We start from the raw sequence: 132,475 nt of genomic DNA on the forward strand, positions 1-132,475 counted from the left end.
TTTTATTGCATTTTTCATAACATATTCTGTGGACTACTCGTATGAAACTCCCAAAATATTAGCTTATTTTGTAATAAAGCGATTGTGGTGAATCGCACAATGATTTATGTCTCATGTCGAGCACAGACTTCCTGCTAGATGCCTCCGATGCAGGTGGCCAAGATAACCAGAGTGCCACGCTGTGCGGTCGCTTGCATAAACATCCGTTTCTAATTCAGAATCTGTCCGCTGCCGCCACAACTGAAGATCAATCTGCAACAAGCCTATTTGCGTTTCCTGCTTCGTGACCATTGTCCATTGTAGCCAAAATCAGTGATAAGTTAGCGGCCTATCTGATCAACAGCTCCTATTATTCGTCCTCTCTGGAAAGTTGACAGAGATCTGAGAGTGATAACATGGACTGTTACTTTTTAAAGTGAAAAGATTGTGTATGTGATTGGTGGACATTCATCCTTAGTGATAATCAAAAAGAGATGCGACTCACTGATGTGGGAGATGTTCTGTACCAAGTGTGCAAACTTCAAATTTGCCTTCAAGTTCCATGAGGATATTTTTATTTCATATTTTTTGCATACTGATTTATTAGTATTGACAGGTGTGGAGAGATTTCCCTAAATGTGTTGCATGCATGAGGGTATGCTAACCTTCTCAGTGTGGTTGTAAAATACACCAAACGTTGGTATGTTTAGAGGACTAAAAAAGGACTCTATTCTGAGCAAGAATTTTCTATTTCCAGAATTTTTCATTGTCCTTCTTCCAGAAACCTCAACTCATACTTGCATGAAGCATTGGCTAATCAAGTGATAATTTTAAAAGCAGCTCCTATTTCCAAAGAAACCTTCATATACAGTAGGTGTGCAAAAAAGTCAGAGTCCAAGAGAATGACAGCCTCATCCTAGCTGCAGTTATTATCAGGGTCTTGAATGGCTCTCTTCTCTCCTTTTGTTGACAGCCAGTCACCCAGTAATGACTATCACACCAGAGCTTGAATCATCAAAAGGGCCTGTCAGAGAGGTGACCCTGTGAACCGTAGCAACAGACAACGTCTGATCTCCACCTACTAGCTATGCACAACTTACTGGGATGACTGCCACCATACTGTCAAAATGTGTTTACTGACTTATTACAACATTTAAAAGTCAAATTAATAATAAAAAAAAATCTTTTAAAATGTAAAAGTCAAATTAAATTGTTAAAGTAAACAATAATAATACAGATTTTACACACACACACACACACATAATACATATACTACCGTTTAAAAGTTTGAGGTCTGTAAGATGTAATGTTTTTAAAAGCAGTAATATTGTTAAATATTAAAATAACTGTTTTTTATTTTAATATGTGATATTATATTATATGTGATGGCATAGCTGAATTTTCAGCATCATTCTTCAGTATCTGGGATTCCATCAATACGTGAAGTGAATCTTTTCAAAGTAAAAAAAAAGAAAAAAAGAAAAAGAAAAGTGAATTCCATCAAGTTGTTTGATCGGATAACTATTGGTAACCTAACCAACAGTAAAACACCATCAGCAGAAACATGGATTTGATGTTCGCTACGGAAATGCGTTTCCAATTCCCATTATTCGCATTAACTCTTCTTCCGCATAAGTCAAAACCACCTCAAGCGAGCGTAAAATCTTTTTAGCGAAATAATTTTTTTCTTCTTCGAAATTTGGTGTTTCCATCACTCGTTTCTGATGCGATATGTCATGTAGGGTGATGGAAACATAGCTAGTGTCACATGATCCTTCAGAAATCAAACCCTGATTTGCTGCTAAGAAACATTTCTTATTATCTTTTTCTTTTTTTTACAATTGTCAAAAAAATTTACAGCCACTTTTGATCAGTTAAATACATCCTTGCTGAACAAAAGTATAGCCTAGATACATTTCTTAAAATCTTACTAACCACAAACTTCTATAGGCCTATGTAGATTTGTTACTCTCATCATCCAGTTTCATTTTTAATTTCACAAAGACGGCTCATAAAGTAGAAAAAGCCTTAAACGCCTCACACAAATGTGAAACTCCGAAAGACATACATTTGTGTAGCCCTACTTTGCGCGGGAAATGCCGAGGCTCGCGCAATGTGACCTTGCTGGATCAAGTGATACTGTATAATTTGTAAAAGTTCGCCATCTACTGTATGGCTTCTGACTAATACATACCTTTTGAATTCAGACAGTCCTTTGATAAGTAAATCGTTTATTATTTTAACACTTAAATAGGCTGTCAGTTGACAGTCACTGAGACTTCCCCATTGTTATATCGAAAAAAAAAAAAAAAAAAAATTAAGACAGCTTACCGGTTTTGTACACAAGTGTTTTAGTAGTTAAAATGGGAACTTCTCCTGTTTTCCACTTGCATTAAGAATAGTTCCTAAAGCTTACCCCAAATAAGTGATTAAATATCAATGAAATATAACTTACACACGATGTACAGTAGCAGGTGTTTTATCCTACGTCAAGATAAAATTTAATCGATCTGCTCGTTACTCTCTGAGGTCTGGACTCGTTATATCGTCTATGAACTAGTCAGGTCTGAACAAAATGGCCGCCTTCTGCACGGGATAATGTGGTGTTTCAAAACTATCATGACAACATGTCACTTTTGAGGCTGTGTGCCTATTCAGCGGGTTTATCTCGCAGTTTTGCGGTTGACAGGGCTGTACGATTTCTAAATGGCGATTATTGCCGCTTGTGTCTTAGAATACGGAGTAATGGAGAGAGACAAATTCAAGGTAATGAGAAAACTGTCTTATTGTCATGCTGTCATTTGTCTTGTCCTTCAAAGTCATTTTACTAAACTGTAATTTCTTTAATATCAGGCGTATTTTACATTTACGTTAAAATGTCCTCTGCAAAAAGTCAAGTTGTTTACATCTCAGATGCTCATCAGTATCTCAATGTCAAGGAGGCTTTGACTTCTAACAAAGTCTGTCATAGTTCATAAAATGAGGTGATTTTGCAACGCGGTGCACATTTTTGGTCTTAATTTGGTCTTAAATGTAATCTAGACTTACAGTAATATTTCAGTATGGAGTCTTTGTTGCATTAGGTTTTATGTTCTGTGCTCCAGCACCAAAAAGCAAACAGTAGAGTTTTTAAACTTTTTATTTCACTGTTTTTCTCTGTCATTTCTCAGACAAAACATGGGCTACAGTTTACCAAAGACACTATTCAGCCATCCCTAAGAAGGAAGATAGGAAGAAAAGATTCTGGGAACAGTCTCAGTTGTTGGATGGTATGGTATATTTCCCCTTATGGTTATATCTAATGTTTATCATTGATTTACAGCTGTTGAATTAGCTTTGTGTTATACCAGAACAATTGAATTTTATATGATTTATTGTATAGCAAATTGGCTGTGTATAATCATTGGTAGAGTATTTTAAATAAAATGTTTATTTAATTTTTAATTTCAAGACAGTTTTATTTGTATAGCTCTTTTCACAGTAGTCATTGTTTCAGAACAGCTTTATATAAAATCATGAAGTTAATGTTTCTGATATCTTAATATCACCATGTCTTATAGTTGCATTTATCAGATTAGAGCTGTGCGACAATATAGATTACATTTATAAACAATTACTCAGCAGTGATATGCTATATATATTGCTTTGTGTGAGTTTAATATACATTATGTATGCAGTTAAAATAGGATGTACTATATATCCTACTTCAATTACATCACTGGGTGATAATATAGTTTACATTTTGTGATGATATAGAAAATCACGCAGCCAAGATTTGCTTTATAATATGTATTGCTTGTATATGAGTGTACTGTATGTGTATATATAGAACTGTGCGGTTATAGTTTACAATTTTTTATTATATAAAAAATCAAGCAGTTGAGAAAAATATAAAATATTAAAACTAAAATGTATTACTAAATATACAATAATAGCTGTTAATTGTTACAATATTTACAATAAACCTTCATGGGAACAAATTGAAGCTCCAATACAAGCATTTTTATATATAAGATTCATAATACTCATGTGCACTTCATTTTTCTCTCTTTTTTTTTCCACAGTTCTGGAGGCCAGAATCCAACAGCTCCAATCTGACGTTGTTGTAGACGTCAAACATTCAAAGGTGCAAATCATCAAAATGCAGCAGAGACTAAAGAAAACAGCACCTGGGAATAGTCAAAAGAACTTGCCAGGAGAAAAAGCAGAAATGCTTAAAAGTGGGCCAGCTGCTAAAAAGGGTGTAACTGAAAGTTTCAAAACTCACGCGAGTCGCTGGATGGAGAAACTCATGCGTGAAAAGTGGATTAAACCCAAAAACCAAACTTCACCTAAAATGCACGACAAGCCAGTTCCGGGTAAAAGCAGCAAAGGGAGTTCGATGGTTCCTGGTACGTCTTCGAAGACAATCACGACGGGCAAGAGAAGTATGACGAAAACTAAAGTAGAAGCCACTACGTCTACCGCAACATCCTCCAAAGGCAAAGAAAACGCTTTGCAAAAAAAGGCTAAACGGAAGGCTTTGAGAACCTCCGAAAGTTTAGCCGTCAGGTTTCCAGGATTGCAAAAGGTCTCCAGCAGTGACGTTTCTGCGTTGTCCGCTGAAGAGAAACCAGCAGTGGTTACAGGTAATGAATTGGTTATGGAAGAGGAGCTGGATGTAGAGCAGCAGAGCTTGACTTCTCCTGAAAGGCTTCTGGAGGATAAGGAAGGGAACCGCTATGGGGATCCTCAGCTCAGAATTCGCTGTTACTTGGAGGCGTGCGTGTTCGTTGACGACGTGGCTCGAGCTCAGAGCTATTTGCTATGTCATCACCGTCAGTTATCCAAACGCACGCATCTGTCTATCAGCACCTACAACATCATAATGAGGATGTGGGCCAAAAAAGTATGTATGCACATTTGCATCTCTCTTTCTACACCATATTAACTTTTTTTTATTAAAAAATATAGTGAAAATAGTCATATTGAGAAATATAAGAAATGTATGAATATTTTTTTTAAATCTTACTGATTCCAAACTTTTGAGTGGTACTTTTTCATTGTGTATATATATATATATATATATATATATATATATATATATATATATATATATATATTTATTTATTTATTATTTATTATTATTATTATTATTATTATTATTATTTTTTTTTTTTTACTTGTTGTTTCCCCTTATTTTAAATTTATATAATTTTCCATTTTCATTTTTTTAAATAAATGTTCAATATTTTGCTGAATCTTTTCCCTTTTATTAATTTTTTTATAAATAATTTTCCACAGCATTTAAAAAAATATTTTATTATTTTTCAGAATTAAGTATTTTGTTGTTTTTTCCCTTTAGTCTTTACATTAAAAAAAACAACAACAACATTTTTTAACAATATTTTTTCAGTATTTTGTGTGTTCCTTTTCCATCAGTCTTACATATTTATGATTTTCCATTTAATTTTTTTTTTAAACTTTTAAGTAATTTTTTTTAACTGTGCTTTGCAGGGTTCCATCAATCACATTCGTCGCTTGTTTGTTCTGATTGAAGAAGCAGGCCTGAAACCCAATGTCACGTCTTACTGTGCTGCTCTGGAGTGCATGGGCCGCATGTCTGCGTGTGAAAATTGGATCATTACCAGGTAACCACTTCCCAAAAGCTGAACTTCAATGTATTCCAATCACAACTATGTATAGGTGGATCTGACAGATGGTGCATTGCCAGTTTATCATCACACGAGTACTAAAAAAGATATGATAAGCAATGCAGAAAATTCACAATGGTAGTGTGGTACTAAAACTCGCTTCATAGTCTATGCAATTTTTCCATTATGTAATTCAAGTTTTTATATAATTTAGGATTAAATATGACCCGGAAAGTATTTTTTAAGGAACATTTAGAAAGTATAACATAATCATGTCAAATCATTAAGTAATAATACAAGTTCCACAATGTTGAATTGATTGACAGTTCCAGACTGTGTCTCTAGATGTCAGTGTTGTAGTGTTCAATAAGTCATGGATAACAAAGACCTCATTCTCTTTAGATTCCCTATATGAATCCAAATTAAATTGATAAACATGCAGATTCGTAATGGCGCTCATATATATGCCTTTATTTGTGTGTGTGTGTGTGAATACATCATCCATGAGCTGATTCATTCATCCATGGTACTATAGGATTATTCTGAGCCTGCCTTGATGAGGTCCAAAAATAGAAATTCAAATTGTGGTCATTCATCTAAAGAGCATTAACTCGGTGGACCGCCATTTTCTCTCTGGTCATCTATTTGTTTTGTGTGCTGCTCATCTCCTGGCAGAAGGATTTAGCGGAACATCTTCTCTTTTGCATTTATATGGGGAGCTCCTTGACAGAATGAGGCCAAATCAAAAACTGTTGTTTTGGCTTCCCTCCTCTATATTGTATGTTTTCATCACATATATTAAATAGGTTTATTAATTAGGGCTGTCAATTTTGAATTTAGTATAACTGTTGACCTAAACATTTGTTAAGATTATTTAGATTAAATATTCATTGCTTGTCAGCCACAATTTTGTACCGAGTGTCTTTGAAATGTTGTCTATATTTGCTTCTCTCAGAAAATATTGATAGAAATGCAGTTAATTGTGATCAATTTCATTCATTAATCAGTAATTAATGCGATTAGAAAGTCATTCTTCTAGAGCTGTACAATTAATCGTTAAAAGATCGCGATCTCGATTCAATCAACCAGGCGATCTGATTCCTACATAACAACGATTCGCAATTGTCATGTAACAAATATTCAAATTATCATAGAAGTAATGGGATAAAACTTTTTTAGTCCGGATACAAACACTGATGTCTACGGAAGCGATCAAAATAGTCAAATCACCTTTTGAAAGTAACTTGGCACTTCAAATAACGATTGTATCGATTACATCATTACACCAGTAGGTGGCGACAGGTGACTGTTAAAAAATGCATAACGTTGAATCATTCATTCAAGAGATTCATTCAAAAATGCTGATTCGTCCAGTGATGAAACAAGTGAAGTATTCATGAGTCATTGAATCATTCATTCAAACTGGAACGTGAGTCTCAATTTATCCAGAATCGTGCAGCTCTACATTCTTCTATGGAACACAAATGAAGATATTTTGAAAAATGTCTCATACTAGTGTTTCAAAATATCTCAGATATTGCTTTGGACCCTATTGACTTTCCTTGTATGGACAAAAACAGTTTTCAAAATATTAGTGTGTAGTGTATATTTAGATTTATCTGTGAAATTATCACTTTAAGCCTTGTGTTTGAGCTAATCTGCTAAACATCTTAAAACGATCAGATTCACGTTGGTTCAAAATCCACCAGACAGTTTTTCCCATTGCGCTCCATCTTTAGCAGCTTGTGCTACCACACTGTAACCGGTTTTGAGTTATCCAATTGATTGTATTAGGCTTCTGTGCGTCTGCGTATCTCCTCATTTATAAGTGCTAACGGCGACTGCTGAGGCAATATGGTGCCGCCCAGTGACAGAACAGAAGGACAGGTGCAGGGTGGCTTGTGGCAGCTGGCTGGGTGATCGATCACAGTGAGCTGATGGCAAACACAGTTGTGCAGTGGAAATGTTCTTTCTACAAACCCCAGTGGAGCCTATTTTTTATCCATCTGTCTCTCTTTGTTCTCCTCGCCACAGTTTCAATTTGTCTTTCAGCTCTCATGTGGCAGGGTTGTTGCATCCTTTCCTACAATCCAAACTTGCCGACCTATTTACACATGAATGTGGTTTTCTTTCAAGTCACGATTCTTAGGATCAACCGTTCACACTGTCTTTTTGCGTGCAATGACACTGTAGTCAAAATCAGGTCATGCAAGCGCCATCGTGAAGTCAAGAGCTGTCAGTGTGGATGGAAAACTCAAAATTTTGACTTCTTGACCTCAAAAGGTGCATGAGAAGATACATGCGAGAGGCATTTTATGCATTCACATATATGTCCAAAATCGCTGACTTGGTCACTATACAGTGAGTGACACGTAGTTTGCTGTACGAAATTTGGATGTAGTGCCACACAATATTGTGCACTTCATATGTTATAATTTAATAGTTCTTCTGTTCACACTGACAGCATTTAAATCTGAATTCACACCACATATGGATATGTTTGGATTTGGTTTATAAACATTTGGTTTATAAACATTCAACTTGTTGTGGCTGGAAATTATTTTGACATTATGGCTTATAACCGATAAATGGCAGATGTTAAAATTTTATACAATTTTGACTAAATAATTTAAAAACAAAATGGTAAAACTGAAGTGATTTGTTTTAAATGCTACAAGTTAATTAAGGCATAATAATATATATATATATATATATATATATATATATATATATATATATATATATATATATATATATATATATATATATATATATATATGTATATGTATATGTATATGTACCAGTGTTAACTAAGACTAAAACTTTTTAAAATTCTTTAATTGAAAAAAGGCTGAAATAAAACGAAAAATTAAGTTTAAGTTGAAATACTAAAATTTCTAAAACTGAAATACAAATATACAGCATGTACGCTAAAAACAAATATAACATTTTAAAAAATACTAAACTAATAACGACAAAATCACATAAATTACAAAAACTTCAGAATTCAGAATATTAATAAATACTTTAATAATACTAAAACAATACTGTAATGTATTGAATGAAAATTGTTTATTCATTTTGAGATTTGCTAAAGATTACATTATTACACTTTAATAATACTAAAATAATACTGTAATGTATTGAATTAAATTTGTTTATTCATTTTGAGATTTGCTAAAGATTACATTCAACAGTATTATTAGTGTTTTTAAAGATTTACTTTATTTATGTGTGTGTATGTGCATATGTGTTTGTCAACCAATTAAGTGGGACTGATATTTTGTGCACTTTTCAATAAAATAAATTATTTAACCCATTAACACACATTAGGAGCAGTGAGTAGTGAACAAACACACTGCAACCGTGGACACACACCCCCGGAGAAGTGGACAGCAATTCCCTGCGGCGCCGGCGAGCGATTGGGGGTTGGGTGCCTTGCTCAAGGGCACCTCAGTCATTTCCTGCTGGTATTAAGAAAGAATCGAACCCATGACCTTTGAGTTAAGTCCAGCTCTCTAACCATTAGGCCACAACTGCCCGTTGTGTATGCCGCCTACTCTGCTTAGTGCTGCTCGACACTGTCGACAGCTTTGCAAAGACATTCGTTTGGCTAATGAAACGAAAGCGGCACTTTGAATTCTCCACAAAAATCCCAAGTAAAGTCAACTCTCACCCACCTCTATACTTATCAGCTTCCTTTGTCCTCTGCAGCAGATCAGGCGTTTAAAAGAATGCTTCAGAATTACCGTGATAGAGTTATCCGCCTCTCCTAATTGCATTTGCATCAGCTCAGGGTTTAACATTTACTAGAGTATTGAATGCAACCCTCAGAGGTAATGATGCGATTGTTGCTCTGTCACGCACAAGACGGAAAGGGTAAAGGAATGTCTTTCTCAAGGCCTTGCGCGCCCTCGACGGCTTCATCTCTTTGCTGTGCGCCCACTAGAGGGCACTGATGACTCATCGTCGGTGTGTTTCACTCCCAAAGGAGCCTGTTGCTTTGGAAACTGCCTCTGCTTTCTCAGGCGAACCTTAGGAATAACCCGGTCTGTCCTGAAGCCTCATGGTGATGTAAAATACCTCAGCCGGATGCTGACCTTACCGAATAAATGTGATTAAACAGCTAGTTTACAACTTGTACCACAGCTCTGTTGAATTCTTGATTTTGATTGGTTGATAAACATTTTCCAACACCTTAGAAAGTCGAGTAAGTAGTTCTTGGTTTGTTGAAGGCATTACAGTTCTGTATAAATGTGCATTTTGTACTAGTAACAGCAGCTTTTGCTGTTATTTAATTGTAAGCAGTGGAATGAAGGTCAGATAGTTATCCACCAAACAATGACTAGTTGTTTTCAATAGCTGGAGATTTTAAGGTAAATTGAGAGTTTTACAGTGCTGAGAACATGCTGTGATTAGTTAGCACAGTAAACTTGCTCTAAAAAGTTAAAACGCTGCTGCTACAGCCATTAACTCTCCTCTAGTGTAATAGATTCACTGCATGAAACAATAGATTTCAAGACGTTTACTGACGACTTTAAATAGCCTGCTGTGATTTGACTTTTAGTTCTTGGATTTAGTTTAAATCAATCTGTTCATACCTGAAATTGAACATCTTTGGCCATGTATTGATGTGATTTTGTGTTACATTTCGAAGATGTCTCGTTTGTTAAAGGGATAGTTCACCCAAAAGTGAAAATTGTCATCATTTACTCACCCTCATGGTTTTTTCCCAAACCTGTATGAGTTTCTTTCTTCTGTTGAACACAAAAGAAGATATTTTAAAGAATGTTGGAAACCAGAAACCCATTGACTTCCATAATTATTATTTTTTTCCTACTATAGAAGTCAGTGTGTGCTCTGAGAGCTTTGGTTATATTTTTATTAATATATTTAATTATATTTTAATAATTGTAAGTTTATTTATATAGTTTAATTGTTCACAACCAACTAGTTCAGACAAATCAATGACTAGTCAATTTTGGAAATATGTACACTACTGTTTGAGATCTGTAAATATATTTTTTAATGTTTTTGAAAAAAATCTCTTATGCTGATCAAACCTGCATTTATCTGAACAAAAATACAGTAAAAACAGTAATATTGTGAAATAACATTACAGTTTAAAACAACTGTTTTCTATTCTAATATATTTTAAAATAATTTATAATATATAATAATATATCATATATAATAATTTATTCCTGTGATGGCAAAGCTGAATTTTCACTATCATGTCTGCAGTCTTCAGTGTCACATGATCCTTCAGAAATCATTCGAATATGCGGATTTGCTGCTCAAGAAAATCCGAATAAGTTGGCAGAAGAGGCAATCAATTGCCTCAAATTTTTTAAGTTCTGAAATTCAAAGTTTAAGTAAGCAGAACTAGCAGATTTTTATTTTATACTTAAACATTTCAAGTTAAGAACAATTAAAATGTATGAGTACATTAATTCATACAATTAACTTAAAACTTTCATGTAATCTCAATGTGAACTCTTTTATTAGTATAAACTTAGTTAGCTTTAAAAAGCTAATCTGCTAACATACTAATTTGCTAACATATTAGCAATAGTATGTTATACAGAAGCATTTGCTGTATGAGCGCAACAATATAAAGGGATTATTTGCTCTCAAATCAAGCTGCGTGCACCACTTGTCACCATGATGGTAACTATCCTAAAGCCAACATTAACAGAAATTCTTCTAAATTAGCATAACAAAACATTAATCACTACTAAATCTTACACTTAACATTAATCTTACACACAAAAAAAACATTATATTACACTTAATTTTAGCACTTACACTCCCTTTCGAGTGCCATCGGCAAAGCATGCTGGGAAATAGACATCCCAGCCGTTTCAGTTAAACTTAAGTTCGTCTAAATTAAAATAAATAATTTCATAAAACTCAAAACAATGAAACAGTTCAGTTTACTTAAAATATATCAGTTCTGTGAACTTGAAAGAAAAAGAAAGTGCTAAATACTCATAAAAGTTAATTTGACTGAACTAATTCGTTTAATTTAAGTTTGTCCTACTCAAACCAATTAATTATTTTGAGCGTTAGGGTTTACAGTGTTATTATCAATGCTGAAAACAGTTATTCCAGTATTATTTGATCAATGAGAACAGCGTTTTTGTTTAAATAGTCCTTGAAAAATAAAAGTATTAATTTCTTCTTCTTTTTTTAAATCTTACCCCCAAACTTTTGGACAGTACTGTATATTCTGTGAAGTAGTTGCAAATTTGTTGACCACATTGTACAACATTAAGCGAGTATTAAATATTCCTTGCCTATTTTCTCTGGCACAGACTGTCATTCTCATGCTTTGATTAGTATTCTGTCCACGACAGGAACATAGCTTTACATCAACAGTGAGCAGTCCAGCTGCGTGGAGCTCTGACTTTATTCACACTTTTTCTGTTCGAATAAACACGGCCTTGTAATTCTTGGGACATATGGCAGTGGCCTATCTAACAGCCATTACTAGAGGGAGCAGAACGTTCTGTTCGAAGGCACTCCGTGTCAATGCAAATATTTGACATTCCGCTCCGACACCCCTCCGGTCTCGGCGCTATGAGCACAGGTGCTGCGGCTGTGGAAGTTTTCTCATTATAAGGCCTTTCCCTTCCACCTTTGGATTATCAAAGTTATTTCTTTCAAGGTGTATTTTAGGTATTTTTGAGAGCAAATGGCTTCATCTGTGAGATAAATTCACAAGACTTGAGATTTGACATCGAAGGTCATGTTAACCTGGTATAGGAAAGTAACTGCGAAAAAATTCAGGTTCAGATTATTTTTATTGTATTCATTTCTCTTCTGGTCCATACAGGTGCCTGCAGCAGATGGAGGTGGACGGCATGTCCGTGGATGATGTGTTCAGCCAGTGTGTGTTTAAGAAGGATGAGAGAGAAATGGTCCTGAGGGCCGTCCAATCGGTGCAACCCGAATACCAACCTCTTGTGTCCAAAGATCAGCCTGTCTGTTCCCTGTCATTGGTGGAACAATTTTATGCTGAGGTACCGTTTTATTTTTTATCTATGGTTGTATTCTGATATTTTTTATTTTATTTTGAAAGAAAGTTCTCACCAAGGCTGCATTTATTTGATCAAAATATGGTCAAATAAATGTAATTAAAATGTAATTTATTCCTGTGATCAAAGCTGAATTTTCAGCATCATTACTCCAGTCTTCAGTGTCACATGATCCTTCAGAAATCATTCTAATGTGCTGATTTTCTGCTTGAGAAACATCAATGTTGAAAACAGTTCAGAAAAATGTATTTGAAATTTTGTAACATTATAAATCTTTACAGTCTTTACTGTCACTTTTGAACAATTTAATGTCTCCTTGCTGAACAAAAGTATAATCATTTTGGAGGCTTTTCTCAGTTATCTTAGAGTTTGTCATATACAGATACAAGCATTTGTGTTAAACCTTCCTCGTGCATTCTTAGTGAACTGGTTGTAAAACAGGTTAATTGCACTGTTAAAATGGAGTTGGAGTGGAGGCTGGTACCATAAAACAGCTGGTGCTTTTCATAAGACTATATACCTGTCAGCGTTAAAAGACCTGCCTGAACTTGTCTTGTGTGTCAAAATGACGAGTTTCACTACTGTGTCAGCTGTCATCTGCTATATAATTCCTTCTAACAGAGGTGCCCGAGCTATTTTTGGGTGCACTTGAGGGTGTCTTTGGGCCAGTCTGCCCCTCAACCAATTCCCAGGCATCCCCCTTTTTCCCCAACTGATTTATTATTGCAGGTGCACATAAGCCCATTTGTAACCCACACTTCGGCGCACAACACCTTCAATGGAAACTTTCCTGGAAAGTATAGAAGAACTGGGTCATGTGAAGGTCTGAGATAAAAATGCTGAAACTACCAACTTTTCAGAGATACCCAACAGGCAAAAAATACATTCAGATATGTTGCTTGGGTTTTTTTGTGTCGTTTTTTTTTCTTTTTCTTCTTCTTTTTGCTTTGTTTAATTTAGTTTTGTTATTTTTATTTATTTTTATTTAAAGCCATTTATGATTGTTGTCATGAAAAATACAAAAACAATCTAACAGAAGCTTTCTTGTGTAAATTATAATAGAATTTATATTGTACTATAATTTATATTTATATACTAATTATTACAATGAATGTAAAAATAGTCCAGCTAGTTCAGTAAATTGGACCGAAGCGTTTCTGAATAATTTGTGAGTTAAGATGCAGGATTTATGTTTTGTTTTGTTTTGTTTTGTTTTGTTTTGTTTTGTTTTGTTTTGTTTTGTTTTGTTTTGTTTTTTTGTTTGTTTTTTTTGTTTTGTTTTGTTTTGCTTTGCTTTGCTTTGTTTTGTTTTTTCATTGCTTTTTGTTTTTTTACTTGTTTTTTTGTTTGTTTTTTTGTTTTTTTCCCCAAAGCCATTTTTGATTGTTGTCATGAAAAATACAAAACAATCTAACCTGCAGCTTTCTTGTATTATGTTTGTTTTGCTTTGTTTTTTGTTAATTGTTTTTTTTTTTACTTGTTTTTTGATTTCTTTTATTTTATTTGTTTATTTATTTTTCCCAAAGCCATTTATGATTGTTGTCACGAAAAGTACAAAACAATCTAACAGAAGTTTTCTTGTAATGCTTGTTTTGTTTTGCTTTGTATATTTTACTTTATTTAAAGACAAAACTGTGTGATCTTAATCCAGACTTTAAAATATTCATCATAGTACTATGGTAACGATTGACGATGTTGACCGGACAATCATTTGAGGTCATAGCAAGCAAAATATTCATACATATTTCACCTTGGGAGGAAAAAAAAAAACAGGTACTTTCGAAAGTCACCATTAAGTTTCAATGTAAAGGCAGTTCATCTGCCGTCAGTTAGCACTAAGGGACCAAATACTGCCCATTTGCCTCCTTTTATAATTCCCAAAATTTCAAAATCATATTGTGTGCGCTAGGTTTCGGTAGATTGAGATGCGTTTCCTCACAGAGTTTCCATAAATGCCCTTTCTTGCATCCCAGTGCATACTTTATCTGCACAACCTCACTGAAGCATTGAAGATTGGAACGACACAGTCCTAACGCCGAGGTCACCACGTGTGATTCTCCCTGTCAGGGCTGTGGCTTTGTGAAAATATGGGCCTTTGCCAAACCGTCTCTAAATACACAACACTGCATCTCGTGTTCTGCCTGGCCGGGCTGTAGTAGTCATCGCCATGGGCATGATTTATCCCTCCACAACCTTTTTGCTTGCTTTGGCCGGCGTCCATGTGATCTCTATTGAGGACAGATTTAGCAGTCACGAGTATTAATGCACCGGCCGACCTGTTCTGTCCCAACCCTTCCATGATGTGTTTGGCGATAATTCCCAGCTGTCTGCGTAAAGCCGCCACGCCTCCCTTCGAATAATAAATGACTGCACATGTCAACGCACAGCCCACATTAACACGATCTCCGCACCTCTTAGCAAGCTGTTGCTATAATATATGCCATATTTACAGTTCGTATTTTATGCAGCCTCACATCTGGCTGACGACCAGACCTCCGAGAGGGGGACTGTTCAACCTCATTGGATTTTAATTGGCCGTACGTGGAAGTTATGAGACAGAATAAATACATTCAGCATTTGACATTCGCATGGTTATTTTAGCTAGCTAGTATGCTTGGTTCTTTTGAAAATAAGTGCACTTAAACGTAATGATGTTTGGTTCTTTAATTGGGCCATAAAGTGCAATGGTTTCTTTCGATCAGGCCTCATAACAAAGTGTGCCGCCTGCGAAAGGTTGAAGTAAATAGTCTCTGTAATTGGCAGTCAAATGAATGATCTTTTTTTTATGTTTGTCCTAATGAGATTTAAACCTTCTCAGTAGTCTTATCCAGTTATAAGGAGCCAGTAATATTCAAAATGAGCCTCTGGCGATGAGCGGTTCTCAGCGCTCATTATTTAACAGGTCGTCTTGAGCTGTCTTATCATTTTATATACGAATAACACATACCAAACTCACTGGTTCTCCCAGGAAGCCTTAAGCATTACTTGTGTTATATTATTATGCAATCAGTTGAGTAAGTTAATAGTAGGGCTCACAGTTTAACATGATAATTTGGTACAATTATTTTAAAAATGTGTCAGAAAACTACAATTTTACATCGAAGTTCAACATCATTACACTGTACTAATAAAATTGTTACTAATAAAACTAAATGAATGATAGTAAAAGGGAATATTTTGACCCATATTTGAATCTCAGATAATTACCCTTCTTTTTTCAATAATCTAAGCTACAAGGCGCATTTGATTGCATTTATTATCTGATTTGATTCCTATCTTGTGTGTTTCAGAGGGAAGGAGCCACGTATCCTAAACTGGACTTCAGTCTTAAGGAACTGCAGGACCGGTTCAGTCTTCAGCTGGCGATGGAGAAGGCCACAACTGTCACTATCGACTCCGTAGAGGCCTTGAAGCCTGTCACCGATCACATGGCCAAAATGGTACGAAACTGCAACCTGTCTGATTTTTATTAAAGATCGGATTAGAAAAATCAGGGTGTTTCCGTTAAAGCATTTATGGCAGGGTGGGGTAAGATGTGACAGTCTATAAGCTGTGTCTAGCAAACTGCATTATTTTTGTCCCATGACCATATATTTAGAACAAGCTCATAATATATAGCTGTTTTTGATTAAGAGAAGCACATGAGAAAATTTTATTTTTTATTTTTATATAAACATGTATAATCAGGTTTGTTGGTGAATTGATATTGCATAAACATTGCTTAATTTAAGCAAATTTTTAGCCAAATTTAATTTTTTTTCCCAAAATGATAGCTGTGGGGACAAGTGTGTTGGCTTCGGGGTAAGATGTACATCTACTATGTATGTATAATTTGCCTGGTTACAAAATGGTGTCACTATATTTAAATATTTTTGAATATTAAAAATTGTTTGGCTGGTTTATGAAAATTTGGGGGGGAAAATCAGCAAAGTAAGTATTTTGGAGTAGGATTATGCGTTCATAAGTTGTTTCTTTTCCATTTAAAATATACATAGTTTTCAAATATTCCCCAATGATTCAACTTACTCTTAATACTGGTTAAGTTGGACAACTTATTAGGAATATTAGTTTTTACATAAATTCTCTTGGTCAGCATACCTAAAAAGTGGCACAGCTTACCCCACTTTCCCCTACACCAAATTATTTATGTCCGTTTGTGTGCCAGAATTAATATTGCTATGACTAGTTTCACTGAAATAAGCACAGTGGGAATCCTCAAACATAGGAAACTACCATAAAGAAGCCTTTCAAAATCTCGTACACATGTGGAGACTCACAGATTTTCCTTTCAATAGTTAACACGTCAAATTTTTTTTTAGGATCCAGATTTGCACCTAAGCTATGATACATTGGTTAAACGCAGACATTTGTGAAAAGTTTCCAGCTCATGCATTGAAAGTAGCCATATTCCCACAATCCTGCATCTTTCTACACTGGCATTTGCTCCACTGTCTGTTCCTTCACGAAAAAGGTCCCCTGTGGTCCCGCAACATTTGCAATTGGGTTTAATGGAATAGAAATGCATTGTAATGTCTCTCCACCAGCACTGTGAGAGAGGCACCTTTCCATCAGAGGGTCAGCATAACTGATCTATCATATCTGCCTTCTCTGTCGGTCTGCAGGGAAACCAAAAAGCACCTTGATAAAGAGATGACCCACTTTCAACAGGGCGGCACTGACTGCCCACTGAACCCGATCTGTGTTGTGCATAAAACTCGCATCTACATTTATATGAGATTTTATTTTTTTAAAGCCACAGGCTGCATGAGCGGTGAATTGGATTTTGAGTGAACATCATGAAAACTATCAAGAAATCAATCTTTTTTTCCCTCACAATTTTTTGTCTCAAAGTTATGAGATAGAAGCGTGTAATTGCGTGTTATAAAGTCACTTCCAAAAAAAAAAAAGGTCAGAATTGTGAGATAAAAAGTCGCAATTACCTGTTTTATTCAGAAACAAGCATCCATACATTTCACCACAAAATGTAAGAAAAAAAATAATTCATTTGAAGCCTGTAATGAAATAATAATAAGAAAACAAATCCCCAAACAAATAAAATATGTACTATAATATATTCAGATCATGTTAAATCATGCTAGCAACATGCCAAATCATGTTAGAAATGATAGCAGTGTGTTAAATCATGCTAGAAACATGTTAGCAACATGTTAAATCATGCTAAAAATGTTAGCAACAAGGAAAAACATGTTAGCATTGTGTTGAATTCATGCTAGAAACATGCTAGCACAGTGTAAAATCATGATAGAAACATGTTTTAGAAACTGATTTTTCTTTGTTACAACAATGAGAATTGGTTAATGCAAGTTAATGTGCTTAATTATTGTCATAATTCAAAACCGTCTCTCGTTTTTTTTTTTTTTTTGTCTACCCGTTTCAGTTGTGCTCAAGTTGTAATCAGCATTTGGTTTCCAAACCCTTGTGCAAGTCTGCACAATTCCCAGTTCTCCAACATTTCGATCTGAATGCGTTGACTTTAATATTGTCACACAAATTGAGCTCTGAAATAAAAATTGAAAAATACATTTATATTTTTATAGAGAGAATTATTAGCAACACAGAGGAAACACTGGGAGAAAGCTCTCCTCCAGGCGCTGAAGGAAAAGAAACGAATATTATCTAACAACAGCCAGAGGTCCTGGAATACCTGCATATACCCATACCTGTGTATCCTGGATGATCAGGATTATGTGAACATCATGCTTCAGGTACCAACTTAAACATATAAAGTACATGAATTTGTTTCTTTTGAAGTGAGAAAAGATGTACTTTGTGCACCTTTAAAGTTATTTTTCTCCACATTCAGAGTTTAGACAAACTGTCTCCCAGTGGTGAATCTTTGCTCTTCATGGCTGAAGAGATGGGAAACAGAGTCCACAATCTGTACTGCATCCGGCAGAAGAGCCACAGTCAGATGATCGAGAAGCTCAGGAGTATCTACAGCTCTTATGCTGAACTCCTGGCGAACGACACCGAGGTACTTAAGCTTTGGTTGACCAGATATGACACCTTCAGTCTGCTTTCATATGAAATATCCAGTTGCTTGTTCAGTATAATACTTCCCATTTCATCGTAGACAAACGACATGCTACCGCGGGAGTATTGGACGAGTCTTGAGATGGAGAAGTGTAGCGGCCCCTCTCTTTTAAGTGACATCACCCCTTGGCCCCTGGTCCTGATGGTGCAGCTGGGCAGCTTCCTGGTCGACCTGATGGTTCATGAGCTCAAAGTCCGAAGCAACATCCTCAATCCCGCTCAAGAGAAGAAGCTCATTCCCGTCCTGTACCACATGTACACGTTCCGCAGCAATCATAAGGTAAGAGGTGGAGACCAGCTGGACTGGAAGTCATACTAATTGAAAGGATGCACAATCCTATAGGAAGCATGCTTGTTTTTGCTGTCATACTGAAGGCTGTTCATGGCCAGATAGCTTTCATTTGAATCCAAATGACTGTCCATTAAAAGTCGTGTCATAAACCATCCATTCCCACTCTGAAACCTCTCACAGACACGCATGTTTTCATGAATTATGGAATCCTTTTTCCAGTGCGAGTGATCGCGGGTCATCGGAGGAAGATGGATTCTGCCGAAACTAATCTCTTTTTTACTGTCCCCTTAATTGCCCGGTTGATTAACCGCCGAGGGATTGTAGAAAGGGGGAGGAAGAGCCGAAAAAGATCAGGAGAGTTTCCTTTTTTGTCCTCGATCTCGTTCCCAAGGCTTCTGCCCTGGCTCTCGGCATGGCAGAGGCCTCCGCCGTGGGCTTCAAAGACCTTAAGCTTAACTCCCGTTTCTCCACTGAGCTTGCAGATGGCCCGTGCAGCAGGGAAGAGCTCTCAGTTTAGCGTGTTTGTGGATTATTCATGTGGCATGAATACAGTCAAGTGAATTCACATTCATTTTTGAGACGTTGAAAATAATAATAAGACGATCTTCTATCTTTTTTAGATTAAGGGTACGTATACACGACAACAGTGTATTAAAAGCAGAAACATTTTTCCTTTCGCGTTTTTCGCATACAGGCGACGTTGTCAAAACGATCCCTTTTCACACGAACCACAAAAATGATTAAATATGCTGTATTATTCATGCCAGGCCAGTAGTTGGCGATGTCACTTTGTAAAGAAAAGACCGAACACAACGAGCGCTGCACTGAAAAGGGGCGGGGCTACATAAGGTCTATAGACTGAACATGAAATACGCATATGCATGAAGTCTCAATTTTCACTTTTTTGTATTGAAACTTTCACTTTGAAACCAATTTTCAAAAGTTTGCGTTTTCAGGCCCCCAAAGGGCCATTGTCATATAAATGAACGGCCAAAACGCGTTTTTAGTTGAAAACGGTGTTGTTTAAACGGCCCCATAGACCAGTGAAATTCCTTTACAACCGTTGTAGTTCGATGCACAAACAAATCACTCTTTTGAAGAATTTTTTTTAGTGAATCAAAAACCTACAGTGAGACCAATGTAATTCAGCTCACAAGCAAATAACTCTGAGCCTATAATTTTAGTTAATCCACAACGCACAGCATGAACAGTGCAGTCCGATTCACGAAACAACGGACTTTATGAACCAATTATTTGAATGTATACTTCAAAAATACAAGTTACTTGTTTATACATGAACCTACAAACAGGTCATGTCAATTAAACCTTATTGTATATTCATATTTCGACATTTGCTTGATTTCGGACATTATTTATATGAATATATTGTGTACTTTCTCTTTCTATTTGAATAGAAGTTGTTTATCCAGCTGTCAAAGACAGTTACGTCTGTTGTGCACCATACACACTTTAACAGCAGCACTCATAAATCATCTCTGATTTATTTGTGGTTGGATTACAGGGTTGCTGCGAGCTAGCGACGAGAGATGTTTATTAATGTAGATCTGTCACGGCATTTAAGGATTTAATTGTCCTTTGATGTTTAATGTCCTTTTTGAGACATGCCTTGAAGTTAAGTCTTGATTTTCATTTGCTCTCTTTGGCATCCCCATCAGATCGGCTTCATCAAACCGCATCCTATTGTGACACAAATCCAGAGGATTGCGATGGAAACCAAACTTACATTTGAATCCTACGTCATGCCCATGTTGTGTCCACCCGTGCCCTGGATTTCCCCGAAGAGTGGCGCGTACCTGCTGACGTCCACCAAGCTGATGCGCTCCACCGATGGAGCCATCCAACACCAACTTCTCCTGGAGAAGAGCCGAGATGAAGATCTCCATGCTGTCCTGGACTCCCTCAATCAGGTGGGCAACTGTCCCTGGAAGATCAACAAGCCCCTGTTGGACATCATCATCTCGATATTCAACGACAAAGGCAGCGAAAAGCTCTGCATCCCTCCCCCGCTGTCGGAAGCGCCTGAGATTCCTCGCTTCAACCCTCATGACCCGTCCTACACTCAGATTGAGAAAGCCTACATGAAGCGGGAGGGTGTCAAAGCCAAGAAGAAGGTGGCGGAGATGCACAGCCTCCGAATGGACGCGCTGTATAAGCTGTCTATCGCCAACCACATGAGGGACGAGATCTTTTGGTTTCCACATAATATGGACTTTCGAGGTCGTACGTACCCCCAGCCGCCTTACTTTAACCACCTTGGCAGTGACGTGACCAGGGCCTTGCTGGTGTTTGCCGAGGGACGACCTCTCGGACCCAAAGGCCTCGACTGGTTGAAGATCCACCTGGTGAACCTCACAGGGTTGAAGAAGCGTAGCTCACTAGCTGGAAGACTGGAGTATGCTGAGAGCATCATGGAGGACGTCCTAGACTCGGCAGACCATCCTCTTGACGTAAGCATTTCAATTGCACACTTACCGTACTAGTGTACTGGGGTCGCAGGACTACATGTTTTTAAATTGCTTTTAAATAAGTCTTCTAGAAAAGTATTTGACTAGATGGTGGGTCTATGTTTAACTTGAGTACGATTAGTGACGCAACTAATTGATTAGTCGAGATGTTGGGTACTAAGTCATTGAATCGTACATTCATTCATTCAGTGACGAAGCAAGGCTGTATTTATGAATGGGTCTTTGAATCATTTGAATCACTATTCGTTCGTGCAACAGTTCTGTCGTGGCTTTTGTTGGAACTATTATTTTGTTGCAAAATAGACCAAACAATATTGACAATACTGTGTTACCTTTTTGTTTGTTGAACTGTTGTATACAGTTTGTCACATTTGCAATGTGTAGATATTCGGGAAAATTTCTATTCTTGCTCGTATAATATATGATCAGCATTAAAAACAAGAAGAATTTACTCAGGGTATGTTTTTGTAACAAAGAGAGTTTGAGTCTTAAATCGATCTCTGTGCACAGTCTGTGTCTATATTTGTTCATTCACACAAAAAAAGTGCTAAATCCCCACTTTTACAAAGGTACATTGTCGAGAACAGCAGTAATGTAACGCCGATTTGCTAAGGCATTATAATCTGACTGCTCACAACCTATCATTTGGACGCTGCTTGTGTGGATGCAGTCAGTTTTGACCGCAAAAGATGAGGTCATTTGATTGGATGTCATGTATTTGACCTTTTACGGCACTACCATTCTCCTGTTTTTACACTAGATGTGACAAACATGCTCTGTTTTAATGTTATTTTAAGGTGGGGCAGAATCTAACGAACGGCAAAACTCAACATTTTGTACCCCAGTTTGGAAACCACTGCAGTACACCTCATATACATGTATAATTGATTCCATGGTATCTCTTTTTTCAAATCCGAATGCACAATGCAGGCTCAGAGTTATGACTGTGCAATATTATACTGAATGTTTTATTGAAATGACTGTCACATTCCTTGCTCCCTAAAGAGTTCGCAACCCTAATTTTGCAGGGTCGCAAATGGTGGATGAATGCAGATGAGCCGTGGCAGGCACTGGGTTGCTGTATGGAGATAGCGAATGCTTCGCGCTCACCCGACCACACCAAATTCGTCTCCTATTACCCTGTACATCAGGTACTGCATGTTTACTTTATATTAAGAAGACCAAGCTTTTTCTGTTCCAGTACAAGTCACTGTTGCACCATTGTCACAAACTGCTGTTTAGTGATACGTTGTAGATTTTAAAACTACTTCCATTAACTACTTCTCTCTCTCTTTCTCTCCCTGTCTCTCTCTCTCTCTCTCTCGTAGGACGGCTCATGCAACGGCCTCCAGCACTATGCTGCCCTCGGGCGGGATGTGATTGGTGCTACTTCAGTGAACCTCATGCCCTGTGAACTGCCTCAGGACGTCTACAGTGGCGTAGCTCAGCAGGTCAGTCATTCTGCAGCACCAGGGGGCGTCAGTGCGTCTTACTGCCCCTTTCAGTCTAAGTTGAATAGTCATCTCAAACGGCCTCTTATACACAACTCACAACACATGGTCTCAAAGCTCCAGTTTTCATTTAATTTCTGGGAAGACTGTGTGTTTTTTTTTAGAAAAGTCTATCTGAGATATATTGACCTGCTTATTGATTTGACTATATTTGGGAACACAGTGTACCCTTTGAATACACTGTTGTATCGTTCTTGCCAAAAACATCGGGTTGCACTAACCTTAGCTGAAGGGTACAGAGCAGACATCTCAATGAGCTCTGCTGAGTCAGAGATTGGCCCAAACAGCCTCATTGTTCCTCAGCAGCCGGCATCAGAGCTTCTGTTTGATAGCGTAAGCTCTCAAGAGCCCCAATAAGATCGTCAACAACTTTTACACCTCATGTGTGATTAATGAACCTGCTCCTCCCTCCATGCAGATCAAGCTATTTATAGTTTAAGTGAAGGGCAACTGGGATATTTCTGTTATCGTTGTTTTTATTTCTGAATTGCCCCTTAGTTATGTTCAATAGTTGGAAATAATAAAATAATGAATAAAAATTTGTAATCATTAATTTTTTTATTAATATATTTTAAAATACTATATATATATATATATATATATATATATATATATATATACATATACATATACATATACATTTACATTTACATTTAGTCATTTAGCAGACGCTTTTATCCAAAGCGACTTACAAATTAGGAGGACTAAATTAAGCGAGTCATCATGAAGAGGCAAAAACAACAACAACGCAAGAAGTGCTCAAAATACGAAGTTCAAGCATTATTCAGAGTAGCATAAGCCCGATAAGTGAGGTTTTAAAGGGAAAGGGGTTTTTTTTGTTTTTTTTATGAGGTTAAGTGCTCACGGAAGAGATGGGTTTTCAGCTGTTTTTTGAATGTTGTCAGGGATTCTGCATTCCGGATGAGGGTGGGGAGAGCGTTCCACCAGCATGGAACTGTGAATGAGAATGTTCTGGAAAGTGATTTTGTGGCTTTCTGTGATGGAACCACGAGACGTCGCTCGTTGACCGATCGTAGGCGTCTGGTATGGATGTAGGCTCGTAGGAGTGAGTGAAAGTAGGAGTGAGCTGAGCCTGTGATAGATCTGTAAGCAAGCGTCAATGCCTTGAACTTGATGCGAGCAGCGAGAGGTAGCCAGTGCAGAGAGATGAACAGAGGAGTGGCGTGGGCCCTCTTGGGCTCGTTGAAGATAAGATGAGCTGCAGCATTCTGGATCATCTGTAGAGGTTTGGTTGCACATGCTGGAAGTCCGGCCAGAAGAGCATTGCAGTAGTCAAGCCTAGAAATGACCAGGGCCTGGACGAGAAGTGATGTTGCATGCTCATATATATATATATATATATATATATAATAGTGTATATATATATATATATATATATATATATATATATATATATATATATATATTAGGGCTGACTTCTAATAGTCGAGGATTCGACGATTCGATTCGGAGAGGTCTGATTCGACTATGAACCTCATAGTCGAATACATGGGCGTCAGTTTGGTTTGAAATGTGCTGGGGACAGAGACGCATTCGCATTTTCAGAAGGGCTGGGTACAAAAAAATATTTTCCGCTTTCACGCAGGTCATGTTTTGAAAGACGATGTCCTGTAGCTTACTAATGTAAATAAATAAAAATGTATTCAAAAATCTGCTTCACATTTTCAGCAGGGCTGCAGAGCGGCTGTGGGTTGACTCCACACGGTTCTCATGGGCTTTATATATAGGCTAAGTCCTAACGTGAAAAAAGCTTTACGTGGTTTAATGTACCTAAACAATGATTACCAAATTTCCCTCTCATATTGCTCCTCATAACCACTGAAAATGGTAAAAAAATCGAACCCAGAGTCCAATTATTATGGACGTTATCTGATATTAAGCGTTTCTGCTTCACATTTTCAGCAGGGCAGCGGAGCGGCTGTGAGTTGACTCCACACGGTTCTCATGGGCGTGAAAAAGCTTTACGTGGTTTAATGTACCTAAACAACGATCACCAAATTTCCCTCTCATATTGCTCCTCATAACCACTGAAAATGGTAAAAAAATCGAACCCAGAGTCCAATTATTATGGACGTTATCTGATATTAAGCGTTTCTGCTTCACATTTTCAGCAGGGCAGCGGAGCGGCTGTGAGTTGACTCCACACGGTTCTCATGGGCGTGAAAAAGCTTTACGTGGTTTAATGTACCTAAACAACGATCACCAAATTTCCCTCTCATATTGCTCCTCATAACCACTGAAAATGGTCAAAAAATCGAACCCAGAGTCCAATTATTATGGACGTTATCTGATATTAAGCGTTTCTGCTTCACATTTTCAGCAGGGCAGCGGAGCGGCTGTGAGTTGACTCCACACGGTTCTCATGGGCGTGAAAAAGCTTTACGTGGTTTAATGTACCTAAACAACGATCACCAAATTTCTCTCTCATATTGCTCCTCATGTTTATGAAATGTTATGATATATGTGTGATATGTTTTGTTCATCTGGCTTTAAATGAATACAAGGTATTTGTTACACACCATGTTTTTCTTTTAGTTTTTTTTTAGTTCTTTTGTTTGAAATGGAAAAAATCTAGCTGCTATCAAAAAAAAAAAAAAAAGGTTCGACTATCAGTCGACTACGGCAAAATCTAACGAATCAGATTCGACTATGAAAATCCTTAGTCGAAAACAGCCCTAATATATATATATATATATATATATATATATAATAGTGTATATATATATAAAATAGTATATAATCTATAATAAATATATTATTAAAAATAATAACAATAATTTCCCATAGAGGCAGGCAGATTTTTATTTTTAAAGGCCAGTTACTTCATGGATCCAGGATACTATGCATCCTGATAAAGTTCCTTTGGCCTTTGGAATTAAAATAGCCCCACATCATCACATAGCCTTCACCATACCTAGAGATTGGCATGGTTTTATTTCAGTTAGCCTAATAGCTGGTTTGATTTGCATTGAGAGATGATCTTATGGAAAGTACTCCATGCCAATCTCTAGGTATGGTGAAGGCTATGTGATGATGTGGGGCTATTTTAATTCCAAAGGCCAAAGGAACTTTATCAGGATGCATAGTATCCTGGATCCATGAAGTAACTGGCCTTTAAAAATAAAAATCTGCCTGCCTCTATGGGAATTTAACATAGGGGTGTCCAGACTTATGCACCCTGTATTTTAAGGAAGAACATTTATTTATTTACGATACATTATTCATTCACAAAGAAAATTGGTGTCCTTAAAGGTTGGATTTTTCCAAAAATTTTTAATTAAGGCATTAAGTTCAATTTCCAAAAGATGATTTTTTTATTCCTCTTTTTAGTCAACTTTAGCATGGGTGTCTAAACTTATGCATAGCATTGTATATATATATTATATAAAATACTATAATATAATATATTTTATATTGGAAAATATATACAAAAATATAACAATCGACTAGTCTGTAGTTTAATGACTTTTCAACTAGTCAAGTCAAGGTAATTTTATTGTCCCCGAGGGGCAATTATTTGTACAGCCAGCTGATAAACACAAGGACAAAACACACAACAATACAGCAAAACATAAAATACCCACAGTCTCTGAAACACAATAGTAAAGAAATACTATTAGGTTCGAAATAGAAGTCAGGATAAGAGAGTTTCTGAGGCCTTGTCCACACGGACACGGGTATTTTTTTAACCGTGACTTTTTTTACGCGGTTCGGCCGTTCGTCCACACGGAAACGCAGTATCAGGTCACTGAAACCGAACATTTTTGAAAAGCCCTGCCAGGGTGAGGATTTTCAGAAACGCTGGTTGCAGTGTTGTCGTGTAGACAGTAAAACCGGGGTTTTTGCTTCTGATTCAGGCTTCTGATTGGCCAACGTGGCTTTACGATTAGGGTTATATCGCCACCTGCAGGTGTGGCATGCTCTTGACAGTGCTTGATAGCGTGTTTTTGCGTTTTCATGTAGGCGGAGATTTCTTTTAAACCGAGCATGTGTAGACGGGATTTTTTTTTTAAACGCAGGAGTTATAAAAATACCCGTGTCCGTGTGGACTAGGCCTGAGTCTATTGGACCTGCATCTGGGCATGGAGTACCTACAGCCTGAGGGAAGTAGCTTAAACTGGCAGGACAAGGGATGGCTAGGGTCAGCTGCAATAGATTGGGCCTTCTTTGTCACTCTTTTGGAGTAGATTTGGGAGAGAGAGGGGAAGTTGATGCCCACAATCTTGTCCTAACGATACTCTCTAGTCATTTTTTGTTTTTAATGGACAGAGAACCAAACCAGCAGATAAAACCGAAGGTTAAAACAGACTCATTAAAACAAGAATAAAACATTCTCATCAAAGTGGGGTCAATGTTAAAATTCCTCAGTTTACGATAGAAATGCATACGCTGCTGTGCTTTGGCACAGACAGCATCAGTGTGTGATTCAAAACATAGCTTGCTATCAATTATTGTGCCAAGGTACTTATATTCTTGTACCATTTCAATAGGTTGGCCATCAATGAAAGTAAGGGGGGCACTGTTTCCTAAAATCAATCATTAATTCTTTAGTTTTAGAGACATTTACTGTATGTTTAAAAAGGAATGCTTACACCAATCATTAAAATCATTCGCTATTGGAAGTAGAAGATAGATGATTGCCAGATAAAACGCCATTAACTTTAAGGCGTTTAGCTCTGGGTTGATGTTGTGTTTCTTTAAAAGTCTATCTGCTTAAATGTGGGGTTGAATACAGTTAAAAGCTGATGAAAATTCAATAAATAGTAGTCGCACAAATTGCTTTGCCCCTTCCAAGTGATTAAAAACTGTGTTGAGCAGGCTGCCCGTAGCATCCTCGACCCCTCTACCTGCCCTGTAGACAAATTGTAAGGGGTCAAGTTGAGGCTGTGTTATTTCTAAAATATCCTGTTTGATCATTTTTTCAAAAGCTTTCATAATGAGAGAAGTGAGGGCCACTGGTCTAAAATCATTAAGTGATTTGGGTCCTTTGGTCTTAGGCACAGGCACAATCACTGACTCTTTCCAAAGATGAGGGACCCGATGTAATTGAAGTGACTTATTGAATATAAAGGCAAGTATGTCCGACAGTGGCTCTGCACAGCTTTTGAGGAGGCGGCCACCAATATTGTCTGGACCAGGGCTCTTCCTTTCCTTCACCCCCCTAAGAATTTTGTGAACTCTGTCCTTATCAATAGTGATAGCCACATTTTGTTCTGCCCATGGTTCCCTGAACGCGGACAATTCCTTGGTGAAGTCGTAAATATTGAAGCGATTGTAGAAAATATTCAATACATCTGCAAGCTCAGAATCTGTCTTGCCATCAAAGGAGAGGGTTGTTTTATGATTGGATTGCAAGCCCACCATCGACTTCACACCGTCCCATGCAGGGCGAGACTTGCCACTACTCAAAAGGGATTCAACGTTGTCCTTATATTTAAGTTTAGCTCATTTGAGCTCCCTCTTAACTTGCTTCTGCAGGTCATTGTAGACTATGGAAAAATGGAAATTTCATTTTCAGTCTCAACAAGTTCATCCAAGTTAGAACATGCTTCCTTGAATAAATCCCAGTCAGTGCATGAGTAACAGTCCAATAGCTCCTGTGTAGATTCATCAGACCAGACCGGAACCAAACGTCACTCAGGTTTTGTTCTCCTTAGGACAGTTTTGTAAACCGGAACCAAATAAACAACGTTATGGTCGGACAGACCAAGGGGAGCTCTACTAAATGACCTGAAGGCTCTTAACTGTACCATAACAGAGGTCTAAACATTTATGTCTTGTAGGGCAGGTGACATATTTAGAAAAGTTACTTAGCGACTTTCCAAGCCTACAATAATTAAAGTCGCCCATTATAAAGTGTTGTCCTTGATGCGATATCAGTATTAGTCATCAATTGTGACCCATCACTATCATGAACATGATGAATAAGTGCATTGATTTATGGGGTCTCAGAAAAGTGCGCTGTCCCGTGTCTCACAGGTGGAGGAGTTCAGGGCTCGGGATGCGGAGAAGGGATTGAAGATCGCACAGGTGCTGGAGGGCTTCATCAGCAGGAAGGTGGTGAAGCAGACGGTGATGACTGTGGTCTATGGCGTCACTCGGTACGGGGGTCGTCTGCAAATCGAAAAGCGGCTGAAGGAAATCGATGATTTCCCTAAGGTGAAGCTTGTTGCACTTCAATTAAAATGATCATAGATGGAGCAAAAAACTCGGGGAAGATGAAGAATGAGTTTCCACACCAAACAAACCTAGTCCTGCATGATGTGTGGATGGATGTGGTCTGTATTTTGCAGACCCAAATTTACTATTAAAGCAGTAAAGAAAGCAGTTCCAGCCAGATCGAGACCTTTTTCCAGCCAAAAGTTGTCTGTACTCAATCTGGCTGTCAAGTACTTTAGCTATACAAACTCCCCATTTCTCTCTTATTTCATTCCATGATTTCTGGCTATCTAACCTTTTCCTCGACTCGATTTAAAGGCGAAGATAAGCTTGGTAATCTTGCTTTACATCGCAGGTGACGTGAATTTTAAGGATTTTCTTTCCCCTCAGTCTTGATTTCCCCAAGTGCAGCCCTCTGTGGGCAGCCTTAGAAACAGGGGATCTCATCTCCACAATCTGTTTGTGAAAGCAAAAATTTGGTGGATGGTCCTTTTGGTCTCTTTGGAGTCTTTTTTATATATATTCAGTTATTTCCAGGAATTTCAATCATTTTTGGTACCTGACATACAAATACAAATGCATTTAAATATTATATTCACAACCTGATTGGGGTTTGGATAAAGCATTCACAGTGTTGTATTGTATTGTGCCTGTGTGTATATAACAATGTGCTATTTTTAATCCGCAGGACTACATATGGGATGCTTCACATTACCTGGTGGTTCAGGTTTTTAACAGCTTGAAGGAAATGTTTACTGGGACGAGGGAGATTCAGGTATACAACATCTCATCCCCTTTTACTCTTTATTAATCAGGATTCAATTTTCTCAAGCAAAAATACAGTCAATTTAATAGGAATCCACGCAGTCAGGAAATTCCCCATAAAGATTTGGCAATGGGTTCGAATTGGTCAGTTTTAGTATTATATGCTACAAAAGTTAGTGTATTAAATTGGATAATTTAATACATTTCTCAGTGCTCTCTAGTGTTACTGTTACTTAGGGGTGGGCGATATGGCAAAAATATATCACGATTTTTTTCAGGAAAATCACGATTCACTATTTTGTCACGATTCTTTTGCATGTTGGTTTTACTATTTTGCAAGTGACTGAGCATTACAGCCAAACTAATGTCCCCTATTTTTAAAAACAAAGCCTTACAAGGTAACAAAATATAAAATAAAAAAGAATTAGGCCAAAGTGGCGAAGATAAAAATCCTTGTCATTATTTTCTTTGTTATTAAAAGGTAAGAACAAATATACACATTACATATACACAACATACAATATACAAATGAAATAAACAGTAATTTTTAAATTATATAAAAATAGAAAACAGTTATTTTAAATTGTAAGATTCACAATATTACTGTTTTTTTTTTGTTTTGTTTTTTTGGATACAATTACTGCAGCTTTGGAGAGCATAAGAGACTTCTTTAGAAATATTACCGACTTTTGAACAATAGTGTTTATCGTTAATTTTAAACCAAAACCCAAACCCCTGTTGCTTCTCTCCTTTTTTTGAATGAAAAGATTGTTTTTGTGAATCGCCGGATATAGGTCTCCCATGATGCAACTGGTTGCGGCTCATGAATTACAGCTGCAGGAAACAGAAACGGAATGAATGTCCCCGGTGCAGTAGATCTTAGACCAGCCGCTCACTGTCTCCTGTTGCACCCCCCGGGGAGCCGAGCAGACGGGCAGAACGAATGTGAAATATCCCCCACTTTGCCTACAGACACAACCAGCTTCCTAAATAGGTCAGATCCTCAGTAGGGGCGGCGTTTGAGCCCAGGTAGTTGATCATTGCCATTACCGGCAGAAGGTGATACAGGAGTGGAAAGTGTTGGTGAACGCTCTGATGAATGGAGCCACTTCAGGCCCGGCCCGCTTCCAGATGAACACTGGAATTTATCTCACACAAAGCGTTTCGGGGGGAGAGCACTGGGGACCTACGAATATGGCAGCCAAGTTGCGCAGCAAGCACTGTTGCTGCGAGATCAGCAGGTTCTTTAAATGCTTCGTCTCAGCAACAACTTCCCACCTGCACGTCTGGATTCTTCCAGCTAGCACAGCCCAAGACTTTATCGGAACTACTTTATCACAATATTTTTTAGGTTAAGACAAACCGTTGCAGATATAAGGGTTTCATTTAGAGTTTGTCTCAGCAAAAACTTCCCACCTGTGCGATTAGATTCTTCAAACTAGCACAGCCCGAGACTTTATGGCAACTATTTATCGCAATATTTTTAGGCAAAGAAAAATTGTTACGGAAAGGGGTTTCATTTTCAGTTTATGGTTTATGGTATGGTTCTTCCAACTAGCACAGCTAGAGACTTTATCGCAATATTTTTTAGGTTAAGACAAACCGTTGCAGATGTAGGGGTTTTGGTTTCAGTTCGGCTAGCTTGGTAAATGGGTTTCAATCATTATGCAAATTTGTTCTGAATTCTTACAAATATTTATCAAATATATACAAACAAACTGACTTGGATCGATTGGTTATTGCTGTTTTTTCTCTCAGGAATGGCTGACGGAGAGCGCTAGGCTAATAGCTAGGTCTGGGAGAACAGTGGAGTGGGTGACACCGCTTGGACTTCCTATTGTTCAGCCCTACCACCGAATTAAGAACCAAACGGTAAGTGTTTTAAGTTTAACTTGCTATTTTAACTAGTTTACCATTTAAAACACAGGGGCCCAAAATTGGCCCATTAAAACTTTACGGTCTTCATCTGAGTCCTAATGTAATTAGGACCCTCGTTTCCCAAATTCTGTTTTCCGTTAAAATTTGACAATAATAGTTCCTTATGAAATGTTTAGTTTTTTCAGAAATTCTGTTTTATTTTTTTATGATTTAATACAAATTCATTATTAAAAACGTTGGTAATCAAATTAATGCAGAAAACAATTTAAATTAATCATTTGAAATGTAATCAAATAAAATTTGAACAATTCCTTTTTGTTTTTGGCAAACAAAGTGCTGCACAACAGAGGTTTACAGTTTGGATGCACCAATATGAAAATGTTGGCCAATACCAATAACCGATAATTCTTTATATTTGAAAGCCGATAACCAATATATTGGCCGATAAATCTTAATCCAAATTTTTATATAATTTTTGAGAGCCTGATTACAAAAACAAAAGTCTCACCATTAAAAATCATGTCCCAAACACACAATAATAATGTTGTCATTATAATTTTATGTAGCCTATATGACAGACATTGTTGCACTTAACTGTATTTTTCTTTTTTGAAGTGATTCCAATCATATAAAGCAATTCAAAACCATCATGGTAAACAGTGCACATCTGAAGTGTTTCTCAGTTGAAGGAAATAATTCATTATTTATAGACTTTAATACGGCCAACTTTTCATATCGGGCAGATAACGATAACATTAAAAACGAACATATATCGGCTGATACCGATATGTTGGCCGATGTATCGTGCATCTCTATTTCTGTACAATTCTGTGTTATACAGTAAATTCCGTTTTTAATGACTGGGTTCTGCGATTTCGCAATCACAGGGCCCTACTTAATGACATATAAGACTGCCAATGCGGGGACAAAATGCATTGATGGTGCCAAGGGGGGCATTCGTGCAACTCTGCGGCCTCCAAGTTGGTCACTCAAATTCGTCATATTAACCCTCTACAGCACAGCGTTGCCCTCAGGCAACGGAAAGTTTTCTTAAGCCCTATGTTCAATACATTTTTCTTTAAATGATTACAACCAAGTAGAATGTTTGAAAAAGTATCAAAGAACAGTCCAATAAGGTTTGGGAGTCACTATCATGCACCATTTGAAGGTGGGACGTCCTTTTCTGAAACATGGTCACAGGAGCACATGGTGTGAGAAGAAGGCAAGATTATTTGCTTTATTAATCTTATTTAAAACGAACTGTACATAAAAAATATGTGTGTGTGTACGTATACAAGTTTAGAGAAGCCTTTTGGCATGTTTTATGAAGTTTTTATTTTATTTTGCATGTTCACAAATTTAGTTTTTCTTTTTGTTGCCTCAGGGCAACGTTGTGCGATAAGCAGTACTTTTCAAGGATGTCTTGGACAATTAAACCAAAATTAAACAAATGGAAACAAGAACGTTCAAACTGTGAACAAACAGTGTATTATTTGACAAAGATTGTTTTAGTAACTCAGTAGCCTATGTATTTGAATAATGTTTAAATGGTGTAATATTTGTGAATTTGATTATGTAGCTTACTTATCCATTTTCTTGCGATTGCCATCAAGATTACTTTCTGGTGCTGTGCACGTTCCACAAGACTCCGCCCACACGCTGTTCTGATTGGCTGTGGGTTTTGATTGATTTTTATGTATCTCACAGTCGCGTCGCGTCTAGTGTGGACAGACAAATGATTTGTCGCTGGAAACTTATCGCATCGCGTCTGGTTAGGACACAGTGTAGTTGACCGTGGAATATATAGTAGTAAGGAAATTTCACGAATGGACTTATTGCACCTATCATTTTACCACGCTTACATTTACATTTATGCATTTGGCAGATGCTTTTATCCAAAGCGACTTGCATTGCATTTCAAGGTTCACACATTCGCATTCTTAACAATTCTTGCTTTCCCTGGGAATCGAACCCATGACCTTGCAAGCACCAATGCTCTACTGTTTGAGCTACAGGAAAGCTATTCAACAAAAATGTCTATAAATCATTAAGTAAAAAGAGAAAAACACTTGAAACACATCAATATATTTGATTTGATACAGACATAGGTTTGTATCATGTAGTGTGTCATGTCATATTATGTACTACATGTATCCTAATCATCCCCTAGGCATGCAGACGCTTCTACTTACATTTATTAAAGAATGGGTCGCTCTCAGGAGCTCAGTGAATTCAAGCGAATCACAAATGTTTGTAGAAGCGTCTGCATGCCTCTAGGTGCTTGATTTTATACAACTGCGGCCATGGAAGTGATTTGAACACCTGAATTCAATGATTTGGAGGGGTGTCCCAATACTTTTGGCAATAAAGTGTATATGGGGATGATTAGGATACATGAAGTACATAATATGACATGACACACTACATGATACAAACCTATGTCTGTATCAGATCCAATATATCGATGTGTTTCAAGTGCTTTTCTCTTTTTACTTAATGATTTATGGACATTTTTGTTGAATTATCAATAAAATGTTCCCAAATGAGCCAAGAAATGATATTTGTATCATGTGCCATCAAAATGCATGCAGTAGAGGGTTAACAAACAGAAAGCTCAAAATGATTTTGTCAGCTGTATTTCTTGCATCACTACACTATTGACAAAACTACATTTTGCTAATGTAGCTGCACCTTAAGCTTGTTCACTTGGTATTAGCAAGTTGCCAGGCTTGTACTTGAACAGAAACTAGATTCGTTCGACATTTTCTCCTTTCTGAAAGACACTGTAAGTTCTTTCATTTCATCATCTTTGAGGTCTTTGACTGTACTTCCTCAGTGAGAATTCAGCAGGGAGCCCGACCTCTCTCTGCCCAGCAGGCGCACTCACCCTCGCTCTCCATCACAACCTAGATCTCAGAAGCACTGCTTGTCAAAAAGGTCTTGTGCAGCTGGGAGTGAAACAATGAAGTAACGCGGCTGAGGTTTTGCATGCAGACGGCCTGCGCTGCTGTCAGATAGCATCAGCAACAGAGCTGAGGCGGCACAGCGGTGGCCTGTAGTGCGTGCCGGGATCCAGCAGAGAGCATCTGGCAACCCGTCTGTGTCACAGCCGCTGAGCATTTGCTTCTGCTGCTGTTGCTGGGCCGTCCTAGTGCCTAATACTAGACTATATGGAAGCTCATTTCCGCCACAGAATAAAAAAATCAAAAGGTAATTGTGACTTTTCTTTTTCAATTCTGACTTTTTTTCTCAGAATTGCATGATATAATGTTCAAATGATGAGTTATAAAATCAGAATTGCGTGATTTTAAACTCATAATTGCAAGACAAATTTTTTGTTTTTATTCAGTGGCGAAAACAAGCTTCCACAAACTTCCAGCGTAAACAAAAAATGCTGTTCAAAAGCTGAATCATAAAGTAAAGCTGTATTTTGATGTAGTATTTTTATATATCAGATACAGCCGGTTTATATATCAGATACAGTTTTTCAGTTTAATTTTTTACAATGCAGATTGTTCCTAAGAACTTTTATTGAAATAAAATAAAAGATTCATAAAAGGGTATTTCTTAAATTTGGGCAATTTATTTAGCAGAAGTAGATTTTAAATACTTATTATTATTATTATTATTATTATTATTATGCTTTCATCAATTGTTTGTTTTCAGATGCTTTTATGTATAGATGTTATGGTTTTATTGTCCCACTACCAGATTTTCGTAAACTGAAAATTTGTCATAAAAATATTATTATAATAGTATGATAATCTATAAAAAGTTTGAAATATGCATAAATAAATTCAGTATTAATTGTATGAGAATTAATTATAGCATATTTACCAAAGTTGTGGGCCTAATTTTTTTTTTTTTTTTTTTCACTTGTGAGTAATTTAAATGTCAAATTATGTAAGTGTGGAATTATGTAATTTTATGTATTTAGGACACATAAAATGCTAGCAGTGAAATTAAAATGGTAAAAAATGTAATTTCCATCACAGAATGCTATTAAGCACAATTTAAGATGTAGTGGAAATTACAATTTTATTTTATTTTCTAAAAGTGCAAAGGACAAAAAGTGCTCGTAGTTGAAGAAACACCCAAATGCATGTCATACTTAATGTGCTGGCATTTTTTCAGAAGTGAAATATTAACACTGGTCAAATAACTGGCTTTAAGAACCGAACCCATTCATTCCTCTATCACTCCCAGGGATATATGTAATGTCAAGTGCCTGGCCTTTTCACGCTCATTCCTGGTCCGCTTATCTAAGCAATGGAAATAATGTGTGATAGCGCCCTAATGGCCTGTGTTGTCCTCAGTGGGGTTCTGCTGATGTAAAGGTGCTATTGTTGGTTCTTGCATTCTAAAAGTGTCTCTTGCCCTTTTTCAAATGCAGCAAGATGTTGACATATAAGGCCAGAACCTAAGCGGATATGATGACTACACAATTCTGCTATTTTCTTAATTATTATTATTTTTAATTTTTTTAATACAATAACACACAATTTAAAATATTTTTAAATAGATGTTTTATTTCATATTTTTAATAATTAATTTGACCTTTTTTTTTTAAATATATATTTATTAATTTGTTGGAGCCTATATGTTATTGTAAATTGTAATAATTTAAATACAATTTTATATATATATATATATATATATATATATATATATATATATATATATATATATTAATATATATATATATTTTTTTAAATCAAATCCGTTAAAGTTGCAACTTATCTTTATATTTAGATTTAGATTTTCTGCCTCTTTTTTTTCCCCAGCCAAAATCTGAAATGTGTGATTTTTTTGTTTGAAAATCCTAAATATTATAACCCACTTCCACGAATGTAGGTCATGCCATTTTATTGGACTTTTATGGAATATCTGATGAAGGTCATCATTAGTCAGGGACTCAAGCACCCTCATAAATTCTTCACCATTTGAGCCCTTTTCTTTTACCGAATAAGAGATGTGAAGGCCATTTATGGCATTCAGCATGTTAAAATACTTCTCATGTGAACGCTGACTGGTTCATGACAATATAATTCATCTTTCATGACAAAATAACTTGCGTTTCAGCTTAATTATGATAATTTTTATTTTATTATAATGGACCACATATTGAATTCAGCATAAAAGCATTGGCCTTACTGAAAATTAACAATTCTTATGCCCCTTCTTCTTTATTGCGTTGTCACAAAGACCGTTCTTTCTCCTCAGGTCTAAGTTTTGCTTAAATGAAGGGATAGACGTATCGTGCCAGCATTTGAAAGTGGTCCATGTTGTGATGTATTACATAGGCCACTAGGTCTGTTACTACACACATTCTTCATGAATCATGCACCCTTTTATCCTCAACAGACGGTTGATGGGTCAATGTCCAAGGTCGATCATGTCCAACACCCATTTAGACCATCAACCACATTATAACGAGTTTATATTTATTTCACCTAGCGCTTGAGACATGTTAGACGGTCACACCAGGGGTTTGCAATTCCCTTGTAAATGTCACATTGACCAGATTAATGTAGCGCCATCAAGACCCCAATTAATCACCAATGAGCCCCAGCTCTACCTCCACCTGTTCGCTGTACTACTCCCTACATGGATGAACCGGCATAATGGATTTTAATGACCCTTAATGGTGTTGTGTAAAGAATGAGTTTTACAGCCCTTTTTATGGTTATCTCTTTTATTCTAGTTTTCATTTCATTATCATATTGGGTTATTTATGTCTGAGGGGAACCCATAGTGGTCTGCCAGGCTTGGCAGATCGTCAGCTTTGTGGTTTTAAAGTTTTCGGGTCTTCCGTGCGCAGTGCAGTTTGCTAATGAGGAATTTTTGCTGTGTTTGAGGCTCAACTGTTTGACAGGGTCTAACAACCTGGTACGTGAGGTGCATTAAGCTCTGTGCAGAGCGTATGGCAGGCTTAACATGAAATCAAACGTTCTTATTTTTTCAGGAAGAGAATCTCAAAGTCACTATAAAATTAAAACACTCATCCCTGATCTAGCTCTTACCCTAAAATTAAAATTCTCTTATCTTTTTACTCACCCATGAGTTGTTTCAAAACCGTATTACTTTTTTTTTTTCGTGGAACAAAAAACAAGATAATGATTGTGAAGTCAGCTTGATTAATTGTAACATAAACGCTTAATAAAACACTAGTTTCTGCAAAAAAGTGATCTGATTTTGGTTTAAACAGTTTAAACCGTAAAATCTAACAGATTTTAACAGTGATCTCTTCTCTGCCAGCCAGCGCTTTGCACTCCAGGCCAGTGGGTGGCGGGAATGTACACCTGCTGTTTCTGGTGTTTTAGGAGGGAAGTAGTTCTTTGGTATGTAGAGCCCACTTTTTCGCCATCCAATCGATTTCCCAAGGCAAAAATCAAGTCACATGCCAGTTTTCTTTCCGTTGAATATCGTGTGGAAATGTCACATTGCGAAAGTAAAGTGCGTTGTGAAATCTTTTTTTAAAGTTGACCTTCGGATGCACCTTTAAAAACATGTTTAGTTTTCCAAGAAAAGGTAGTTGAAACATTTTGACATGGCGTAACCTATCTTGGTGTTCTCTTCTGCGCTATGACTCTTAAAGCCAAAAGAAAATCCAAATCAGTATTAATCTCAGCCCCCTACTTCAAATGTAATCAAGGAAATGTTTTATCCTGCTGAAGCTATGAGACACTTCAGCTGAGGTCACCTCTCTGTGATTCAATCTCTTGCAACCCACCCTTGATCTTTCTTTACATGGGAAATGGCGTATTAATTAGATGCCGGGAGCGTAATGCCGTCGTAACAAAGTAAACAAATAAGCCAGGGTGAAATCGGCAGTATCTATTTAGTCACTGTGCACTGTTGATAGGGGAAAGGAAAATATACTTGGGAGGGAACCATATATGGGATGTGCATCAGTAAAGCTCGCTAATGTGATTGTTTGCTGTTAATCAGTTTAGGGGTCACTTTTGGAGGCTGAAATGTTTCTTTCACAGGCTATATGTCAAGTTGAGGAAAAACAGTCTGGTAATTCTGCAAGGAAGACGACCAGCGGGGATTAAAGCCGCGGGGAATAATTTGTCGCCTTTGCTTTAGTGGCCAAACACTTGCGGTGCCCTTGGAAAAAGAAGAAATGTGATTTCCCTTGGGGTTGTTGCAGTGTTCCTTGTCTACAGTCTGATCCCAAAAGGATGTCGAGCCCTGCTGCAACTTTTATGACCCAAAGCGCTAATTGTTCGCCTTCTACATCCTGCTAATTGGCCAAAGCCAAAGTTTTGCCTGTTCTGAAAGTCAGACCAAAAGTGAGGTGCTTTAATTTGTGCACCACAAGATTTTTAAAAAATATCTGTCTGATCAGGGCAGCAAAGCATGAATCGTCAATTTTAATTGATCTTTCGCCAAAACAGTTGTTTTTGTAAAAGCGTTGATGAAAACAGCAGATATGTCAAGAATATTCCCAGAGGACTTAACCAGGCAAGAGGTCACAGATTGTTTAAAGCCTCTCTCTTGGGGACTCTGAAAGATTAGAGAGTGTTACCCTGAGGCTCAAATGGATGCGTTCAATAAAAGAGGTGGCAACTTTGTGGGTAGCTGGAAGCTTGTAAGCTAGTTGCTGCCCTTTTGGCTTACAATGCGGGATGCACTTGCAGGAGACTGGTCAAGTCCCAACCGTAATTTGTCCTGATTCCATTTCCCCTTGCTTTCTCCATCATTTCCTATCATCCCTCTAATTTTAGTCTGAATAAAATCAGCAAAATACTCTTCATTTTGGTTTTTAGATTCATGTCTTTCTTAGGTGGCCTAAGTTCTTGTTATAATCTTGTTCAATTCTGCAACAAAGGACACTACAGAACAAGTGAAGAGATACAGCAGGAAAAGCACAGGGAGCTGTCCAATCCAGGAGTCATCGCACTTCAGATAGAAATCCCTTTTCAACTTTTTTTTTCACCGAGCATCATGTCAGCTTGCTTTGGTCTTGTTTCCCTTCATCATGAGTTTTAGTTATGCCACCTGAACCAGCGGATAAGGAGTATATTACAAGTCCCATTGGAAGTAAGGTTTTCTCCAAGTGCCTTTGACGATGTACATTGACTCTTTAGATGTCAGAAAACCTGGTTCACTCCCATCACATCTCTCAATGTCTCCTTGGGTTTCTTGTCCTTGTTAATGACCCTTAATAGACTCATAAATCATTGTAACTGTAAGGCCTCATGACTCATTTCGCCAAACACCATTCCCTCAAATCAGAAATCCAGAATGAACACATTAACCCTTTCCATTTCACATTTTCCCCCCAGTTTTGACCCCTTCACGTCCCAGTGAACTTGCAGTCTGGTGCAACCCTGATTTAGCAGCAAAACCTTTTACCTTAACATCCCCGTCAGCACTTTCTATAGATTTTTCTTTTGTTTATGTCCATCCTTCACTGTCCGAGACTTCACTACCTGTCATCCTGCTCTTCTCCATTGAATTGAGCCACATCGGGATGGGCTCCTGGGGCACCAGAGAGACTAATCAAAGAAGTAATGTGATGGAAGAGCCCCTGACGCTGACAGTTCCTCTACTGAGAGCAGTCACTCACTCAAGGGTAGTGGCCTAACTTCAGTGCCTATGTGATGGACGCCTACCTTTACTAAGGTTAAGCTCATGTTCTTAAATGGCATTGTGTCGATATTGCTGGTTTATGGGGGTTTCTGGGAACATCACCCTTATTTGGTCAGTCTCAGCTTAAGAGACAAACTTTTCTTTTCATAGTAGTTGCTTTCTTGTGACACATTCAAACTCTCCCATTTTCTCTTGTTTTCCGCAGCTCAAGAGCAGCATACAGAATCTGAGCATCAATATAAGCCATGATGCCAATGAGTAAGTACCTCCCCCTTACTTTGACCCCTGTATTGATGTTGACCTCTGACCTCTCCCCACATTACTTGATTTGGTTTGCTTGTTTTATTTACATGGATAGTGCTTCATTTAGTGGCTTGAGTGATGTTTCTGTACTTTTGATCTTTTCAAGAGACTTTGAACGATAATTCGGCCACTAAATATTGATGATAAATAAATTGTATTGAATTGTTTTTAATTAACATGGGAAAGGGGATTACAATGCACAAAAGTCTAATAAAAAAGTTATTTGTTTACTAAGAATGATAAGAAACATTTCACCTTTGTGACAATTTATTGTCGTCTGATCATGCTGTTAAAAAACAGGTTTTCCATATCAAAACCTGGGTTTTTGTAGTTTGTATATATAATTTAGTGTTTATTTATATTTTATTTTATTTCAGTTAACAAAAAGTTTTTTTTTTTTTAAATATTGTTTTAATTTTTGTTTTAGTACTTTACAATAACACTGCCCCCTTGTGGTCAAAAGCATTTCTATTGCATTGTGGCTTAATAGATTTGTGTTGGGACTTCATTTAATTGTTTTGTGGCTTAATTTGGTGGAAATTTCATTGGAAATTTAATGTCCAATGAGTCAGCGTAGTAATACACAAGAAAACAGGTATATGTGTGAGTCTTTGCTGTACATTTTCATTGTTTTTTGTTCCTTTTGTTGAGTATCATTGCACCGTACCCCACAGAGCACATTAAACAGTTAAATGGGAGCGCTTAACAGCAAATTGTTTGAGTAACAGGAATACCTAGAGGCAGCGCCTGTGTCACACAAGCATTTGACGCTGTTCTGGGCCCATCAGTGGATGGCCAGAATTCATTATCATATACAGAAACCCCTGGAGGATATGAAAGAAGCAGAAAGTCTCTCAGATGAGAAGAGTGGCATTTCGTGTTGAAATGTCACTGCTGCACATCCTGTATGTCATTTACTGAATGGAGGGCTACCCAGAATGAACAATGAATTAACATCAGCGCTCATTTTATCATCTGTTGACGTGCATTTGCATAGGAGACCAAGTATATTTTGGATTAATTGGAGTTAGGATTGTGTTGTTTCTAAATGTAACAGTGTTTTAAAGGGATAGTTCAGTCAAAAATGAAAATTGTAATTTGTCATTTATTCACCCACAACCTTTCTTTTTGTTTCAAGCCTTTCTTTCTGTGGAACACATAAAGTTACAATGATTCAAAAAGGAAACAAAAGCGCTATAAATGTATCATTATAAGCTGTTCAAATGAGTTATTCTATTCTAAGTACTCTGAAGTCATATAAAAAGTCCACATTCAATTTAAGAATAAGTACATTTTTAAATATTTCTTCATTTGCATTAAACAAGAATAATGATCATATTGGTTTTAAACAACATGGGGGCCACCATTATGATGACTGAATTATATCTTTTTTTGTGAAATATCCCTTTAAGTCTCACTGGTAACATTTTGTGTTTGTGTCGGCAGTCTCTTTGCTTATTCGACGCTCTCTCCAAAATGCCCATGCATAAACAAACGCACCGTCATCCACCACTTTACCATATGTTCTCAAGTCAGCATCATCTTTTATTAAACAAACACTTCTGTGCTTCAAACTGAAACCCCAAATGTTCATTCCGTACGCAATCATCTGCTGTTTTAATATGATCACCTCATTTCACAGTTTCAATCCTTGCGGTGCTTTACCCAAGCTTGGTTCACACCACTTGGAAAAGCCTCATTTGGGAGTTATCTTGCTGACCTTCCCCCAAAAGCCGCAAGGCCGTGATTATAAACCACTTACAATGGGGCCTCACTTGTAATTCTCTATCTCCACCCGTGATAGACCACCAAACCTGTACTGACTATCACAGGAATTACATTAGCAGAAGCCGGGGTGACGAAAAGGGATCTCCCAATTCTCATAGATGGCCAAGAGCACTCATGGCTAGACTGACAGCCGCCACTGTGATTGTACGTCCCTCTCAGGCTTTGAGAAATGGCTTTGGGTGTCCATGCAGACCAAGCTGAAGGGCTGATCTTCAGATATGTACAGTCTACCAGATGTCAGCCACACATCTAGGTGTTGAAAGAAATCTCAAGCTGATCTAATACAAGCGCTCTAATTTCCCAGAGGACAGTTTCTAGGTAAGATGTAGATAAAGAAGCTTGTTTGAACAAGATTAAAGTGAAGACCCGACCGGAGATTCACACGCATGCGTAACGGACCACGGACTGAATCAAAGATCCATCATGTGCTCGAATTAGAGGCTGAATAGACCCTCATTAATGAAGAGACCTGAATAAATGATGAAATAAAGAGGGTGGCAGCAGCTCTCTTGTTGACAGAGACCTAAAGCCCTCTCTGAATTACCAGAAATTATCTTCAGCACAGTGTCGCTCTGTGAAGCCTAGAGATTGTAGATAGTTACTCTTTAGTCTCGCATAGCCAGACCTTCAGACTGACGGCAGATGGTCTGGACTCCATAGCAGCTTTCATTGGCCAAGAACCGCCCAGAGGCCGTCTGACTGACGTGTAAAGCAACCAATCACAGTTCGTTTAGTTCAGCATCATGTTTAGGGGCGTGAAAATATAATGTCGATGTCCAGACCGGTGTGTAAAACCCTTGGAGGTATTTTAAAGAGTCTATGCCGTAAACTTTAACATACTTTTGAAAATCCAGCGTTTAGTTGATCCTGATAATCACTCATTGTCACAGTTGTAAACCCACGACAGTGTTCTTCTTCCATGAGGGGGTTTGGCTTCACGGCATCTTTGTTTCTAGGCAGAACGTTTAAGAACGCGACACACACATCTCCCGAACATCCTGTAGAATTCATCCAATCAGATGACGACTTCAAAAATGTCTGAAGTGTTTCCAGTTAAGTGTGCCATATGCATCAGACGTTCAGCCAACGGTCCGTTGGCGTGATGTCTGAGACTGAGACTGTTCTCTTTCACTCTCTCTCTCTCTCTCTCTCTCTCTCTCTCTCTCTCTCTCTCTCTCTCTCTCTCTCTCTCGCTCAGAGGATCTGACCTTAAAGGTGAACTAAGTAACTTTTTTACCTTAACCGAACAGCTTCGGAGTCATTGGAATAGTTATATGACTTTTTTCGGGTTGAATGGTGGTCGTCTCGCACCCCCCAAGTGCCTGTGAGCCGAAAAACCACCCTTGCAACTTTGGGCCGCCAGCCGCAGCGTCAGGAAGTATCGCGTGATATCAGGTCTCGCAATGTAAAATTCTAAAATTCTGTCATTATTGCGCTCCCTCACGCTGTTCGAACCCGAATGAAGAAGACGTTTTAAAGAATGTCCCATCTGCTTTGATGTCGTTGATCTACTAGCCTCTGGTATCTGAGAGTCGCCAACAAGTTTTTCGACAGTGTTGTCAAATATCTACTCCGAAGCTGTAGGGGGAGCTCTATAGAGAAACCTGCGAGCAAAAAGCGAGAATACAGTGAAGAAATTCCCGAGAACTACATAGCCCTGCTTTAAGTATGACTATTTTTATTCTGAACTTTTTTGTCTGATATAGAGCAGTATAATGAAATATCTTCAGCCCTAATAAGCACACACATTACTCTTTTACCGGTCTAGCGGGTGCTCTATGTTCATTGTGTGTCTCTGTCTTGAATGATACTCAAGACTGACCTACCTATTCAATGATGTATGGATCCTGGCACCACAGGTGTGTGTTGCCCAGCGTGAAGTTGGTGACGCTGGCCTTAATTACCCATGTGTGTTTATATTTAGAGAAAATCTGAATGTTCCCTTCATAGCTTTTTTTGTGCTTTATTTAGGAAACCGGACAGCATGAAGCAGAAAAACGCCTTCCCGCCTAATTTCATCCACTCTCTGGACTCCACGCACATGATGCTGACATCACTGCATTGTTACAGGTGATGAGCCGTCTGTTGTTTTACATCCCACACTCAAAAGGTCTTTAAATCCTTGGTTATCACGTTTTTAGACCCTGGGTTAAGACTGCTTTTAATTTTTGCTCCAGAGTGTTACAACAAGCTGCCTAGCAACAGACAACCAATCATATAATTAACAGTGATTACCTCATTTAATATTAATGATCTTTCTACAGTCCCAGAATCTTTCTTGTGTTGTATATTTTGTTTATTGGAGAATTTTGTAGCTTAAAAAATTAAGAGACTGTATTGTTTGGTTTTGCTTCTTCAGGCAATGTTATATCTCTTAAACATGCAAATAAAAATGCTAACCTGAATATACAGACTGAAACAGATAAGTGCTTACATTTACGTGGGTTAAGAATAAAGAGTGACCGAGATTACCTTTTTCTGTCAGATATGATACAGATCATACAATGTCTTTGTTTAATTTGCAGAATGGATTTTAGTTGTTTTTATTTCTTTTTGACACCATAAAAGCTAATAATGGACATAATAACGTGATCATTAGACAAGAATAAAAATATATACACATTATGAATCATTTTTAAATACTTGTACTGCTACTACTACCGCTAATTATAATAATAATAATAAAAACAATAGGTGCCTCCGCACCTTCGGTACTTGGCCCCTAATAATAAATAAATAAATAAATAAATAAATAAATATTAACAGAACAATATCCATTCATAATTATTAATTGCGTATATATTTAATAGAATAAAATAAAATGTATAATATTAATACATATTAACAACAATTTTCATTAATATTAATCATACTATTAATATTTATGATAATATTACATCATTCATAATACATATTATAATTAAATACATTAATAAATAATATTAATAACAATATTCAAAATGAATTTATAAAATTAAGATATGTATTAAAGTAATGATAATACATTATTTTATATTTATTAATAATAATAATAATAATAACATTTCATTATTATTAGTATTAGTAATAGTAATAATAATAATGATAATAAATTATTTATATTATTAGTAATAGTAATAATAATAATGATAAATTATTTACATTGCCTATATCTGATAGTAATTATAAAATAATATATATTATAAATAATATTAGCAAACAATATTCATTTATTATTATTATTTTAATTATTCATTGTTTTCTTCACACATGCAGGGCTGGTCTTACGTTTGTGTCCGTCCATGACTGTTATTGGACCCACGCTCTGACGGTGGACACCATGAACAAGGTGTGTAAGGAACTGAGCATTCAGTGCAGAATGTTTTTCCAATGCAAATTCTTTTGATAGGAATGACTGAGCGGCCCCACCATGTCAGCTTAATGGCCAGATGTTTGCATGCTGAGTTCACCATATGTTCAATAACCAACCCTGTCAGCATGGGTTATTTCCATACTGAATGGTCGTACCTCTCATCCTCTCAACTGGTCCATTTTTTGGAAAGTTGCCATTAACTTGATTAGTTTAATTTAGCTTTTTATATTATTTACCTCAGATTCCTTTCACAGATCTATTTTAGACCAAAATTATTTTAAAAGAAATAATTCACCCCAAAATGAAAGTTATTGGCTGTACTTACTTTACAATCACCTTCATTTGTTAAGTTTCACCTCTATGTGACACTACAGTGAACTTCTGAAGCTTAATAGCTCACTCTGTTCCTTTAAACCATATTCAGCTGTCTGTATTGAGACTCTTTTTTTATCTTTTCCTTCTCTCCTTCTGTCTATTGTCTGCAAGTCTTTCCCTGACATGCTTTGTGACCACAGATTCCTCTTAAAATGGGAAAGTTCAAATTGGAGAGAGGTGAAACGTCTGAGACGAGCATTGGAAAAGAGAAGCGAGAGGGAGATAGCATTGAAGCTGGCGCATTGGTGTGCATAATGACTGACTGAGTGCTCTGTGTCGCTCCTCAGGTGTGTCGTGAGCAGTTTGTGGCTCTGCATAGTCAGCCCATTCTAGAAGAGCTGTCCAGGTTTCTTCTGCAGAAATACTGTAGCAGGCCTCCGTAAGTCCCATTGCACATAGCTGGTTTTTAACTACTACATGGTTTTTAACTACTACTAATAGTGGTTCGGCACTAAACCGCTATCTGCTTAGGATTCACTGATAAATATCTAGTATCAGGTGATACTGATAAAAAATAAATAAAAAAATTATATTATTTAACCACTTCACTGCTAAAAACTTGAGTACTGATATTGAAATTCTGGCCGATACCAATAATAACAGTATCTTCCTGTTTCTCGACAATAACCAATAAATGGCCGATATTTTAAATCTATACTACTTTATGAGCACTAAAAACTGTGTGTGTATATCAAGAGTTCAGATGCAAAAGCCTGTAAGTGCCATCTGAAATTTTCTACTAGAATGATCATTTTTATCAAGCTCGTATATTTAAGTTCAGTCATTTCACTTTAATGACAATTAATTTCATTGCCATTTAAGTGAAATGACTGAACTTAAATATACGAGCTTGATAAAAATGATCATTCTAGTAGAAAATTTCAGATGGCACTTACAGGCTTTTTTTGCATCTGAACTCTTCATATATATATATATATATAGTTTGTTTTCAGAATTAAATATCTGCAGAAACACGATCATTTTCACGTTAGGGCCGATAAACGATAAATGTCTGATATTATAAATCTATGCTAGTTAAGGAAATTGATACACACAAAAAATTGTGTGTATAAATAGTTTGTATTTAGAATTAAATAGATAAACGATCATGTTAAGGCAGATAACCGATAAATGGCTGATTTTATAAATCTCTTCTGCTTTCTTTTAAAAGAAAATGAAAACATAAAAACTTGGAATGTCGATTTAACGCATTCATTTAATTAATTAGTTATGGGGGAAAATAACACGTTAAAATTATTAACGCATTTAACGCACCCAACCCGCCCCAGACCTACGTACTATAGGTCATCTTACATTTTATACAGTTTATTGGTGATGAACATGAAGCAGGGCAACAACTCATTATGTAGCCTATAGAATGGCCCTAAAATTCAAGACATCAGGGCAAAAATGCCCCTGTATGAGTTTTTGTCTCATATCATATTATATAGTTAAGCAATATCACACGAGTAACGAGCGCAATATCACACGAGTGATGTTTTTGTCCCGAATAGAATGAATGCAAATGTTATATTGATTTTATACAACAGTTCAATAAATAAGAAGTTAGTATTGTGTTATATTTTAGACAATATTGTCTGTTTTTGCTCAATTTTGCCAATAAAAATATTACCAGCAAAAAGCGGTAATATTTATTTCATATTTTCATATTAATAAAAACCCATATATATATATATATATATATATATATATATATATATATATATATATATATATATATATATATATATAATGTATGTGTGTGTGTATATATATATGTGTATGTATATATGTGTGTGTGTATATATATATATATATATCGCTTGACAGTTCTAGCAAAAACTAAAATAAATAGTTTGAATTTAGAATAGGCTGAGAAGCAATTACAATATATTTGACAATAAATGCAGCAGTTCTTCGTAAGTCCCACAGTTAACAATTAAATGTCTAATATTGGCCAATAAATATTCAACTTGGCTAGTAAGGATTCCCTGATATTTAAATTCTGTTACCAATAATTATTTTTTTATTGTAGCCGATATAATACACTAAAAGCTCAAATAAATAGTTTGTGCGCTCAAAATGAATTTAGAATAGACCGATACAAGTAAATAACTAATTATCACCTGATACAATAAATACAAAAAAACCCACCAATATCTCTTAAAAACGTATATGTTGCTGATATGAATGAATGAATAAGGTTTGGTTCAACTGAGTCCATTTCTTACTCTCACAGGGTTGTATCCAAGCCAAAGAAGATTCAAGAATACTATAAGATGTTACAGCTTTTGTCCAGCGTTCCTCATACAGGTGAGTTAAACCCCGTCGCTTTCTGACACACAGGCCAGCTGCTCGACATCATCTGATTGACAGCTTGTCAGGTTTAGGGCAGCTTTTGTGCTGTTGCATAACGACGCACCGTCCCGCAGAACCACACATGCGATTTTATGCTCATCAGCGAGATAGATTTCATTAAACTGATGACAATTAATTCTGTCAACTGGTTAATCTGTTTATGTAACATGGGCCAGAAGGAAACACAATGGACAACATGAGCGCATTTATCGCAAAATCACACATCACATAAAACCCTGATTCAGCAGAGACGATATTGAGGGGAGCTTTTAAAATGTCAGTAAAAACAAGAAATACGATGCTTTATTCACCATATAACTGTGTATACCACCGTATAACACACACTTTTTATTTCTGTAATAAAACAGTTTAATATTATTTCTAAAGTCCTGATACATGCTGACCTGTTTAAGGGTTTTGTTTATATTTATATGTCCTGTAGGATTCATTTCATGTTTTCAAGTACAAATGACATTGATTTGAGATGATGGATTGATTAAATAGAGTGACTTGGATGACAATACGTATGAAAATAAGTGTCATTTGTCAGTTTTAAACATTGATCATAATAAGAAATATTTCTTGAGCACTGAATCATCATATTAGAATGATTTCTGAAGGATCATGTGATGCTGAAAATTGCTGTCACATGAATAAATCAAATTTTAAAAGATATGAAAATAGAAAACAGTTATTTTAAATTGATGTTTCACAATAGGAGACCATAGTAGCCGTATAATAGAAATATTTACTTTTTGAAGCGTGTTTGTGAATTATAATTGTAAGTCTAGATTATAATATTCATATTTCTGAATTTTCATTTATGCTGACGTTGTGTTCGGGCACAATTTTTATTTCTTTAGATATTGCATTAATGAGAAATTGAGTATAAAGTGTTGTTTTTTTTTATTAATTAATTTATTTATTTTTATTATATAATTAGTTCAATATACACACTACTGTTAAAGACATTTTGTCCAGTAAGGATGCATAAAATGTATTAAAAGTGACAGTAAAGAAATTTTTATTCATCAAAGACTCCTGAAAAAAAATCTGTCATGGTTTCAACAAAAATATTAACTGTTTTCGACACTGATAATAATAATAATAAATGTTTCTTGAGCAGCAAATCATCATATTAGAATGATTTCTGAAGGATCATGTGACACTGAAGACTGGAGTAAAGATGCTGAAAATACAGCTTTGATCACTGGAATAAATTACATTATAAAATATATTAAAATAGAAAACAGTTCTTTTAAAATGTAATAATATTTCACTATTACTGTTTTTACTGTATATTAGATCAAATCAATACAGCCTTGGTGGCTATAAGAGACTTCTTTCAAAAACATTAAAATATATATTACTGTCACCAAACTTTTGAATGGAAGTGTAAAGAGGCGGTTTAAAAGTGGAAATTATGTCATATCAGATCTATAAAAAGCGCACACTAATTAAGACACCAAAAAACTAAAGTTATGATTACAAAATAAAAAAAATGTACTTGGTGTAATTTTCCATGCCAGTTTCAATGCCTTCATAATGAGTGCTAAACTCAACTCTTCTGTCTTCGTTGTTACATATTTCATGTTAAATCCCCGTAATCATGTCATTTCTCTCTTGTAGGTGATTTCGACCTGGAAAAGGTGAAAGAATCAGTGTATTTCTTCAGCTGAGGAGCGTATCGCGAGCTGACGGACCGCTTTCATCAGGAGGCTGAGAGCCCTCCACAGACCTCATCAAAACAGACGAACGAGTGCGTGATGCGGACGGATTGCTTGATCTGGTAGATGAGTGAGTGAGTGTGTGTGTCTGTCTTGTCATATTATCATAAAGACATCACTTAAGCACTGAAGCAGAGTTCTGACGGAGGTAAACCGCAGGAGTCACCCTTGTGTGCGAGCACGAGAGCGTGGAAGCGTATACGTGATCTCGTCTTGGTATGGAGTGAGAGCGCTCTCTCGGCGGGGCTCTGATCCGCTCCTTCACTTCTGAGTGCTAACACGGGCCTGATTAACCACATGATTCTGCCTCTCATCGATTTCAAGGCAACCCCGTCTGAAAGGCCCTCTCTGACATTTCCACTTGGACATGATTTACTCCCAGCGTCTCCCCGCAGCTGGCGGCTCTCACATTCAAAGCCAGTGAAAAAAACAAAAGGATGTTTATGATAATGGATCAGAGCACCTTTAGGGCAGCTTTGGATGGCGTTTGACCTTGTGGTGCCCTTTTTTTAAAGACTTGACAGCACTTAAATGAATGTGTTTTACGAACAGAGACGTTTTGATCCGTTGGACGCTTGTCTGATAATTTACACATGGCATTCAGCGAGAAATAAAGTCAATATTTTTGCACTCTGGGTCTGCGAAAGGTTAATTGTTATTGAAATTTCAATAGCTTGCTTCAGCAGCTCTGTTCTGTTTTCTGGATTTTGGCAGCGTTTTGTTACAAAGGGCAAAGCGAAACAAAACCAATCCAATGCAAGGCTACACTGAATTACACAAGAATTGATGTCAAAAGACCTGCTCGTTTCCTGACATCTCGAACAACCTCTGCGTAGGAAGTTAGCCTTGCAATAGCTTATGGGCTTAGAGCTATTTGCCGCCACATATTGGTTTTAAGACACTTAACGCCAGTGTTTCCTGAAGCTACAGGCGAAATAAATTCAATTTTACCTGAGCTGAGTTTGCAATGTGATCAGTTAAACGCGTCATTCTACAGCACAACCACCGGTGTAATACAATTCATGAACAACTGACTCTTATAAATCATTTCAATTAATGAATCTCTCATAAGATTCACAAACTATATATGAATCATTTAAAAAAAAAAAAAAGATTTATCTGATCCGTCTTATCCAATTTGCTGATTCAATGAACCGCAAGTCATTTCTTGATTCTCATTTCCCTCGAAATGAAGCAAGAAATGTTGTGCGTACTTTCCCGAGTGAATGAACGCATCTTTCAAAAACACAACCTTCTGTGTAATGTGATTCACAACAAAGTGACTCTTATAAAATGATTCTTTTAATGAACTAAATGATTCACATGAATCATTTGGTTTGAAAATGGTTTGAAGTCATTGAGCAGTTTCTCTTGGTTTACTCAAAATTATGTAAGAAATGTTTTGTATACCTACCGGAGTTGAGTTTGCAATGTGAGTCAGAATCAGATAAATCAGAATCTGAATAATCAGCTGTTCATGACGTTTAATTAGAGATACAGTACATTTGCAAGATGGTTCAGCCAAAGGTTCTAGTCGTCATCCAAATTTCACTGCGAAAGAATAAAAATTGCTCTCAAATCAAGTGATTGGATGAAACCCTCTACTTAATCATTCATAACATAGCTCAAACTCTTAAGCGACAGACTGAAAAGTCACTTAAAGCAATGAGCAACAGCGTTTTCTTATAGATGCAGCACTTTTACAATCATGTAAATTATTTTGCTACACCGTCATTATGGACTACTGCATATAAATTGATGAATGAATGCATAACACATTTTTATGAAACGGATATTTACACTCTGATCGGAAGAATCGTGAACTGAACATGAACTAAACGTCTATTTCTGCTTGCTGTCATGCCCAACAACACCCCACAATAAAATCAAAGCTTTGTGCTTTATTAGGTACCAGTAATGAGGCTGAAATAGACAACTTTCCATTGTAAAACGCTCATGGATGGACATGAGACAAGCAGATATCTTTCAGACCAATGATTGAAGTGGCCATCTCAACAGTTATGACTAGAGTAGAGAAAAAAGCCAGCTGGCCTTAGATGCAGTCATTTAGATGAATTAATTATTATTTCCCAGTTGATGTGGTTACTTCTGCTGCTCATTATGTACCAAACATTACTAATGGAACTGAGAGATGACTGCATGCCAGAAAAGTCAGTTTAATGTAATTTAAGTTGAAATGACTTAAACATCCAAGTTGATTGTACTTAAAAAACAATTTAAGGCAGCAACTTTTTTTTTACAGTGCTGTCACAGGTTTACTTCCATTCAGGACACCAATAAAATGGCAACCAATTGAATTTCAGGTCTGCTGGACTAAAATGAACTCAGTTAAGTTGTACATTAAACGGTAAGTATCATCATTATACAACTTTATTTCATGCAAAGCTGCAAAACAACCCCAGGGTCTTGTAACATCCTAATTAATGAAGCATGTTTGTTTAGTAGCTTCATCGCAATACGTTCTGAAAGTTTATTTGAACAAAACAGCAGAGCCGCTGCTAAAACAAACATGGCTTTTTAATCAATAATGATGCCGTGTGCTCTCCTTTTGAACAACAACAGAAAATAAAGTTTCATTATAAAACATTTTTTCCTCTACCATAATGCATAGTAAAACGTAGTAATATTTAGTGGAGCATATTTTGTTAATGATAGCTACAACTGAGACAAATATTCCTTTCTCATGGACAAACTGTAAACTTTATTGCTTCAAATATTCCTTAGAATTTGGCAAAAATATAACACTTGGCATATATTGAATAAAATCAACATCTGTGTTTGGTGCAGGATATGAGCATCATTAAAAGCAGCTATATGATTTTTTTTAATCCGCTTATGGGACGACACTGGCTTGTGCACAGCGGAGTCTGCAGGGAATCATTTAAAAGACATTATGATTTTATTCAAAGTCATAAAAAATTGCTTTTTTTTCAAAACCCTGCATATGAACAGTCTGATGCTATTTTCAAACATCTGCCCATTTTGTTATTTTTTTAGAAATCATAAATGAGCAATTTGCGCTTGGCTTTGTCTCCAGGATGCCAAGAACAAATAGGAGCCGCTACAACAGAGCTTATAGTCTCTTTCAAGCTGTGAAATAGTAAGTAACAGCAGAATATAAATAGGTTTTCAAGGATTTAAAGACCGAGAGGACATCAGACCTCATTAGGTAGCCATGGCGAGTGAGTTTAGTGCTCCAAAACAACAGATAGTGGAGAGACTCATCGTCGCCTGATGGATCTTGTCACATTGCAGAGGAGGTGGTAATCACCCCTAATGTACTTACTCGCATAACCTCACTTGACCTCTAAGATGTGCAATCCCCCTCAAAACTGCACTCTCTGCTTTATTTGTGAGGGAGAAAGATTTTTACATACAGGACAGAGCCACAATTTTTTGAAATAAATAGTTCACTGATAATGAAAAGCTGACCTTTCTGAAGAAAGCTGCTTAAGTCATTTGTAATTAAGACTTAAATGCATTTGAATGCACCAGATAAGGGCAAATTAGTCTCCCAGTCATTAAACTTTGTACGTTAGCAGCATAATTAGCTCAAAATGTATGTGGTATTCACTCCCATGAACCCTCATTGGGAAACTGTTGATTCGTTTAATTGTCCCAACGCTAAATTAAGATGATGAAATGTGCTCTGTTGTGGGATAGCTAAGAAACAAACGCATATATGGTCACACACACAACGTTGAAAATCAAGGCAATGAAATTATATTTGTTTTTATCCTTTCATTTCATTTGACACATCTTTACATGTCATCTTATGTTAACATTTTCCTTTGGCCTCCTTTGGTCTGAAGGAATAAGACAAAGACAAGGACAGAAGTTCTCATTTTGAAACCGGTTTGGGAATCTTGAGCCTTCAAATACACCTTTATTTTTCTATAACAACTCTAATATTGCGTATTATAGGTTAAATATCTAATGTCTAGCCGGTTCATGTTGAGAAGAGGGAGTTAGCTCCTACCTACATTGTGATCAGAAGCAAACTGCTAAGTCCCGGTATTCAGACACGTATCAGTTTGCATTATTTGTACTACAGTATATAAAAGGGAGTGGGTACATCTTTGTGAGCAGCTACAATAAATAAAACCATTTCAAAGAGGCAAATTGTGAGGGTGGAAGCTACATTGATGTTTATATCATAGGTACAATGGAAATGTCCCAGTCGTGGTAAGAATGATACAGACATGTTCATTTTATGCTATTAAGTCTCAAGGGTTTGTTTGCCCTTGTAACCAGTCGCACCACATACATTCTGTGAGTAAAATCCAAAGGTGTGACAAGGGGTCGGGAAACGTTCTTGGTTAAGGAGAGTCCACACATTCCTGACCTAGGCAGAGCCTGCCAACACTATCGTGGTCACAAATTTGATGATAATCTAGATCTGATGTGATGTTGTTCAGTTTCTGGTAGACTGATTATTGAATCCTTCTTGGGCAGTCCTGAATCCAAACTGGGTCTCATCTGGGGGAGGGAGGCAGGAGGAAATGCACCTACAGACATTTGGTGGGGTAGTGCCATTCTTGGCGGAATACTTCCTCTAATACCAGCAGGGCCGGGGAGGTTCTGAGGGGGACCGATCGAAGTGGAAGAGACTCTGGTTGACTGGGGAGGGCTTGGGGCAACTGGCTGTACCATATCATGGGGTAAGGATGGCTGGGAGGTGGATAGGGCACGGTCATCCTGGCTTAAAGCACACCTGGGGACCAGTGGTCGATGTGTGGGACTGGGGACGTGTTGCTGTACAAGGGATAACTGGGAGCCTGAGGGTGCACCCGGGGGGCTGGAACCATACTGGAATGTTCGACCGGTAGTTGCCAGAGGGCTATGGACAGGTGTGCCTGCAAGGGCAGAGGCAAGGGCTAAGGTGGAGTACTGGGAGCCTGGGGGTGTCTGGCTCTGGACCACCTGGAAGCGCCGCACCATGCGGGGTGACTGGACAGCCCCAGAACCCACTAGAGTGTTGCCCATCTGGGGACAGAAGCTCATGGCAACAGCTTGCTGGAGGGTAGCAATGGCAGAACTTGTAGAGGGCTGACTAGAAGGTGCAAACATGCTCCCATGAGTTGAAGGAGTCATGGACATGGACATGGCCCTGGGCCTCTGCATGTCTCCTTGTTTAACTAGCTTAACCATTTCCCGATCGTACTTCACAATCTCCTGGATCATCTCGTTTTCACGGTTGTTGAAGACGCCAGTGTTAAGGTCGTGCTGTACTTTGTGCATCAGGATGGAGTTCTTCTTGCCTGAAAGGTATAGATTATGGTCAGTTATAGCTTTGTCTACACATCTTATATCATACCTTTAACAGCTATATCTGTAACTAGCAAACATTACTGCAGTTATGGATGTCTAATGATGTATCAACTACCTAAATGCTTCATTCATATTACAGTGAACCCACTGCACTCTGTGCCTTTAGTAATCGTCAGACACAAAGTAACATAGGCTTAATCTGACATACTACACTTAATCTTTCTCATTTTCCAGATGTAGTGATTATATGGTGCTGAAGAGTCATTGAAATCACATTTGGTAGACTTGCACGATGGGGAAAAGGGAGGAAAAGTGTCCCTCCGCAAGAGCATATCTTATGTACATGGCCTTTAAGAAACATGTCCCTTCGGATTGAGGTGAACTCCAATCTAGACAAATTATAGCTTGTTTTGAAAACATGCAATTTTGCACACCTCTAGTATAGTCTTTTGGTCTGACTGTTGACAGAACTTGTTTAGATGGATGTTTCCACTTTACTCGGTGGATTCCTGTTGGGGTTTTTATTTCTGATAACTGCTTTTTCAGACTGATGGTTCATCTAGTTCCCTGTGTACAGCAAACCCCAGAACCCTGCTGAGATTTCCAGTGAGAGGGAAGCTATGATGTCTGGCACTGGTGTCATTGTGCTGAGTCACGGCACCGCTAACACTAACTCGCGGCATGGCGTGTGCCTATCACCTGCACCCTGCTGCTAGCAAGACAATTTGCAGCTAAAATGACATCCTTCGCGCAGCTCCTGCTGGCTGGGCCCCAACATCGCCTTCAATTTCTCTCACCTACGTCTCCAGAAGCACATACAAATAACACTTATATCTATCACTCGTGGTTTGAGCATTCAATTTCACCAAGCTGTCTCCCAAATCCACAGCTACATGGTTCATATCACACGATGTGCAGCACATATTAATGGCATTCATCATGTTCACCTTGTTTTAGATGTCTCTTTGAATAGAGCTGTTCAGTTTGTGGTCTAAAACTCAAAGGAGAATTTGTATTTTTGGAATTTTTAGCATTTCCATGTTGTGGGAAATTTGCAGAATTCGATTTAAAAGTAAAAATGATTAACATTGCTATTGTGTGCTTTAAAAATGTTGCAGAATGGTTTTAAAGTACATGTGCGGTATGAATGGTTTGTAATTTATGCATCAAGAAAGAAAAAAAAAACCATGAAAATACTCTAAGTAATGTCAACCACAAACCTTATTTCACTCATAAATCGAAAGCCACCATTTAAAAACCCTTAGGAAATCACAGAGGGAACCCATTCCGGTTAGGCCTGCAAATTGACATAACTGAATCTCTCTTTTCCCATAGTAAAAAAAATTTCATTTTTGACGTTCATACATTTTAACAGCCAACATTGACAGTGAGCGACTGCAGTAGGTCATTTAGTGTGAAACTGTGGTAGCGGATGTTCTTCGGCAAAGTGTCTGTGGTCTAAACTCCCCCTGTGTGAGCTGAACTGATCATTTATGGAATCTGGCTGCCATGGCAACAGCAGCGTGTGGGGTGGTTGCATGGCCCATGTGTAAACAACTAAGGTGGTCATGTGACAGGGAGTGACATCAGCAGCACACTGACCTTGGGAGATAAGGAAAGAGGATGCTGAGAGGGGTGAGTAGGGCAGGTGGCCTGCCTATCTTGGCAAATTACGTGTTTATGTGTTGAGGACACAAGCCAAGAATGGCAAAACAATCGTGTTGAAGACAAACCAATTTTGGATCTCACTAGAATTTGAGCACAGATGTGATCAATGAATGTCCAAACAAATGGAATCCTGGGCTGTGTACCCATAACGCCTCTAACACAGGTAAACACACCTTCACAAAATGTGCTGAGTGTGTTACCATGATTCTTTATTATAAGCATAATGCTTTGTGTTTATGCAACCAATTTTACTTTCTAGGCAACTTACCTATTCGATCAAGGCGGTCGATGGCTACGGTCTCGAACGCTCTCCTCATCATGGGGTACTCCTCCAGTACTTCATTGAAGTTGTCCACAGAGAGCGAGTACAGTCGGCAGTAGGTGTCCGCCCGCACGCTGGCGGTACGTCTTCCACGGGTCAACAGGCAGATCTCTGAGAATCAACAGGACATATCATGGTTGTGGTTCCAGAATCATCTGTATCTTAGTCGTTCTTAATTGGTTTTAGATTAGTCTTTTAGTATTTGTCACGTCCTGATTTTGCCGAGTTAGCCACAATATTGGATCAACATATTTTGTTGATCCTGGAACAACATTCCTCTCTGAAAATTTAGTCCTACCCCTAAACCTAACCCTACCCATAAGTTATCCCTAAAATCAGAGGGAAATGATAGGTGAATAACACTGATGTAGAAGCACCTAACCCTGGGTGTAAGCCTAAACTTGACATAAACTGTAAACTTGTCCCTCAAATCTGATTGGTTGATTGGAATGTTGTTCCAGGATCAACAAAGATGATGATCCAGGAGGCAGGAACGTTGCACCTGTTGAAATCAGGTTCTGTGCTGGTTGTACCTGATGTAAGAAAAGCCTCTGCTTCAACCATTTTTAAAAGTGGTTTGCTGGTCTTAGATTGTTTTAGATTAGGTTTTTAGTAGAGATGCACCGATATGAAAATGTTGGCCTATACCAATAATTATTTATATTTGAAAGCCAATGACCGATATATTGGCAGATAAATCTAAATCCAAATTTTTATATAATTTCAGAAAGCCTGATTACAAAAACTAAAGTCTCACCATTAAAAACCATTATAATGTTCCATTATAATTTTATGTAGTCTATATGGTAGACTTGCGCTACACTGTTGCACTTGACCGCATTTTCCTTTTTTGAAGTGATTCCAATCATATTTCAAGCAATAATTTTTTTTTTTTTTTTTAAAACAGTCTAAGATGGTTTGCACGCCTTAGCTGGTTTCCCAGCCATGTCAGACTGGTCCGGATTGCTGGTTTTAGAGTGGTTTCTGTCACTAGACCATGCAACACCAACTTGACCATGTCAGTAGACCAAGTTCAATAAAATAAGACTGGTTTAAGCAGCTTTTTTTGCAGAGTCTTAGCTGTTGTTTGGCTGGTTGGTCAGCTGCTCTCTTTAGTCTGACTAGTGGACAAGGGCCAAAAAAAAAAACCTTTAAACCCTTCAAAAAAGACAGACTTGACCAGCTTGGTCTGGTTGGGAGACCACCTTGACCTTTTTAGGCTGGTTTAAGTGGGTTTTGTTTTTCAGCAGTGTTCAATCTAAACCCATGGAACATAAACTTCAACAACATAATAGTCATGTTAATTAAGTTTTTCAGTCTCTTTTCTCTTTGTTCTTGAAAGTACACACTGAAATTTCACCTCAACTGGAGTTGAAACCTGAAAAGGTAACCGTAGAGGACCTGTCAGTTTGCTTCGTCTCCTAACTACACCTCTTCTCTCTGAGTGGAATGTCAAACTCAGCATTAGAGAGGTAAGATCCTGACACTGACTGAAAGGGATCTATCTACACACACACACACACACACATTCTTGTACATCTATCTTTATGAGGACATTCATTGGCACAATGCAATCTCTAGCCGCTTACCCTAACCTTACCCATCACAACTAAGTGCCTAACCCGAACCCTTACCCTAAACCGACCCTTAACCTAATTATAACCTTATCCCTAAAACCAAGTCTTGACCCTCAAACAGGCCTTTAAAGGGCTCTCAGAAAGTGAGGACCAGCCAAAATGTCCTCACTTTACTCTCTTTGTCCTCACTCCAATGGTCTAAAACTCAAACTGGTCCTCACAAAGATAGTTTTACAAGTAAACACACACACACACACACATAGATGCTCAGCATGTGGGATCTACCCAGTTGAAAATGTGGCCACGATTCAAAGTGAATGTTGGCACAGCTCCCTCTAATTGAAGTCGCTGTGCCCCTCATCCCTGTAAAACTCCAATGAGGGATTCAAGTGGAAGTTGCCTGTCATAAAAAAATCAATAAAGCTTTAATTCAGGGTAACATCTGCATCTTAATAAGGGCCTTTGTTGTTAAATTGATTATGTTGAATATTTAAGACACATTTGATCATATTTCAGTACTATGAACTTAACCTTTCCAACAGTATTAAGTTTTATAAAGAGAAACGTCCTAGAGTTGGAAGCAGGGTTTGAAAAGCATTTGTGTCGCCTTTTAGGCAAATTTAGGTTTTGTTGCATATATGATTATTTATTTGTTTAATATTTTTAAATATACAGTCATATGACTGCAAAAATCTTTTTTTTTTCAGTAAAAAAAACAAAATACATTTTTACTTGAGGCTAAATTGCATAAAATAATGTTTTTTGGAGAATATATTTTAATTTACTTTTCTTCTTATTTATCTTCTATTTGCAATTGTTTTTTTGTTTTTTTTTAAAAAAGTATCATCGTTTTAATAATCTAACAAAACATATTTGCTAATGTCTCTTATTGAATTAATATTTTTAAAGATGTTTGGATGTTTTTACTGAAAAAAAAAAAAAGTTTTTTGCAGTCATATGACTGTATATTTAAAATAAAAATAAAAATAAATGTTTTGAACTGATTATTGTATTTCATGCAATGTGTATAATTTAAGTTATTTTGTGGACCCCTAGTGCTCTGGCTGTTTCTAGTGCAGCTCATTGGTCTTTGAAGTTTTTTTGGCCACGTCCCTTATTGAGAAGCCTTTGTAAAGTTGGCACATGCAGCCTCTTGTTAAATACTGCATGCGATTTTCTTTCAAATTCTAGGGCTCACGAACTGTCTACTGATTTACAGACAGATTTGATGATTAGATATATTTGATGATTAATTTTCCCACTAACAAGGGCACTGGTATAAAAGCTGAGAATGATGGGCTTTACCACAAATGCGGAGATCAAATTTAGTTCTGTTTCAGAGTTACATTACATTATCACAAATCTACGTAAAAAAAATAATTAATAGAAGATTAAACGAGAGTAACTGAAAGTTCTTGCCATTGAAGGTATTCACATATAACTTTGAATGTCTGCATATACTTACATGCTCGATTCAGAGTATAATTTGAGATATTTAAAGCTCAGCTCAGAAGATTAATGATGATTCTCATTTCTGTAAGCTGCTAAGAAGCATGGCCATTACACGTTTAATGTATCCATGTGTCACTCCCAATGCTGTTTTAAAAGCCTTGTAGTCGCTTAAATTGTATACAGTTTGTAGAATATATGTACAATGGTTTATGCAATTAACTGAATCAAATGTCCATGCTGTTTTTCATGTTAACCTACTACTATTGGTAATGTAGTGTTGTTGCCAAAAAATGTGTTAATATAAAAAAAAAAAATTGTTGTTGTTGTTGGTCCATACAATGATTGTAAATGGGGTCCAAATGTCGTTTTCAGTTTTTGGACCCCATTGACTTTCATTGGATGGACAAAAACGGTTATTTCAAAAAACATTAACACCTTAACATCTATTTTATGTTTTAACATAGAGCTAAACATGGATCTTGCATTTAAATTATAATCTGTTTTATTTTGCAACTTCGGGAAAAAAAAATGTTTACTGAGTGGGCTTTTTATTATGTGAAGCATGCAAGCAGAGACGCTGTGATCGGTATAGAGTACCATGACAAATCAGTCTGGCATCATGAATAAGCCCCTCTCATTCATGCATTGTAAAAGGTAAAGTGTAATTGTTTTAGGCCTGGGATTCTCTGAAGTTGACGTTACAAATTGCTTTGCCATTGCTGTTCTGCTCCACTAATTCAGTGTTATTAATTAGCCAAATTAGTTCTTTATCTGCAGCCATTCTTCAGTGCCGCTGGCTCCTGGTATATTCGCAGCCTCAGTGAACTCTGCTCCTTGCCCCTCCCAGACCTTGCCCTAAAGACTCTGGGGAAAAAAACACTGCTTTTTTCTGGATCACCAACGTAAGGCACTCGAGGAAGGCAGCATCTTAAATGGGACAAAGCTTGCTGGAGGGAGAAACTAAGGAGTCATGTTTAAATGTCAGTGGTATTTATCACTGCATTCACAGTGCAAGTGAGCTGTTAGGGCCTCAGATGGAGCAATGATAAGGTGGAATGATGTACAGCTGCAAACATTTTCAGCATGCGTTCAATTTTGTTTTATTTTTAACTCACTTTTAAAACTCCGATCTGTTCGGTTTTTGATTTTCATCAAAAAATCCCAAAGAAATGTGAACAGGGGATTCCTTACTTTTATTCTTTTGACTATTAAAGCAATGCCTTAAAATTGCATTTATTTTTTTTGCATAATTTCCTCTCTAGACTTTTATTTTGAAATTTCATTTTAATATACGTTAATAGCTTACAACAATTTAGCCTTGGAAAAACATTTGGCTCTAAGTAATTTACAATTTATTGCAATGTGATTGAATTTGATAGGATTATTTTAATATAATGAGTGATTTAATTGACTTAATTTATTTTAGTTTTTATTTGATTAGGGAATGTAAAAGTGCAGTATATTAATTATAATATTCAAGTATAATAGTAAAAGTTATACTCAAACAAGTTGCTTGTGGATAAACTGAAATTATGATTGATTTAATTTACTTAATTTTAGGAGTTTTTTGATTATGTAATGTAAAAGAATATTAATTATAATATTTTAATTATTATGGAAGTATAATAGTAAAAAGATCAATTCAAATAGGATACTTGTGGTTAAACTGATATTCCTAGAGGTTTTTTTATTTTATTTTTTTATAACTTAAATTGTACTGCCTTTGGAAATTAAAATTGTAGTTATAAGTATTTTTTTAAGTTCCTACAGGGACTTTTATTTTGAAAATGTAATATTTTACAGGATGTCACAACACGACAATTTGGAAATGATACCTGACAACAGTTTAGCCTTGGAAAAGCATTTTTCTGTAAGTACTATATTGAGTATGATGTTCAAACTGATACTTGTTTCCGAATTAAGAAGATGGTCTTTCTGTGTGGTCCTTACCCCCAAAGTAGGAGCCATCCGAGAGCTTCATGCCGATAGTCCCTTTGGTCAGGATGCTGACTACGCCATGCTGAATGAAGTACATCTTCTTGCCGATAGTTCCCTCTCGAACGATGTAATCTCCAGGTTGGAAGACCTCGAAGCGGAGCTTGGTTAACATTGCTGTCACAAAGTTGGGATCTGCGTTGGCGAAGAGCGGCATGGACGCCACCAGCTTCCGGCAGTTGAAGTTGACTATTTCCTGGAGGTGCGGAAGTTAATTTACTGTCAGTTTTAACACAAGTTATCAATTGTGTACCGTTTTCTGTTGGTAACTTGTACCTCTCTTAATGGCTCGTTCAGTTCTTCCAAAATGCTTTCCTCATCGAACATCTTGCCCTGGTATCTGTGCTCATAGTAGTCGTGGATCTTCTGCCGGAAGTCGGCCGGAAGTTTGTGGAAAGACATGTACTGCTCGACTTGCTTGTACTGAGAAGAGAAAATGGACACAGGGTATGTATGTTAGCTGACATCTCAGGACACACTTTTGACCCAAAATTTTCAACCACCAAAATTTTGGTTGCCCATCTTAATCCCACGAGGCCTCTTTTGTGGAGATAAGCTGACTGGGTCTACAGATGAAAGTAAATAAGTAAACATCCAGGCTTGATATTTTAGGAAACATCAAGGGAAGTTATTTATGGTGGATGTGATAGACTAAAGAGTATATGATAATATGATGTTCTCAAAGCAGGAAGAGTATGATGAATCAGATGATAAGCTCTATTCATAGCGCAGCATATGTAGTTAACCATCTCTCAGCATCTTCTGTACTGTGATGGCTTTCTGGTTTGTTACTGGAATATGCAGTACATTTGTTGTGTTAAATGGTTTTGACTATGTATGTATGTATGTTGTGTAATTTTTCACTTTGAAACTAATACGGGATGATCACTAGAATATTTTTTAACACATTTTCCATATCAAAAAAATAAAAATAAAAAAAATTATTGATTTTATATTAGTATGTAATATAGAGTAAAATATATCTTAAAAAAAAACCTTTTTAAAGAAACATTACTACTAGCCTTGCCAAAAGGAAGAGGTTTATTAGAAATATATGCATATTCTGTACGGTTTCATAGCTGTGTCCCTATATTTTACCTGCTACAAGTTTAAGAATGTCTTACAGGCTCTAGTGAGTTATTTTACATTATTATATTTTTAACAATTCTTTTATTATATGGAGTGTTCTATAATTTAGAGTACATTTCATGTCCATTGATATTTATATTTTTTCTAACAATTTTTAACAATCTAACAATAACTTTATTCATTAGGAGAATACATACCATAATATTTTATGCACCGTGTTTTTCAGTTTGCTTGAAATTGCCTTTATGTCCCTTAAATAGAGTTTTTGCAAAATGCACTTTTTGAAGTCTTGGTTTGTTAGTCAAATTTTTCTAAATTCACTTTATTTCTACAATCTGAATACCTTAGAGAAAAATATTAATGTCCACAAAAATTATGTCAACTGTTACTAACCAAAACCTGAAAAAAAATCAAATAAAAAAAAATATCCCAAAACCATGTGACCAACATTATGTGATATTTTCTTCTGCCGTGGATATTTTGAACACATTATGGTAAATATCCTCTTAGTTGTTTTTTATATTTATCTCCAATGACATATTGTCAATGAGCATATTATTTGCCTGTCAACTTTGTTGGGTACATTGTTGTGCTTTGCAATATTTTTTATTGTTTTCTTTCAAATAAATATTAAAATGTGAGGTTAACCTAATCAAGAAAATAAAATTTGGTTGGCCAGACAAAGCTTGCCATTGAAATTGAGGCAAAATGGTGAAATTGTCAACTATGTTACTGTCATTGTCAACTATGTTTTGACTGATTTTTTACATTTTAAATGTAAATGCCTCTTCTGATATTCTTTCAGGGTATTATTTACCTCCACATGGACTGGAGTTTTGGATGACACCTCTTAAAACTACAAAATTACCTTTAAAGTAGATTTATGATGAAAAAGTTTTTACACAAATATAAAAAAAAAATAACAGAAACCTCAGAAGTATTTTAAAATAATCAGTGTATGTGTGGCAGAATAGACCAAAATATATATAGCCTATATATATACAGTTTGTCTGTAATATAGTTGACAATCTCACATGGGAAATATCTATATTTATTATTATATGTTCTGTGTCAGAACAATGTGTTGCAGAAATTCAATTCTAAAGAAATGTTTCTATCATATAGTCTGATTTGTCCTAGTTCTCAAGAATCAGTGATATAGAATGGTGGCTATATCTCACAGGTTAAAAAAATAAATAACAAAATGTCAAATTTGAAAATCCCACCTTGTGACCTTTATGAAGCAGGGGGTCATATTAACAGTTTCTATGTTGAATGGCAAAGTGCGGAGGTTAGAGAGTGTGTTAATAACACCAGCTCATGACATCTCTGCAACATTTCTCTCTGACACACACATCCTGATGACAATTCCTATCAATGACATGCTTGATCCATTTAATAATCCACTGCATTTTTTATTTAAATAGAGATGAAAGTCCATCTATATGATACTGGACAATACTGAGAGTAGTGAGCGTAGATTAAGTGACTAAGAGTATATTTTGAAAAGTATCATAGATACAGACAGACAAACAGAGGTGATGAAGATGAAGCTTAGGTTAAGGTTATTTTGCAGTCAAGATCTCAGATTCCATCAAACACTTATTACCAAGGAGAAAGGCTATTTACAGTATACGGTTGTGTGCTAAATTTGAACCTTGTGTCACAGTATTTCTGAAGCAGTGTTAAATGTGAGACAGTCTTCTGTGGCCTCTCAGACCTCATATTCCAACATAACTCAACTATATTGGGTCATGTGCACACCAGGATAATGGCATGGGGGAAGGGTGATGCTCCTTAGTGACCTCGCAGCTGGATAGATGGTGCTGGTTGAAAAAGACATGTGGATAATGACTGTCGGTATGTGCGCGGTGACATGCTCGGCTTGACAAGCCTTGGGTCGATTCTTGGGCTACTAACAGGGGTGTTGCACTTGTTAGTGACAGGTACTATCTGTTGTACAGGCCATTGTGCTATTGTATGGAGGGATTGGTTTTTGCTAAAGCAAGAATCACTTGGATTTGTAAAACCTTTTAAATGATTTTTTTTATATTTTTTTGTTTCAGTGTGTGTCAAACAGATTTGGAACAATATTAGGGTGAGTAAATGGTTAGAATTTAAAATTTTGAGCGAACTATCCCCTTAACTTTAAATATTAAACTAAATGGATAGTTCACCCAATAATGAAAATTCTGTCATTAATTACTTACCCTCATGTCGTTCCAAACCCGTAAGACTTTCATTCATCTTCAAAACACAAATTAAGATATTTTTGATGGAATCCGAGAGCAATCTGACCCTCCCATAGGCTGCAACGTTACTCCAGAACACACCCCAAAAATGGTGCTGATGGTTATTAAGTGATTTGCCAGACCAAAGAAATGGGGGGTTGAGTAGAAGAGAAGAAATGTAGCAACAGAAGAAAGCTTACACTTCCTGTCAGAAGCAGATATATCCTATATACAACAGACATGGCATGTGCGTGTTAGCATGCACACGATTACTCATCATCCCTTTGGCAGTGGGAGGGGAATCAGGAGAAGTGCACTGACTGACTTTAATTAGCTCAGAGTGGAAATCCCTATCATAAAACCATTTCATGAAAACCTTTTGTTTCAGTAATCCGGCCCAAATCCTAATCTAAATCGATCTTAATTAATTACAATTGGATAAGGGATTTATACAATCGCACATAACCGAAAGAAACAACCAGGGGTTCCCAACTCCCAGCATGCCATTATCCCTTTTCACCTTTTTTGCATTTCTTTCTGCGTAGGGTAATAGCACAATGCTAATTGCTAGTTTCGTGAATAAAACACATCTTTAATGAACCTACTTTACATATATAGGAGGCATGTAGCGGTAAAAAGCACAACTGTGCTTAAAGAAAGTACCAAAAATGTGTTTACTTGCACATCAACATTTAGCCACCTCAAAATAACAGAGCCCGCTTGTCTCGTCAGGCTCGACAAACTGTAATTTACGCTTTGTCTCTTTCGATCAAGGAAGTCTATTTTCTCCTCTCTTTGGTTCATTCAATCAGCCATGAAGTAAGACAAGGTGTTAAGCTGAAACGTGAAGCCAATTACTTGAACCTTGTTGCAATCACTGTTTGAGTCTCCTACGTAGAGACAAGGTCTGTGTATTAGCACTGAAAACACTTCAGGAAACTTTCAATTGCACCTGGTCTCAGACTGGGTCATAGCTTGGGAAACTGTTCTCTGTTTATACTATAGATAGATAGATAGATAGATAGATAGATAGATAGATAGATAGATAGATAGATAGATAGATAGATAGATAGATAGATAGAGGGCTGTCACAGGACAGAGCTAGCATTAGCTTAGCACAAATATGATAAGCTACACATCTGGTGACCTACAGGCTGATGAACCGATTAACCTGTGTAAGCTTCCTAGCTTAGTCTGTGTTGCTTGCTTGCTTGTTTTTAGCAAAGTTTCTCCATACAGCACCAGAACTTTAATTTCCAAACTGTTCATTTTGTTTCCGTAAAAATGTACAACAGAATCACTTCCAACCCAAGCTAGCTGACAAATCACACAGCTCCAGTAAACATGGGGAAACAAGCAATTAATTATGAACTATGTTAGCGCATGTTCTAAATGCATGAAATCAAACCACATTTTCAGCCAGTCCACCGGGTTTTTTTTTTTTATCTTTGTAATGGGACATGCAGTTCATCTTCAGTTAGTGACATAAAGGGATGATATATTTCCCATGACCATCTGCCAAAGAATCAAGGTCATCACAGTCACCAAGGAGGGGGGATGAAAGCCTGTGAGTCCTGTGAACCGTATATCACGCTTTCATTCCATATGGACATAGAGTCCATCAGTGGTTACATTTAAACCATAGGTATCCGACGCCAACTAGGATTATGATGGTTTACCGTTAGGTAATAACCAACGTGATATGAAACCCCTACAGCCCTGTAGTCCACAACCCTAAACAAAGATCACAACCAATTCTTGCTGTATACTCCTGCAAAAAGACTAAGAACTGTAATATATTATTCTTTAAAATCAAATCGTTTCCATACATGATGCAGTCAGTATATTATCTTTTGTACAGTACATGCTGGACAATGTTGTGATCATTATTGTAACATACTAATATAATGCGGTGCCCAATGGTCGATTGATACAGCTCGATCTGTACATCTCAGCAAGCCTGTACATACAACCACAATTCCCTGGGGTGCGGTAATGTTGACAGAAACTGATCTGAGACTTCTGTCGTTCTAATTCATATGAGCATTTGTTGGAGGCTAGATCTAAGCAGGTAATTGAAAGTCAAAGTTAAGCAATGTAATGCTTGTTACGTAAGGGCTAATGTCCCGTTCATCTGTCGTTGTCTGGCAATCCATTGGTTTCCACATAGCAGGGGAGATGGACATGTGAGGGGACAATGGGAGATCTACACAGGGACATTGTGCTGTTTGTACATCAGGTTGCAAAGCCGTGATAAATCCTTTTACAGAAGGGATTTTAGAGTTCACTCAGAAAAGTACCCTATGCTTTTTACAGTGGCTTTTGAACATATACTATACATTTATGTATGCATTTACTATACATTTGTGGTCACCGTGATTTTGCCAAGTAAGACATGTTAGGTTTATAATTACATGTTAGGTAACATATTTAGTTGATCCTGGAATAACATTCCTTATCCTATCCCTACCCCTAAACCTAACCCTACCCATAACGTTTCCCTAAAATCAGAGGGAAATGATAGGTGAATAACACTTGACATAAACTGTAAATTTCCCTCAAATCTGATTGGTTGATTGGAAAGTTGTTCCAGGATCAACAAAGATGTTGATCCAGGAACATGTGGTACTTGGTGAAATCACGTTCACCATACATTTATGTATGCTAGAAAGCATATTCTGGGTCAATATGTTGTAAATATATCCCTGTTATTTTAGAAAAGCAAGCACTCAAGGACCACCATCACAGCAATCCACTTCTTCCTCTCCACCAGTGAGATCCCCTTCATCTCAAGTATGCACAAAAATCATCAGCTTTTTATTGTATATTTTGGTTCAAAGGAACATTACATTGCGTTTATTCTGGATCATGAGGTCAAAAACAGCTTCCTATGGGCCCTTTATCTCATGCAAAGAATGGCTTTTGTTGGCATCTTTAGCACATTCTACTCCCCTGCTGCCTCAGTGGCTCTGTTATCTGACGGCAAGCAGCTCTGTTGCTAGTGATTAATGAACAGGAAAGTCTGCCGCCTTAGGCGAGATTTGATGAGCTCCACCGCAAGTCCCTTTGGGATTCTCTGCATTACATCATTCCTTCAAATCTTATCGTAATATATATATGTTTAAAGTAAGAATCTAGGGCATGCAAATAATGATGAGCAGGAATTCCTTTAAATACATTTTAATACCTTTAAATGTTGTGCTTGATCTTGAAATACTTTTCCCTATGCCAGTTTGATGTGCAGATGCAAGTATGAGTAAGCCAACCAAAGTAAGTCATTCGTAGGGGGACTTCCCAAAGTGTGGAAAGCACCCTGGTCAACTTCTGTCTCGACCAATGCTGTGAGTTTGGAGCAGGACAATCTGTCTGAGCAACCAAAGGATGATGTGGCAGAAGCAGTGGTAGGACAGTTTGGTATAGTCCATTTCAGAGGTCTTCAATCCTCCTCCTGGAGACCCACTGTCTTACAAAGTTTTGCTCCAACCCTAATCAAACACTCCTAAACCAGTTCATTTATGTGTTCAGAATTGTTTGAAAAACACAGGCAAGTGTGTTGAAGCAGGTTGGAAAAAAACTTTGCAAGAAATGGGTTTCTAGGAGACGGACTGAGTACTTCTGGTCTACTTGAAACTGAATTTGATTGCTGATGAACTTAATTCAGTTCTGTCAATCCGACTGCTGTGCAATTCTTGTAGAAGAGAATATATATGTCACTGTCAGATTTTTAATGTAAACTGACTGCTGTCCCATGGGGATTCTCCAATAATTTAAGAACATATAAGCCTTTTTACTCAGGTGGGCACAGGGTTGGTAACTTTGTGGGCAGGCATTACAATTTTTAATGGAGCAGAGGTGAGGGGGCACAGTGACCCTCATAGCGCCGACGCTGGGTGGACATCAAATTTCTTTGAAATACAATCTCCCCAAAAAAGATTTTCTTTTAAAGCACATGGCAATAACAAACCGATTATATATTTTCAAGAAAAGAGAGGTTCCAGAAAGTCGCATGCTCAATGGAAATAGTGCAGAGATAAGAAGTTTGTAACCAAATCGTTTGTGACGTCAAGACACGGGTTGCAAACTAGAGTTGCCGGTGTAAACAAGCACCAGATGCCGTGATTAGGAATCAAAGAAGACCGAATTACAGCTGTGGGAGGGACTGACAACTGATCAGATGAGAGGGAGACCAGATTGCAGAGAATACCCAGAATCCTCAGCCGTAGGGATAGTTGGCCTGAGCAGTTTCATCCTCTCAAACAGACGATAGGTACCGACTTTGATCTGGCAAGATCAAACAAACGGTGACACATAAGAAGGTCATCTGCAGGTGTTTCGGTGTGTATGTGTGTGTGTCTGGAGCATAGTACCCACCTTCTCCTGGTACTGGCGCCGGGAAGAGTCCAACGACTGTATGAGGGCGGTGGCATGGCCAATGAACATGGCGTAGCAGGTGGCTCCCACGATCATACTCAGCATGGTCAACCAGATATCAGACATACTCTCTGGGGCCTGGCGTCCGTACCCGATGCACAGCATATGGCTCATGGCCTTGAACAGGGCAAAGGAGTACAGCTCACTCCAGGAGTCATTCTGCAAATTGGAAGGCGAGAAAGTGATAAATAGAAAAAGAAAGGGAGACTTTGATTACTTCATCAGCACTAGATACACTCTCCTGAGCATGATCTCCTCTTGACACTTATCCTTGTGTCAAAATCTTGGCTATTAAAACCCCTGTTAAAGGCAGCTTGCCAAGTACTGTATGTTGGATAGCTACGTGTGCTATGGACCTGTGATAGATTCATTATTTCATCACTCTGTCTGTTATTTAAAGGTGGTTAATTGAACCGCATTGTTTATTGTTCAGATGGGCTCTAGTTATAATGTCTTTCCTCCCCTTGCAAATATCTGCATAGGACCTCAGCTGCTACGCTAAAGTGCTTCGTCTCTCTTCATAAGCTACTGATTTTTCAGGATTGACCTGATGGGTCCCAGTGAAATGTGCTTAACCTGATTTGCATTCACTTCGAGCAGGTTTAGACAAGGCTATGAAGATCCTGAATCAAAGTCAAGGAGGCCACGGGTGACTTTGAATGACGAAGAGGGGGAAATGAGGTGAAAATGGAAAACGGGGTGATGGGTAATCAGGGGAATTACTTTGTGGAAATGAGTTGAGAAGTGGGGTTACTAGGGTTGGGATGGAGGAAGCCTCTGTTGAAGCCAGGACACACCTGACTGCTATCACTGGCAACTTGGGTGCAAAGACAGTGCTCATAGAGTGCAAGTGTCATGGAGAAATAAGAAATATAAATGTTTGCAGACTCAACTATACAGTCCTAAGGAAGAAGCAAAGTGTTGCCTCAACCCCAACAATCCTGTCAAGTACAAATGCAAACAAGCCCAAGAAGACATTGTCTGGAGTCTAACTATTTATTTGAGAAACTGCAAGACTTGGCAGTGTAGAAAGCATGCAGTGTGGGCAGTGTGTCTTCATGTCTGCTTTCCATCTTCTTCACTTGTCTGCCTTCCAAGACTTCCAGACATACCCTGAACAATAATTTTTTTCTGGGTTAACTGGAACATCTCAGTGAGCGCACAGGTCAACAATTAAACACTGAATGAACACAATAAACTGCTAAAGTTCCACATTATATATTTGAACCAAACACATGCATGGGAAAGAAATAAATGAAATATCAACTTCTTTTGCTTAAGTTTATTCTTAGATGGACCTGAGTCAAGCCTTGCACTGTGAGACTGATTTCTCAGGATTTGTACTGCTACATAAACACTATAAACACAAAGATTTATTTGGCAGTGGCATGCTTCTCAGTAAGCTGTATGCAAATAAACACATTGAGCAATTGCTTAGCCTCGAAACATTCGCCATTTAACACCCCAGCACATGCTCTACATTCTGTGGATAAACAGGCATTCACAAATTATTTCCTGTTCCCTGCATTTATGGGAAAAGAAAGAGGAAATGTTTAATGCTGCATAATCTGTTTTAGCAGACATAAATTGTAGTGCTGCTAGCATGATTTGGAATGAGCTAAATGAAAGATTAGCACACATTAGGGTAGATCCGGTTAAGCAATTGTGCTTTGGTTACGTTTGCTCAACTAATGTCATTAGCGCACATTTAACCTAGTGTTACTCTACCCCACTGGCACAAAGATGAAGAGACTTAGCTATTAAGTTGATTTAGCCAAGTTCAACTAGTATAGTAATTTGTCTTTACTGCAGGGCTTTTCTCTTGGAGAAGTATGAACATAGAGTTTTGTACAGTCTACATTCTGCTGAGGGGAAAAAATCACCCTAATAGTTACTGTGTATTATGGCTTGCTGAGGTATTATAATGGTGTCTATAATTGAATAAATATAGAGAGCTAATTAGCTGCAGTGAAGAGCAAACAATTTTTACGGTGGTGAAGACAAGCCACTTTTAGAAAAATTTTGTAGTGACAAATATGGTAGTTGTGAGAATTGAAGTCCCGACTTTCAGTTTAAAGAGCCAATAGCCTTTGTTGTTTGTTGACTCTAACATATAGGAACATTGAATAAAACAGCCTAAAAAAAAATTTGTGTGAGAAATGTGAAATTTCATTCTTCCCCATTTCAGTATATAACAGCTGTACTTCCCCGCATTTATCATGGGCACATTACCAAGACGGTCGCCAGTGAACTGACCTGCGTTAAAAGGGCTTTGGTAAGAGCCCTTCACTGTGAATGTGTAGATGAAGATAGGTCATGGTGAGTCTATACATGTGTGTCTGTGCATGTCAGGGGGATGCTTATCTTAACTTTGAATGGCTCCTCAAGTTTGCAGAGCTCATAAGCAAGACTCTTGAAAAATGCATATGTGAGCATGTACCTTTGAATCGGACATGCTTTATTTGGGATTCTAACCGTGCACAGACGGATTTAAAGATGCTAGGTCATGGATCACAGGGCACAGCTGGATCAAAAGGGATCAAAGGGTGTATTTCAGTGCATTGATCTATCAGAGGCGGGAAACACAGCGGCAGATGAATTGTGGCTGAATCATCTGTAACTCATTTATGCACTTCAACAAGGAATTTTAATTCAGTTTGGATGTGATATTGATTAGTCTAGGCTTACATTAATGATCATGATGTTTTTTCCAACCACTATTGAAGACCTATTTTTTCAGAATCGGACCCTGGATATCTGCAGACAGGAAGAAGGCAAGTACAAGTGATACTGTTTTGGATTGGATTCACACTGTCTGAATGTCATCACTTTTTTTTTCAGTATCCTGAATGGTAATGCCTCTAAGTTGTATTGTGTTCTAACAAATGAAGGAAGGTTTGTAAATTGTCCAGTGTTTTATAGCACCTTCAGCGAGTGTGACTCAGGCTTCATTACCGCACAAAGAAGGGCCTATTGAGAGTACAGGCGGACACTTGAAATAATGAGACGGATCGTTTAACGCTGCGTCTTTCATTTCAAGCAATCTGCCTTTGGAAAGCTGCTGACCTTGATTGCTAAGCACTGGCAATGACTAGACTGACTGCAACTATTGTGGTAACAAAAGCCAATGAGAAACCTGTCCCCATGTCACATGACAGCATATAAAGAGTCTCAAAAAGGATGACCAGACAGGTAAACCCTAAATAATGTGCATTTCTTAGATTTATTCAACCCTGTGAGTTTGTCAACCTTTCCATTGGCATTTTTTTTGTATGGTTTTTCATACCAAACTGGTTGACGACTATTCACAAACTGTCGCCAATCGTTTACACTTAGGTTTACGATCAATGACTGTATACATCAGTGAAGCAAATGTCCAAACAGTGTCTTTTCTTCAAACTAGACTAAACAGCATGGAGAACTTCTAGAACAGATGGATGATGGTGAGCAGTGAGGGAGGGGTGACTCGAAGTGCCTGGCAGACTTGGGAAAGTGAGAGGAGCAGGTGATGGAGTCGGCTCCCCAATGTGCCCATGTGATTAACACTGTCAAACACTGATGATATCAGTAGAGGTGTTGGCATTCTTATTTGCATATTGTGTGGAATTGTCCAGGCATAATGAGGACTCAGAGTGACCTTTTTCAGAGCCATTTGCTGAGTCCAAGATTCAGTTCCTGGACTGAAAATGGCTCATTCCTATGTGTGTAACTGTAGAAAATGATGTTCAAACTTTGGGCTACACAAATCACTGAGAACTTGCTATTTAGGAGAGTTAAGGAAGATTTGTGTGACAGAAACCGAGGTAAGTTGGAAGGTAAGACTTACCACCATCTTGTTAAGGGACACCCAACAGTCCGAAGGGAAGTCCTGCAACATGGGCACCAGGAACTGCAGACAGCCATCCCAGTGGCACAGCAGCAGCATCATCCCAATCAGATTGATAATGCGCATCACCGCACTGGCCAGGTCATAGGTCATGTGAAAGATCTGTCAGTCAAGATAAGAGCTCATTACATTTGAGTAGCAGAAGGGAAGGACTCTCTAGGACAAACCAGAATATATTAAATTATCACGACTCTGAAACAAAGACAGACACTGAAACAAAATCCCTCGTTTTCGGAGGGATTGTCTAAACAAGCTACTGTTTCAAAACCCCTTTGACTTGTAGATTATGTGTGACCTCTAGATTTGTGAACATATTGTATTGAGATCAGGTTTGTCAAAGCTTTATGTAATGAGTACAGTACATTCTACAAACTTCATCCCGTCAGATTAGATTCAATATCGGTGACTGTGAGGTCAGAATTATACGAACATGTCTGTGAATGATGAAAGTAATGTGCCAAACTGATACCGAGTTCTTCCTGGCAAGACTAAGGAAGAGTGGAGAATGTGTCTCTTGGAGACAGCTGTGTGTGCAGTTTGTTTGTGGTTACAAAGTGAAGAGGACAGTTATTGGAAAGCGATCTGGAGCCAGCCCAGGATAATTCCTTGTGTGGTTGTGCGAGACAGTGTCAACACTCACTTCCCATACCAGAAACAAGGCTTGTCACACCTGAGAAAAGCCAAGTGCCCCAAATAGCAACTGAGCCAAAACAGCGATAAAAGAAGACAAGGCAGAGACACTAACCTTGCTCATGTTGTAAAGTTCTTAGTCGGCATGGGTTGTTTTTTCTAGCTTGAGAAGCAGCAGCATCTTAAAACCGAGACAATGCAAAACATAAAACTGACTGGAGACTAATATTTGAAGAGAAGCATCATGCTTGGGGGCTATGGTTGGGAGTTATGGCTGTTTGTTTAGCATATCACTGTCGCCGTGCAGTTCTTGAAAGCCTCTTTGATAAGGCTCACTGATCTCAAAGCAATGTGGAAGCACTTATAGGTCTCATTACACTGCGATTTGAATTTGGTTAAATTAATGATCCATACCGAATATCCTTTTTCTTCTGGCATGCATAATCACCTAATGTAAGGATGTTGTCAAACATCAGCTGACTAATGTCCTTGTTAAAACACTGGCTTGTGTATGTACAATATAATCACCAGGCATGTTTTTTGAGTAGTTTTTCAGTATGCATACCATGGTGTGGTTGTTGGTTCGAAACAATTTTGTAAGCAAATTTTACAAACTATGTGATCTATCATTTTTATACAACCAAATATGGTAATTCTAAAGGACGGCAATGAAAGTTGACTGTATTGCGTCTCAGCCAAAACGCTGCGCTTAAACACACTAAAAGGACTACAGGCGACTGTCAACTAGCACCTGCCTATATCATCAGGTATCTATAGTCTATATTCGTCATTCAAAAGGGATGCTGAAACTAGGACTGCAGATATATAAACCGTAAACAAAGCAGTGCTTGCTTACCATTTTGAATAATGGATCACGCAGATCAATTTCTTTATTCCAGGCGACTCATGTTGTTATGAAAATATTTGCGCATTGGAATGCTCAGGTAAGATGACGTCAAATTAGAATAGCCTTCTGTCTGTGCCATCTTGACTTCTTTGCTGGCTTTTATCACTTTTGCTTTGATTATAGTGCAAACTCGTTCACTAAGCTGAACATCAGATAGTTAGAATTCTCTCTCTCACCGACAAGTCAATATGCTCAACTGGCCAAATATACCCCACACTGCATAAACTGCCGGCTGACGCTCAACAACTGCCCAGCGTTGGCCGACAGCCGCTCTTTGGCTTGGTGTGTCAGCACTTTAAACGTTTTGATTTCTTGGTGTACAGTAGTTTACAGTAGTTAGCCTGGATTTAGAAAGCTAATGCTTAGCCTGATAGCTTACCATTTATAGTTTTTTACTAAATTATAAATGGTTAATATAAGCTAATCAACTAAACATTTCCTTTTAATTGTGCTTTTAGTTTCTTTGTGTTTTTAGCAACATTATAACTGGCCTGACAGCTTAGCATAGATTTATTAGCATGCTAACCTAACATACACAATGTAAGCTTGTAAACAAAACATTTATCTTTCTTTGTTTTCAATTACTCTGCCGTTTGCAAGCTAACTATTAGCCTGGTAGCTTAGAATTCGTTTTTTAACAAAATTATAAATGGTCAAAAACATTTTGCTTTGTGTTATTTTAGCAAGATAACAACTGGCCTGATAGCATTACACAATGTTCACCATTGCTAACCTATAGGCTACTCTTTGCAATCTTGTAAGCAGAAGGCTGGCAAGTAAAGCCTTTTTATTAGCTAGCATAAAATATGGCTTTATTATGACATGCTACTTTGGCTAATGAAATGCTTTTCTTGTTAGTTTTTATGGAAACACTTTAGTATGGGGAACACATATTCACTATTAATTATGACTTTTGCCTCAATAAACTCCTAATTTATTGCTTATTAATAGTTAGCAAGGTAGTTGTTAAAGGGATATTTCACCGCTGGAAAGATGAATGTGTATTTAAATTGGGTCATTTATGTAGTAGAAATGTGAAATTATTTTAGAAGTTGGTGCCTTCTAGACTGAGAAAAGTGGATGAAAGACAACAACTCCCAGAATGCACTTGCTTCGCTGCCCTACGAGGACACTCCCAAGCCACGCCTACCGGTAACAGAGCGCAGTATCGGAAGAAATGATACAACTAGGCTACTAGTCGACTCGAAACTGAAAAGACGCGGTTTTATCGTGAGATCCCCCTATGGGCGGGTTGAAAACATGTGGAACTAGCTCCTCCTACTGGCTGTAGACTCTCGCCTCTGGCCAAAAAAGCCTCCGATGACGCAAAATTACCATTTTTGAGTCATCTGAGTTTTTTTTCCAGACACACAATACAGAAATCTCTCGTCTCAGGAGGACATGAGGGAGGGAAGCACGGTCATTCGAAAATACTACCGGGTTTCTACTGATACAAAGCTTAATGCTAATTGGTGAAGTATCCCTTTAATGTTAGGTATGGGGTAGGATTAAGAGATGAAGAATATGGCCGTGCAGAATAAGGCATTACAATGTGCTTTATAAGTGCAAGCTAATAAGCAACCAGTTAAAAATGAGAATTGTTCTAAAGTGTTACTGTTTTTCTTGTTATGGCCAAAAACACAACAGGCTTTACAGACGTCCAAGGGGGGCAGCTGTTTACATGCAGTACAAAATCAGGGTAATGGGCAACAATCTAAGTGTGCAGTTAGGGGTTATGCTAGCTGTTTATGACCTTTCCCCAGTAAAAGACCTCAGTTTTAAGGCATTTACATTACCTTCACGTAATCAAGGTTAAGGAAAAGTGGTGTAAGACAAATGGGTTTCACAACTTGGTAATATCTTTTAGGTTGTCTTACTTGTGCATTGTCCCTGCCTGAGTAATCAAGAGCTATACGTGGGCTAAACAGTGTGGAGTGAATGTGGCACTGCTGTGCAAGGTTGATTCAGTAATTGAGGGCCATGCCTAGCTCACATTACCACTATGTAATCAGGAGCATAATTGTCCCATTTGGTGGTGAAAAGAACGCATATAACTGAATCATCAATCAGCTCAACCCCAGACAAATCGTCACATTGCTGTCACCCAGCTGGCTCTCTATAATCATCCCAAATGTTCACAAAAGATGGTGTTTTAAAATGTTGGTCATTGTTTTAATGTTAATGCACTGAACTGTTTTTACTATTGTGGTCAGTCAGTTGCTGTTCTCAATGTTTATGATCGTTAATTACCCCAGGCTATGTTAATTAGCCTGTGAACCTAATTAGTCACCCACGACAAACACCTACAAGACAGCATTGGAAATCAGTGAAAAGCTCCATTGAATACATTCTGCTTCTCGCAATTACAAACAAAAGAAGTGACATCACCAGGTAAATAAACATTTTGCTATGTTTGGAATAGCATACGAAAGACTGTGTCCCACAGTGCAATGTGCTCGATCTTCTATCTTCTACATTCATACCGCTTTTATCCAAAGTGACCTACATTTCCGTCAAGATATGCATTTGAGTTTATGGAAAAGAACGCAAGAACGCTCAACAGAATATCAGTCATGTTTTCAACATGTTTCTTGTCTTATTTTGTCAGACTGCCAATGCCAGAAGCTACATCCAAATATGCATACTTCCCTACTATATAGTAGGCGAAAAACGTATGTGAAAAGAGTAGTCTGAATTCACATACTCATAAAACACTAGGCCAAACGTACCCAGATGACCTACCAGTGAAGTACAGAAGTGCGCATAACTATGTAGTTTTTTTTAATAGTCGTGAACAAGCGTGCCGCACAAGTCCTGAAAAATGATCGCCCCCAGGTGGCTGGTCCCAGTATAGGTCATAAACCCCGCCCTCTCCATGTAATCTAATGGTACGTGAGGCAAACTAAATCTGTCATTTTAGGTAGTTTTATCACGCTGATGTAAGTTTAAGTGTTGGTTTTTTAAAATAAGTTTGGTCTTAGTTAGCTATTTGATGCTATAAAAACGGGAGTGTGATGTCATGATTGACAGCTGTGATTGACAGCTTCTCTGAGCGAAGTAGTCACTGAGGCACCAACTTTAATTTGTGAGTTGTTCTGCAGTAAACTGTACTAACCGTTTCAGGTCCCAGAATCAGGTCCCAAATCAGCGCAAAATGTCAGCGCCATATTGGCACTTTTCTACAGTGGAAGAGAGTGAAGGTGCGTCGTCCATCTTTCTTACAGTCTATGGTCGTGAAGTAATTTCTTATTCAAAAGAAGAGAGTTTGCGCTTTTGGACGCAGCCATTGTGTATATCCAGCAGAAGCAATTATTTTTGAGTTAGGCTACCGAAGCTATCAGCCATGATTCATTTATTTTTTTATCTCAAATGGCAGCCACCATGAGATGACCGATGACCTATTCAACGTAGAATAAAACCAATTTTTAAATGAGAAACGATTACTCAATGCTCCTTTCATCAAAGCGAATATTTCAATTTCTTCAGTCACAAATCGAAAGATCGTGTTTGACTTCAACAATGAAGCCCATCTTACCTCTTCCCATTGATGGATGTAACGAATCAGTCTGGACAGTCTAAGTAGTCGCAGTAAACTGAGAATCTTGGTGAAACGCACGATCCGCAATGCCCTGGCGGTCTTGTAAACCTCAGAGTCGATGCCTTTCTCTACGATGAGAAAGATATAATCCACCGGGATGGATGAAACGAAGTCCACCACGAACCACGTCTTCAGGTACTTCATCTTGATCTTTTCCGGGTCCAGTATTATCTCTGTGTTGTCTTCGTAGACAATGCCCGTGCGGAAGTTCAGCACCAGGTCCATGAGGAAGAACGTGTCGGACACTACGTTGAAGATAATCCAAGGGGTGGTGGTCTCCTCCTTGAAAAAGGTGATGCCCACAGGAATGATAATCAAGTTGCCCACCATAAACATTAGCATTGTGAAATCCCAGTAGAACCTATGTGGAGAATGAAGGAACGGGTACATGGATTACAGGTCATACGCATAAGAGAATTTTGATTTTATTGATGGATGCCAATAAAAAATAGGCATTTCAGTGTCTGAAACATTTGTAAATGATAGTCTTCAAGGTAGAGTTGTGTGGATGAATTCATTATTTAGCATGGTGCATGGACACCTTATGTTAATATGAGGCTGTTTTTTGGGAACTGTTTTCATTTTTTTGTTTGCCGTATGTCAATCTAATGTGGCATTTTTCATGTATTTGGCATGAGAGGCACACCCTTATAATAAGGAAATGAAATTCAGTCCTCGTGCGTTTCGGTGAGACAGGGATGCATCCTATAAATAACCCCAGCCTTGACAAACACGCTACACGCACACGAGAGGAGAGAGGCGATGTAGGCGTAATAAAACAGCTTTCGTGTGATATAGTGCTTTTTGGATTAAATCAATATGGTGAGATATTGTACCAATAAATAATAGTCAGCCTATGCAAGGTCATCACAAGGACGCTGAGAACGAGATCCAGACGGGTTACAGACTTTTGAAATTTAAGTGTGAAATTAAGATGTAAGTAGCTTCTCTTAAGGTGTATCAATGATTTATTGATTATATATGGCGATATGACTGCACAGCTGTCTGTGGTATTGAAACCAAAACTTCAGAAGCGATCATAACTGAGGTTTCTCAAGCCAACTATGCAGCTGTGCTCTAATAATATGTGCTCATCACATAAAGCTCATTTAAATGCAGTGCTCCTTTTGTCTTCTCTGTGCAAATAATAATAGGTCACTGGCCTGCACCGCAACGTGTGATTATGAATAAATACGAAGACTAGCTTGAACAAATCCATTATATATTTTCTTTTCTTTCTTTTTTCCCCCATGCATGCACAGAAAAAAATGTGCATGAACAGTCATTGGCACAATGAGCAGAGCGTAAAAGAATGTGTAATGATGCTGATGTTGGGAAAAAAAGGACTACTTTTTTTGTGTGTGTTATCTTTCTCTGTATGAGATAGAGTGCTTAGCCTTTATTATACGTCAAAAATATTGTTTTTAATAAATAATATTTTTATTATTATTTTGATTTTGATTTAATTATATATTTTTTAATATAAATTTTAATATAATTATTTTCATATATATATATATGTGTTATTATTTGTATTTTAATGAATGTTTAGTTTTATTATTTTATGTTTAAAATATTCCATTAAAACATTGAACTGGATATCTGAAAAGAGATAATTAATTGTTTTTTTTGGGGGGGGGGTTATGACCAATATTTGTTTTTTATTTGTTTATTATTATTATTATGATTATGATTTAGTTGTGTTGAGTTTTAATGATTCTTTTTAAAATAATTTTATGCCTGATACTTTTATGAAAGATTATTTCATATTTTTATTTGTATACATCTTGTATACACAGATATTGGAAGTCAGAGAATGGTATATTTATTTATCTATTCATTATTATTATTTTATTGTTTTTATATTATTTGTTTTATTTATGTTTTATTATTTTTATGGCTACAAGTTAGATATTCTGTAAAATCTTTTATTTCTGCTATGTGTTTCTCGCCTCATAACAAATAAAAAGTTATGGTTTACACAAAATGAGTCCTCTCCTGTTGAATGCACAGTGATGAACTAACATTGTTGAGTGTTACTCTTTGGAGACCCAGCAAATGATTATGAAAAATATTGGTCAAACGGATTATTGGTCTGTCTCAATCAAAAGTTCTTTAGCTACTGCCTAAACTGAGGTAGTGATCCTGTATAACAGCCTTTTTCGGAGGTAACTTGATATCAAATCAACCTGTTTGTCACTGTATTTGAGGAAAGGCTTCTTGTCTCCCTGTCCTGAGACATAATTAAGCAGAGACAACAGAGGACACTATCATTAAAATTGATTGCTGGGTGAACAACAAACAAACCATTGAACTATATTGTTGAGCTATAGTAATAAACAAGATCAGTTCTGATCTGGTCCAGTGTCAGTTTTGAGCAATTTCATTTTTAACTATTTGGATGCTAAAGAAAGCTTGTTTGCATTTAGTGTGGCATTGCACTCGCAGCTAAAAATCAGTGGTAAGGTTCCACAAGAAAGTTGTATTCCCAGTTTTTTTAATTGCGTTTCATTACAGACTTCATCCTGAGAGGCTGAGGGGATCATTTCTGAACTTTGAAGTAAGTGTCCTGACTAAATTTCCCTTTGCAGTTTATCCGGCTTTTACGGAAAAGGATTTCCATAAATTTTCTGGTAAATTATACACACCTGATGACATGAAACATAACAGCTGGTGCAAGTTGGCCATCAATGATTCATTTTGTTGATTAATGATTTGAGTTTGCTAAAATATCAAGTGAACGTGAGTTCCCGATCCTTATTACTAATTATAAAATAGTGCATGTTTGATATCCAAGCCTATGTGTTGTTCCAGGAAAAGGGTGCCTTTTGTGTCCCTCAAAGCTGATACTGGTGGTATGATGGTAACAGAGTTGACACACAATTAAATTAGTTTAATAAAAATTTTACTTAATAAAATGAATTGTTAGAAAACTGTCATATTGACATCACAATTACTTTGCAACCTTGTTTGTTAATAATGTCATCCTAAAATGTGGACCGTCTTAGTCCTAGTCCGATAGTCAACCCTGTTATTGTGACCAGTGAACAGGTGGTGTGATACTGAACACTAAATATTTGTGAATGAATGAATAAATATCAGCACATCTTGTAGTGTTATGACCTAGAGCAGAATGGCTAAACAAACATTAAAATGTCAACTCTGTTACTTTCAGGAAAAAGGTAACAGAGTTGACATTTTTAAGTTCAATTAGCCATCACGGTCTAGATCATAACACTATAAGAAAGAGAATTTAATGCTGATATTTAAACATTCACAAATATTTAGTGTTCAGAATCACATCAGCTGTTCATTGTACAAAGTGACAGTAACAGGGTTGACTATTTAAATATGCCCTCTACTAGCAAATGTTATTAACAAACAAGGTGTATACACATAAGTGCCACCTTAATTAGAGGACCACCTTAAATCAACACTGTCACTGACTACAATTAAAAGCTGGTGTGATTCTGAATTTGTGAATGAATGAATGAATCAGCCTTAAAATATCTTTCTTGTAGTGTTATGACCTAGACCACAAATGGCTAATTGAACTTTAAAAGTTCAACTCTGTTACTTTTTTCTTTTTTACTTTCACTGCATTTTGAAGTGTTACTTGTCAGAAGAGGACGACCTTAAATGGTCAACCCTGTTACCATGATTTTGTTAAGTGTAGCTCTTTACTGAACGTGCACTGTAAAAAAAAAATTACATCCCCAAGTCAAAAATTTCAAGTGACCGATAACATCTAAATTTTTCAATTAGTCTGACGTATTATTTCTCATTGAGCCAATGTTAACAGACGATTGCAACAAGAATTTCACTTGGGCCAATTGAAAAATTTAGATGTTATCGGTCACTTGAAATTTTTGATTTGGGAGGGTTAGAAATTTTTTACAGTGTGGCCTATTTGAAAAATAAATAAATTGATACAAAAATCTGCATTAAATTCTATTTTATATACTTAAAGTGGTACAATGGCACACTTTCTTTTTTTTTCTTTCTTTTTTTTTTTTTGTCAAACAAAATGTTTAATATTTTACAGAAACGAACCTTTTTATACCAGAAAAGCCAGCCATTTTACAGAATTCATGTGAATTTGCAACCAGGTATTGAGTCTCCATAGGTGTTACTCCATCGCCCCTACCTGAAATCACTGTACGGATGAATAATCCAGTTGCCAGCGGATTTGACTCGTTCCTGTTCCTTCTCCACAGCCTTTTGACTCCCAAACATACGCAGGGAGAATTTGTTGACCCCGGGCTGTAGCATGGCGCTAAACTGCCTCTGCATGTAAGTTTGATTGTCACTGGCTTCCCCATCATCTGCCGAGATCTGGCCATCCTCAGACTTGGGAAAGCCCACAGAATGCTCCGGCTGGTTCGGGGTCGGTCCGTGGGCAGGGGGGGCGTTGGAGAAGGAAACCCTGGAGTCCTTCTTGTCGGCGGTCGGGGCAGGAGTGACCGAGCCGTCCATGCTGGAGGTGCTGGAGTGACATGCAGATGCTGGGAAGCCTCCACCTGTCTGCTTCTCCTGCTTGGAGAGGACTGAGGACAAGCTGTCGTGTCTTCGGCAGTCTCCGTTGATAACGCATCTCATTCCGGTGCCCTCCTCGCCGTCAAACCCGCTTCTGGAAACATCTCCGTGACTGAGGAGCGCGGTGGATTCCGTGCTGCGTCCACAGGAGACCGAGGCGAAGTCCTTGTTGTTGGAGATCCTGCTCGTTGCTCCCCCTCCTGGTGCCACATTCTTCATCATCCTGAAGGAAGGGTCAAGGATCTCTTTGTGGTCTTCATCGCCGTCCTCCGCTTCGTCCATGACGGGGTTGCTTTGAGATGAACCCTGACGCTGCCAGATTGCGAAAGCGCAGACGTGGGCAGTTAGTGGCTTTACTCCGCGTCCCAGTGTCACCAGACACAACTACACCAGGAGCGTTGCTATGGCTGCAAGCGTTCACTCCCTTACCTGGAAACGCATCGCAAGCTCTGTGTACACAGGCATCAATTCAACTATGTCAAGGAGAAATTAGTGGGAAACGGGCCGAGATGCGCTTAATTGTGCGTTTCTTTTCATATACAAATGTAGGTTATTAGCATGTTTTATCCTATGGTAGGAATGCATTATCCATTTGCACGTTTAAAAAAAAAAAAAAAAAAAAAGGATGCCTGAAATAAGAACGAGGAAATGTATTTGTCTTGGTTTCATGCATAGGCTATTTGAAAAACAATATCATATTTTATATATTTGATTAAAATGTCAGGTTTGTGACCAAATAAAATATTATTTTTAATCATGAATAATATCAGGGGTCTTCAAGGTTCCATTTGACCTGAACAAAAAGTGTCGTCAAAATGTAGTTCATGTCATCACTTTGTCAAATGTCTTTTTTCCCCAGGTTTTTCCAAGAAGGCTATTTCGAATGATATTCTCAAAATAGTTCCACTGCTTTTTAATGAAATAGTAAGAAATGCCAAACTACTTATATATATATATAGTCTTTAATTGAGACGTTGTTTATACCACCTAGATATCTGACAAAAGGCACCTTTAATTGAAATTATATGTTCATTAGAGATGCATTAGATCTGCTGGACGACCAAAATACATTGCTCTCCAAAGCTTTAGCGATAGTTTGGGAATATGTACATTGACTTAATTACTATGAATAGTAGTAAAAATATGGATGACTATAGTTAAAGCACGTGAAGGTTTAAATGAAAGCTTCTCGTCTCCAATATAACGATGCTGTGAGCTTTGTCACGTAGAGCCGCTCCCTGCAACTGAAGCGAATAAATGAGTAAACGACGCCCCCTTCTGGCGGCTCAAAGAACACGCTGATCTCTTATGGTTTTTACAGTAAATCACTTGACAAAGCAATATTCAAAAGACAAAGTTAAAATCAAATCTTTATTCGGATTGTGCAAGTCAGTACAGTAGACAGTGTATTTCCTACGAAGCTAAGGCAAAATAATTTATACACTTCCATCAAGGTCTTAAATTTTACGCATCTCTTAACTTAGAAATGGCTCACATCCAGACACTATACTTCACAATGCAAGTATGACTGTCTATAGGAAAGTATAATTTAAGCAACAAAACAAGCCTTGACTAAAATCCCAACTTCACTGACTTAACCTAAAAATATGCAATTGTCATCCATGTTAGAATTTGGGAAACAATTTATAACAGATTATCCGAGGAACACTGCACTAGCACTTGGTCCTTATTGGTTAAAATGGCAGTATGAACCCTTAAATTCAACATTGGAAACCATCCAAGCAACTTCAAAATAACCTTGTTAGATATTAAACGGAAAATTGATAGCCAGACAAAAAGTGTCGTTTGACCATCCACATGAACAGTGCACTTTAATATGCAGCAACATCAAGAGTCCTGCACATAAAAGTTGTTAATTTAAATTATTGTAATGAAAAACAGCATGTACAATAAAGTGGTTGAACAGTAAGGCTTAGGAAAATGACTGCCAAAAAGAAATTGAAAGAGTAATGGTTATTTCAGCAATCTACTGTATACACACTGAACATAATCAAATTATCATGCTGAACAGTGATCGGATCTCACACTTGGTAGATGTTTCAGAAAGTCGCGGTGCGTACACTCGTGGAGAACAGTGAAAGAAGCCAGGAAGACGGGGGGGGGAGGAAAAAATAAAAGTTAATTCCCACATTAAGAGATTTCCACTAAACACACTTCTACAACACGAATACAATCATGCAATTTCCCCCCCTCCCCCCCCCAGAACCACTTTAAAAACATCTGCTGGCAGCACATTACAGATACGAATAAAAGTAAAAGGAGACCAATTAATATCTCAGACATTTACACTCAAGCAGAAGGTTAAGGAACCGCAGGGTGCACTATAATGTGCTACTCGACCAAAATACTCTGCATGTCTTCAGCAGTAGTCAAGACACCTGAAACAAACAAAAGAAAAATCAGCAACAAAACCTGATTATAGTTCATATCTAAAAACAAAAAAACGAATATTTATTTATATTTATATAGAAAAAAAAAATAAAAAAAAAAAATATATATATATATATATATATATATATATATATATATATATATATATATATATATATATATATATATATATATATATATATATATATATATATATATATATATATATATATATATATATATATATATATATATATATATATATTATATATATAAAAAATATAAATAAAAATTATTATTATTATTATTATTATTTTTTTTATATATATATATATATATAAAATAAAATATTTAAAAAAAAAATTAATATGCATAAACCATCATTTATTATAGATTTATAATTTATTTTTTTAATTTGTATCTTTATATTCCATTAGATGTTTTTCATAAATTTAATAAAAACCATAAAAAAATTATATTTATATATATATATATATTTATTAAATATGTATAGACAATAATAATTTTAAAATATAAAAATAATTGATTGTTTCTATGATCAAAATATTTAAAATACAGAAAAACAATTAAATGTTTTATTAGTTTATATTACATTTATGAATATACATGTTACATGTATAAACTAATAAAATTCAGTATAAAATATAAAGTTACTTATTCTGTATTAAATTATTTTATGCATTTAATATAGAAATGAATTTTTTTAATGAATTTATGGACAAGTCCATAATATATATATATTTTTTTTTTAAACCTTACACAAAAAAAAATAAGTCATAAAAAACATTTTATTATATAGTTTATGTTTGATATATTTTACTATATAGTTTAGGTTTGATTAGATTAAATGTATACATTTATTGAATACCTTTTCTCCTCCTCTCAGTTGGAGTTTCTTTGCCGGACGTTTTTGTCCTTGTGGTTGGCTGCGTTGCTCTTCCTGTAAAACACGACGGTACGTCAGATCCCTCTTTGATGTGCATGTGAACGTCCTGAGCTAGAAGCACGTCGAGGGGCTAGTCTACACTTCAACGTGGCCTTGAAGTTCCCTCGACCGAACTGCACAGATATCTGCACTTCAATATCTCATCACAAATATTACAAAACACTTACAGCGGTGCAGCTCCTGAGTCGTCATCTACAGGAAGCAGGAAGACATGGAAAGAAAAAGAAAAGCGTTAAACACTCATCTTACAAGATGATGCATGTAAAAGACTACGGTCTACTAGAACAGTTGCAGTAGCTTGTCTAAGCTCTAGTTTGACAGCCTCAAAACGGTGCAAACCGCGAGTTTAAAAGCAGAACGCCTAATGAGTAATGTGATTCGGGGACTGGCAAACCTCGTTTATATTCCTCATTTGGTTATTTCTACTGCAAAATCTGTACACGTCATCTAAACACAGCTATGGCTCTTTTTACAGCACTACTAATGATGATTCATGCAGAATAATGCATTTACATTAACCATGCAGTCTGATGTTGGATTGAAAGGATACGTTTAGTGGTTTTCAACCCAAGAACAAACGTTTCCGTTTGTTTTCCGTTGTTTGTAGCACAACCTCACCAACACATGTAATGTTGAGGAAAAACATGGGTCCTTTTCTGCATCAATCATGATGAAGGCTCTCGAACAGCATTATATCACATTTGTAAACTCCTGCACTGGACTTCTGAGGTCAGTATATCAACCAGAAACCAGAAATATTGAAAAACAACTACTGAAAAATGCCTTAATTTAATTTAATACTTAAATTAACAAATTACCATCCATCCATCAAATACATTTGAGATTAGTCATAATAAAAATTGATATTTACAACAACAACAAAAATCCATGCATTTTGTGGGGGTTTTATTTATGTATTTGTGGGGAATTTATTAAAAAAAAAAAATGTTTTTTTACATATAATAAATGTATATGATATATACAATATTGTATTTTAGCTCTTTTTTTTTCATTTTTACTTCAAACTGCCCTTTAACTTCATGCATTAAATAATTTTAACCGTTTTATAAAGATAAAATTCAATAATATTGTGTATAGCATCATATACACAACACATGTATACATAAATATAATTTATATATAAATAAGCATTTTAAGGGCGTTTAAAGTCATTAAAAATGAGGTTTAAAAATATTAAATTCAACTAAAGTGTACATTATTAATATGTAAAATATAATAATAATAATAATATTATTATATGTAGTTTGTGGTCATTTAAAGTCACTATAAACACTTAAGTAAATGGTGTATATTATAAAATTATAAATATGCATTTTTAGGAGGTTTGAAGTCACATGTGACTATTTAGTCAAATATTACAGCTACTGGCAAGGTTGTGCTTCAGACAGTTAGACAATCAAATAAGTAACTTTAAATAAGATGCGAGTTGACACCCAAAAAACATATTCTTTTAAAACATTTTCCCAGGTTTTCATGCAGAAAACACACCCAGAACGACAAAAACGGTCAAAGTAATAAAGTTGGGATTTTATATTTTGCCACCCTTGTTGCCATATGGGTGCTGCCTCTCAGAAACAAATGAGACGCAGAGGAAGTCGCTGCTAGAATGTAGGGCTGAAGAATATCATGCAATGAGAAGATGATGCAGAGAGCATGCAAGGCAATATAACATGATCCGTCTGAAATGTCATTATGATATAATGCATAATACCTTGGCATTTAAAACCCATTCTGAACTGCAATGTGTCAGACTCAGCTAAACGCTTTCACTGGCTACGGAAGAACCAATAAAGTTGCTTTTCTTAAAACCAAGTATGAGGAATCTGGTTCATTTTATCGTCTCACTCTCATTTAAGACAAACTGCCAGTGAAAGAGTTGTACTTTTCAGGCTATCAGCGAGAGCATTCAAACTCCCAAAACCACTCGTTTAAGCAAAATCCACTTCAGTCTGACATGCAGTTGAGCACTTACCACAACGTAAAAGCAGCAGCGAACAGAGAAATAAACAACGTAAATCATAAAAATACTCAGCTGAGGCACAGCCACACACTACAGCCAAATAAAATAAACAAACTGAAATAGGATCTTGCACCATTACGAAATCATGAACAAAAAAGTAAAATTACATCCACTGATCATTTGTACATTCACGAAAATGGAAAGTGAAACAATTATGACGTAAACAGTTCCGTCACATACCGTCGGTGATCTCGTCGGGCTTTCTCTTCTTCTCGTAGATGAAGATGATGGTGACGAGGATGATGACCTCAGCGACAATGCCGAGGAACGGCCACAGGGCGGCCAGCTGGCTGCGCACACGCAGCTGAATCTTATCCTGGCCTTTTCCCACGTCATTGATGCCGAGGCACTCGTAGAGGCCCATGTCCTCCTCAATGTTCAGATCTTTGACGTACAGCGTGGTCTTGTTGGGGGTGTTCTTGATCTCATACTTGTCAGTTCCATTGACAATAGGTAACTGTGTTGAAGACACAAAACTGTCATGTTATTAATGCTGCAGGATTTGGTTCAAAAATCCTTAAAACTAAATTAAAAACTGAGCTCAGAATCGATTGGAGGGAGAATCGCAATGCATGTCTCAGAATCGCTTGATGCGTCGATTTATTGTCTCAGCCCTAAAAGCAGTTGCTAGCAAGTGGCAAGTTCAAACTAGACAGACAATTAAGGGATACGGTACAGTCATACCACTTATTACAAGGCATTTCACCACATAAATGACTACGGGGATAAGAGATACCGTTTTAAAATCGTACCTGTTTGTTATCTTAAAATCCTTTATTTAACTTGAGTTGAATACTATTTGTGAATAATAATACTACTAATAATTATGTTCAGGGCTTGACTAACTTTGTTTTGCTCGCCAGCCACTGTGGCTAGCGGTTTTCCAGAGTTAATAGCCGAAATTGACATTGATGCACGGAGTAGAACCATGGTATATGGAAAAACCAAGGTGCCATATAGATATTCTTAATATCTCATAATTTGGCAGCAGGCTGCTGTCACTTGAAGACCTGACGCACGGATCCATTATAATGTTGACTTAAAACATAACTGTGTTTACGTGAATACTCACCAAGACAGGCATTTTGACATTATTTTGTGTGTATTTGACTGTTTAAATGCGATAAGCAGCGAAAAAGAACTCCATTTAGTACTGAGAGGTGGCTTTGTGTGTGCATGCATTTTGGGTGTGAGTAAAATAATGCGCAAAACACGCAAAATGGATATAATATTAATACCTACTAGTACAACCACAAATTTTATTAGTAACATTATTATCAATAAATAAATAGGATAATACTGTAACCATTTTATTACTATAGTTAATATTATTATTAGCAGTAATTCTATTACTATAACAATTAGAAGTATATTTACTATTATTATTAAAGCATTGTAATATTAAATGTAGTATTACATTTACACAATAGTAAATGTCATATCCAAAATCTATGGAAAAGCTTGCAAGCTTGAAGTTGATCTTTTAGTTTAGAGTCAACTATGCCATAAACGGACAGACATTACTGCTAGGTAAATCAATAGCAAGTGCGCAATGCCAACTAAAAACTTTGCAACCTTAACCAACCTTCAAACTCCATGGACAGGTACCAATCTCATGTTATTACGACGGTTTAGTAAAGTCTTCCTTTACCTTTTGACCGTCACCTTCAAGGACCTTGTACCAACTCCAGTCAGTAGGCAGGGGGTATCCATGGCTCACGCATACTAGAGCAGCCATGTCATTCTCATTAGCACTTTCAGAGTGTTTGTAGGCCGCTACATGTGGGGGAGCTAACAGGAAGAGCATAATTATGGGTTATGAACACAAACACGAAAAAGACAGCAGCAGCATCATCAAATTCTCTTACCTTTAACTTCAATGGTTGAATTAACCGGAGGCTCTGACCGGAAGACGCATTCATATATTCCAGCATGGTGGTAATCAATCTTTTCAATGCTACCAAAGAGAGAAAAAACAAGCATTGAGACCCAAAAATCTAAACCAGAATTAAAGTTTCCGCCCCGCACTGTTTTATATGCCAATGGGGAGCCAATGTAACACCACAGCAATAAAGGTGAAGGAGAGGACAATACAGTAAAGCAAATATGAACGATAAAGTAAACAGCTTTTCCAGTACACTGCTCAGGCATCCCCATGGATATTTTTCCGACCCAGCAGCTCTAATGGGAATTAAGGTCAGCTAGTATGGAGTGCCGGAGGCTCTTAACAGAACAGAGAAGACAGAGGCAAACAGAGAAGCTGCACAATATTTAAATGGACCTGGATTGATGGTTAAACAATGTGCAAAGCTGATCACTACCAAAAGAGCAAAGTTCTAAATTTACCTCTTCTTTAGTCACAATTATTTACATGAGGTTGAGGAACATACCGGTATTCAATGTAAGCGCTGCTGTTCATTTTTGACTCTTTAATGGTCTTGCCATCCCTGATCCAGTAGTGGCCTTTGATGGGAGAAGGAGGGTTGGTAAGATTGCAGCTGAGAGTTGCAGAAGTCACGTTGCTCACCACCGTTGGATTGGTCATGATGTCTGGATCTGCCAAGATAAAAGCAAAAGTCACACAACTATACTTTCCGCCAGCTTTCATAACATCTTCACTGTATAATGAAAAAGAAATCCAGGAAACCAAGTATTCATTGTTGCTTATCCTTTAAAATGAGCCCACCAACCTCTGGATTCACTGTGGTACTGTAAAAAATGACATTTTTGGACATGACGGAACAAATCGGAACATTGCTGACGAGATGTTCACCACAATGTGCACCGAAAGGCACATTGCGCACTACCAAAGGAGAAGTGAAGGTACATTTTAGCTGTGAGCTTGGGAAACATTGAGCAGTTTGCAAGCGAAAACAGATGGGAAGAGGGAACAAAATTATACCAACCAGCAACTGGTTTGGAGAACATGAGCTTATGAAATCCTGTTGAGGAAAAGCACTAGGTGGGCAATGCAGTGTGCTAAACTGCTCTAAAACCACCAAAAGGGTTAAATCAGACATCTAAAGAGCCTTTTAGAAGTTTACTAAAAGCAAGCCACATTAATGAGACATAATGAGAGCCCTTTTTCAGAAAGGCATGCCAATTAGTGCGTTTTACACCTTCTGACTGATCAATGCCATTTCTTTAAAAGGTTCAACTTCATCTCAAGCTCTAGGCACTGATATGGCATCAGATAACTAAGACAGAACAGACGGTGCTAGAGTAGAAGTCATGTGACCTGGTATGGGAGGGCAGCAAGGGAGGGTAAGGTAAGGGAGAGACTGAATCTACAGGACTTCCTCCTCTACACTAGTGGAGACGCCTCGTTTCCACAACATAACTCACGTTCAAATACTATAACGTTCGCTTGTGAGCGAATCCACTTGACTTTGGGCGGGGTCCTGAGGTCGTTGCGGTCAGGGTCGTTTGAGGCGCGGCACTCGTAAATGCCCGTGTCGTTGAGCATTAGGTTGGTAAGGACGAGCGTGCTGGTGGCATGGTGAATATAGGTGGCGTTGATGCGTACGCGATCCTCTCTTGCACCGTCAAACAGCTGAGTGACTGTTTCATCTGGCTCCTCGCCCTCAATGAACCACCACTGAACTTCAGGGATGGGGTTCCCTATGACCTCACAATCCAGCTCAGCACTGTCTTCTATGAGTTTCATCTGAGACAAAGGTGATTTTATGAAGCTCGCTGGACATTTGACGAGTGATAGGGGGAAATTGGATTTAAAGTGGACCGTTCATTGAGATGATATGAATAATGATTAGCAGGCAGGCAGGCAGAAAAGAAACAGAAAAAGAGAGAAAATGTTAGAATGGAAGACATAAAGAAGGCATACATAAGAAACAAATTGGATTGAGCATCATGGTGCAAGACTTCAACACTTCATGATAGCAAAACCCAAATGAAGAACATTAGAAGCATTTTAAAAAGACAATGAGTTGAAGCATGCATAAAACAAAACTTAGCATATCAAGAAATGCAGTGAAAAATGAAATTAGAATAATTCACATGAAATAAAGGTATGAAGTAATGGTGATTACTTGTGACTGCCGGGGCTTAAAGGGAGAGCTCACGAAACAATGGAAATTCTGTCACTATTTACTCACCAGTATGCCATTCCAAACCTGTATGACTAATGTTTCAACGGCTTTTGACCAAAACAACATTGGACCCATCTGAATTTTAATGTATGGAAAAGAAAGAAAGAAAAAAAAAAAACCTGAAAAGAAAGTCATACAGATTTGGAATGACATGGTGGTGATTTTAATTTGAGCTAAGTAGGCTATTCCTTTAAGACTTGTCATATGATTGCGGTCGGCCGTTAAATCGCTAAAGCTGATATATTAGCTGATATTTTTTCTGGTTGGCGTGTCAGAAGGAGGGTTGTTGGAATTGACATAACCCGTGTAAATGAGAAATGAAGCTAAAAACAACTTTTTCTTTTGAACCCTGAACCATTGTGCCGTTCATGTAGACTCGAAGCATGTACTCTGGAGAAAAACAAGGTTGTACTTTGCTAATCCCCCATGGAGAATTTCAACACAATTCTTCTGATCACCTTGGAACAATACACACCCCGAAACGACATGGAAGTACGTGCGTAGCGGCTTGAACAACAACCCTCCACATCAATGAAAAGAACACTGAGATCAGCCTCAGACCTGTAGTTGCCTCCTGCAGTGAAGCACATGTTTTCAGTGTGTTTGGTTTTGAAACAAGAGTAAGGTACTGCTCCCTTTTTGTCCATTGCTGAGGGAGGAATGTTTTCGTGAGTTAGCCAGGGAGGGGTAAAAAGGGTAGATGTCCACAATCCACATTACATTCAGACCAGCGGGACTCCACACGTGCCTTAAGCCTGAAATAACATATGCCCTTTGAAAGGAGAACGGGTTTCATTCATTTGACCATCATGAAAGGTCACCAACATTAAGTGGACCAGAGTAGACAAATTCAAAACTACTCATAAACAAGCTCTAAAAGGAATTTAAGCACATATTTGTGTATATATGTGCTTAGATTTAATGTTACCATAAGACAAGCATATTGACTAAATATTTCAAGCCTAAATTGTAAATAACCCCAAACAGGGAGGACGGTAAAGTGCAAAAGTATTACTTGGTGCAATGTCTGCCACTACTAGATAATTAACTTAACCTGTTATAGTAAACAAGTCAATAAGGTCACCTTCTCACAAGCCGACATGTGGATTAACTGGCAGAAAAATTACTGACCTACGGTCACTTGTTTCATCATCATAGTTTCTTGGCTCAAGCCCCTGATTGAATGCTGATAAATGTGGGATATCCTTCCCTATAAAAGGTATTAAACTACACAGCATGTCATAACTGTTTCACCACAAGGCTTTTAAGGTTTCCAAATGCACAAGGGACATTAAGCTCTATCAAAAGAAAATTGAATAAAAAGCACCATTTGCCATCGACCCAACTCATTCTGATGGCCTCTAGGAGATCATCATAGAAGCTAACAAATGGATATATTTCCTGTACTACCATGAGACCACACAATTTAACTAAAGCATGCATTACAAAGAAGCATAAACTGGCTGAGGCTTTTACACCATGTTCTGCTTTCGTAACTACGCTAAACATTAGTTAACCATTGTACATCACATCTTTATTTAGAGCAGGTTGCCTAGATTCAAAAAAGCCCACATAATACGATGTGGATATCCTGTGAAAATCTATGACATACTGCTTGGCTAAAGCTACAGGACTTCCGGGATTCCGTTATTTGAAAACTCAACCAATATAAACTGGATCTGTGGGTAGGGATGATGTGTAGAGACCAGTCATACACCGTTTAACAGCTTGAACGCGCTTGGATCAGTCATTCAGATTGGCAGGTCTTCATTTACTGTGTGCCATTGAATAGGAGTGCACAGCTGAAACACTGGAAGATCATCACTCATCAACCAGGATCTTATTGCTTGTTATTTATTACAATTTTCATGCAAATAGTTCTTGTATTCAGTAAAACACTCAGACCACTGGTTTGGAGAGGTTTTTGGACTTGATAAAAGGCTACCATGGTTCGAAATGCCATAACTTGTGACTGCTTTGAGATAATTTGACGCAAACTTGATTTATGACCTGTCAGATTTACTTTCTAATAGTCACTGTGTAATAATAAAAACAAAAATCAATAAATCACTTTTTTTCTGGGTTTTCTCAGTAGTGTTGTAACATAAGAACCTTCAGTCCAAACATGATCAAAATCTATTTTCCTTCAAATTTGAGAGGTTTTATATCAAATGAAACCGTGTACCTGTTGATACCTTTTCTTTTTTTGTAGAGTTATAAGCCATTACTTTTAAAGTATGCCACTTGAACTAATGTGAAATTATTAAAAATGCAATTCAGGCGTAAGGGTTAATGCTGACATTCAACAGAGAGCTTACATAACCCTTATATATAAAGCTTGAATGATCAGGATCTGCATCCACCCATCATCATGATGACAAGAAATCAGTAGTCGGTATCAGCTACAGAAATCCTGATCAGAACATCGCTAATTCTCGATTCAATATAACAAAGTATGACAGAAAAGCAAATAATAATTTCTCATCAGACAAACAGAAAAAAATTTAATTTAACTTTCCTTGGTTTGTCTTTTTAATTTTACATTTTTATTTTCAATGACATAGAAGTAGCGATAGAGCGATTATTTCATACTGTGACGTTAATCACAGTATGCGGACTAAATTATCAGAGATGTCCGGCATACTACTGTCGTTTTCACTGGAATATCAAGTTATGACATTCTGATTTAACATGAGATCAAAAAAATTAACAAAACTTACATAGATGAATCATTCACAAGTAGTTCTTTAACATGAATTTACATTTCAAGCTGACTTTAAAGGAATAGTTCACTGTCATCATTTACTCACCCTCAAGTTGTTCAAACCTGGCTGAATTTATTTGAAAGAAAGAAACTCATACAAGTTTGAACAACTTGAGGGCGAGTAAACAATGACAATTTTCATTTTAAAGTGAACTATTCCTTTAAGGCTAGTTAACTAGTGTTTCAGGAAACCCAGTGACTAGTTTTGAAAGTAGATCATTTTGCATACGCCCACAGATTAGTGAGAGTAATTCAAAAAAAGTTGAATGACAGGACTATCCTCACCCACAACATGCTGACAAACACCTTCTCTAAGCATTTTCCAAAGTTCAAAATGGCTGCCAATAGCATACCAAGCACAAAAACAATCAAAAACACAACTTAAAATACCTGCCCTTTTGCTTTAACCCAATTTAATGAGCAGAGCTGAAGATCGAGTACTAAGGGGAAACTGTCATTTTAATTCTGAGAAGTTATGACTTACACCACAGGTGTCAAACTCAGTTCCTGGAGGGCCACAGCCCTACAGAGTTTTGTTCCAACCCTGCTTCAACACACACACACCTGCAGTTTTCAAATAAGCCTGAAGGACTTGATTAGCTGATCAGGTGTGTTTAATTAGGGTTGAAGCTAAACTCTGCAGGGCTGTGGCCCTCCAGGAACTGAGTTTGACACCCCTGACTTACACCATCCAGTTATGTGGCCATAACAAAATGTAATATGAGACAATGCAACAACAGCATGAGTAAATCGGTTGCTCTGGCACAAATTGTGTCATTTTGAGGAAATATGAATGCTTACGTGCAGAAAGGCACCTCCTAAAGTGTTTAGCGCCCTATGAAGCTGATTAGGTTTCGGATTTACCGACCCTGCCATTCATCAGCTGCTGCCGTTGGGGACTAAACAAATTATAATGGTGCCAGACCATAAAACAAAATCATTCTCATTACTGCCATTTTCATTCATCATGCAAACCAACTGATGCATCTAAAAGGATGGGGGTGATGTTTAACATATTTAAATAAACTTAGCAGTACATGATTTAAAACTAAATTCTAAACTGCTAAGCTTTCATTACCGTAAGTGAGCGATGTCTACAAGTTCAGTAGGTTTGCATGGATTCCTGTGCCATTTCCAGTGATGGGACATTATAATGAGCTTAAGCTAAGCCTTTTGTTGAACAATGATAGACTAAAGAGATGAAAAATGCTGCTTGGATGCCTCCTTCATGCCAAATGATTGGACGAAGCATGTTTTGCCTCCCCAAGCTTTCATTATGATTAAAGGTTACATTTAACTAATGTTTTACTGTACTAGCCAGCATGACACCAAAACTAGCCTGCACCAGTGGTCATGGCTGCCTGATGCTTACCGTTAATACATCATTCACTGGAGTAAATGACCTGGTGGAATAAGGACAAGCATTTATATTTTAACAAGCAACATTTGGACGAGTCCTGGCAATAATTAAACGTCAACTAATGATACACAGATAAAGATCCTCTTTAGTTTGAGAAATGTGTAACTTAGAAGGTTACAACATCTCCTAGGTTGGGATTAAAGGTTCTTTTACATGAAAGAACAGCAAATCCACATGGTGGGTTTTACACTTTGGCTTTAATGCCGTGATGATCATTACTGTCGCTAACATCTTAACGTTTTTTTTAAATTAATTGTTTATATTAATATAGAATATAAACTCATTTTTTTGATAACATTTCCATTTTTCGAACTTGAGATGACTAAACGAGCATCACTGAAAAAAAATAACTATTTTACAAACATCAGCTGTTGCTCGATGCGCGTGAGCCATTTCGCGTGTGCTCGTGCTCGTGCGCGAGTTTGCCGACGGTTTAAACGGCTTTTTAACATTTCAAACCCTTTCAAGCGTTCATCATCGATATATTTCGCTTTACTGTGAGGTAAAATCAGTGTAAACACAGACGGCTTGCCGTATAGGTCGTGTTTATGTCTACAGCTGGACTGCGAAAAAATTAGCTCGCGAGCTGCTACATGATCAACAGAAAAACAAGACGCCTTACCTGTATAAGCCTCGGCTTGGAACCAGCCAATACAAATGGCGACAATTGCGCCGAACAGCTTCCTTCTCATGGTGAAATGTTGTTAAATATGTAACAGACTGAATGTCGGGCCTGTTTCTATAAGAAAACACAATACTGGTGAAATCCCTCGATGAAGCCCCGTCGTCCTCTACTTGTTCCGACCGCACTCAGGAACGCGCACGTATACAGGCGAGAGTTCTTGCGTCATCACGTCCGGTCGCCGCCTTTTATCCATGTATGCTAATTTACAAAATGATTTCGACATCTTTTAGGTTTTCAAATTGCAGTCTCTGTCACTGTAACTAACCAAACGCGTTTTGTGAGTATAATGTTCGAAATTAATCTAAACCAATACATTTAATGTTTTTATACTTTATTTAATGTTTTTTTTGGTTTTTTTTATACATTTTTAAAATTATACATTTATTCAGATAGACTTACAGTGGGTGGAAGAAACCTACAGCAGTAGTAATCTGTTCAGATTCATATTCTGCACTACAAGTATATTGAATGGAAAATCAGAATAAGATAAAGCCTATAGTAGTAGAAGTAGACCGACTACAAAGTTTGTGGAATCTGCTAAATGAGAATTAGACTAGAATTTAAGGGAAACGAGGACGTGGACAACATAGTTAAACCAGGGGGCCAATGTTTCCGGAAAACATTGAAGCTTCCCCGGGCGCCGCCATTGATTAGCAGACCATTGACTCCCATTCATTTTGGCGTCACTTTGACAGCGAATAACTTTACATCTGAGGCATTTAAAGACTCCATTTGTCCATTATTTATTTCTAAATACAACACGAAAATGTATAAAAGGCTCCATTACCTTGTATCTTACGTTATGGTCCCGCAGAAGCCGTTTTTGTAAAAATAGGCTAACGATTGCGTCATAACCACGCGACTCTCTGTCTCACACTAGAGAGATTACCGTATGGACAGGAGGAGAAGCTTGCGGGCAATCGGGGGGACGTGGAGGCAAAATGACAAAATAATTAATCAGAATACTTAGCAAAAGTTTCTCCTGCTCCTAGCTCATGGACAGCTCCTCCTCACACTCTCCGTCTCTGCAAGTTTCGGAAGGGAATGATTCAGATTTCTCTTGGCACAGCTACTAGAAGACAGACAGGTTGCTCACATCACATCTACGTCATCAAGCTCAGTTTGAGTCTGCGCAGTACGCTCAGCCATCAGGAAGTTAGTGCTTCTAATTGACTTCACTTTTCTCTGTTGAATCCAATGGGGTCGCTGTGTCCATTACTCTATGAGTTAAACAGGCACATATAGGCCTATCACACATATATCAACAGGGCATCACGCTTTATCTTTATTATTTATTAATTTCGTAAATAACCAATCTTTAACAACATAAGGGCAGATCCTTTGAGTGACGCTCGAGTGATCAAGAATATTTCAATATACAAATAAGCTTTCCTTCGATTCCTCCGTCCTCATTTTCTTTCCTTGCATCCTTCCCTCGTATCCTACAGAAGTGGAGCTGAGACGCGAGGAAAGGAAACAAGGATGCACAAATAAGAATTGAGAAGCACCCATGTGTGTTTTCGTTTGCACTGTTTGTCATCATGGTAATTCATTTGATTTCGTCATTGTGTCCAGGTGAGTGTGTGTTGTTTTGTTGAAATGAAATAAATGATTTAATATTACTGGTTATAACTGAAAAAACAAGGTTTTACTGAAGCATAACTGTGTAGATATAACCTGATTTCTCCAGCAAGGTAAAATAGCTTAATAAGTTTGTTTTAATCTTTTTTCACCTTGATGTAAAACTGAATTCATTACACTTAATTTAATTGAAGAAATTTTTACACACAACTTCATTTAGTTTTTTCACAATGAATCAGTTTAGTTCATCGACATTGTGAGTATAGTTCACAAAAGCATTTTGAGCTAAGTTGATCGTAGAGATCATTGTTGGCTCTAAGATCTAGACTTACAATGCTTTTGGGAAACGCAACCCTGCAGTGGATCTTTAGTTCCCAGCATGCTTTGCAAGGGACTGCATTAGGAGAGTAAATTTAGGGATTAGGTTTTATTTCATGTGTTTTTCAGTAAAGGGAAACACGTTGGTATAATGTCAGTGTTTAATTGTAAGTTATGTTGGACATTTAGAGGAGTTTCTCAGAACTGTTTCTGTTATTGAATGTTGTGATACAATTGTACTAAAGAGTAGCACTGTCAATTGTGATTTTCACTTTGAAGCAACATAATGTGTATAATAACCCCAAATCACAATTTCTCATTGACGCATAATTCACTGATCAGCAAGTAGCCAAACACAAACCTTTTCTACTTTGTCCTTCAGAGCAGATGTCCTGTAGCCGACACAAGTCACAACTATACTGTCCTCAATAGGTCTTGTGCAGTCGTAGTGCACATGTGTTGAAAGTGTTCATCGTGAGTTTTATCGGAAATTGTATATTGGGTCAATGTAACTCAATAGTTAAAACAGCATTCCCTTGTTTTATGTTACATAAACCTGCATGATTGAATTAGGTTACACCAACAAAATTAGAATTTATAAGTAGAATCAGCTAGAAATACCTCCTTAAAGCAACAACTGCACATGTTCACTTTTACAGTGGGGAACGACATGAGGATGAGTAATTAATGACAGAATTTTCATTTTTTGGTAAGCTATCCCATTAATGGACCCAGTAAAACATTTACATTTACAGCGGTGGTTGAACATTTATGTGTACTATATAAAAATAGTACAGCTACAGTACATAATACATTTTGGAATAAGTGTAATATAAATTCAGATTTAATATTGAAATATAGAGTAGGGCAGTAGGCTATATTGTAGCTCTTTTCTATATATTATTATTAATAATAATAATAGCCTAAAAATACAATTATGAGTATAATATAGTCGTAATATAATACCTAACAATAATAGCACATAATATAAATTATAGAATAATAATATAATAGGCAGAAGAGGTCTCTTGGAAATGCAAAGAACAGTCCATATGTGTATATTCTCTTCAGCCTTCCTTGAGGTTTGTGTTGCCATGTGGCTAAAAAGGAAGAAAAAAAATATTTCTATGAACCAAGATTTGATGACTAGCAATCAAATCTCATACTCTTTAGAGATGAGTTGACCCTCAAAATAGTCATTTTTTTCTCAGTCAATAAAGTAATTAAAGTCATGACCTTCAAGAGAGGCTTTTATCACTCAATTGTTCCAAAATTACCAAATATAGGCTATAATTTTATCATTATATAAAGTATATTTTATTAAATATATTTTTTTAATACAGAAGTAAAAGTAATTTAGTCATAAAAATGTGTATAATAAATTGTTAACAAAACTTTCAAACAGAATCACTTATGTCCTATTTATCGAAATACATTTTTTTTTATGCTTAAACAGTTGTTGATGTGATTTCTCTTAATTCACAATACTAACATTCATTAGTATTATACTAAAAAACATATTTTGGCACAAAATTATAACAAGCAACAGCAATAATGCAACATGCTTAAGTGATATAAGAACTTTGTGTATGTAAGATTCTTAAAGAAATAGAATGGACAAAAAGAACAGAATAATCTTAAGATGCCTTATTGTGGTGATCTAGAGATGTACATCGATAATAAGTAAGCTAACACATAAATATAATATTAAATCAGCTACAAAGGGAGATAAAACTCCACTAGTATTACTTTATAAGATTTTCCTAAATAGGATCCACATCATCAAAATAGTCGTCTGCAAAGTTGAGCATCTGCTGTAGCGCCGTGAGAAGCAGGACGTCACAGTTGAGCTCCAGCTCCAGCTCCTGACTGTAGTTCTTCACCGGTAACACACAAGACACCGGCACACCTAACCGAGAGCTCACCTCCTCCACCTGCAGAGACAAAACAACGTCATTTACATTTAGCAGGCATTTCTATCCAAAGTGACTAAGATGAGCATGAGCAATTTGTCACAAAACCGACAATATTCGTAGTATACAATGCCAGGTTTAAGAGAGGTTGAAGGTTATGGAGAGTGACTTTGTGCCTTGATGTGAAGGAACAAGTCACTGAGTCCTGAACGAAAAGTCCATATGATCAGGTGATCATGCCTCACCTTCGTCTTGATGTAAGAGGTGATATAAATATTTTGAAGATCTTCCTCCACATCAGGACATGCTTCATCTACTTTTGTCATCAAAACCATCTGGGGAATGCCTGAAAATGTGTAAATAACCATTAGTTAGTCTTGGGACATTTGGCATAAGACAAGTAACTTAACATAAGATAAGTAACTTACCCAGTGAGTTCACTTTTTTGCGAATGGCAGCGAGTTTTTCCTCTAGTTTGCTGGACATGAAGGAGATTTTGGTGGCGTCGATCACATACACCACACAGTGGATCTTCTTCTGTAGAGATGCAGGTCTGAAGGCCTTTTGCTCATCGGGTTGAAACGGTGTTGTGGGGTTGAACTGAATAAAGAGGATTTAGAGTGAAATAAACATTTTGTTATTATACTTAATTCTGTAGAATAGTGCACTTACTTTATAGCGGTCTGGTACGTGACCTTGAAGAATGCTGCTGATGTCATCAATATCCAGTCCTGCACCTGATTGCTCCTCGAGTCCCATGGTGTCACACAACACAAATGGCAATGGCTTTCCTTCACGACCGTCTTTCACTGGGTATGTGCGAAACTACCAACCAAGAAGAGAAACACATCAAGATCTGAAGTCATCAAGAGCTGTTCCTCGACCTGAAGAGAGACTTCTGTAGGAAACACGATGAATCCTGTTGAATCTGTACCTGTGTGGTGAGACTAGTGCCTGCAGATCCTGACATGGCTTTGCTGGTCATGCGGCCCATGAAGACGGAGTTGATGGAGTTGAAGAAACTGGATTTTCCAGCACCGACAGGACCGATCATTAGGATTCTGACCCGACTCATAGACGGCATCACAGGTTTATAATTCCTGATCATTTTCATGAGCTCGTCTCTTCGTCTACAACAGAGATTTTTATTACTGTACAATACTGTACGAAATCAGCAGCAAAACAACATTGAGTGAAAACTTACTTTTCTGTCCACTGAACATTTCTCCATGGCTTTATCTTGACACTGATCTGAGGATCTTTTTCTGAGGACGTTTTATTATACAAATTACTTTCACCGTAACATTAACAGCAGTACATTTTAAAATACTGGACTCTGAATTTATATAATTTACTCTACACAACATGTATTTCAAATTCAATAAACAATTGTAAAAAAAAAAAAAATCTGATAAATGTCTTACTCTGTTCCACTTTGTACACTTCACATTCATTCAGCTGAGTGTCATTCCCATACAGGTTTGCAGGATTCAAATCAAATGGATTAACCTTCCCTGCATATACAAGTGCAGGTACTTGACGATATACAGCTGGTTGGTTGTTGTAGCAAAAGTACAACTGTTCGCCGAAGTTGGGTGCTCCAGCATCATCAAGACGTGCATACTGTCCACTGTTAACTTTGATGCAGAGAGGGGCTCCACCATCTCGAATGCTGAACAGGAAAGCTTCCTCATCTGTAACTCCCAGTCCACTTTGAGTATAATCTACACTAGTGTATCCACCAAAGATATAGCCTGAACGGTTATAGGCTACAAGTAAAGTTGGACCCTGATGGTCACATCGCTGATGGAAGGCAGAAGCATTATATCCATGAACAGAAGCTTTGTAGAGAAGAGTCAGTTCAACATTCCCCAGCAAACCACAGAGCTGCTTTCTCTGCTCTTTTGGTAAACTAGAAGTGAGTGGAGCATTGTGAGTAAAGTTGTGAGCCCCTCCTAAACTGAACCCCGACTTATACATCTAAAAAGAAAAATGATATATGATTTGAGTTATTTGTAATAGACACACATAGACACAAGCAGTCAGATGATTTGTGTTGTGAAAGCCCTATACGAACTAACCGACTAAACTGACTTATTTGCTCTTCTGTTAATTTAGAAGTGAGAGTTCAAGCTTAGATTTCCCAGCATTTTTTTCAACTTTAAGACAAGACAAAAAGACATGCAATGGAAAGTACAGATCTTATATGTATAACATATACAGATTTAATTTACTTTGTTGTTAATTTATTGATTCTTTATAGTTTTGTCAATAATTTATTGTTATCTTTACGAATACATATTAAAGGGGTGGTTGATTATGATTTCACTTTTCTAACTTTAGTTAATTGTGTAATGTTGCTGTTTGAGCATGAACAACATCTGCAAAGTTACAACGCTCAAAGTTCAAAGCAAAGGGAGATATATTTTATTTTAAAGAAATTGCTTTTTAAGGACTAACAAACGCCTGGTAGGGACTACACGACATTCCTCCCGGGTTAGTGACATCACAAACCCTAAAATTTACATAAACCCCGCCCCCGGAACACGATTTATAGATTATCAAGACAGAATATGCTAATCAATGACTAGAAGATAACTACAAATAAGCTACATCAATTCACCAACTAACCATTCAGAAATGTTGTCTACATGTTGTCACTTCTTGAGTCTCTCCATCTTTCTGACTCCGGTTTGAACATAAAAAGCTAAAAGTTTTAGAAATTTTCAGTGCATGTCTGTATGAGGTAAAAGGACAAGAGCTCTTGAAGCTCCGCCCTCTGTGCCGGGAGCAGCAGCTCATTTGCATTTAAAGGAACAGACACAAAACGGTGCGTTTTTGCTAACCCTCAAAAAGTGACAACTTTAACATGCTATATAAAAATATCTGTGGGGTATTTTGAGCTGAAACTTCACATACACACTCTTGGGACATCAGACTTATTTTTCATCTTGTGAAAAGGGCATTATACCACCCCTTTAAAGCCAGCAGTATTGGCTGAATTAATAATACTTAATTTCTAGTTGTGGTTTCAGATATTTACACTCATAGAAGAAACCACACTTTTGTTAACACAACAGTTAATTCAGACTAACAGTAAACAAATCTTTAATTAATGCACATCAACATAAACTAATACATTTTCAAAACAAGATGTTTACGTAAACATTAATTTCTAATATGATATGGCAGATGGAGCTCAGGGTGGGGCCACATGAACAAGCCTTATCACTGTAAGCAGTGTTTGCACACGGTTTCTGCTGCTCTGTCAGAAACTAGACCTTTTAACTAGAAATGAAACTGAATTCAGCTCGACAAAGAATGACTGAATGGACAAATTAATTTTTATTTAATCACTGCAATGTAATAACAGTTTGTTAAAAGTTAAGGTTAAATTTTATTTTAAGGTGTCATTGTTACAGAGTAATTATATATTTAAGTACTGAGTAATACTAAGCAACTACGTGTACTTACTTTAGGGTTATGGTAGGATAAGTATTTGGTTGAGGGTTAGTTGCATGTAATTATGCATAATTTACTGTTTTTACATGTAACATGTGACAAGGACACTGTAAAATAAAGTTAAATTCTTATTTATATTTGAGAAACTACTTTCGTGTTTGAAAACGATAGCATTAATTAGACTTACGTTTTAGATTGGCCTAGAACATTACAATTTTTGATATTCATGATTTATGATTGGTTATATTGTCTATGAAGCTTACCTTTTAGCTGTATTTTTGTGCATCAAACACTGAAATGCTCTTCGTACAAGATAATACACCAGTATGAAAAAAAGCATGTAAAGCTCCTCCTATAAAACACTGATCTGCTCTTTCCTTTCCCTGGTCTTATAGGCTACTCATAACATAGGCTACTCCAGAGAACAGCGGAAATTATCTTTGGGCAGTAACCACATAGTCTGTCTGTCTGTCCATCCATCCATCCATCCATCCATCCGAAATGATTATACAATTTGCATATACAACACTCACTGCTGCAAATGTTTTTGCATGCTTTAATGAAATTATGTGTATTAAAATATGCTCTGTCCGAAATAGAAAGTAATAATGCTACAAGGCATTCTCTTAAAATGGTATAATGTGCATTAATTAGGTCATCAATTGATTATTGTAGAATAATACATGGCTCAGCATCAACCTCATTGCTTACTGAGAGGGGATTCAAAACCAAGCTCTTAGAATATGTTGTGGAGCTTTTAGATCCTCTCCTGTGACAGCTTTGCAGGTTGAAATGGGTGAAAATGCTCTTGACATTCGTGAAATTCAGCTAAAAATGGAATATGAGAAGACGTATCTGAATAGCTTTGGCTGGACAGGCAAGCAGGCTCAACAAATAGGCATCAGAAATATCAATATTAGCCCCACAGTGGCTCTGCCAGTCTATCCACCTTGGCTCTTCTCTATGCCAACTGTTGATCTGCAAATACTTAAGCAAATAAATGAAAACCAGAAATGCGTTCCAAAAGAGATAATTGCTACGGAAGCAGACTCAAGAGATGGTTATTGACGTTAGTGAAGGTTTATTGACAACACTGAGCAGGAACAGATAGCAGGTAAGTGAAATGAACAATGATTATATGGAGAGCGGTGTGCAGGCAATGATTGGAATGGTGCTTCTTATGACAGTTGGTGGGAGAGATGGATCGCTGGAATGTGGAACACATAAGACACTGGAGATGAGACGTTGGAGAAGGAACTGGAATGGAGCCTGGAGAATCGTGAGGGAGAGAGATCAGGTTGATCAGGTTTGGATATGCTGGGTAAAGAGTCCACTTCGAATGAACGAGATCAGACGGTGAGCAGAGGTGAGGAGTGTGTGTTTATAGTGGTGGTGATGATGGTGATGATGAGGTGCAGGAGTGAGTGATTAGTACTCAGGTGAGGGAGTGCGCTGTGATTGGCTGGTGGGAGAGCCTGGCTGATCTGTAACAGTAATAGAGCAGCAGTATTTAAAAACTGAATACTTAATTTCTTTGCTAATTTATACAGATGGTTCTAAAGACCAAACTGGGCGTACAGTCCAGTCCAGTACAGTTGCGGGATTTGTATCTTCATGATCCCTGAGTTCTGACTGAGATGGATGTACAAGAAGCTCAAAAATCACTATTGAGCAAAAATAAGCAAACATTGATGCTCTTTAGTTCCAAACATAGGGGATGATAATAACAGTGGGAAATAACAAATCTAAACAAATGAAAGCAAGTAGCCTACATTAAAAAAGTTCCCATGGGTAAGATGGCGATTAAGCATATAGCAACTTAAACTTTAGTCTGCTCCTCACACAAAGCTATCATATAACATCAGAACACTTTTGGTTCTTGGTTTTTGCCATGTTTGAAGCTTGACAGACATCATGCGTCCATTTACTTTCAGTGTAATAAAAGTAGCACCAAATAAGAGAATCTTCTAAACTTCTCCCTTTTTCCACCGTAAATTAATGTCATACAGGTTTGGAACGACACATGACGGTGAGCAAATTATGACAGAATTGTCATTTTTAGGTAAAAAATTCCTTATTAACATTTGACAATGACTATTGTTTCTAAAGTTTATACAGAAGAGGTTGTAAACTGTGAATCCACTTCAGCAGACAATGTTCTTCCTGGGAGTTTAAATCCATCCTCATCAAAGAGTTTCAAACTGTGCTCATTGTTCGCTTGTTCCGTTAATTATACAGGGAATGCTCCTTTCTAAATATACATGTTGCATCTATCTGGAGATATTTATGGTGGGAACTTATTACAACAGATTATAAAATATAATTTTTGAGAACCTGATAACAAAAACAAAAGTTTCACCATTAAAAGCCACATCCCAAACACACAATTATAATGTTCTCATCATAATTTTTGGTAGCCTATATGACAGACTTGCGCTGAACATGTTGCACTTAACTGTATTTTCCCTTTTTTGAAGGGATTTCAATCCTATTTCAAGCAATTCTTAACCATCATGGCAAACAGTCTGAAGTGTCTCAGCTGAAGGAAATAATCCATTATTTATCAGCTTTAAGATATCAAAATTTTCTTATCAGGCCGATAACGATAACATTCAAATTGAACATATATCGTCCGAAACTGATATGTTGGCCGATATATCATGCATCCCTAGTTTAAATGAAAAAAGATTTGAGCTCCTTGTGGAGCCTCAAAATTATGCAGGGTGAGGGTGCAATAAAACCAGAACACAGTCAATTAAACTAAATAACCGTATCTTTCCAATTAATATTAATCCTTTACATTAGAAAACAAAACACAGCATTGTTTTAAAAAAGCTTCTTGTGTACAATTACATATTTATATAGGCCTACTAGATATTTTTATTACATAAAAATATAAAGTGTTTTCAAGACCCCAACATCCATTTCTGCAAACCATTAAAAAATTGCACTAATACTCAACAAAGCCATTCCTCCCTCAGTCACACTATGCAGGTCGAAAGCCTGTCACTACATCTAGGAATTTAAATCTGAATATACTTGTAGTCCTACCACTATAAGGCCAGAATTAGCATTTTAGCATTAGCATGTTTTTTATGTTTTATTTTTTAGATGAGCAGTTTTTTTGTGTTTTTTTTTTTTTTTTGCTGAAAATAAAGTCTGTACTTAACATTTACATTAAACAGACTTTTACATTTTCTTTCTACAACATAACAGCCATTACAGTCAGATTTTTGTACTGTAGGCTACATGTTGTTAGAAAGAAAGAGAGTCAAACAACTCAAACAACTGGTCTGGTTATGCTGCCTCCAGTGGTGTTTTGTCCATATGTGTCTGTCCAAACCTGTCTTTCAGTTTTCTAGAGAGACCACAACAACGACGGTCGGACCTCCCAGGATCATGAACATTAAAGCTGGCTAAAAAATACAGTCAAATTACACAGATTTGAGTAGGCTACACAAATATTCAACAACTACAAAAATTTCTTCTTATAAAAATACTCTTGTAGGTCTAATGTTTTAATGTAGCCTGTAGTTTTGATGTTGTTTTCTGGTGTATTATTTGGGTTGAGCTTTATGTTGTGGACTATGAATTCAGTGTATTTGAATTTGAATTACATATTCCAACCAGCAGGTGGCGCGATTGCTCAAATGTTTTTCAAAACCAACGATGGTCTTGAGCAATGATGGTCTTTTAGGGGGGGCGCAATACTCAATAACAACAAATAATACATTTGAGAATTGGCTGGTCTGAGCTGGTTTAAGCTGGTGTTCAGTTGGTTTTAGCTGGTTGGTAGCTCAAAATCCCTCTAAAACCAGCCTACCAGCTTAGGCTAGTTTTAGCTGTTTTTTCAACAGGGAAGTTTATGTAGGCCTAGATGACAGAACAACATATTGCACATGATGCAGTTTTACTAGATCTCGTAATATATAAAACACATCCAATTCCACTCTCAATACTTATTTTTCTAAGTAAATGAAAAATGATGAAAAAATGATTAGTTTAGCAAGATGTATTTCTAGGGACACTATCTACATCTGCATTTCTAGCTTTATACTTAAGTGTTTTATCATATTTAAAGGAATCCTTGGGGCTTTCAGGCAAGAAAAGCAGTAAATCCATTCTTGGATCCATTCTCCAAGTTCCAATAGCACGATCCCATGTGGGCTGTAGAAATAATGATTTAATAGCCTGTAGAGACATATCTGAAAGATATCAATCCAAACCCCGTGGCTGCCGGGCTTGTGCACTACCTTTTGAAATGCCTCCAGTTGACAGGAACAGATCAGAATCTCAGGGAGTAAGTAGGAGTTTCCGCATAATTGTCCCTCAGCCAATCACGGCTCCCCTGACCACTCGCCTGACTGTGATTTTAGATATCATTTCTAGGGTGTGCACTCATTGCGATTATGACCTAGAGTAACACTATAGGAGCACAACATGGGTTTAAGTTTTACAACTGGGAATCAATTATTCAGAAATAGTTCGAGTTGTACTATTAAGTAACATTTCCCATATTTTTTCTATTAGGCCTACAGTACAGTAAACAATACCCCATTGAATATATAACAATTGCCAGACTGCCAGAGTGCATAAAAAATAGTTGGCTGCGCAATAATGTTCTTTTGGCCAAATCATAATGTAGGATTAACCATTGATAATGAGAAATAATGAGAAAACACCCCCATTTGTTTTTACCTCTAAATACTTGTGCAACACAGCACTCATAGTATGTTGAAGTCATATTTCTGTTAACAAGGTTGTTCAGTTCATGAAGTCTTCAGTTCCCCTGGCCCATTGGGTGAGTTTTATCTGATGTGTGTGGGAGCAATGACTGGAGGAATCTGACAGCACAGACGCTGCTATGTTTGTGCTCATTAACTCAGCTATTGTATCCACTGTTCCACGTGCGACACCCCCACGTCTGTCTCAGTTGGAGTATTTGTGTCTGGAGAGTACTGACAGCTATTTAGGACTATAGAAATGACAGTTTGCAATAGTTGTTACTCTCATTGTGTGTTTTTTTATTTATCTATTTATTTATCTGTTTGGTTGGTTGGTTGGTTGGTTGGTTGGTTGGTTGGTTGGTTGGTTGGTTGGTTGGTTTGGTTTGGTTTGGTTTGGTTTGGTTGGTTGGTTGAGTTTGTCGGTTGGTTTGGTTGGCTGGTTGGTTGGTTTGTTTTTCTGGCTTGTTGGTTGGTTGATTTGGTTTGGTTGGCTGGCTGGCTGGCTGTCTGGTTGATTTGGTTGGGTTGGTTTGTTTTTCTGGCTGGTTGATTGGTTGATTTGGTTTGGTTGGTTTGTTTTGCTGGTTGGTTTGGTTGGCTGGCTGGCTGGCTGTCTGGTTGATTTGGTTTGGTTGGTTTGTTTTGCTGGTTGGTTTGGTTGGCTGGCTGGCTGGTTGATTTGGTTGGGTTGGTTTGTTTTTCTGGCTGGTTGATTGGTTGATTTGATTTGGTTGGTTTGTTTTGCTGGTTGGTTTGGCTGGCTGGCTGGTTGATATGGTTGGGTTGGGTTGGTTTGTTTTGCTGGTTGGTTGGTTTAGCTGGCTGGTTTGGTTTGGCTGGTTTGTTTTTCTGGCTGGTTGGTTGGTTTGGTTGGCTGGCTGGCTGGCTGGTTGGTTTGCTTTGGCTGGTTTGTTTTTCTGGCTGGTTGGTTGGCTGGTTGGTTTGGTTGGCTGGCTGGCTGGCTGGCTGGTTAGTTTGGTTGGGTTGGTTTGTTTTTCTGGCTGGTTGGTTGGTTTGGTTGGTTGGTTGGTTGGGTTGGGTTGGGTTGGTTTGTTTTTCTGGCTGGTTGGTTGGCTGGCTGGCTGGTTTGGTTGGTTTGTTTTTCTGGCTGGCTGGTTGGGTTGGTTTGTTTTTCTGGCTGGCTGGTTGGTTGGTTGGTTGGTTGATTTGGTTAGTTTGGTTGGGTTGGTTTGTTTTTCTGGCTGGTTGGTTGGTTGGTTTGGCTGACAGACTGGCTGGTTGGTTTGGTTGGGTTGGTTTGTTTTTCTGGCTGGTTGGTTGGCTGGCTGGCTGGCTGGCTGGTTGGCTGGCTGGCTGGTTTGGTTGGTTTGTTTTTTCTGGCTGGTTGGTTGGTTGGTTGGTTGGTTGGTTGGTTGGTTGGTTTGGCTGGCTGGCTGGTTGGTTGATTTGGTTGATTTGGTTTGGTTGGTTTGTTTAGTGCAAAGCTGAATTTTATCTGAAATAGAAATCTTTTGTAACATTATAAATGTCTTGACAGTTGTTTTTGATCAATTAAAAAAAATATTACTGACCTCACACTTTTAAATAGTATGTACATTCATTGTTATTTAGTGAGATAGATTTTGGACGTAGAAAAAAATAACATTTAGGAAAATCTAAACATTGTTCCTTGGCCTAAGAGCTCTATTAGTCTCATATAAACCTGGATTGTATAAGGAAAAAAAAATCTGGTTATTTTCTGCTAGGGTATTTTCCGTTTAGTTTATGGACATTTCCTTTAACCCGAAACACGACACAACACAATGTTTAATTCAAAATACGGTGAATCAATAGCAGTACATTGGACCTTTTTTTGGACCTTTCTTAGAGTTTAGAACTACCTTTCACATTTCAGTCATCTGTTTAGAGTGAGCTGTTGATATTTCATGGACACCTGTTTCTCTGATTTTAAACATGTCCAGATAATGAGAAAGACAGAGCAGGAAAAACACTCTTCCCCAGGCCAAAACGTCAGACTGGAACTTCTTTGAATCCTGAGTCATGTGCTAGTTTAGGTTTGAATAACTGGAATCTGTCATTAACATCCATTTGCAGGCGTCATACAATCAGACAGAACAGTAATATAACTGTGAATGTGAGCTATCCACACCAGCTGGGAACATTGCTTCACACGAGGTGAAGAAACACACCGGGTTCCTAATAACAAAATTATGTCATTGTTTACTCATCCTTGTGTCTTTCGATACCAAACTAACTTTCTTCCAAGGAACACAAAAGGAGTTATAGCAGACTGCTCTTTTACGTAAATGGTGAACGAAACTTATAGCAATATTTTCAGACTACTAATCCTTATGCGCTGTTGAGGTCTGTGATGACCTCAAATAACCTTTGCTGAAAAAAACAAAAACATTCCCTTCATCTAAATTGCATAAGACTTGATGACTTTGTCGACATTTGCTATAGCTCCACACACACACACAAAAAAAATGCATTGAAATGATATCTGGTAGTAGGTCAGTGTGACATAAAAATGGGTCTCCCCAGATCCCACATTGGAAATCAATGGGGAAACGCACACACACACACACACACACACACACACTCACGAACACCCCATCCCCAAAAAACATAGAAATCAATGTGAGACTGTAAAAAAATAGCTTTCTTTTATAATTTGTCAAAAAATGTCAGTTACAATGCAGAAAGCACACAAAATTAATGAAAACACATTCATGATGGAGTAAACACACACAAAACACCCACCCCTTTTTTCTATAGAGTGAAGATAAACATACAATTATTGTGCAATTATTTAAGACATTTATCATTATATAGAACATTTTTGGCATAAAGTTTTCTTTAGAGTCAAGAACCCTGTTCTATATAGAACCTCACATTTTTTTGTGAAGATTGGGATATAGCTTTTAAGTCATTTTTGGTTCCCTAAAGAACCTTTCAATATGTATGAAGTATGAAGAACATTTAAAAAATCGAAAGAACCCAAACACTCTCAAAAAAAAAAGTTTTTTTATTGGCATCTGGTTGCATGAAGAACATCAACTGAAACTTTCCATTGCACAAAAGGGAAGAAAAAAAAAAAAACTTTTGAGCAAAGAAAAGTTTCAGTGGATGTTCTTCATGGAACCAGAGATGCCAATAAAAAAGCTTTATTTTTAAGAGTGTGGGATACCTTTATTGTGACTATTTTGGAGCTTGACAGCAAACACTTTCATTGAATGGTAGAGAGCAGCTTTGACATTGTGCTAATCATCTCCTTTTTTGTTCTGCAGAGTTGATTTATTTATAGTTTGTACCTTGTTGCTGCTGTAAATGTCCATCGTTGGTGGCACATGGCCAAGTTAGATTGTTATCGGCCTGTTGGAAGGTATTAACCAGTCCAGATTAGTCCATTGGACTTGGTCAGGCCTCAGCGCATTAAAAACATTACAGTTAATTCAGACCAGTAATGACTTTGATGGTGCAGATAAGAGGAAATGGATCTGGATGTTTTTTTGTGGTTCTCATGCACGACATTTGTAGACGTCAACTCAGGGGGCCTGTCCTGTGGATTGCTCATGTATCAAAAGCCAACTCTGTGGCTGAATTTCAGAGAAAATGGACCCCATATGGGCAGATGAGAACAAAATGAGTATTTCAGGAGGGATTAAATCACAAGAAAATACATTTAAAAGGTTAATATCAAACATCCAAAATTAGACCTTTTTTTTTTCTGGCAAGGTTGAAATAGAAATTACTAAGCTCCATTTTTTCCAAAACAAATTTGTCAAGGAATCTGGTAATCAGAAATTTCTTTGGAGAAAAAATAAGCTATAAATAGTTTGAAAGCAAAGTCTCTATGACGTCTCAGGTTGAAAAGGTGTTGATGCAAGTGTTATTTTAATATGAGATAGAAAAATTTGTTAAGTGAAACAGAATCATTAAGCCAAGTCCTGAAGTCTCAAAGTCAAATAGACCACACAGCGAGATATACTCAGATCAGGCAGTCAAAAGATACCATCTCTGCTCAGTTTGCTGTACATCGCACTCAACCGGGACATTTAGAGGTTGCCTAACTTCCGATGCATACTGTTGTCTTGAAGCAAAATGCAATTGCTTGCACCTGTTAACCTTTGGCATGTGGTTTTGGTAAATTACAGGAATAGTTCAGCCACAAATGACAATTCTGACGATTCTTACCATTTACTCACCCGTTCCAAACCTTTAGGACTTACTTTCAGAAGTGAAACACAAAAGGAGATGTTTTGTAGAATGTCCAAGCTGCGCTTTTCCATATAATGAAATTGAAAAATCGAAATGCACACTTCAGAATCTCGCTGGATGTAGGTCATCCGGGTACTTTTTCGCCTATTGTTGTTTAATGAATTCAGACATACTACTCACATACTGTTTTTTGCCTACTATATAGTATGGAAGTATGCATATTCATATGGATGACTGTTTCTAGACCTTATAGCCCCGCCAATTTTCAGTGCTGTGTTCATTGTTTTCTGTCTTTCGGTTTATATTTCCACAACATGAAGGTAAGATCTTGAGGATTTATGAATGAACAGCTCGTTTTAAAATCTTCTTGGTCTTCTGACTTTTGTCCACTTCACCAGCTAATTACTCTTCGACAGCGATGCCATTGTAATATACAGAGTTACCACAAAAACTTAAGTTCAAACACAAAAATGTAAAGATGGCTGCGCGCTTGTTTCTCTGGTGCACAAGATCTATAGTAACCGGAACTTCTAACGACATGCAGTGACTTTAACAATTGGCAGGTGGTATTTTTTCCATTCATTTCTACAAAAGGGATTTAAAAATAATAATAATAATTGTTGTTAATGCGTTATAAGCCATGAACCAAACCAACCAGCTATGAGGTGAATCATAACAAAACAAACTTTGATTTGAAGCAAAAAGTCAAAATCAGAAAAAAATACAAAGGTACAAGGCTTTAGTGAGGGAAAGAACTACAATCCCATGAAGCATTAGGATCATAATCAAATAAAAATACCCTTTTAAAAATGTTGATTATATCTATAGAAATTTAAGTTTATTGCAAAATATGCATACACACACAACTGTTTAAGTATTCTGAGAGTGTAGGGAGACCGACTTGATTACGTCATTTGCAGTGCTTCATGGGAGTGGGTGGAGCTAATGAGCTCTTTTGCTTGTTTTGACTCTCTGATTGGTGAAATTTTCTGTACAGCATCATGGGTAATGTAGTTTTTCACCACAAATAATTAATTTGAAAAATAAGTTAAAATAATGCAGGCTCGCGGCTTCAACAAAAGGAAAAAACACTGATTAACAACCTCGTGGCTCACAGGGATGTCTAAAAAGGTTTCTTAGATATCATTAAAAAAAAATTCCCCTATGGAGAAAATGAATGGGATTTTACTTCCGGAGACCAACAGTTGAACTCTATCTCGCATTGTACTTTCTCTCATTCATAAGTAATATAACTGTACCGTCTTTGTATATTCAAGTTTTTGCCTTTTAGCCTTGTCACATCTGATGTGGATAGACAAAAATATATTTTTGCTTGTGTCTTATCTCATCACGTCTGGTTAGGACAAGGTGTAAAGCAATCCAAATCTGTTTCCAGCTGTCCAGGAAGTGAAGACTGCAATCCTGACAACATATAGCACTTAACTTTACTGCACTGTGTGTCACGCTACACATAATTACAAATGCTTTGATACCCCACTGGATTGCACTTCCTGAACGTTTTGAATCAGTAAACCGGCCTGTAACGAGTCACGACACACCATGAACGAATTAGGGGCGCCACTCATAACACAAATGACGCACAAGTGGTGATTATCTGGTGGAATTTTGAATAAAAATTTCACATCAGCTATGAATTCATTTCAGGATGGGGCAAAATGACTAAACTAGACATAACAAGACCACCTTACTTCTATGTGGTGCAGTGTGGTTTTACTTGAACACCCAAACAAACAACATTTTGTTTCTTATTTGGACAGAAAGCCAAACATAATTTCAGACGCTGAACATTTGACGACCTCCCTCTGTCATAACAAGTAAATTAAATCAGGCCTGTAAATTGCTTTCAGGATCACTGTGGAACATTCTATACAAACAGAAATGGAGAAAAGCGAGACGTCGAAACAATGCGTTACAAACATTTTTTATGGAATTGTTATGGCCTGTTAGAGCAAACAATTAATTCCAGTTCCAATGTAATAAAAGAGCCCTGGATCAGAATATAAACATCTCTCAAAGTTAAACCAGATGCGGAGTGCAGTCGGGATTCGGGAGAGCCTCTCAAAGAGGGGGAAAAACAAGTGAGCTTTTTCAGACAGGAAAATGAGTCAATAACCCCTATATTTCTCACTACTGCCACTGTTAGTTAAGGGGCCGCCTCATAGACAGAGGGCTAATCCTTCCAAGACCATGTTATATAATGGGGAAAAAGCTAGAACTTGAAATTCTATTAGAGTAATTCTATTAGACTATTGAGAGCCTCAAGCTGAGAGACACCTAGAATTTTTTTTTTAAATATTAACAATTTCCCTATGAAATATTAGAAATAACTTTTTTCTATTTTATCATTATTTCTATATTATCAATTGCAAAACTTAATATTTTTATTAATTACATTGTTGTTATTATTAATATTATTATTATTTATCTAATATCAAATTATTTTGTTAAACAATTGATTTATTGTTTTATAAATTTCTCAAATGGAATGACATGAACTGGGCTCCCAAAATCTTGAACATGAATCATCAAGACCAGGGTTTTTATAGTTTACTGAACCATTTATAAAAACTAAAACCATTTATCTTTTTTTTATTTTTTTTTATATATATATATTTTTTTATAAAATTATTAAAAAAATATTTTGTTTCAGCTATAGCCAAGGCAACATTTCTCATTTTCATTTAGCTTAACCTTAGAATAACTATGGAAGCTTGTTTCTGTCACAAAAATAAAAAAGGTTATCACAACTTTTTATCTCACAATTGCGAGAAAAAAGTCAGAATTGCGACAAAAAAACTCTCAGTTGCTAGTTATAATGTCAGAATTGCGAGATATAAACTTGCAATTGCATATTGAATATTTTTACATTGCCTTTTTTTATTTTGTGGCAGAAACAAGCTTCCATAATAAAAACTATATAGGCATACTTTTAAGGAAAAAAATAATAAAAATTACAAAAACACAAAATTACTAAAACAAACTAAAATTCAACTGAAAACGAAAAATATAAAAACAAAAACTAATTCAAAAGATGTATCTCAATGATACTAAAATAACACTGATCAAGAATCATGAGAATCATATTGACACAACATTAATTTTGTGTTTTAATAAAAAACGTAAGTAAACAATACAAAAATATGCAATTGAATAAATTGGATTTTACAGTATATATTCAGATACTGCAAAATGTCTCTATTTACAAGAAGGTACAAGAAAGGTTACACATGGAACAAACTTGTAGCTACAATGATGATTTACACAAATATCGCCAATTATTCAGTCTCTTTTTCAATTCACCGTACGATTTACTGGGAATTAAACAAAACACCTATTCAATTTCTTCTTATGACTATTTAAGTATACTATACAGCAAGGTCAAGTGATAAACTCAGACACACACAAAATGACAAAAACACAACCCTGCAATGTGAAAACCATTAAAACAGTAGAATGTACTGTACATTCTTTGACTGTCCCAGCGTCCTCGTAAAAACTGCAGCCATCAGACTGTAACTGGTAATTTCATTGCTTGGTGGGTGGCTCAGTTTGGCCTTCACGTCAGCGAAACATGGCCTGGAAGTGTTGCTGTTTTGGCTGAGTAATCCCTCAAATACAAACAGTTCAGGCATAACACTTTATCTCAATGAGTAAGTAGTCTCCCATGCCCATAAGAATTTCAACCGTGTGTCCACATAGACTTTGCAGAGAGGCACATTTTTGGGAAAGCTGTACTTAGGAATGCGCAAGAAGATTATTCTGTGGTTTTTGAGCATCGTTTTTGCTAGTATTTATTCTGTTTTGCTATAGAAAAGATGTCAAAAAGATGGCTGACAATGGCTGAAAATCATGGGAATTAATATCTAATATAAATTAAATAAAACATATAGAATAATATAAAATATTTAAAACCAAAAAATTATATAAAACATGAAATGTTAGAGAAATTTTCTTAAATTCTTAATTGGCAAGAAATAGCTCTTTGTGAAATATATATATATATATATATATATATATATATATATATATATATATATATATCATGCAGTTCTGACATGTACAAGAAAACTGAAGCAAAACCCTCAATAAATACCTTGATAAAGGTAGCTGAAGTATATGTATATATGGTGTTTCAAACGTGTTAACACATAAATAACAGACTTCATTATTTTTCTCCAATAAATAGTAGCTTGTAGTATATTTACAATATACACACTGTCAATTCATCAGCTCAATTCTCCTGTTAAAACCACACATTTCCTTTAAATATGAATTGCATGCGTATAAAATACTAGTAGTGGTTCTTTGGTACAGAGGACCGTGTTGTGAGACTATATGGTTTCAAACAGGTTCTCTCACGTCTTTATGTGCCATCATAATATGTACATGGAGCGGAACTTCTCTTGACATCCTCAGAAGAGTGAATTTTCCTCACTTCCTTCATTACCTGTAAGACAGAACATAAGTTAAAATGAGTTCAGCAAGTCCATTGTGGAAATATCGGAATGGTCAAGCAATTCCAGGTGTGTGAAAACGTACTTCTGCAGTGTCCATAGTGGCGGACCCCTATGGATCGACCCAAAAAGCAGGTAGCCCTACGCAGGTGGCAGGCGCTTGGGTAGGTAATGTTGTCATTGCCGCAGATGGTTTGCTCAGTGACCATGGGCATCGGGCAGGGCGCAGTGCGGCACATGACACAGTGGGCGCTGTTGGTCTGGTCCGTCACACAGGTATGTGTACCAGGACATACGACATTTGAGCAGGATTCTGAAAGAATGGTGCCAAGGGTCAAGATAACGATGAAAAAGAAAACAGGTTCCATGTAGCATACTTTGACATGAAAGTGTACACTGTAAAAAAGTATTTTCATGATTTGTTATCACAACTTTTATCTTTAGATAATTAATGTAGTTCAGATAACATAATATTTAGAGTTTCTGTTGATTAAACCAATCTCCTTCTTTGTATTAACTCAATTGTTTTATTTCAATTAACTAAAAATTAAGGCAACCAGGTTACTTCATTTTTTGAGTTAAACCAACAATTTCTTTCACAGAAGCCGCATTTCTATTACAGATTTGCGCAAAACTTTTGCGAGATTTTCTAAATGTTGATAAAAAACTATTGCGAAATGGCTGCGTTTCCATTAACTGATTTTATGCGACGAAAACGTATTTTTTTTCCTCTCGTGATAAGTCATTCCAAAAATCATGGCAACGGGATGTTAGTTTCATGTATATTCCAGCCACTGTACTAGCCATTGTTTTTAAACGAAGGAGACGTAGGCATGTTATCCAAGCATTAATGGCAATGAAAGCCCCTTATACTTGGGAGCGGCCACGTATTCTGGGTGTTTCTCCCTCATATCTGCTTCGAGGTCTTGATAAATTGTGGCATTTCTTTGTTGTTTAGAATCCAGTATTCCCATAATTATTTTGTCTTTTATGAGTTTAATAAAGAACTTTGTCTCCTCTTCTGTCCAAACATACCGCGCTATCTTTAAAGAATGATCATGTGACTTTTGCGTACGGCAGGTGACCTGTAAATGCGATATGTGGGAGTTTTGCGAAAGTGACGTGTTTCCATTGGCCGTTTTTTCAATTCGTAATTTCAATTTGCGCAATTTGAAGGGTAAAGGAAACGCGGCTTGTGTAAAAGTCCATTAAGTGGCCTTTCACTTCATTAATTTATATTATCTGAAAGTACAGTTTTTTAAGTACACTAAAAGTGCACATTCAATACAATTAAGCACACTTCTTTTTCACTAGGGCCTGGTTGGAAGTTTTTCATAATACATATGGTAAATATGCACTTTCTTTCTGAAAATGATTATTCAATCTGCATTATAATCTAAATATGAAGCTTTTCCTTCAGTCTGAAAAACGTCTAAGCAAAATGATGGACTCTGCATGTGGAAGCTGATTAAAGTGATTCAATTAAAGTGAAGCAGCAGCGTACTTTTGCAATCCCCCTGGTACATAATCTCCAGGTCAGGGTGACCTCTGCAGCGAGCCATCAGGAGTGCGCACTCGTCTTTGTACGAGTTCCCATCGCTTCCACACACGGCATGTTTAGTGGAGATGTTGGAACAGTCCGGAGAGCACACGCACTGGGGACGTCCAGAATTCATCCTGCACACCTTTCCAGGGCCACAGTTGACCCCCTCACAATTTTCTGTAAAAGAAGGTGGATAAAGTGGGAAAAAGCTGATTATAAGTAAACCTATATTTATTTCAATATTGAAAAGTGTTTGTTTCAAACTTGTAATTTAGAAGTGTGTTTATTACCTCATTTTACGCAGGGCTATGAACCACTGTTAGCACTGCTTTTGCAGTGTTAACCCCGCATTGCACACTACAGTACATGTGTAGTGTGAAACAATGCGGTCTTAGAACGTTACGACTAGATGCTTAGCAACTGACAACCAATCGCGTGCCTCATATTCACTCATATTCAGTGTTTGATGGGAAAAAATTCAAACGGCGATGGAATTTTTTTCAATTGAAGTGAAGAAGAGACTTGCCTTTATATTCAGAAAAGTCTATTCAGAAAAAAACTTGGCAGTGCAGTCAATGATGTGTAATATGAGGATGCGCAATGCTAGTGCAGGTCACATGCGACGTTCATCCAGTCAATGACACTGACACAGCAGGGTTTAGAAATGTACAGTGTGAAATGTCAGCTTATGAATACCCAGGATTAATTGTTTACCCTGGGTAAAGTATGAGCAGTGTGAAAGGTGAAGCAAGATAACACAGGACTCCATTAACCTGGGGTTCAGAATGAAAGTGTGAAAAGCTCATCCATTGACATGCTTTTCAATAAATGTCCATTCTTCTCCATTCATCTGTGAAGCCAGAGCCAACAAAACACATCAGAAACACTTTGAAATGGATTCGGCTTCTGGTTCCCATTCCTGCAAGTCCTTTAATATCCTGTTGCTCCCCTTCCCTGTGAAGCCAACTAAATCACTCAAGGCCGAATCAGATACCTCCACCTCCACTGGAAATCCCAGCATAACCCTGTTATGTTTCCTCAAGATCCGCAGGCAGTCACACATAATTTACGAACTGCCTTGTCTGCCCCGAAAAACAAATGTAAGGAAATGCGCCGGACAGACGCTAAGCGTGAGTTGAGCTTTCAGGAATGCTTTGAAGCGTTTGACATTGAGAACACGCTGGGGAGGTCACACAGTAGGGTCCGCTAGTCCATATAGTTTTATGATAATGGAAAGCAAACGCCATGGAATAAACAATATAACAGACTTTCACTTCCAGTCTATCTTTCCCCTCAAGTGTCTAATGATGCTGATTGTGTTTGAGGCTTATGAGGACCAGACCTCTCCAGCATGTGGCACACATTTTTCTTTGCGGTGTGCTAGAATTCAGTCATCTCTGAGAGGGAAATGCAAAACAAGTCTGCTTTCCAATAAAAATTGGGAAAGACTGAATGCTGAGAGAGGGAGGAGTGAAGGGGGGTGGGAAATATCTGCTATTGTGTCAAACAATTTATTTATTTTATGCAAAATGACAAATACAGCTGACTTCCCTATGAGAGAAAAAATAGTCAATAGAGATCCTTTTTTGAAATAGCCAAGAGCCTTTACTTTAAGGGTACGCTTACATGACAACGATATGCTTAAAACGGAGAAGTTTTTCCTTTGAGTTTTCCGTGTACAGACGACACCATTGTCAAAACGATCCCCATTCACACGGATCCGCGAAAACGACTAAAAACGATGTATTCTGCTGCCAGGCCATTAGATGGCGATGAATCACTATAGACTGAACGCGTAATACACATGTGCATGACGTCATCGTCTTCAGACATTTGCGTTTTGATTGTTTACACAGAGACCGTTTTCAAAAACTTGCACTTTGAAACCTGTTTGAACGGTGAACAGCCAAAACGCACACTTTTTTACGTTTTTAGTTGAAAACAGTGTAGTGTAAACAGTCATGAGCCACAAGTTGCTACTTGCTATTGCTAATCGGAATTAGGTCGTATTAAGGTGTGGTCAAATTTACCGTTGTTCTGTGAATTTTTGTGGGCAAATTCCAATTTCGATAGGAATCCACATGATCATGAATTTCAATTTGCAAGTCGCAATTGCTAATCAGAAGTAGGTTGTATTAAGGTTTCCTAATAGAGTTTGCAATGGGTTCAAGTTGGTCAACCAATCTGGGGTGCGTTTCCCGAATAACGATGTAACTCGCTGCTTAACTACCGTAGCTAGTCACGACTGTTTCCCGAAACCATAATGTCGCAAATTGGTCTTTCAACCACGTTGGTTAATGATGTCACGCAGGTGGTGGAGTAATAACTTCTTTTAATTAACCTGTTTGAGATCGAATTAATGCTAGATGTTTTGCTATAAATTACGGATATGTCATCTGAGGACCATTTCTCATTTTTCTCAGTTATTTTGCTTTATTTCCAGATTCAATCATAGGCTCGTTCTTGCGTACTAGAGCACGTTCGCACATGCACACTATTCAAAAACGACGCTTTAACTCTCTTGACAAACTAAAATACGTAAATTACATTTGTATGTATTCTAAATAAAAGATATAGATTGTACTGAATGTCAGCTTGCTTATTTGACTTAAAGCTACACTGTGTAATTTTTTAAGTTGATTCTTAGCAAAAAACACTTTGTTCTTTCAAAATGATATGTGCTCATTAATGTGTAATTACTTCTACCAACTAATCAAGTATTCTCGTAAGCGTAGAATCTGCCATTTAGAATACATACGAGCGAGTTGCTCGAATGGCGGCAGCCATGTTGCGCCTCCATCTTGAAAATACATTAGCCAAAGAGGGACATACCTGGAAATTCAAGCTTTGCCTTTCGCGTTTTTACACTCAGTGGCACCGTGACGAATGCGAGGGGGAGATTACTCGCGACTGCCGGCAGATTTCAAATAATAAGGCCACCGTAGGAGTTAAAACGCCCTTGGAATGGGAGGGGCTAGAAAGTAATATTCAGTTGGTAGTTATAAACAATTTCACCGCTAGATGGGAGAAAATCCTACACAGTGCAGCTTTAAGATAAGGATTTATTGACTCCACATGTCATGCAAACAAGAAACTATGCTTCTAACCACAGGTCAAGAGCTGTCGTTCCAACCACACAACTTTGTGATGCTGTTTGCTAATGTTCGTTGGAACGATGGTTTGACTCTTTGAACTATGCTGATAACAACGGAACTTGCGACCATAGTTGGCTAACAATGCTTTTGGGAAATGCACCCCTGCTTGGTTTGGTTTGAAAGTGCTTCATACATCGCTATACTATTGATAAAAGACAATGAGCCTTTTTTTGCCCAAAAAAATTTGCTTATATTATCGCACCTTTAGTGGGAAGGTCATTCCCATTCTAGAGAGCATTTGATTGGACGAAATAAATGAGTGCAGGATGAGTCATCAATTTTTTTTGGTCTGTTTTTCTGGAAGAGGATGACTATACATTTTAAACGTGCTTATCTGCTAAAAGTGAATTTTAAGAGTACACTATCATACAGATGACCTCAAACTGATAGATATGGACTAAAAACCACAAAACTACCATTTTGAGCACGATTATGGGCTTGCTGGGCTGAGGAAATTCATTAAAATAACCATGTCGGCTAACTTGTTTACTCCAGTGATAACAGTCTGTATTTAAAATGTCTGATGATAGTAGAGTTTTGGAGCCCTTATATGAACCTACGTACCTGGCTAAGGCTACCAGTAGTGAACTCTTTCCACAACAGCCGGAGAAAGTTAAAAAAAACATCTGGTGTAGATCCACGCTTTTTAAACTTGCTGAAGAATTGCATTTGCAAAGAAAACTCTCCAAACCAAGATTTGGCCTACAGTACTAGATTTTATCTCCTCAGCAAAAATGGTTTCAGCCCTAATTTGCAAACGAGGAATGTTCTCTTATGTGTGTAGAGGGCTTAAAATGGTAGTAACCAGTTCAAGAGGGCTTCAGCACAGACTCTTACTCGTATCAACATTACAGTGGGACAACCCAGTCCACCTGCTGAGAACGGAGGGTAAATACGAGTCTGTACCTTTACACGGCTTACAGGAAACTATTCCCAGGAATCCCAGCAGGCTGACTTCATTGATGGGTAGACTGGAATTGGACCAGGCAGTGTCCAGACGGCTAGCAGCACAGCACTCTTCCCTGCTCACACCCCTCATGAGCACCATGTCACAGCGGTGCTCCGGACCCTGCTGCAGCCAGCACATTCCCGCTAGACACACAAACACACAATGAAAACATATATAATCCATCTCAGGGACAATGGCAACAATACAAACCTATATCAGACATGTATTTTCTCCATTCCTTCTCACTTGTACATATGAGATTGTAAAATATTTTTATGCCTAAAATAAAGATGACTACAGATGTGTCATATTATTTCCCAATAAAATATGTCACGTGAAATAACTTGTATGTAAAAAATGACTTTTCTCTGAGGCGTAAACAGGCTTTTATTCAACTATAATTATTTTTCTTTTTTTTCAGAATAAATAAAACTTTTATATTTCCGTTTTATAGCTCAAACGTTGTGTCTGAAAATAGCCTAGCTGGTATGTTACCCATTTAAGTTGAATAAAGTATGCAATAAATGCAATACCAGTGCAATAAATCCTAGGTACATTCACTTTCAGTTCATTTGCATTATTAAAATATGTAATAAAAAAATGTGTGTGAGTGTGTATATATATATATATAATATGCAAAAAAAAAAAAAAAAAAAAATATATATATATATATATATATATATATATATATATATATATTGTCTGTACCTTTATATATATATATTTATAAATATAAAAGAAATATATATCACATATTTTTTACATATATATATATATATATATATATATCCTTCAAATATTTCAATAACCACACAAGTTTTAGATTACAAGTCTGCATTGGAGAATAGAAATCGCCTTTGCTTGACGAGGTAACCATGACAACAGCTGCGCGATCGCTGTAAATTTTAACGAACACATCGTTATTTATAATATCATTATTAAACAAATTGTGTAATAGATTCATCTTTAAAACGATTTTCCTTAAAACGCCATTAAAAGTCTGCTTATTACGTAGTAGGCTATAACAAAATGTGTCCATATCTTGATTAGTGCATTGACATCTAAACTTCTGAAGAAACTATCACGAAAAGCGAAATATAGTCAAATGCGTTATCTGTCACTTACCGTTCGTTCGATGTTCTCCAAGTATTTCACAAACTGAAATAAGTATCACACAGTGTAGAACAGCCAAAAAGTTCATGATGCTGCTGAATACTTTACAGATGTTTGAACCAGCGGCTTTCCTTACAAGTATTAGATTGATAGAAAAATCTACAGAGCCTTTAACTTGGGTTGTTTCCACTCGGTTTCGTGAATGGACTTGCTGTAAATGATTTTGGTCCGCCTCTGTATAAATATTTTGCCCGAGTAAATTATGCTTCTGGGATGGGCGATAATTCCAGCCAGTTACGTTGCTGATGCCGTTGTGTACTTGAGTCAGTTCTCGGATATGAGGCTGAAAAACTCCCACACTTCATCTCAGTCCGTATGAACTCATTAACGTTAACCAAGAAATTGACCATGGTATCTGCATGTAGGTCTATGCACATTTCTTAAGGTAGGTTTATTTTTAAAATTTAATACAAGTTCGGCTTTCAAAAAAGAAAAAGATTTTTTTTTAAGAAAAAGAAAACTTTTAACATATTAACCATTATTGGCCAGGAAAAAAATAAATAATTGTATAAATATGTAAATAAACCAATATAACATTACCCTTGAAAAAAAAAAAAAAAAAAAAAAAAAAAAAAACTTATCCTGAGAACAAAGATCAACCTTTCAGTTAAAATCTACCTCAATTGAACAGCTGAATCTTGTCTGACCAAAATACAAAACCACTGCTAGAGAAAACACAGTTTGTGTAACTGCTGTTTGAATCGAAACCGGTAGCACTTTATTTTACAGTCCTGTTCCCCATGTACTTACTATGTACTTATTATAGGTATTACAATAACTGGGTAATAACTAGGCACTAACCCTAAACCTACCCCTAACCTTAACCCATGTAGTTACCTTATATTACCCAGTATTTTCTTTGGTAAGTACATTGTACTAAGTACACATAAGTACACGTACTGTAAAACAAAGTGCAACCTCAAAACCTCATAGTTATTGAGATGTAGCCCTTGTACCTCCCCATGTGACAACTAGCCCTGGTAGTATTTATAACAGAAATAAAAAAAATATATACATTTGTAATGTGCAAAATGTTTCAAATGCAGTCTGTGTGTAATGGTTTTAATCTGTTTTGGTTTCGTTTTTCATTCTGTTTCTGTATGCCAGTGTTCCCTGTCATTATTAGTTACCTTGGTTGCTGATTTGTGTTTCACACCTGTTCGCTGTTTCATTGATTACTCCCTGTGTATTTAAACCCTGAGTTTTCCTTAGTTCCATGTCAAATATTAATTGTTATGTTATTTGTTTGATGTATGCTCTCACTCTTTTGGTAAATAAAAGTAATTAATTCCGTGTCCCACTACTCGTTCCTTGGATTATACATTGCGGCCCATAATAGAATATCACCAGCCCCACTTTGGATCCAGAGCCCAGCCAGCCGCCTCCCAAAAAATGCACGGAGCCTATGCCAGAGCCCACCGCAGATAAAGAGCCCCTAGTCTGTCGTAATGCTGTGACAATCATCACCCCGGAGCCCGCGCACAACCAAAAGTCTGACCAGATGCGTAAGCCGGCAATGCCGTCTGTTTCAGTGGGCATGCTCGTGACCTCGATAAAATATTATGAGGATGGTGAAGAGGGTTATCCCTGTAGTCTACCGTCTCCGCTGGTCCCGTCCAGCTCCAAGTCTCCTGCGTCTCTGCTAGTCACACCCAGTCCAAGTCTCCTGCATCTCCGCTAGTCCCGTCCAGCTCCAAGTCTCCTGTGTCTCTGCTGGTCTTGCCCAGCTCCACGTCCCCTGTGTCTCCAAAGATCCCGACAACAAGCCTCCCTCTCCCACCTCCTCTACCTATTATAGTCTGTTCCCCAGCCATGCTCTGCCTTCTCTGCGTGGATCTGCCTTGGGTCTTCCGGTCTCCAGCTCCGCCTTGGAAAGAATATCCCCTGGCTTCGCCTCCAGCCACTGAGCCAGTCACTCCACCTCGGCTCGTCGACCAGTCGGCTCCACCTTGGTCCTCCCTCCCTCGACTCTACCTGGGACCATTGTCCTTACGGCTCCACTGGGCTCCGCTTTGATCAGATGACACTCTGCCTGCATCACGGACTTCCAGGCATTCAGCTGCGCTTCGTCCCTTCACGTCTTCAGCTCCGTGGGGTGCCGCCTTCAATCCGCTTAGTCCTCTGGCAACCTGGCTCCGCCTCGGTCTCCAGATCCATCGGCTAAGTCTCAGTCTGTCATGCCTCTGGATCCACCTGCCAATTATCCACCATGGCTCCTCCATCCCTCGACTCCACCAGGGCCTTTGTCCTGTCTGCGCTCTGGGTCTCCCTCTTGCCTTCATCTCCTCCCTGGCTCCTCCCACCATCATATCCTCCTGCATCCTACCTGGTGCCAGCCCCTCATCCTCCTCCAAAGCCCCCTCCCACCCTCCTGTTGGACTAACTGTCTCTTTCTGTTTTCTCTTGCTCTCGTGGTAATTAAAAAGTCTTATAGTCATTCATTCTATGTCCAGCTCTTTTTTCCTTGGATTATACACAGCAGCCTGTAACACTGTTGTCACCTGACTTTAAATGACCTGCAAAATAATAAAAGGTAAGCACTTTTATATGTAATCCACAATATTTTTTACTTTATAAATTAATATTCAGAATGAGCATAAGTTCAGTTCTCAGGAATGCTTTTACTGCTAATAAAAAATAAATAAAAAAAGCACTGAGTTGCTATAAGCATTTGCTATATGCATAAATGTTAAATAAATAAATTCAAAAATAAAATCTTAATGTTGAATATTAATTTTAAAAAAAAATCCCAAATAATTTATTGTTAGAGTGAAGACTTTTGGAACTGGCCATTTCTACCAATACAACAAAGGTCATTTGATACATAATCAAAATGATGCTTCTTGTATCCGCTGATGCTCTGTAAACTTAATTTAGCACCCTGTGTGATTTAATTGAAAAGGCAGTAAAATGTCAGTTTTGTTTTGCAGAAGTCTGTGTGCAAAAAGGGACATAATGAGGGCAGAATTAGGCTTAATTCAACTGTACATTTGAGCTATTATACAGTTTAAATGACTGATAGGTGACACCTGTGCCCAGATGAATGGAGCTAAACAATCCAGTGGCCACCAAACAAAACAAGCAGAGGGGTCTGGCAGCTTTATCCGCAGAATGCCACTTATCAGCACGTGACTTCCATTAAAATGTGGTCTGAAAGTCAGTGCCTTGACCACTAAATAGATGAGACTTAGTATGTCTATGGGCCATTCAGCCATGTGGAAAACCACCGTCCGTCAAGCATGGAGCTCATTAAGATGTGCTCAAGTCAAGGAGTTCCTTGAGAGTGGAACACATGGTTCATATTGGCAACTAGGGTTCTGATGTAAACTCCCATAGTCATGCACTGGCATTCTTTCTTCATTGGCACACCCATTGCTGTGGTATGATATTGCATGCCAGCTAATATTTTGCAGGTCTTTCCATATGTCTTGATCCTCAATGGAGGGTCTTTGATCTCAGAGGGGGAGAAGAAAATAAAAGTATCAAATTAACTGTCCATATCTGTGTTTATAAAAATGAGGGTGTTCTGTTGATGTACAATAATTCTCAGCGAATGCTGACCTTGAGGTGGGTGGCCGAAAGGAAGCACTTACTCAAGGACTTTCTCACATGGTTTGGATCTAGAAACTATTTGCTGTTTTCTATCATTCATCTAACTCTCATTCATAATTATTACACGGCTCTCTGAAATGTTTGATTCTGAAATGTCACAACATTTTAAGGTTAGTTAGTCCCGATAATGGCACATATATCCATCTTATTTTGCAACGTGGAAGTGTCAGGATTATACATTAGAAGTGTTATTATTATAGATAAATAACAAGAAGTATAAAAAAGTGCAGTAAATGGGAAAACCATTTGTGCTACAAATCAGTGTTTGTGATTATGCCAGTAGTATGGTAAGAAATACGATTTTGCAATATCAAGCAGTAAATCATTAGCAGAATTTAGAAGATATAGACAGCTGAGGTACTTTTTTCACCAAAAAGTAATCATCAACTGATCACCAAATGATAGCGACCCAATTTCAAAGGGTCTTGCAAAAAGCTGACCAAGGCTGCATTTAACTCAAACTTCCCTAAGCACCACCGCCATTTTGAAGTGCGTTCAACTTCGTCAAGTGTGCCAGGGAAGTTTATTTGGACAGACCTTCAAGTCCTTGATTTTGACAGAGGGAGCGAGTCTACTCAAGATGTACACTTTAGGCAGATCCATAGACCACAATGCAACACGATTGTGACGTCACAGCAGATCGCGCTTAATTGAACCCATCCCACACAGTGTATGATATTAGAGTTATTTTGACATTTAACCACATAATACTTGTAGCTACCTTAAGATGACTTTTTTTTTACCCAGATATAGTTTATTGTATTGTTCATTTTTATGTATCATTTTCATTTGTGTAATTTTTTATTGTATTTTCTCCAACAGCCATTCATATAGAATGATGCGTAAAACAAATTAATAAGGGAAAAAACTGTAAAATATAGCTGCAAGCAGCGATGATGGGCCCAAGCCCCGGTGGCTTTAGGGAAACTGTGCACGGAGGGCGATGTGCATTTAAAGTGGGCAAATGTAAAAGAACTATGTCAAAATCAAGTCTCAAAAGTACCCCAAAAGACTATTCACGAGTTCACTCTTACAAATAATCAGATAGAGTAAAGAAGTATTCGTTTTTGGCGTGGTGTCTGAGGAGAGGGCTCCAAGCTTGGTATTTTGACCCGAACCCAGAGTACTCCCCCCGTATCTCTGGTTAGGATAGTAACCAGGCGAGTGTGAGGAGACAGGGTGGTGGAAGGATGCTGAAAACTGTTTAAGAATATAGGTGAGTGGGCTATATATATATATATATATATAGGTATGGTACAAATCCAGCCCTGGAGGGCCACTGTCCTGTAGAGTTTAGCTCAAACCATGATCTAATTATCATGCTCTAAATATATACAAACCACAATGTTTATGAGCTGCGAAAACGAGTGCAAGAAGATGTCTGATTTTGATTTGTAATGATGAAAAACACACTGCGAATCTTCGACTGTAGCCTACAATGTTGGCACCACGACAAAATCTGAAAATGGTCTGATCCTGGTGGGAGGGAAAGGAAAAAGCCCAGAATGTGAATTGTGAACTATGAATGTTTTTACAGTTGCCATACATTTATTCAGTGCTTGACTGGATGATCATTATATTTTTGTCTGTAAAGGATAACAATTATATATAGCTTAGCTACAGAAGTTAAAGCAATTTTTTTTAACAATCTAATATCAGAGAATTTTTTAACACTATTGAAAAAAGTAATAATACACTAAATACTATGTTGTTTCTACATCAAGTTAGTTTTTTCAACAAGATAGAAATGTTGTCTCTTTTTGAGAATTATTTACAATTTTACACGAAATAGTGCTGTGTTATTTACAGCTTAAACATTTGATTTTATAATAACATTATTATTTTTTTGTTATTTAAGTTGGAGCATTCCTAATGTGTCAATGTTAAAAAATGCTAGAAAATAGGTTAAGAATTCAGTATTTTCTATAGCTATTCTACAGCACATTTATACTATATATATATATATATATATATATATATATATATATATATATATATATATATATATATATATATAGTTAAAAAAATTATGTTAAAAAATAATTATACATTATTCAATGGCTCTAGTCTAGAGAAGTTGGAACATTTCTACATTAATAATGTCACACCAAACTTCACCTTAAAATTCTGTAAAATTCACTTTCTTTAACAGTCTCAGTGGTACTAGTGATTGAAGCCTCATTTTTTAGCAATGGTGTCCTCTACTGGTGGTTGTATGAATCAAGATTGAATATTTCACTCTTGTAAAGACCAGGAATGCTGAATTTATAGACAATTGATTTGCTTATGACTTGTGATCAACAGTGCTGCCTTGGATTTCGTCAATAATACACCATTTTCTGATAAAGTAGTAACACGCAAATGTTGTCTTTGTTTTGTTTGTTTTTTGCTCTTGATGAGCTTAAAATAAAATATGTATGCGCTTGTCACATTAATCCAATTAACCCAATGTTGTTTATTATTTTATAGCCTTTGGTGTAGGTGTTCTTAGTTCTGTTTAACAATAAATAAATAAATTATGAAGATGCTTTGCTAATAGGATTAAACTGCATAATGCTGATAATAACGATGTTTGTGATTTGATTTAAGGGATTTTAACAGAACAGAATAAACACATGATTCATTTTGTTGCCTAATGAGATAAAAGCTTTGATTCACATCTATGATGCAGAATAAAAGCTCAACTGGAAACAGGTGCATATGCCTAATGCCACAGTGTGCCATTAAAAGCGCAATTTTGTCATAAACATTGTGCAGTAATCATCCACGAATAACAAAGTGAAGTAAAAATCCACATTTTAAGATGTTAGTATTGAAGTTTCCTTTAGTTTCTCTTTGTCTCACAAACATGTGATAGATCAATCAGTTAATTCCCTTTTCATGTGTGTTGCTGATGGAAAAATCTCCAAAAGAGGAAGTAGTCTGACTAATTCATTCACCCTCTCACACCTTGGCTCCTTCTTAATGGTCATTTCAAGTCCTTCCAGCTGTTCATTGATGGGTGAGTTAATCTCTCTTAGCCAGCTACGCCATGGGGTTCTGATCTTGCTGCAAAGGACATGCTCTGACGCA

General features: G+C 37.3%; 5 protein-coding genes across 7 annotated transcripts; 1 reads left to right on the plus strand and 4 right to left on the minus strand.

Moving 5' to 3' along the window:
- The first annotated feature begins 2,532 nt into the window (after window positions 1-2,532).
- On the plus strand, window positions 2,533-50,952 carry polrmt (polymerase (RNA) mitochondrial (DNA directed)). The gene is made up of 21 exons (XM_084116476.1): window positions 2,533-2,745; window positions 3,150-3,248; window positions 4,044-4,867; window positions 5,476-5,609; window positions 12,451-12,637; window positions 15,943-16,092; window positions 18,211-18,378; window positions 18,477-18,647; window positions 18,747-18,986; window positions 20,675-21,466; window positions 22,513-22,635; window positions 22,813-22,935; window positions 28,996-29,175; window positions 29,864-29,950; window positions 31,699-31,812; window positions 40,625-40,677; window positions 44,482-44,580; window positions 45,766-45,838; window positions 46,525-46,616; window positions 48,477-48,550; window positions 50,225-50,952. The coding sequence occupies exons 1-21, from the start codon at window positions 2,607-2,609 to the stop codon at window positions 50,272-50,274; spliced, it is 3,972 nt and encodes a 1,323-aa protein (XP_083972602.1). The 5' UTR covers window positions 2,533-2,606; the 3' UTR covers window positions 50,275-50,952.
- A 2,079-nt stretch (window positions 50,953-53,031) lies between these two features.
- hcn2b (hyperpolarization activated cyclic nucleotide-gated potassium channel 2b) lies at window positions 53,032-84,532 on the minus strand. Its single transcript, XM_084116480.1, has 8 exons — window positions 83,548-84,532; window positions 79,338-79,761; window positions 74,206-74,367; window positions 70,320-70,538; window positions 62,905-63,051; window positions 62,584-62,824; window positions 57,551-57,715; window positions 53,032-55,604 (listed from the first exon to the last, which is right to left on the minus strand). The coding sequence occupies exons 1-8, from the start codon at window positions 84,216-84,218 to the stop codon at window positions 54,718-54,720; spliced, it is 2,916 nt and encodes a 971-aa protein (XP_083972606.1). The 5' UTR covers window positions 84,219-84,532; the 3' UTR covers window positions 53,032-54,717.
- Window positions 84,533-85,293: 761 nt separating this feature from the next.
- On the minus strand, window positions 85,294-98,496 carry bsg (basigin). 3 transcript variants are annotated; one of them, XM_084116739.1, is made up of 9 exons: window positions 98,251-98,459; window positions 92,681-93,031; window positions 91,726-91,891; window positions 91,204-91,292; window positions 90,987-91,126; window positions 89,516-89,792; window positions 87,462-87,474; window positions 87,217-87,288; window positions 85,294-86,335 (listed from the first exon to the last, which is right to left on the minus strand). In XM_084116739.1, exons 1-8 carry the CDS (start codon window positions 98,318-98,320, stop codon window positions 87,231-87,233), a joined length of 1,164 nt encoding a protein of 387 aa, XP_083972865.1. In that variant the 5' UTR covers window positions 98,321-98,459; the 3' UTR covers window positions 85,294-86,335; window positions 87,217-87,230. The 3 variants fall into 3 exon arrangements, with proteins under 3 accessions (XP_083972865.1, XP_083972864.1, XP_083972866.1); XM_084116738.1 differs by having other exon boundaries at window positions 87,462-87,486; XM_084116740.1 differs by lacking the exon at window positions 92,681-93,031 and having other exon boundaries at window positions 87,462-87,486; window positions 98,251-98,496.
- Window positions 98,497-101,513: 3,017 nt separating this feature from the next.
- Window positions 101,514-106,013, minus strand: LOC311084646 (interferon-induced protein 44-like). Its single transcript, XM_084116828.1, has 8 exons — window positions 105,851-106,013; window positions 103,550-104,105; window positions 103,330-103,390; window positions 103,060-103,255; window positions 102,798-102,950; window positions 102,554-102,725; window positions 102,371-102,471; window positions 101,514-102,146 (listed from the first exon to the last, which is right to left on the minus strand). The coding sequence occupies exons 2-8, from the start codon at window positions 104,103-104,105 to the stop codon at window positions 101,976-101,978; spliced, it is 1,410 nt and encodes a 469-aa protein (XP_083972954.1). The 5' UTR covers window positions 105,851-106,013; the 3' UTR covers window positions 101,514-101,975.
- Window positions 106,014-118,545: 12,532 nt separating this feature from the next.
- Window positions 118,546-126,027, minus strand: fstl3 (follistatin-like 3 (secreted glycoprotein)). Its single transcript, XM_084117573.1, has 5 exons — window positions 125,744-126,027; window positions 124,576-124,761; window positions 120,476-120,691; window positions 119,057-119,284; window positions 118,546-118,964 (listed from the first exon to the last, which is right to left on the minus strand). The coding sequence occupies exons 1-5, from the start codon at window positions 125,817-125,819 to the stop codon at window positions 118,930-118,932; spliced, it is 741 nt and encodes a 246-aa protein (XP_083973699.1). The 5' UTR covers window positions 125,820-126,027; the 3' UTR covers window positions 118,546-118,929.
- Window positions 126,028-132,475: the final 6,448 nt, after the last annotated feature.

This window comes from Abramis brama (genome assembly GCF_963993115.1).
Source record: "Abramis brama genome assembly, chromosome: 6".
In the NCBI taxonomy this organism is placed as follows: domain Eukaryota; kingdom Metazoa; phylum Chordata; class Actinopteri; order Cypriniformes; family Leuciscidae; genus Abramis; species Abramis brama.

Bases quoted from the DNA above. Each gene is read 5' to 3' on its own strand.
- bsg (XM_084116738.1), bottom strand. From the start codon at position 98,320: ATGAGAAGGAAGCTGTTCGGCGCAATTGTCGCCATTTGTATTGGCTGG. The intron at 89,793-90,986 runs GTAAAGGAAGAC...TCTTCAACACAG, and splicing joins TTGAAGGTGACGGTCAAAAG to TTACCTATTGTCAATGGAAC. The intron at 87,487-89,515 runs GTATGTGACGGA...TGCTTCCTGTAG, and splicing joins GCCCGACGAGATCACCGACG to ATGACGACTCAGGAGCTGCA.
- LOC311084646 (XM_084116828.1), bottom strand. From the start codon at position 104,105: ATGTATAAGTCGGGGTTCAGTTTAGGAGGGGCTCACAACTTTACTCAC. The intron at 103,391-103,549 runs GTAAGACATTTA...AAACGTCCTCAG, and splicing joins AGTGTACAAAGTGGAACAGA to AAAAAGATCCTCAGATCAGT. The intron at 102,472-102,553 runs GTAAGTTACTTA...ACACATTTTCAG, and splicing joins CAAAAAAGTGAACTCACTGG to GCATTCCCCAGATGGTTTTG.
- polrmt (XM_084116476.1), top strand. From the start codon at position 2,607: ATGTCACTTTTGAGGCTGTGTGCCTATTCAGCGGGTTTATCTCGCAGT. The intron at 5,610-12,450 runs GTAACCACTTCC...TGGTCCATACAG, and splicing joins GAAAATTGGATCATTACCAG to GTGCCTGCAGCAGATGGAGG. The intron at 18,648-18,746 runs GTACTTAAGCTT...ATTTCATCGTAG, and splicing joins TCCTGGCGAACGACACCGAG to ACAAACGACATGCTACCGCG.
- hcn2b (XM_084116480.1), bottom strand. From the start codon at position 84,218: ATGGACGAAGCGGAGGACGGCGATGAAGACCACAAAGAGATCCTTGAC. The intron at 63,052-70,319 runs GTGGGTACTATG...TTCTCTTCTCAG, and splicing joins GGCGCCAGTACCAGGAGAAG to TACAAGCAAGTCGAGCAGTA. The intron at 55,605-57,550 runs GTAAGTTGCCTA...TATACCTTTCAG, and splicing joins CGACCGCCTTGATCGAATAG to GCAAGAAGAACTCCATCCTG.
- fstl3 (XM_084117573.1), bottom strand. From the start codon at position 125,819: ATGAACTTTTTGGCTGTTCTACACTGTGTGATACTTATTTCAGTTTGT. The intron at 120,692-124,575 runs GTACAGACTCGT...CTTCTTTTACAG, and splicing joins TTCCTGTAAGCCGTGTAAAG to AAAATTGTGAGGGGGTCAAC. The intron at 118,965-119,056 runs GTACGTTTTCAC...TCTGTCTTACAG, and splicing joins CCACTATGGACACTGCAGAA to GTAATGAAGGAAGTGAGGAA.